Source organism: Humulus lupulus, chromosome 4, assembly GCF_963169125.1.
Source record: "Humulus lupulus chromosome 4, drHumLupu1.1, whole genome shotgun sequence".
Classification (NCBI taxonomy): Eukaryota; Viridiplantae; Streptophyta; class Magnoliopsida; order Rosales; family Cannabaceae; genus Humulus; species Humulus lupulus.
The window spans coordinates 90,288,003-90,432,181 of record NC_084796.1 but is presented as its reverse complement, the minus strand read 5'-3'; positions in this window follow the sequence as shown (position 1 = coordinate 90,432,181).

Genomic DNA, 144,179 nt, shown 5'->3' with positions numbered 1-144,179 from the left:
ATCATTATTTCAATTAATAACCAGAAGTATCTTCCCGAAATATGTGGGAATGAACTATGACAACTCTCTATAGATACAGAGTTCATGAACATTGGTAAAGGACCGATCGTCTGAGATCTTGAGAGAAACTCTGTTGAATTCATCTCTTAAGGATTTCCAGAAAACTCCAAGTCTTAATAAAATTGACTCGTGGACTAGGCAAAGTTAACTGCTGAACCACATAAAATTCTTGTTGTTCTACCATATTATTCATCTGCGCCATAGTTCCTATTGTTTAATTGCTCTACATTTTAAGTTGACGAAATACGGCGTCAACACATGACTATATCTCAATTAATTGTTATAAATCAATGTGAAAAGGAAAAGATTCTGAATAATAAAAGTTATTCAATTAATTGATTCTGAATAATAAATCAATTAATTGTTATCTCAACACATGTCTATATCATTTTTTTTTATACAATAAAGATGGGAATTGAATTCATGCCCCTTCCCACACATTCACACACTCAATTACCTGAACTAACTACAAGTTGTCAAATCTTTAATCTTTATAATACTTGTTTTACTTGCATAATAGTTCATAAATTCATATAATGTAATTTTTTATAAAATCAAGATATATTATGTATATTATTGGCAAATAAAATTAGTACTGGTAAGGAAAAACTTAATATAGGGCCTAGTTGGCCTAGCTTGTGGCTTTGACTATCGAGTATTGTAAAAGCTTTTCTCCACAAAACTAGTATTGTCGTTTTGTCCCAAAGTACATTTTTATGGTAAAAGCCAAATAAAAAAAATATACATTCTATATGCTATTTTTTGTTTTTACTTTGGAAAGCAAAATATGAAAAAAATATCGTCGCATATAGTATCACAAGAATTGCTTCTTGGCAGATCTGAACCCATAGACAAGAACTATTCTGTTACAGATCTGATATATTGTGGGGTATATAATTTTGTTCTATTTTATAAAATAGAAGGTCTCAAATTTTATTTAATAAAATATAAAGTCTAATCAGATAATTTTTTTAATTTTACTTTATGGTGTATATGATGGTCAATACAGTAACATTCCATGATTTTTTTCACTGCTAAATAAAAGAATTTTTTTTAATCACAGGCATAAATAATATCCCGTTTAGGTATAAGACCACCTTCTAATCCATTGATAATTATTTTTTAGATTAATGTTAATGATCATAATTTTTTTGACAGAAATTTGAACTTAAATATATTGATTGTAATCTCACATACATTAATTTAAACAATTCGTACATTAGTATTAATTATAACTGAAGTACATGAATCGAGAATGGTCACATTATACGTACTTCTCATTTTCTATTTTAATTCTCAGATGGTCATTGATTGCTGGAAGAATTCCAAGAAGGACAGCGAATAATGTGAAAAATTATTGGAATACTCACTTGGCAAAGAAGGTAGTGATGTCCTCTAATAATAAACTAAAACACGTTGAAAAGAAAGAAGACGACCAGTTTATCCTTAAATCCAATGTAATAAAACGTCGTCCTAGAACCCTCACAAAAAAATTAACCTTGATAAATAAAAATAGTGATATTACTACTACAACTACTCCTATTGCAAACGACAATAATATTATTACTAGTACTAGTACTCCATAACCAAATGTTTATGCACCTAATTTAGATGAGACTACGAACTAGTGGAAAAGAATATTAGACGACATTAATACTAGCAATCAAATATACATTTTATGAACACTATAAGATTGTTCAAATGAGGACTTCTCGACTGAACAAGAAGTTTTTCACCATCATCAACCTTCTTCGGAGTCAAAAATCAGGGACAATGATACTTGTACTTGTAAGAATGTTGCATGTACATAGTTTATGTTGTTGACAAATGATTATGTTACTCGTACATGTGTTTATCCGGTTCTCCATAAATACCATCGATCATAAAATAGTATGTTAAATTGGGAGTATTGCTACAAAGGCACCTTAGAGTGCCTAATACTATATGAGGTGCTACCTTAGTATACTAATGTGATGTTGATCAAGTGTCTTATAGCATTAATCTAAAGTAGGACATATATATATATACTTAATTAGTCATGCTCATAATGTAAGTCAGTATATGATTAAAAATCTAGTGATGTGCGCATATATACGCCTTATAGTTTATATATACAATAATATATCATTGAAGTGTTACTTTATATTAGAACTAGAAAATAAAAATGCGCTTCATGCCACTACAAAAAAAATTACATTTAGAGGTGACGCATGTCGCCTCTAATAACCAAATGTTGACGCGGTTTTGGGCTAATAGTAGATTAAGAAATCCAATAATAAAGATATTAGTACTTTTTTCTAAATCGTAATGAATTATATGAACGATTTCTCAAACTCACAATTTCACGTGGTTAAAATTCACCTAGACCACGAAACAATATTATTATTCTCTCTCACAATTTCTGCAGAGTTTCTGTATTACAAAAAGCGACCCCTTTTTCCTGTCCATTATTCTTGATATTTATAGTGGATATTCCTAGACAGGTTTGGGTAACCGTGTGCATAAATTTGGTAAACAATCAATCAAGATAAATCCCATTTACATAGGGATACGATTGCCTATGGAATTTACTCCCATTATCTCGGGCAATATATGTGTAATACAGCCTAGGCATTAATGAGCGTTTAATGAAACTCAAAGTCTTTCAGGATCCTTCATTGACCAGGTTTCCTTGAGCTGAACATATTCATTGAGCTAGAGATTGAAGAGTGAACGAACTTTAGTTCGGATTAAGTTCAGCGCATCCTGAAGGCGATCTGGCCATTACATGTCTCAAATTGGATTATTTTCCTGAGAGGCGATCTGGAGATTATCTACATGTCACACTTCCAAGTCCTAACTCAAGCTTCTCACATCAACTTTAGCTAGATGTTCTACTTGCCTGCTTTTTCCACGTTTTTATTTGACAGTTGTACCCCTAGCTGAATGATTGAGTACACGCTTATTTTGTGGTAAAACATTTTCCCCCAAAGCTCCTACTTGTGCTTGACATCGTCGTTTTCTGACACACACAATATGGGCTTTTAGGTTTATGTCGTGAAATTATGCCTGCCCACTAGGGTTAAACGCGTGGCCATCTATAATTGCCATCTGTCCGGGTTTCTAAGACTGTGACAACTGTCCTGTCAACTTTTTTCCGCTGCATATGTCATTTAATCTTGGTCTTTGGATCCTGAGCTGACCCGATCGAAGGGCCCATATTAATTCCTGAAGCTTACGTATAAATAGGGAGATCAGGCCTAAACTTCACCACCTTCGCATTCAAAAACTTTCCTTTCAGAAACAAAACTTCCCTCAAACCTCTTTCGAAAGCCTTCATCATCCTTCCATTTTTCAAAATTTCTCACGCTCCTACCCTTGGAACCACCAACATCCTTGTTGAGTAACGTATAAACTGCAAGTACCTCTTCATCTGGTTTGAATCTCTCACTCTTTATTTTCCAATAAGTTCCTTTTATTTCAAACAAAAAATATATCATACAATTTCGTATTCTAGCCATGTCTGAGTTTAAAGAACGAAACAAGACTTGTTAAGAAATAAGGTGTTTGAAAACTAGGCAATTTTGTTGGGGTTTGCAAGGAAATCTTTGTTGATGAATTGATTAAGATACCTGGTTGGATGTAGAAGTTGAGAGGTTTTAGGTTTGTCTTTGGGTAGCTTAAGGGTCACGATTCCTTAGGCAGTTTTGCATGAATCGCTTTCAAAAAGGTGATAGGCCTAACACACGAATCCCAAAGTATCATAGAATTCCCCCAGTCTCTGTAGCGCGTTGCTAAGGACTACATGTGGCAACATGCATTGACGCTAGGGTACCTTTTATCTCATATATATTCTAGGCTAATAAAACTAAATTAAAACCCAGGATCGTTGGACCTTTGTCGTCGTAGCTAGACATTATTTTAGGTCGCTACTAATTAAGGCCCTCTGTCTTCAGGTGAGCTAGATCATGACCCAACAAAAGAAAAATGTTGCAGGCTATTCATCTCAGAGCAAAGATAAGGGCAAGCAGATCGCATCCGAATCTCCTATCCCCCACTTTGGCCCAGTGGTGGACAGGGAGATCGTAGAAGATCCTAAGGCCTTTTTCGAAGCCGAGTACATCGTGTCTCGAATAACGACTCAAGGGAAGGGTGAACAAGATGTTGCTAAGCCATGGGATTGAGATAGGGACTGATGGCCTTATTGCCCAAACTTTGCTGGAAGGCGAGTGGAGTTGCGCCCCACTTCAAGATGATTTTAGGGGGTAGAGTGATGAACACTTGAAAGCAGGTGCTTTCCTTCCCTTGGACTAATTCATCATAGACTTTTTGAACTATGTTGAACTATCTCCATTCAAGCCCTCGCCAAACTCATACTGACTTTTGGCGAGGCTAAAATATTTATTTTTGAGGCATGAGCAGGAGGTCCCCACCCCGGCCGATATTATGTAGTTCTTCTGCCTCAAAGCCAGCTCTAGCCAAAAGGGACGAGGTGACGATTTTTACTACCTCACTCATTTCCCATCCCCGACTTCCATCATTGATCTTCCCAACCACCCAAATGACAATAAAGATCAATATCTTATGTTGAATGAATTTAAAAACTACACTCACTGGTACTTCAACCATCCGTGCAAGTCTCCCAACTCTCTGAACTCCATACGTTAATTGCCTTTTTTTTATTAAGTTTAACCCTCCTAACTGAGTTTTTTCTTTGTGCAGCTATATTTAAGAGGACATGGAAATCTGAGACCCTTGGAGGTCAGTACGTGACACTATCCCGTCTTCCTTCGAAGGAGAAAGAGTTTCGAAGGGGCCTACAATCTGATCTGCAAAGATCAGACGCTGGCTATCAGCACCCTAGGTCCACCCCCAAGCTTCTCGAGCTTCCCCCTCCTCAAGAAGTCCAACTCACTATTAAAGACACTGAGGAGGAAGAAGAGGTGACGCCACTGGTGCGGAAGAGAAGAGCTCCTGAGGATAGGCAGCATCCTGACCCAGACCGAGCTTAGTCCAGGGCAGAAACCGCCACTTTCGGCCAAGGTAACCCTTATAGAGAATTAGATCGGGTTGCTGCCAGTTTTAGGCTAATCTGATTCAACCCACGTCAGCTCGTGCGTCGACACCCAGTTTACCTGGACCTTAACAAAACCCTCCTCCAATGTGTAGATCATCTTGTGGTACACTACGACCATAGCTACCCCAGATGCACTGTTGTGGTAGACAACACCCTCCACTTTAGGTCCACCCATATATTAGGAGTATGGTACGAATCATAGGACGTAGCCTTCCCTTCGTCAGGGTGTATTTTCCCCTGGTTTTAGGCAACCCATAGATGAGTCTAGCTCGGAAGAAGAGCCTGAACCTTCTTGGACCTAGAGTGTAATAATTATAGAGCCCGCCCCACCCAGGTAGTCCAGGAGTTAGAGGTTTTTCCCAATCCAGTACATAACCTCGATTCGATCGTAATAGTTTCCTCCTCTAGCTTGGAGGGCAGGGTTCTTGTTCTGTTCTTTTCTTTGCATTATTTTGACTAACTATCACTTGTATCTGAATCCTCTACTCATTTCTTTATGGGTGAAGAGATGGACTTGATAGGTTCCTTGAAGGCTGGTGGAGCCGGAGCTGGACCCATGATAAAAAGGGATAAAGTGTCAAAGAAACATGCCTCCATGACTGGAACTTCCACCGAGCCTCTTGTTAAAGATAAAGGTGCCACCCCGGAACAGAAACAACAGGCTCATCCCACAACTCCGCTAACGACAGTCACTGTCCTTGAGGCTCATCCTCGTCCTCGACATGCACCTACCCCAGTTTCTCAGGTTATTCAAGGCAAAGCCCCCTCCGTTCAGATCCCAGTAAAACCACTCGAGCTGGAAAGGATCCCAGAAGCCTTCTGAGGGATTGTGTATGAGATGGAAAACCATCTGGTGGGCCATGCATATAGAGCCATTGTTAAGGACCTGAGGGTAATGGAGGAGCATTCTGCCAAAGATGTTCTCGAGTCCGCCATGGGAATGAACTTCACTTTGAGCCACCTTCATTCTTCCCATAGTACTTCTTTTTCTTTTCTCTCTTTTGTTTTTTTGAACTAACCTTGACCCGCATTTTCACTTTGCAATCTGTCCTAGCTTAACTCCATGGTATTACTTGGGTTCGAGCTAGGAGGGATGAGCTCCAAGCTACTCCGACTGCTTCCCAAGAGAATGAGTGGATTTCCAAGGCCGCCCTGGCCACGTCCAAGGAGAACGAGCGGGTTGCCAAGGCTACCCTAGCCACTTCCCATGAGAACAAACGAATTGCCAAAGACTAGGTCGTGGAAGTGAGCCAACGGTGGCACCAGCTGCAGGCCGAGACTGGTAGCCTAAAAAATAAGCTTGACAAGGTTGAGATGCTTAAGAACAAGCTATTTGAGGTCAAGACCAACGCCAAGGAGGAGGCCGAGAAGGCAAGGTTGAAGATTGCACACTCGGCAAATTCTCTCAAGGAGATGCTCTACCGGTGCTGGAATTTCAACCAAGAAAGAGATTTTTCCTTCATCGAGCCAAAGTTTTGGGGACATTATGTTGCCAAGTTCAAGGTTCGATTCTCACAGGAACCTTCTAAGATCATCGATGCTTCTGGAGCTGCTGATGGGGACGGCGAGGAGGTGACATCACTTCAGGAAGTTGAGGAGCTTGGTGATGCTTCCTCTTTTATGCTTATTTCACTTTTTATCCTATAATTAAGTTCTTAAGGATTTACACAATCCCCTTCGGGCTCAGATCGAGGTTTTTTCTTCCTCGAGATAACTATACATTTTAGTACATGTATGTTAGTTTGTGATCTATTTTTGTTCCTTTTAATCTATTATTTTCTCGTGTTTATGAATCTTGGATTCTTGCACACTTGAAATTGTATGGGTTGTTTTTAGATTGGGATAGATTCTTGGTGGCTTGACTAAATAATTTTAGTGGATATCCTAGTTGTACCCAAGAATTTTCCCACCTAATTGCGTTATACCTGTTGGGAATCAGGCCTCGGACATGGTTGTGCCCAGGATTTTTGTTTGCTTAATAGCATTGTACATATTAATAATTAGGCCTTGGGCCTAGTTATATCTAGGGTTTCCTAGTTTTCTTCTAGGTTTTGTTTTGTCTTAGAAATTTTCCAACTTAGTTCATATTCTGAATTATTTTGAAAATCCGAGCTTTAGAAAGACGTTGAATAATCAATTTTTCCAAATTGAATGTTTAAAACTTTATCAGGATATGATAAACTCTTTTAAAAACTCTCTTCGGTTATGTGCCCCCCAAGCAACCAGAACTTATAAATGTTCTAGGTCGCTTATACAAAATGAGCACGTGATACTTCACAATAATAAGATGAAAATATTGACTACGTCAAAATCCAATGTTATTAAGATGAAGTGACTTTTATAAATAAGCTTTACAAGGAACAATACTGAAAACAATAAATAAAAAAAGAGTAATTATGCCAAATACTACTAATAGTATTTTTTAAGATGCAAGGCATTCCAGGTCTGTGGGACTATTTCTCCATTCAACTGAGCTAGTTTAAAAGTCCTTTCTCGTAGGATTTCCACGAATTGGTATGGCCCTTCCTAGTTCGGTCCTAACACATTGTCCTTGGAATCATTACTTGCCAAAAACACAATCCAAAGAACAAATCACCGAGTCCGATTTTGCATCCTCTTACCTTCGAGTTGAAGTAGCGTGTGATTCTTTGTTGATATTGGGAGAGTTACAATTGTGATTCTTCTCATTTTTCTTTGATTCGATCCAGGGATGCATTGAGTAGCTCATGGTTTTGATCTTGATCAAAGGCTTTTTGTCGATGGGTCATCACCAGTGCCTCAATTTGGAGCATTGCCTCTCCTCCAAAAGTCAGAGGGAAGGGAGTGTGTCTTGTGGAGGTACGATGTGAGGTTCTATAAGCCCAATGTACCTGTGGGTGTTGTTCGGGCCATAATCCCTTGGCTTCATCTAATCCTTTACATAAGTAGGTTTTGTTTACAGCCTTGACTTGCCCATTAGCTTGCGGGTACAATGCTCACAAGAAACTCTTAGTTATGTTGTATTTCTCACAATTTTTTTGAAGAGATCGTTGTTGAACTGAGTTTGGTTATCAGACATGATCTTCTTTTGTGAGCCCAAAATGACAATAATGTTCTTTAGAACGAAATCTAGAAATCTCTTCGAGGTTATGGTCACCAGAGGCTCGGCCTTGACCCACTTCGTGAAGTAATCGATGGCAAAAACTACATAACAAACTCATCCTTTTCTTGTTGGTAAAGAACCAATCAAGTGGATTCCCCATACTGCAAATGGCCAGGGAGATGAGATCATCGTCAGCTCAATGGGTGTTTCCCAAGCAATGGTGGCGAAACACTGAAACTTGTCGCATTTCTGCACGTATAAGGCTGAATCCATTTTTAGCGTAGGCCAAAAATAACCCTATCTCAATAGTTTTAGAGCCGAGTTTTGCCCCCCAGCTTGCTCTTCACAGAAGCCTTCCTGTATTTCTTGCAAGATATTCTTTGCTTCCTCAGGCAGAACACATCGCAAGAGAGGTAGTGAATGCCCTCGTCGATATAGAGTCCCTTCAACCATAACACAATGCAGAGCTTGAAATAGAAATTTTCTTGCATCGTCTTGTAACTTATCGATTGTGAGGTACTCCACTATGGGGGTCATCAAGGTTGGTTTTATGTCAATCATTCTGGCCTCAACCAATTCTCCTATTATGCTCGATTTCTCCAAGAACTCCACTGGAACTATGTTCTGTGTGTCCGCCTCTTTGGTGGTTGCAAGTTGGGCTAAAGCATCTGCGTTGGAATTCTATTCGCGAGGTTCTTGTTCAACAGAGCTGAACTCGAATTCAGAACACTCACCCTTAACATTAGCTAAGTAAGTCTCCATTTTGATACCATGAGCTTGATACTCCCCCAATATTTGATTAACCACGAGCTAAGAATCATAATAACATATGATCACCTTTGCCTTTAGTTCTTTAGTCACCCTTATTCTTGCCAATAGGGCTTCACACTCGGCTTCGTTGTTGGATGCTTTGAATCCAAACCTGAGAGTTGTATGGAAATGATTCCCCTCAGGTTAGATCAGAATTATCCCAGCATCTGATCCGTTTCGTTAGAGGATCCATCAACGAAGATTTTCCACTACTCCTTCACTGGTTATTTCATTTGCTCATCCTAAAAACCTGTGCTCTCGGCCACGGAGTCAGCAAAAGCTTGACTCTTAATCGATGTGTGTGGCACATGCAGTATCTTTTACTGGTTGTGTTCGATGGCCCCCTTTAGTAGACGTCTCAATGTTTCAGGCATTTCCAAGACCTGCCTTAAAGGTTGATCGGTTAAGACGTGGATGGTGTGGGACTGAAAGTACGGTTTGAGCTTTCTTCAAGCCAAAATAAGACAAAAGACAAGATATTCTATTAATGGATATTAGGACTTAGCTCCTAGAAGTCTTTTACTTACGTAGTACACTAGTTTCTGCACCCAATTCTCCTCTCGAACTAACAGAATGTTGACCGGATTTTCTGTCACATCTAGATATAGAAGTAAACATTCTCCAGCTGTCTGTTTTTATAGTTTAGGGGTTCAACTAGGTGAGCATTCAGGTCGTAAAATGCCTGTTCGCATTCTTCGGTCCACTCAAACTTTTTGTTTCCTCTGAGCAAGTTGTAAAATGACAGAAACATGTCAGTGGATTTTGAAATGAAGCAGTTTAGGGCTTCCACTTTTCCAGTTAAACTCTGTACTTCCTTACGCGACCTACGTAAAGGATTTTCCAATAACGATCTGATTTTCTCTGCATTCACCTTTATCCCCCTTGTGTTGACAATGAACCCAAGAAACTTTCCCAACAAGACTCCAAAAGTGCACTTCTGGGATTTTAACTTCATGTCGTACCTCCTTTGTATGCCAAAACACTCTTCTAGGTTGGAAAAATGGTTGGTGGCAGTCTTTGATTGAACAAGCATATCATCGACATACACCTCCATGTTTATCCCGATTTGGTTAACAAAAATTTTGTTGACTAATCGTTGGTATGTTGCACTGACATAACTTTGTAACAATATACGTTATGCTCGGTCCTAAAGCTTGTATGCTCTTGGTCGGTAGGGTTCATCACGATCTGGTTATATCAAGAACATGCATCAATGAAAGACATGAACCCGTGACCGGTTGTTACGTCTACCAGCTGATCAATTCTAGGTAATGGAAAACAGTCCTTAGGACATGCTTTGTTGAGATCGGAGAAGTCAATGCAAGTTCTCCACTTTCCATTTGGCTTTGGGACCAGACTGGGGTTAGCCACCCAGGTCGGATATTTTGCTTCCCTGATAAATCTGCATTTAAGTAGGATAGCTACTTCTTCTTCTAATGCTTCTGAGCGTTCTCTCCCCAAAAGCCTTCATTTTTGGCACATTACAGGCACATTCCTGATCAAGTTCAAAGTATCAGTTATTACAATTGTACTGATTCCAACCATATCTTTGTGCGACCAGGCAAAGACATCTAGGTTTTTTCTCAAGAATTTGACCAGCTCCTTTTTCCTTTCAGCTCCAAGATTTTTCCCACCTTTTACAAGTCTTGAAGGTATCTCTGGGTTGATACTTATTTCCTCGAGCTCCTCCATAGCTTGGAGCTCAGACCTATCCTCACCTAACCGTAGATCAATGTTGTTGTAATGTCCCAAATTACCTAATTAGGGGCCAGGATGGAAAATTATAAAATTTACATGTTTATGTGTTTTATATGTGTGTAATTATATGATTTTGTGAGTTATATTATTAAATGACTTGATATGCATGTTTAGGTGTATTAATTAAACATGTGGGCTCGTTTCTTATTAGAAGGGAAATTTCCATAATTTGGCTCGTTATCGGTGTATTGAACATATATGTGATATATGTGTGAGACCACATTATTATGTGTACATATTTGGGTTACTCAGCACAAGGTGATCCTAGGGAGCAAGCTAGTGGGAAAGTCACAATGAGATCAATATTCAACTTGGTGTGAGCCAATGGGTATATTGGGTATTTAGCACATTACCGGGATATTGGGTAATGAGAATGATGATTTGATGATATATTGGAAGTTAGTCAGATCAGGAGGAAATTCAGGGAATTTTGACTATTTTACCCTCGGGGGCGTTTATGGGACCCCGAGCATTGCGATTTAGTTGTGGTTACTTAAGCTCTAAGTAACCTGTCAGAACAATGTTTCTCTTTCTTTTGTTATCCCTTTCTACCGTTCGTGGCATTTTCGAAGGAAACTCAAGTTTTAGGACTCTAATTCAAGCAAGGATCGAGTCATAGTGAGTCTAGGAAAGATTAGAAGCTTATTAACTGGAGGATTTAGCGAGAAACGACATACTCAGAGGTAATATACACTTTGAATTTATGAGTTTTTGTTTCCTAAAGTTTTGAGGTTGGATTCTATGTTTTGATGAGTTTTTGAGTTATTTGAAGCTTGGGTTTTGATGGTTTTGGGCCATTGAGATGACTGCGAACTTTGTTTTTGGGATTTGGATATGTTTCGATAGGTTTATGCAGTGTTTTGAGGAGGGAAAACAAAGGTTTTTGGTTGTTTTCTAGGTCAGGCCGCGACCCTGTTCTTGGGTGTCGCGGCCTAAGCTTGACGAAGAAGAGGGCCTGGTTTCGTTTCTCGACGGTGAAGTAAGACTAAGCTCATGAGCTTATTATCCTAGGTCGGAACAAGTTGATAGGATCCCGGAGTCGACCCCCCTTTGACTGTACAAGAATATGCGGAGCTTAAGATGTCTGGAAGCACAGGAGTGATGGGCAATTAGGGCCGCAGTGCCTGATAGGTGCACCACTGTGTGAGGCGGAGGCAGAAAGGGGCAGAGGCCAGTGTGTGGAGGCGGGCCGTGGCTTAGGGTCGTGGGGCCACGACGGTGAAGGGGAAAATTGGCCTTATGGAGGTTTTCGGTATGGGAACTCAAACCAAATTGCTCAGGGTCAATTCTACTACCCGGTATAGTAGGATTCAACATCCCGGAGGCTAGGACTCGGTCTGGAAGCCTTTATTTACTCATTATTGATGGAATTCTATACTTGGTTGTGACTAGGTTATCGCTAGGGGCTCAGGATCAGGATCGTGCTCGAGGGTGGTTCTTATTTTTCATTATACTCTGACCTAAGGTAAGAAAATTGCACCTGTTCTATGACATACATGATTAGAGCTTGGCCCGAATGTTTAATACAGTTTTGATTGGGCATGGGCTCTTGTAAATGCGCATGATTATGATTGTGCCTGTGATTATTGATGAAGCATGTTGAGTATTCTATATATGGATGTTGGTTATATGATGAAGTCCTGTTAGCATTATTTATTTGAGTAAAGCATTGACTTATTAGTCAAGGACAGAAATAGCGCTGAGTGCTGGTCATAAAGCATTGACTTATTAGTCAAAGATGGCAATAGCGTTGAGCGCTGATCGTAAAGCATTGACTTATTAGTCAAGGGTGGACGTTGAGCACTGGTCGATATAATTGGATCTAATCAGGAGCGCATTACATGCTTTTTCGACCTAATGGTCGTAGAAAACTAACGCGCTAGGTACGCTGGGTGAGCTCCAAGGCTGGTTATATAAAGGATAGGGTAATGGGCCCCAGGTTGACTTATTAGTCCCAGATCCTAGGGTGTTGGGACCCTAGTGTAAATTAATAGTCATGTGCTTTGGCAATAGGTCTCGATATGATTCAGTTAATCATTTATTTATGGAATTTGGTCCCATATTGCACTGTAGTCAATTATATGATTGGTATGGATGTATGAGTAGGGTTATTACTTCTAGGCGTGGTAGATATACATCTGAATCTGTATACATTGTTCATGCCCTTGCATTAAGTTTTCTTGCTGGGCCTTGGCTCACAAGTGCTACGTGGTGCATGTTAAGGGAAAGGAAAGCTGGACCAGCCATGAGTTGGAGAGCTTAGGTGGCGATGTGTACATATGCGGCCGCCTGACCACCACGACTAAGGTTTCTTAGAGGAACTAGGGTGTAACCCTATTTTTGCCGCTTAGGTCGAGGGGTTGTAACTTTTGGGTTGTAATGAACATTTTGGAACTGTAAACAACTTTGTGAATGTTATTATGGGATCCCATGTATAGCTTAATGTTTTTAATGAAACATCCATTCCTTTAATCTAAAATATTTTTATGGCCGAATTACTCGTTTAGCGAGTTATGCAATATTAAAAATACACAGTGTAACAGTCTTGGCTGACCAAGGTGTTACAGTTGTCCTATTGGGCGACCTCGTTATCTCTTTATTGAGGTTCTTCCACCCCATGGGTAACTTTCATTACTCAAGGCTCCTCTCCTCCCTCGACTATGACCATTGCCTACTGCCCAGGTTGTGATTTTCCCTTCATAGCAATGTTGTAGCATTCTTTGGCAGCAAGCTAGTCTCCTCTCACGGTACATATACCTGATGTTGAGGGAAGCTTCATCGACAGGTGTCGGATTGAGGTGATAGCCTCAAAAAGCATCAATGCGGGTTGTTCCAAAATCACGTTATATGCAGCTGGACAATCGATTACAACGAACTCAAGAATTTTAGAAATAGCTCAGGTATCATCCCCTAGAGTAACTACCAGTCTGATTGTCCCTATGGTTGTTGTTCCTTCGCCTGATAATCTGTACAGTGTCATTGAGGTCACCTTAAGATCCTTACTAACAATCCCATCTTTTCTAGGGAGGACCTGAATAACACATTTACTGAGCTCCAATTATCAACCAACGGGTCATTACCTGGGAACTGAACGTGGCTAGCATCCTCTTCCGTGAAAAGGATTGGTTGTCTTTCCAACCACTATAGTTTTGAGAACCGTTGCTCCTGGATAAATTCAGCATTGTTGTGAGTTTTTAGCTCTTGTGTATGCCTCTTTTGGGCCCCATTGCTCGTGCTAGCCAAATGGGGTCCTCCAACAATTGTGGTTATATCTCCTCCTATTATTGGAGGAGGGTCAACGTGGTTCCCTTGATCTTTCTAAGCTCTAGGTTGACCAATCGGAGTTTCCAGAGCTGGACGAGAATTCTGTTCGGTTGATTGATTGGGAACGACTCATTTTTGGGCATACTGGACGAACGGTCCAGCCTGAATGACAGTTTTGATCTCGTCCTTCAATTTTCGGCAATCATCAGTGTTATGGTGGATGACATTGCAATATTGGCAAAACATAGAAGGATCTCTCTTCGCCCTCCGGTGCCTCAATGGCTTTGGTTTTTTCCATGGAATGCGATTAGAGTTCTACAGCAAAATATGTTCTCGTGTATCAGTCATGTTAGTGTAGGCATAACTTGGGGTGCATTTTTCCCTGGGCTTGTTCTTCTTTGGGCCGCTCTAGTCGCCCTCACCGCAGCATCGACATCTGTTACCGCTCTAGTGGGCTGGATGGGGACCTGGCTAGTTACTGCGACAGCAGATCTCGCGTCCTCCAAATTTATCCATTTCTAAGCCCAGGCAAATAACTCATCGGAACCACAATAATCAATTAATTTTCCAGATAAGAACTTCTTCATCTACTCTTCCATCAAGGCCAGTTGCTCGAGGGTTGGATCTTTGATCTCTAGGCTAGCATGGGGCTGTTCGCCAGCCCCCATCCTATTGTACACGTTAGATGGGTTGTTTTCCCTCCAAGTTCGAGCTTGGTTAGGTCGAACATTCCCATTGTCGTGCATGATAGACAGACCTCCCCCATGTTGAGTATAACTCACATCACCATTTTGAGTTGGATACCTCCTTTGTGAATTCAGATGGTCACATAGGTCTGGATGTGGATCGGAACCTAGAAAAAGTGGGTTTTTCCATCATTTTCCCCGAGCCAAAAACCCTGCAAACTCACTACAGCTCCAACCAAAGCCACAATTTATACCCCACAAACATTCCCAACCATCCTAAACAACTCATACACCCAAAAGCTCAGCCAGATCCTTTATCCAAATCGAAACCCAACCAAAGCATAAAACTTTTCTAAACCTTAGACCACAGCATGAATTTAACAAGAAAACAGAGCATCATCTTACCTCAATGAAGAATCACACCCTTGTGCTGCTTTTATTCAATACCTAGCTTTATTCCACTTTAATTCCCAGCTTCAAGCCTCAAATTTCCAAGCCTTTCTTCCAGAAATTCTTCAAAACTGCCAAGGCTTCAAGAAATAGAGAGAGAAACGAGAGACAGAAAGAGAAAGAGCTGAGTCTTAATGGCTAATTGTTTCTAATCTCTTCTCAAGCCTACCCAAAGTCTATCCTTAGCATCGAAAGACCACCATGCCCATAGATCAATTCCAAGACATTCAACGCCATGGGAAAATCCACATTTGGCACATTCCCGCTAATTCCTCGAGTAGACCTATCAATCCTCAATTAACCCCGACATACCTAAATAATCGCTAAGTAACTACCCGTTACCCGGTAACCCTGAATACGTACTACATTCCCAATATACCCCTAGGCTCACCCCGAGATGGGTAATTGATTAGGTTGTGACTATTCTGCTAATCCGCTCACTAGGATCGCCACAGACCACACATCTCAAATATATTTCCACAATACTGTGGTCTCAATCATAATGCACACATAACTACATTTAAGCCGTCAACGGGCCAAAGTTACAAACATGCCCTTATTAACCAGAACGGGCCCACATGCATATTTAATTCACCTAAACATGCATATATATTCACATTACCATTAAATCATTTATACCACATAATCACACATATATTAAATTAATTCCATATATAAATCTGATTATGCCCTTCTGGCATAGTAACCTAGGCAATCAACCTTAATAGCAAACTTGGGACGTTACACCTATCCCCTCCTTATTGAAATTTCGTCCTCGAAATTTATTCAAACATCTCGAGATACTAATACCGCCCATCTGACTCTAACTTCAGAGTCATGTTTTTCTCCATGTGATTCCCTTGAAACACCCTCACTAGAGTGCCAATCTCATCCCATAAGACTTTCTCTCTCCTATCCAAGATTTCCACTGGCCTATCCTACACAATAAATTCCACTGAAATTCAAGTGTCTGTTCACCCAATCAGGGGTGGTACTCAACACTTCTTCCCTTAACATTTGCACCTGTAACACCCCATGAGCCTTTACCCATGCTAAGGTAAGGCTAATCTGTTGCCCCCTGGCCTAATCCTTAGTAGGATTTCTTAAGTCTATCAAATCTAGAGTCAAAACTCCTCTTTCTTTCCCAAACTATATTCCCCCCCCCCCCCCTTTTTTTTTTATTCCACAATACTCGGAGATACTCATGCCCTAACAACCCTTAATAACGTCCTTGCTCCCCTGAACCGATTCTGAACCAGGATACTTCATGTTCCATTTCTGAAAATGACTACTTCTCATTCCCTACTCACAATATCTTATTCAGAGTCACTCTAGCCGTTGACCGACATCCATCGCCATGACAATCTAATCAAGGGAACGTATTTGCCTCAATGTCTAGAAAACTTACATATCCGAGGTAAAATACTTAAAGTCTGAGTCGTTCCTTCAGGTTATCAGTCAGTCTAAAGGTAACCAATAATTCATAATTCCAATTTTTATACTCATCACCCTCTATGACCCTTTTCAGAAGTTGGGAAATAAAGGGTCTCACTCCGACGCTATCGACTTTGGTGTCCCGCGAAGATGTATGGTCTCTCTTCGCACACACTCATTCTTATGATTTCTTCCACACACAAACTAGAGTGTGTTAATCAAATATTTCAATTCACAACATCTCGTATCCATCATGCAATCTGAGGTGGTCCACCACCCTACGATCAATAACTATATTCCTCCATACTCACTCCAGGACACCCTAGAGTCATAATAGCCTCTCTGGCTTCTGATTATCATTTCTCACTTATTAAAAGCTTAGGCAGTGCGCCTCTGGATACCTAAATTTCAGGACTTAATGCCATTTAAACTTGTTGGATACAATAATTATTAGGGGTGGTGTAAGATTCATCTAGAATCTTGACCTCGGCGTAAGCATCAATCGAATCGCTCATCTGATCCTCATATCTTAACATATCCATGCTCAAATGGTAGGATTCTTAACCATTACTAGGAGATCCTTCTTCTATACTTCATTGTTCATAAAGGTGTATCTGCTAATTATCAATCGCAGGTTCTTTACCAATCCCGGTCGTGAACCAACCCTAACTTTGGCTAATAGACATTACCGTCAACTTAAAGTCCCATGTAGAGAATCTATCTTCTTATTCCTTTATCCAACGCAAAGCACAAACAATCCCCTTTTCAGTCTACACACGGGCGCACCCTAATCCTTAACGCACCGTACTATAACTCCACGTTTTAAGCAAGGACAGTGTCCTTTGCACCGTCCTCCTGTACCAGTCCATCACATGAATATTCTAATACCATGGTGTGTGAATAAACCCTTATTCCAACTTCTGAGAATCTGGCACACAATTATCCATTCAGAGAAACTTTAGGTTTCTATGTTGCTTCAGTCATGGGTATGGCGATCCTCGAAGATGCTTCATATAAAAGCCGTTCTGTCTTACCGGTTCCCAGTGCTTCATACCTCCAAGGCATTCCTTTAGCAAATTCCTTATTGTTTCTATCTTAATTTACTCATAGGCAATGCCATCACTTCCCATAATGTGACCTTGAACATACTCTGGAGAAAACGAAACTTATCCCTTTTGGAACCTTACCTGTAACTCCCGCTTCCACCTCCTCAGTGGTATCAACAAAAATGTTACTCATGTTCTGTTCTTAACCAGAAGTAATCCATGATATTCTCAATCGACATAGAACTTATCCACACTGTTCCTATATTCTCTACTTGCTGAATTTACATGGGTCTCTACTTCACCGATAACCCATCACATCATACTTGTCGCGTGCGACAAATATTGAAATGTCTCTTTCCTTGATCCTCAGCTGGTAATAACTAGATCGAGGGTCAATTCCTGAGAGCACTGTCCTACCTTGCAACCAGGCAAATAAATCCTTCATTAATGGCAATGGATATCTATTCCTAATAATAAGTTTATTTGGATATCCATATAAAGTACACATTCTCGCAGACTTGGTCTTCTCCTTAATAAATGGCGTTGACATGTCCCATGGTGAGATGCTTTGTCTAATGACCCTTAAGTAAAATAACTTCTTTGGTTGAATATTTAATTCTTTCTACTCAGCTAGTGTCATTCTTCATGATGTCTCTAATACTGGTTTTATTCCTTCCTTAATCCCATAGCACACTCAATTTCCCAGTCGTGACAACAATCCTGGCTAATCCTTATAAACCTATCTGAAACCTCACTGGCCGATCTAGTTTCCCTCTAGTCTAACTAATAAAATCCTTAGTGGTACCCACCACAAAAGCTAGGCATCTCATGAATGCAACCAGGTGCTTTCCTTTTAAACCCAAAAGTCACCATCCTCTCTTACAGTCCATGGTTGTCCCTTATTTGGCAAACTAATCCAGGATAATACCAAAATCCTTATATCGCCATATCCATCAATTATTGCAGTTAACTTTCTACCCATAATACTGTGACCCATCTCTTGAAAATTACCAACTTTCCCTAGTAGACACAAGATCTCAAGTCTCATAGTGCAATTACAATACATTTGTACCACATATCTATGTCTCCACTAAGTGATACGTACCACCAAACTCAATCAGTACAATATAAAGGAACGAGAACTAGAAAGCCAACCTGTCGTCTCCAAGGAAATAACCTCGGGCTTTGACTATATTAAAATGGACACTCAAGCCGAATTCGGGCTATCCGTACTCCTTGGTTGTCCCTTCTTTGATCTAGGGTGTCTCCACATAGAAGACATGCCTTCACTTGGCATTTTCTCAAATGGTGTCTCCATTACCTGGCGCACACTGGATAACTTCTCCAAACCTCGTTGCCGCCCTGGTGGCTTCCCTGAATACTATGACCCCTCCTATTAGGACCAGGAGTAGTAAAACTATCAGGGGTATTTCTTTTCTAGTTACTAGGAACTCTGCTCCTACCTGATCTCACAAATAGGGGTACCATCATCGAGCCTCCTGCCCTACGACACTCTCGCTCCATATCTCACCTCCTGTGTTCTCTATAGCAAGGGCCTTCCCTACCGCTAAGCATAGGCAGAAATCTCATGGATTGTAGCGATTCTAACTCTCTGGGCTACCCAGGATTCAGTCCTTGAATAAATCGTTCCTTCCGGGCCGCATCTTTTGGTACAAAATCAAAAGCGAATTTGGCCAACGCATCAAATTCATTAACGTACCCTATCACTGTGTTACTACCATGAACCAAGTTCAGAATTCGCAATTCGAACTACGTCACAGTAGTACATCTTGTTGAAAAATTGTCTGAATTCCTCCCAACCCATCATGACAACATTCCGGGTCTGGGATATAACTTCCCACCACGTTCGGGCATCCTTCCGCAGCATGTACGTGGAACAAGCCACTATATCATTGCCTACCACTCTCATGTAGTCAAGAATGGAGCTAATCTTTCCCATCCACTGTTCAGATCTGAACGATCCAAGCCTCTATCGAAAACTAGAGGATAGTGCTTCTGGAATCTTTCATAGTGTAATCACCATTTGTTCCTACCCTCTAGTTGAGCCAAAACTAGTGCCATTGTTGCCAAAACACATGGGGCTACGTTCCCTGATGAAACTCATTCTCTCAACCTCCTAATCTCTTCCTCTTTCTTTCGCAATGTTGCTTGCATTCCAACAAACATCTGCTGCCAATCCGAGGGGCAGATGGAGGATTCTGGCCCCGACTATCATTTGCAATCCCGATATTAACAATTCTTGGTCCAATTGGCTGCCTTGGATACATATCTTCTAAATCAGTTTGCAGTCAATGAATTATCCTATCAGGCATGATAATCCTATCCAAAACTTGATAATCATATCCAAAACTATTCCACGGGCAGCGCCAAACAAGACAATAACCACATACAGTATGCAATCAAGGATAGAAGTTTATAATATTCATGCATTAATTCAAGCCTTACTCCCACGAACTACATTTATATACGTCATGCTCTCTATATCAACAAGCAGATAGAGCGATTTACATAAGAAATTAGACAAATATTTTACTTAATACAAACCAACCCTAAGTCGAGCTTGTATTTGGAAACAAGCGTACATGTTCAGTCAATCTCCAGGAACCATAAACCTTGACAGGTTCTGATACGAAGTTGTAATGGCCTGCTACCCTAGAGTCGTTACCATGTGGTTTAGAATGGTAATTTGACTCGCTAATCGAGGTGTCAGATCCAAAAGTGTAATTAAATTAACGTATTGACTCATCTAGTAAAACATTCACATAAAAGATTTGTACTTTCATTAGGATCGTAAAAGAGTTGACCTATTTACAATTCAAAAGTCAATGTAAAGTTGACCTATGCAACAAAATTAGACACTATATTGTGCTCCACAAAAGTACCCCAACCGTGGCGGCCAGGTACGCCAAACATGTACGCATCGCTCCATGCCCTCCAGCTCATGGTTGATTGACCTTTTCCTTGCCCTTATCTCCACCATAGAGCACCTGTGAGCCGAGGCCAAATAAGAAAACTTCACAACACAACAAATAATAATTTATTTCAATAAATGCATAACAAGTCAAACACAAAAGACAATCTACAAGTTTCTTCTAAAATTCACAACAGCGGCCTAAGCCGGTCAAGGTGCGTTAAGAGGAACCAAGTTCACGGTCTTAACCGAGCAAGTGAGTACGACACCCTTAGATGGCTATGCCACAGTGGTCTGCATTCAACATGCTTATTACCATTTTCTACCCTTGCCAATCCTGACCTTCACCGATCCCAGCCTTTGTCGATCTCAACCTTTGCTAATCCCGGTCATTACCGATTCTGGCCTTTGCCGATCCTAGCTTTTTCCGATCTGTCATAAACACATAGACATTACATACCAATTATAGACATCCAGACATAATACTAAACATTGATAATCAGGCCATTCCTTGCTCTACGAGCACAAACAGTTTTTTTACCTTTAGTTCGAGTGAAAGTAATTAGGCAAGCAAGCATGACTCCCGAGAATGATCCTCTCCTGAGCCCTAGTGGTAACCTAGTCAACCCATGAATAACATTCTCATTACTATTTGATTCCATAATTGAACCCCGGGACCAATCTTGTACTCTTGAGACCTTAAATTCTCCCACACGAGGTGGTGAAATTGTCCCTCGAGCCCCTAGGCCTATGCCCTAAAAATAAAAAATTAAGGCCCCTGAAAATGGCCTAGCATCACTCCACAGCCATAAATGTGTCGTGGCTCCCAGCCAGGGCCCTGCCCTGGAACATCCCAGCGTCGTGGCACCCTTACTCGAACGCAGAAAAACTAGGTTTTCCACAATTTTCCCCCAAGTAAAAAACACTGCAAACTCACTGCAGCTCCAACAAAAGCCAGAAGTTATGCCCCACAAAAAATCCAATCCATCCTAAACAACTTATACACCCAAAAACTCAGCCAAATCCTTAACCAAAATCAAAACCCAATCAAAGCTTAAAACTTTGCTAAACCTTAAACCAAAGTAGGAGTTTATCAAGAAAACAAAGCATCATCTTACCTCAATGAAGAATCACGCTCCTGTGCTGCTGTTAGTCAATTCCTATCTTCAATCCCCTTTAATTTCCAGCCTCAAACCTCAAATTTCCAAGCCTTTCTTCCAAAAATTCAACAAAACCCCCAAGGCATACAAGAGATAGAGAGAGAAACGAGAGAGAGAGAAAGAGAAAGAGCTGGTTCTTGAGTAGTCCTATAATTATCCAATTAAACCCATAATACATACATAATCGCTAAGTAACTACTAGTTACCCAGTAACCCTGAATATGTACTACGTTCCCAAAATACCCCCAGGCTCACCCCTAGTCGAGTATTTGACCCTATTGTGACTATTCTGCTAATCTGCTCACTAGGATCACCTCGAACCACACATCTCAAATATATCTCCACAATACCTTGGTCTCTATCATAACACACACATAATTACATCTATGCCCTAAACGGCCGAAAATTGCTAACATGCCCTTAATGACAAGAACGAGCCCACATGCATATATAATCACATTAGAATAAAAATCATTTATACCGCATAATCGACCATCTATTAAATTAATTCTATATATAAACTTGATTATGCCCTCCTAGCAAGTAACCACGGCATTTAGCCTTAATAGCAAATTTGGGACGTTGCAGAAACTTACGACCTGCGGCTAAGATCGAGGACCTGGATTATCAGCGCGAGGTGGTGGGACGTAGATATCCACTGACTAGAGAGGATTCCTCCTGATATCCCCCCGAATTGGAACCTCTCTCTATGGGCGCAGTAGTGTTGGGTGTCTAATCGGTGATGGCGGGTGTCTTATCGGCGAGGATATACTCGCCCAATCAAGTCATACTAAATCATCTCGTCTCTGTTCTACCCCAAACTTCCGAGTCCTTTGTGACTGTGGTTCTGATCACGGTACATATGGATTCGCAGGGGTGTTTTGTCTTCATGAATTTTTCCAAGCTCACCATGTTGGGTTGTTGTGAACGTCCCTTGGAATTTGTTCGGAAGGGATAGAGCTTGGGGTCACAGTTATGAGCGATCGACTAACATGGGGATGATGGTTCCTGTGATGATTAGGAGGCTGAACAATGCGCTAATTTCACAATTAAGGTATAGAGCTCGGAGTTGCGGTTCTGACATAAAGACTGGGATTGGTTTGGTTACTCCTATGGGACCTACTTTGCCTCTTTCCGTTATTGACGTCGGTTCCAAGAGGGGGTAACTGAGCCAAATCTTCCTCAATCTGATTGTTAGCCCGAGCGAGATGGCTCCTTAATTGGGAATTCTCCATCTCAATGAATTTTGCCAATAGTTGATTAGGAAATCCAATAACAAAGATATTAGTGTTTTTTCCAAAATTGTAATGAATTATATGAACGACTTCTCATACTCAATATTTTACGTGGTTTAGTGGTTAAGATCTACCTAGTCCATGAGATATTATTATTAATCTCTCATAATTTCTACGGAGTTTGTGTATTACAATAAGTCGTCCCTTTTCCTTTCCATTATCCCTGATATTTATAGTGGATATTCCTAGACAAGTTTGGGTAACCGTGTGCATAAATATGGTAAACAATCATTCAAGATAATTCCCATTTACATAGGGATATGATTGCCTATCGAATTTACTCTTGTTATCTCAGGAAATAAATGTGTAATATAGCCTGGCCATTAATGAGCGTATAAGGGATCTCCAAGTCTTTCGGGATCCTTCACTGTGTGTCATACCAGGTTTCCACGAGCTAAACATTTTCATCTCATTGGTGATCTATGAGTGAACGAACATTATTTTGGATTAAGTTCAGAGCATCCTAAAGGAGATAAGGTCATTACTTGTCTCGAACTGGATTATTGTCCCGAGGGGCGATCTAGAAATTACCAACATGTTGCACTACCAATTCCTAACTCGAGCTTCTAATATCAACGTTACCTAGATATTCTACCCGCCTTCTTTTTCATTGTGTTTATCTGACAGATGTACCCCTAACTAAATGATTTAATCAACACCTTTTTTGGGGTACAACACATAAAAGTCGCCCCTAATGTGTCACCCCAAATAAAATGCGCCTAATGGTGTTCATTAGGGATGACTAATGAGTCACCCCTAATATTCCAATATCATAGGCTACTGCGTCACCCCTAAAAGTTCAGATGTTGCCCAAATTTTTTCACATGTGGAATAACTTTAGGTCGATGTGTCGCCACTGATATGTCACCAATCGGCTCTGATACTTAATTATTACGGGCGATGGTGTCCCCCCTAATACCTTTTATTTATAAAAAATAATAAAATTATTTTAATAATAAAAATATAATTAATTAAATTTTAAATAATTATTTAAAATGTAAATTATTAATTAAAATTTAAATCATTGAAAACATATATATTAAAAATAAAACTATTATATTAAATATTCAAATTAGTTCTTTAAGATAACAAATATCCATATTGTTAATATAATGAAACAATAACTAACAATAATATAAACCTAGTCTCCTAAATCAGTTGTCTCGTCCTCCATATTGTCCTCTTGTTATGGTTGTGGTAGCTGCTGGGGTAACTACGGTGGCGACATTGGCCAGGGATATTGGAGAGGTAATGTGGATGATCCTGCTGCATACATGTTTGGATACGGCAGCTACGACGACTGTGGAATCGACCACGAATAAGGTGATGGTGTTGCTCCGTACATGTATGGAGGTGCCATATGCTGAGACGGTGCTGCCTCATACATGGAAGGATAGGCTGGAGCTGGAGGTTGAGAAGAAGAAGCTCCAAAAATATTATTTCTATTAAGCATAGGCGTCATCTGAGTGTTTGGTGGATGAAATTGAGACAAGAAATTGACTTTTTCAATCAAATTCTTTAGCTTATTCTCCAAATTTTCTATTTTTTCTGATGAACATTAAGGAGGAGCTTGAGACTCACTGAAGTCAGAGTGCTGGGTAGATGATGACCCTAACCCCTTCAATTTGTGGCCCAATCCTCGCTCATGTCCACGCCTTTGGCCCAGTACTTTTTGTAGCAGCTCCACCCGATCAACTATTGTCGAACCATCATCATTGGAAGCAGCACCAGATGCTTGCTGAGTTTGTAACTCAAAATTTGCCTTCATTTTTTCTTGTTTACAGAAAATGTTAGACACTAACAATAAATATAACTCTATGAATATTAAAAAACATAATTCAAACTTACATAATCTTGTCGAGCATCATCGTTCACAAAAATCATTTGTTGTTTTCTTTCGATTTAATTTTGATGCCCACGAGGCAGAAAAAATTAGCGTGCTCACCACCAACAACCTTGTATGTTCGCTGGCAAAATGTTACTTCCAATGGTTTTCCATTTTTACGCCGCCTCTCATCTAGATCTTTTCCAATAGCTGCACCACGACCCTTTCTCTTAGTTGGGATTCCTGCATTTTTTATAGCAATATAGAGAATATTAGTATATACAGGATAAACATATTTGTGTGAATAAAAGAAAAAAAATTACCTTACTCACATGAAGTCGGGAACCGGTGGAGGATCACTGCCAGCGTCTCCACCGTGGGCTCTAGCCATATCTGGTGACATCTGCTAACATAATATTAATTTAACCTATCTATTTTAATATTTCACTCTTATTTATAATTAATTTTAGTGAGTATTATTTTAATTGATTAGGTACTTTGAATCATGCTATTTGGAAACAAACTTTTTATTTATCAATATGTATAACTTTTACAGAGATACAAAACTAAGTAGAATAGTCACTATCATCACTCATTACATCAACATCTATCAGACATACATCATCAATATTATAATCAGTAAGGTCGACAAGAAATTCATCCTCATCTTCTGCTTCTTCTATGCTACCCGCCATATCATCCTCATTGTCATTAATAAATCCATCATCATCCTGAACAACTGAAGAAGGTCGCTGGTGCATCAGATTGTTGAACAACCAACTCTCCGAGATCCACAGTCAAAACAAAATTTGATGAGTTGGTGTCATGAACATCATCAACATCAGTAATCATATATGAAGTGTCTAGATAGTCCCAAACTTTCCGATGATTCACTTCTTGGACAACTTTCCAATCTCATCCTCTAACGGGATCATCAATGTAGAATACTTGTTTCGCTTGGCTAGCTAGTAAGAACGATTGATCTTTATACCATTCACCGCTAACGTTGATACTAGTATTATTATTTTCAGTGATTGTTTTCTTCTTTTCAAGATTTGTATTGAACCATTTACATCAAAATAATAACATTGAATAAGCACCACTGAAACGCAACAGGAGTATTTCTTAATGTTTTCTTTAATAGTTAAAACCTTTTGTTCCAGCAACACACACTCCACTATTTTGTGTAGTTCAATTTCGATCTTGATTGTGTGAAACAAATCAAACTTTGTTCACTCTACATGCTTGATAGGAGTAGGCCAATAAATCTGACCCAGATGCTAAAGCTAGCAATTCATCAGCATGCTCTAATGACTTAAGCTGGTGCAAGTCATATATCTAATAATAAAGAAATATATTAGAATGAGAATGTGAGTTTTAGTAAACAATTTCCTAAGTACAAGTTATCTTCTTATGAAACCATGAAAGTAACTCTTTCTTCTGTGTCAATTTATGATTAGTAGCTAGATCTCTTTGTTGCACCTCAGTTAGGTGTTCCCTGTTAATTAATATGCAGTGTCAAGACTATGGGAGGAGTATATTGAACAAAGAAGAATGTGAAAATTAATGTTGTACTTACTCTAAATACACTTCAATTTCTGGTGAATTATCCAATATAAGCCACTTAGCTTTATTCTGAGTATTTTTCTCGAGGGGCATGAGGATTCCCTTACTAATTGGACGACATTGAGATTCCAACACTGTGAGGTGTCGATTCATATACAGTGCATCTTCATTACGACCAGGCTGATTAAATTTTGTTTCCACACCTTTGAAATACATTGAACAAAATGTCAAAACCTCATCTGCAACATATCCTTATGCTACAGACCCTTTAGGACAAGCTTTATTCATGGCATAGTTTTTACTTTTTTCATGTATCTTTCAAAAGGATACATCCACCTTATAAATACAGGTCCTCCCAATATAGCTTCATCAGGAAAGTGCAAAACCAGATGGATCATTATGTTGAAGAATGCTGGAGGGAAAATCTACTCTATCATGCATAATATTATAATCAAGTCATCCTTAGCTTTCTCCATATCATAAATGTTCAGTGTCCTGGAGCACAATTGTTTGAAGAAATTACACAATTCAGTAATGGTAGTGGATATAGATTCTGGTAAAAACTTCTAAACACCTATTGCAAGTAATTGTTGCATTATCACATAATAATCATGGGACTTCAACCCAAAAATGTCTGAGTCGTTGTCTGTGACTTTTTTATTCTGACTAGAACAAAAACCATCAAGCAGCTTTACTCCTTTCAAAAATTGACAAAAATATCGCCTTTATTCAGGAGTGAACATGTATGGAGCATGCAGTTTCATTAACCTTTTATTGGCATCCTCATAAATCCACAACAATTTCCTAACCCTCGTATTCTTTAAATCATGCCTTGTATTAGTGGTGTCCTTAGATTTATCATGACATCATGCCTTGTGTTAGTGTTGACCTTAGATTTATCATTATCCAACAAAGTCCCAAGGAGATTGGCACACACATTCTTCTTGGCATGAATCACATCTAGGTTGTGTTTTAACTGGTTTGAACTCCAGTATTCAAGTTCATAAAAAATACTTTTTCCCTCCAATTACTTTTCTCTGCACCTCGCTTGCGCTTCACCCCCCCAAATCCGTTATGTTACCAGGAACTTGAAGCAGTACAGCATTGACTTGATCTAAGAACTGTTTACAAGTAAACTGTTGTGGAGGATTTCTTTTCTTAACTCTCCCATCAAATTATTTGCCTATTCTATACTTATGATTACTCCTCGAGAATCGCCCATAACCGACATAAGATGTCTTATCAATCACTCTGATGGAAGTGGTGTCTTCATTACAGGTTGGACATACTTTGTATCCCTGCCCGCTCCAACCAGACAAGCTACTACGACCAGGAAAATCATTAACTATCCATAGAAGGGCTGCTTACATCTTGAACAATTCATTCCTTGTGAAATCTCTTGTGTTCACCTCGTTAATCAACAATTGTTGTAACACATCCACCAAGGGTCTTAGAAATACATCCATGCCTTTACCCGATTATTTTGGTCCAGGAATAAGGAGAGTTAGCATAAAATACTCCACCTTCATGCACAGACAACATGGGAGATTGTATTTTGTCAAAATGATAGGCCACATGCTTTATGATAGCTCATATTTCCAATATGATAGGCCATCGGCAGCCAAGCCTAACAGGGCTTTTTTGGGATCATTTGCAAAATCACGATGTGTGGCATCAAAGTCTTTCCATGCAAACCCATCAACCGAATGATGCATCACTCCATCTTCTTTTGATCTTCCAGTATGATGCCATAACATGTCATTAGCTGTATGCCTTGAACTGTACATTCGCTTTAATCTGGGAGTCAACGAAAAGTAACACATCACCTTATGTGGAACCTTTTTCCCCTTCTTCTTTTCATTGACCCATCAACTACTCCCACACACAGGACATGAATCTTTGCTTGCATGCTCATTATATAATAAGCAACAATCATATTTACAGACATGTATTGATTGATATCCCAACCCTAACTTACTCTGCTTCTTTTTGGCCTCGTAGTGTGTTGGAGGAATTTTATTATATTTCAAAAATGCAAACTTCAATAACTTCACCAATTCATCAAAAGAGTTGTTTGGCCACTTCTCCCTAACTTTCAAATACATCAACTTTGACAAAAAGTTTTAGGATGATATTCAATCACAACTTGGATATAACTAGCCTCAATCTCGTCGAACAACTCATCATAATTCTATCTCATTCGACTGTTAGACACACCATCTGCTTCGCCTACATTTGTAGGTTAGATGAAATTGTTAACGACGTCAACCATCTCATCTACATATTTATTCTCCTCAACTACCTCACTGGCAACACTAGCTTCCACCTCACCGTGGTAAACCCACTGTTGATAATTCTGTTGAAAAACCTTCTCAAAGACATGAGCCTCCACCATATCTATAGTTTATATTTTAACATTGAGGCACCTCCCGTACGGACATTTAATTCTCCTATCGCAGTCTACCTGTTCCTTTACTATTTTCAATAAGGCTTGGAGACCGTTCAAATAAGCGTCACAGTTACGATTCCTTAATGTCGTCCAACTCTTATTGATTGGCATCTACGATAAAAAAATATACAACAATTGAACATTATTGACTATGTGTGTGTGTGCCCTAATCCACCTTTTCACTCCACTTCTAAAAGGGTAAATAACCTATCCCATTCAGATTTGTAGAATACATATAATTTAATGTACACTCATAAAATTGTTTCTTTTATGTAAAAATTTCGATAGCACCTCGGTATGGTTCTTATAAGTGCGCAGACTAAAATTAAGTCTGCCCACTTACGAGAACAAATAAGGAGACACATACTGAAATCTCTACTAACGAAACAATAAAACTGGTAATATATCAAATTATATGTACACAAAATATCCAAGCTATCCATGTAGACACAGACCGCCGTGGATAATTCGGGGAAGCATAATTAAGAGTCCTTACTGACTCAGCCTCTCCAAAAGAGTCTAAGGCATTTCATGATTAAAAAGAATTAAGAAAAAATTATCACTAGGTTATAATATATAAAACTTCTATCCTATCTTCGGTGATCACATTTTATCACCAAAGAAAAGCAACAAAAAATGAAATATTTTTTAACACTAGCTGTTTTATGATGTCTTATAAAATCTTATGACATCATAAAAAAATTATGATGTTTTATAAGCTCTTATTTTATAATTAATTTAAGCAATAGTAATTTGATTTATTGTTCTTTTTTTATTTTCTTAATTAGTTTTTTTTAATTATCAAACTTACTTTTTAAACTTGATTAATTAATATTAAATTAAATTATAATTTGTTAATATATTTTTAAATTATTCCTCTAAATTTTTATTTTTTTAAATTATTAAATTTGTTAATATTAAATTAAATTATATATCTAATTTTTTTAATTTATTCTTTAATTTATTTTGTTAATTATAATTATTCAAAGTTTAATTCTTTATTTATTTAGTCTCCAAACTCTACCAAAATTTCGGCAGCATAACGCATATATTCTAAGCTATCCATAAAATTTAAAAGCCTGAAAATGACAATCAGAAAATTCCCAGAACATTGACATTATATTATACATTTTTCTACGCATATATTTCGCCATAAAATTTTATCACAAAAGAGAAAATCAACAAAAATGGAATATTTTCTCAACACATTTTATGATGTCCTGCAAAGTGTTATGGCTTTATTGAATTCATATTATAATTATGATTATTTAATTATATTATTTCGAACTCCAACCTACCCTATTCCGACCTAGTGGATCCCTTAGAGATAGTAAGCAGACATCTATTACTCCCCAGTTTTTGAAGTTGTTTGAAGAAACATCTTAAAAAAAATGAGGAATACTAGATGAATACATTGACTCATATTACTATCACCCAGGCATCCACTAGATGTATGTCTATGGATTTTCATTATTAGAAATAATAACAATCAACACTATGAGATAATAACCATCCTATCATATATATGATATTTTATAAGGTCTTATTTTATAATGTTTACAATTAAATGTTCCTTAAAAATTAAAACTGCGCAATTGTCCGTGTTTTGACCGTCCGACATGTGGCAATTGAGAGTAATTAGCGACAGGCCATGGATTCCTTGGGATGTGAGTTCATTGATGTAATCAAGTTTGGCCGACTGGAGAATACCACCAGGTGATGTTATGCTCTGAGGTCTTCTCTCATGCAAGGATGTCTTCCGTTGAGACCACGTTTGAAGTCGGTCTCCGAAGTATAAATAACCACATGAGGGCATGACCTGAGGTCTTGCCTCGGGGAGAAGATGTCTCCAAGTGTTGTTACACCCCTAGGGGCCCTTCCAACTTGGCCATTCTCCAAGTTCAGGATTCAGGTCCTCTAGCATAGGAATAATGCCATGTGTCGATCACTGCAGGTGTGGGCCTCGAAATGATCATCTAACAACTATTGGTGATCATCGATTAGCGGTGTCGAGTTTGTACACTTGACAATTGACATTTCCCACAACACTGGCTGACACGGTTAAACGTGCGCTCCACCCTGACAGTCGCAGGTGTGTTCCCCATAAAGTTGGTGTGTGGCTTTCGGCCATGGGCCCTGTAGAATCCGCGTGGGCCATAGTCGTTATTGTAACACAACCCTTTGTGTATTAATTTACATTAATACCATGATATTAATGAATGATGATGAGCATTCAGGATCCCAACCTCTATAAATAGAGTCAGAGTATCCCCGTGTAAAGGGTGAGGCTTTTTAGAGAGAGAAACTCTGTACTTAGTGCAATATATAAGCTGCCTTAGAATCACCATTGAATCTTGTGAAGCTTCAAGATCACTAAATAATAGAGACTCGTGGACTAGGGTTCTTTTATAGCCTGGACCATATAAAATATGTGTCTGTCTTGTTTATCCTTTAATCTCTCAGATTATGTTGGCAACGGAAAAGGTAGTCAACATTTTGGTGCTTTCATTGAGAGCTTGAAGGAAGCTTGGAAAATTCGTGGTGACCACTCGAAGGAGTGCACCAGATGACACAGCCCCTCACGTCGCAGCTGAGGGATGAGAAACCAACCACATGCCACCGCAAGACCACCCTGACGTAGTGGAGGACTACGATGAAAATGTCGAGTACGACAGTATGGAAGATGACATGGATGAGGGGGGAGACGATTAATACTATGGGGCGGAATATCCTCATCCCATGGATGCAAAGGAGACACGACAAGTGGTGGCGCTCTGTGACCAGGTGGCCACTCAACAGTAGAAGATCGACACCCAAGAGGGTAATATCGCCGCCCTGTAGGAGATGGTTAATGCCATGATGGCTACTCTGGCAACCCAGGGGATGAAAGTGGAACCCCATGGTCAAGTACCATCTGGGAAGCTAGCTGGTGTTCCTCTGTGCCCCAAGCTGGAATGCCACCTGTTACTATAGCCGATGTGCTTCCCAAGCACCCGGCTGAGCTGGCGCGAGATCCACCAACTGGTGTGCCTCCCAGGCACCCAATTGGGGATGGAACCCCACCTACGCCACAAGATAATGGCAAAGGGAAGGTTGGAGATAACTCTGCTCCAAGATCAAAGAAGGCACATCGGAACCCTAAAGACAATCAGGTTCCGACGCCAGCTAGCATGGGTGAAGGACCAGGAGCCCAAGGACATCGCCAGACCACCAGTGACCATGGAGCCCAGGGCATTTCTCCAAGGCGCGCCAATATAGACCGCGTGACTCCTGGAGGTGGAGTCCCCCAGGCACCTCGCCATCTCCACAGGATCAAAGGCCAAGGAGGCAGCATGTGATGTATCTTTGTTGATGTCAGGGCGCCGCGTCTCTGAGGACGCTAAGTTCATGTGTTCCCAATAACTCTAATGAGACCACAAGATGAGTGGTTCAAGAAGCATCGGCTATGATCCATTCAGTCGTGGCACCAACCATCATCATCCTTCCGATGAAAATTTATAGGAGCTCGGAAGGTGAGCATTGAAGTAAACAAATTGGCCAACATATATCAAGGACCCTTCGAGACCCTAAAGGAATATATCAAACACTTAAAGGAGGAAGCAACGAGAACTAAGAGGGCCGACAATGCCCAGAAATTGATGGCCTTGTAGGCCAGCATGCGTGCGGGGTCCCCATTGTGGGATGACCTCTAGCGGAGAGAATACTGACGGCTCAACGACTTCATTCATTGATCACAAGAATATATCAGCTGGGAGGACACCCAGATTAGAGCATTTGGAGGGCTCGTCGCCTTCCATGCTCCAACTGCACTCGCTCCGCCGCTTCGAGGATCCAGTATCCGCCTTGCGCTCCTGTCCAACTAGGTTTGGGGGGAGTTCAAACCAGTCCAAGTGTTCTGTCCACTGGCTTTAGTGCCATGCCGACTGATTGTTTCATTGCAGCCCTGTCGAGATACGGAAAGGCAACCACTGGGTCCAGTGCTTTTCAGCCTGCATTCAGTGCTGGAGTTTCCGCTCCATCCCAGTCAGATGCATCCAGTCGAAACCTTGGAAGCTGTAGATGTGGGGGCAAGGGAAAGGGCCGAAAGCCCTAGGGAAATGGAATCGCTTAGGCTAAATAGAGAACTACCCCTGGCGAGATGTATGTCTCACAATATTTCTAGTACACTTACTAGGTGGACACCCGTGAGAATATCTTTGTGGCTACGAAACAAAATGTTCACTTTCAGAAGCCACAATCCATCTGGAGGGACAGGGAAAGGCAAGATCCCTGTAATTTTTGTCGTTTCCATAACGATATAGGGTACCACACTAATGAATGCTGCCAGCTCAAGGATTAGATCGAGAACCTCATCAAGTTGGGACAGCTCCACCAATACACTCAGAGCGGGCCTCACCATCCACCGGCTCCCACAGCAGGCATACTTGCGCAACCTGCTGCTCCTATGTCTCCGAGCCCGGTACCCGTAGCTCTACCACAACCAATAGCTAACAGGCCCCCTCTGGTGAATGGCAGAGTGGGGACAATTTCAGGAGGGCCCCACCTGAGAGGCACTTCTAGAGGCTCGTAGAACAGATATGCATGAGCCTTATACCAAGATGATGAGGTGTTGGCCTTGACTCAACTGCCAGCCCAAATGTGGCGGATGACTGACCAAGTCATCACATTTTCCGAGGAAGATGCTTGGAGAGTCCACATCCCACACCATGACCCTTTTGTGATCGAGAGCCAGGTGTTCAACAAGATGAGGACTAAGATCTTAGTGGACAATGGGAGTTCAGTGAATCTCTTGGCTAAGTCTTCTTTCGAGAAGATTGGACTAACCACAAGCGACCTGTCCCCGTGCACCTTGACTCTTTACGGATTTTCGGGAGAGGTTCTCATAAAAATGGCCCAAATCAAGTTACCCATTACACTGGGGGAAGAGCCTCGCCAGGCCTTCAAATATTGCACCATTGTGGTGGTGGACTATCACTCTACATATAACGCCATTTTAGAGCGTTCGACTTTGGTGGAGTTCAGAGCTGTCACCTCAATTCAGCATCTGTGTCTGAAGTTTCCCACAGAGTCAGGAATTGGCTCTATCCGAAGAGACCAGAAGGAGGGGAGACAATGTTATAACGTCTCCCATTGACAACCAGTAATGGTAGTCAAGACAAGGGACCATGAGCAATCTCTTCCTAAGAATACAAAAATGATAGCGGCACTGGCTGAACAGGCAGATGAGCTAGATGTGCGGGTCTAGGGAGAGAGGGTGGTCGAGCCTATGGAGGAAGTCGGAGAGGTGGCTCTTGATACGGCCACTTTTGATAGGAGAGCCAAGATTGGGAAGAATCTGGAGGAGAAAGTCCAAACCTCGCTCCTAACCTTTCTCTGAGAAAACAAGGACGTCTTCGTCTGGTCTCATTCTGACATGATAGGCATCGACCCAAATATCATTTTCCATGCTTTGAATGTTGATCCAAACGTCGGTCCCATTTAGCAGAAGCGGAGAACGTTTGAACATACTAGGGAAAAAGGCCTGAAGGCGGAGGTGGACAAGCTGCTTGCGAATGGTTTCATCCGAAACGCGGAGTATCCCAAGTGGGTGTCCTATATGGTCCTCGTGCCCAAGCCAAATGGAATCTGGAGGACTTGCATAGAATTCTCCGACCTAAATAAGGCCTGCCCTAAGGATTGTTTCCCACTACCTAAGATCGATCAGATGGTCGATGCCATATCTGAGTATGAGCTTTTTTCCTTCATGGATGCGTACTAGGGGTATAACCAGATCTCCATGAATGTTGCAGACCAAGAGTGCACGAGCTTCCGAATAGACATAAAGATGTCCAAAGGCTCTCTAGAAGGATCGCTGCACTGAGTCGTTTTGTCTCCAAGGCGACGCACAAGTGCAGCTCGTTCTTTAACATCCTACGAGGAGGACAGAGGTTTGAATGGATGGAGGAATGTGAGTAGGCGTTCCAACAACTGAAGGCTCATATGGAGAACACTCATATCTTGTCAAAGCTCGTGGAAAAGGAAACCCTCTTACTCTACATGGCTGTGATTGAGAGTGCCATCAGCACCGCCTTAGTCTGTGAAGTTGACCCTTCTCGGAGTAGAAACCAGGTACCCGCTCAAGGAGAAGTTGACCTTCTGCATGATGGTAGCATCTCAGAAGTTGAGACTTTTCTTCTGCCTGTATGACAATGGGTCATCGAATGAAAATGGGGTTAGGGCAGGTCTCATTTTAGTTCCCCCAAAGGGCACAGGGTCCACAACACCCTAAGATTTGGGTTCGACGACTCCAACTATGAGGCAGAGTATAAGGCGTTGATTGCTGGTCTTCGAGTTACACTTGAGCTTAAGGATGAAGGCCTTAATATTTCAGTGACTCACAGCTAGTAGTTAATCAAGTACTCAGGGAGTACCAGGCCTGAGGAACAAAAATGGCTTCTTACCTAGTGAAAATCCAAGAGATGCTACATGGCTTCCGAAAGTTCACAATCTGGCATGTGCCATGGAAACAGAACTCGAATGTTGACGCCCTGGCCAAGCTGGCAACCACCAAGGACGCTGAAATGATCAATGTAGTCCCCATCGACTACTTGTCTTCTCCATGTATCTCAGAGCCCGAGGAGATGCAGGCGATCCAGCCCTAGGACAGGTGGATGGAGGCCATAGTTAAATATCTCATCTTAGGGGAGTTGCCACAAGATATAAAATTTTCTCTACCAGGTACCTCGTTATATTATCATGGATGGCAAGTTGTACAGGTAGGCATACTCGTTGCCTTTGTTACGGTGCATGTCCAAGCAAGAGGCCAGCATGGTACTCCGAGAAGTGAATGAAGGCTTTGCGGGGACCACACTTGGGGACAGAGCCTTGCCAAGAAAATCATGAGGCAAGGATACTTTTGGCGACCATGAATGGAGATGCAATGGACTATTTCAAGAAGTGTGACAAGTGCCAACATTTTGCAAACATGCCTCGAGCTCCACCGAATGACCTCACTCAGATGACGAGTCCTTGGCCTTTCGCGGTCTAGGGCATCGAACTTATTGGGTCTCTGCCCATGGGAAAAGGGGGAGTAAAATATGTGATAATTGTGGTCGACTATTTCACAAAGTGGGTTGAGGCTGAGCCACTAGCTACTATCACTTCCAAGAAGGCACTTGACTTTGTCATTAAGAACATCGTTTGTCACTATGGGCTCCCAATGAAGATAGTCTTCGACAATGGTCTGTAGTTTGATAGCAAGGTGATCTTAGATTTCTGTCAAAGACACGGAGTCATGAAAAGATTTTCTTCTGTCACCCACCTGCAGGCAAATAGGCAGGTGGAACCAGTCAATAAGATGCTCAAGGCCACCTTAGAGAAAAAGGTTGAACAAGCGAAAGGCGCCTGGCCCGAGGAGCTGCCTAGGGCATTGTGGAGCTACCGCACCACTACCTTGACCTCAACTGGCCAATCCCCATTCTCGATGGTCTAGGAGAATGAAGCCATGCTCCTAATTGAAGCAGCGATCCCCACATACTGACGGGATAGATATGACCCGACCATAAACCATTCTTTACTGCGAGAGCGCCTGGACCTCGTGGAGGAGCTCTGTCAAGCTTCTTAGCTTCGGGTAGCGTACTACCAGCAGAAGGTAGCAAGGTATTTCAACTCTAATGTGAAGGATAGAAAGTTCGGGGTCATAAATCTAGTGGTGCGAAGAGTCTTTTTAGCCACCTGAGACCCTGGAGTGGGAGTGTTAGGACCCAATTGGGAAGGCCCATACCTTGTCGAGAGCGTTGTATGTCCGGGGACATAAAAATTGGCCCGACTAAATAGGGAATTGATACCCCATGCCTGTAATGCTGAGCATCTTCGCTGGTATTACCAGTAGTGTGAGCAGAGAACCTTGTTAATTTTTGTAGCCACCGGGCACATTTAATGGAAACCGTGTATATAAAACACAATAAAAAAGAAATTTTCTTGTCTGCTTATGTTTTTTGGTTTCCTTTATTCTGTTAATGTTATGTTTAAGAGCACCCATTCGCTGACTTAAACAAGTGAACACAGACTAGTCTCTGATCACATGGCGGGCATGGAGTAAGGGCAGCATCATGCCTCGCCGGGAATGTCCTATGAAATTAAGATTGTCAAGCGGAGTAAGCCTCGCGTCGCTACCCGAAGAATAGGGTAACCTAGGGAACTAATCAAGTCTACCCTAGGAGACTAAGCTTATTCTAGGAAGATTAGGGATTAGCATCTAGAAACTAGACAGAACCTTAGTAGCCTGAGAGCAGACCTACAACATTTCCCGTGGACATTGCACCCAATGAGCTCTGATCGAGTCCTTTGATCTCGAGATACGATCGCAAGATTGAGTACTCCATACTTTGTCCTGGGGCAGACTTCGGATGCCTCCCATGGACATTGTGCTCAGGGTATTATGCCAATGTCCTACATATGCCTTGAATATTGTGGCATCAGGATGTCCGCGACATGGAGAGCTGAGCTAGTCGACGAGTGAAGCACCCCTAATGTCGTGGGACCCCATAGCTAAATGGCCTGATAGAAACGTAATGTCGAAAAGATCCAAGTAACAAAAGATTGGATTTAGCATATCCTCCTGAGGACGATGCGCGCCTAGGGAGATGTAAGCAAATCCCAATCCTCGAGATATGAACAGAATCCCGAGACGTTGGTACTCGGGCTTTGGCATAAGTCACCTTCAGACTTATGCAAAGTGCTCTGCGAGTATTGAACCTATGAGCAAGATAAAACCTAAGTAGCGCGGGTATGGACTGAGATTACCTCTCGAGGACAAAATGCAGAAGGAGCAGTGTCTTAGTCCAATGATCTCGAGACATGAATGGAAGCCCGAGTCGTTGGAACTCTGGGCCAGACTTCAAGCTCTTAAACTCGAGTGTCACGGTATACCTATTCCATGGGCATGAATTCAAACTCCTAAGCTTAGGATGATGTGCTCACGACTTCCAAATGATTGGGTCCCGAGCTATGTACTCTGGGGGCAAACAAAGAATCTCAAGCTAGTACACCGGAGACCACGATCCCAGGGGCAGATATCTTAGTGTGGCTGAACCCCCTAAAGTCCCGAATCACCAGAACTAGGGGACATAGGATGAAATTAAAGTTACTTTCATGGACATTGAGCCTAGAAGGCAACACTAAATGTCTTAAGCGTCGAGCACTAAGGCGGAACCCTACCACACAAGACCTCCTAATCTCGAGTTGTTGGAGCTCTAAGGTGTAGGATAGTCAAGTGCCCTCACTTGATGCCGCGTCAAAGTTACTCTGATGGCCTCGAGCTAAAGATGAAATACTAGATGCACAAGCATATAAACACTGGCAGGAAGATTCTTATGCTCTAAGTACTACATGTAGGCCCCGTCTTGAGTCGTTGGAACTCGAGGACGTAGGGCCGCATCGAGTGACCACTCTACAACGTTAAATTCACTCTCGAGGACCATGAGCCTACAAAGCAACACTAAACGCATGGAAATTGCATAAGTACTAAAGGAAATTGATAAAAATTAATTTAGCCAAGTCCACATTGCATATTTCTTTAAAGGCTGAATTTTGCAATAATGATGAAATCATGGAAAATAAGTACTGCAAGCTACATAGGTTTAAACGAAAAATAGTTACAACAGTTCTCGGGGTCTCGAGCAATGTTTTTCTATACCTCAATAAACTATGGCACACAGGCCTACCTCGTTAAAAAATTATACATAATAAAATTACTGAGGCCCTAGGCCTAGGGGCACCTCCACCACTAAGGCGTCCTTCTTCTGGGCTGCCCAGACCTCTTCTGCCTCGAGACGTGCCTCAAGCTTTTTCTTCATGTCGGGATCCTCGGTGAATAAGAGATCCATGTCTCTGCTGCTCTGCCATCCAATGAAGAGTGTATCCTCGACCATCACATCGAGGTCCTTCACCAGTTCTTCAACTCGATGACTATGGTCTCCGGTGACTCACCTGGCTTTCTCCAGCTCATCGTTGCAAGTGAGGGACTCGGCCCGGCTAAACTAGAGATCTCTGTGGGCTTTGGCCAACTCCTCCTCCACAGTGTAAGTATGGCTTCATCATCTTCCAGCAACTTAGAGGAAGTTTCCTCCAGGGTGGATAACTTCGACCGCTCCATGGCCAGTAGGTCTTCCACCTCACGGACACGGGCCCTTGTGTCCTCCACTTCTTTATGGAGCTACAAGTGTTCCACTGGGTGGACCGTGGTCTCTTGGAGCTGAGCTAGTTCTTCTTGAGCCCAAGCCAACCCCGCCCGAGCCTTCTTTAGTACAAGGGATCGTGTCAGCATGAGGTCCTTGAGTCGTTCATTAAGGGCAGCAGTTTGTCAAATAAGAGTATCAAACCGGCCAAAGAGTTAGAGAAATAAATATTGAACTTAGGCAGAAATTAGGAGACTTACCGTCAAGAAAGAATTGCGGCTGGTGGCTACTAGTGAAACTTCATTGTCACTACCACAACGATCAAAGCTGCTGGCACACATCTCGCATAAGGACGTCGCTAATCCTTGCAAGAGCTCTGCGCTGAGCAGAATGACCATATCTCCTATTCTCCCCACGAGGAGAGGTTTTAGATCCTTGCGGTGAGGAGGAATAACAGGATCCTTTGGCCAGTCTTCACCTAGAAATCCAACGAGGATTTTGGAGTCCTTGTTGCCCTCTTCGATGCGAGCGTCGTATTACTCGATGACCGCTATGTGCACCTCTGAGTCCTCCCCGTCATAGTGTTCCAGGAAGACAATCAACCCAGACACCTTGACTAGAGGGGAGCCAGACCCGTTGGAAGGGATTTCCTTACCCTTCCCTGAGAATCCCTCATCTTGGGGTAGGAGGCCTCAAGGTAAATGACCTCACCGGCAGTCGTTGTGCTCAGGGCTGGGACCAGTGGAGTAGCCACAGAGGATACTTGGGCAACTGGGTCTGATGCCGCAATGAAAGTGGATGTGGGCACCGCAATTTGTGCTGTCGAGGCATCTATCTTAGAAGGTCCCGACACCCTCTGCCACCCTAAAATGACTGTTATCTCGTTCCTAAGGATGCATCTAAAAATCACAAAAGTAAACCCAACAAAAATACGAAACCAATAAATGTTTTCCCGAGATATAGCGACGGTAAGTGCTGAAGCGGGTTCTGACTTTGAAGAATTTCTTGCCGTCTGCAAGAAGTATGAAGACTCTTGCCAATCGTCCAGACTTGTAGAAGAAATTCTGGAATGGTTGAAGAACTTAAAAGATTAAGGAAGAAGAAAGAGTGTTGGGGTTTTCAAATTAATAATGAATGTGTGTTCACTGAGAGGTGGTTACCGAGTTTTATAATCAAGACTTGGAAGAGAAGCAGCTACACCCCGACCGTCAAATTACCTATGACGTAAGCACTCTAGAACGATCAAACGATCAGATTCTAAAAAGGCACTAATCGTGATCATTGGCCTTGGGAAACGACGTCTTGGGTATGGAGTGAAAAGACACCTAGAGTACAGAGTGGATGTTTTGGGTAGTGGAATGGACTTCTCATTAGTTGCACGAATTGATGGGCCCAATAATAAGGAGTCAACACGTGGCATGAAATTTTCAGAGAAGTCAGAGGAAGGACAAACATCATCTCCCGAATACCTTTCTGGACTACTCGTCAATCTAAGTCTCCACTATCGGAGGACGAGTGAAGACTTGGGGGAAAATGTTGTATGTGTTTTTACCATATGACACGTGGAAATTGAGAGTAATTATGGACAGGCCATGACGTCATCGGGATGCGAGTTCATTGATGTAAGCCAGTTCGGTTGAGTCAAGAATACCTCCAGGTGAGGTTATGCCCCGAGGGCTTCTCTCATATGAGGATGTCTTCCGTTGAGACCACGTTTCAAGTCAGTCTCCAAAGTATAAATAGCCATGTATGGGCATGACCCGAGGCCTTGCCTCAGGGAGAAGATGTCTCCAAATGATGTTACACCCCGAGGGGCCCTTTCAACTTGGCCATTCTCCTAGTCCAGGATTCAGGTCCTCTAGTATAGAAATAATGCCATGTGTCGATCACTGCAGGTGTGGGCCTCAAAAGGATCGTTTGAAAACTTTGGTGATCCTCGATAAGTGGTGTCGAGTTCATACACTCAAGAATCGACATTTCCCACAACGCCGCCTGACATGAGCAAACGTGCGCCGCACTCTGACAGTTGCAGAATTGTTCCCCGTAAATTTGGTGTGTGGCTTTCTAAAATGGGTCCCGTAGAATCCGCGTGGGACATAGTCTTTTGTAACACAACCCTTTATGTATTAATTTAACATTAATACCTTGATATTAATGAATTATGATGAGCATTAAGGTTGCCACCCTCTATAAATAGAGCTGGGGCATCCCCTTGTAAATGGTGAGGTTTTTTAGAGAGAGAAACTCTGTACTCAGTGCAATATATACACTACGTGAGAATCACCATTGAAGCTTGTTATCTCAAGCCTCGAGCTCACTATATAATAGAGACTCCTGGACTAGGGTTCTTTTATAACCTGAACCACGTAAAATCTTGTGTCTTTTCTTGTTTATCCTATAATCTCTCATATTAAGTTGGTAGAGAAAAAAGCAGTCAACAGCATCTATTAAGAATTTTTATTATAGCTATGATTATTATTAACAACATCTATTAATTATTTCCATTCTTAGTTTCCAAATTTGTCAAGATTTTTCATAATTAGTTATTTTTAAATTATCAAACTTATTTTTTCTTCCTTCAAATTAATGTTAAATTTATGAATAATCTTTTTTTAAAATTAATTTTAAAAAATTATTTATTATTTGTTAAGTTTATTAGTACTTTGTTATATTACTAAGATTATTGTAAAAATTCATATTATAATTATAATTATTTAATTAATTAATAATATAATCATTAAATTAATTGATTATTATTTAATTATCTTATTAATTACTAAATTAATATTTTATTATTTAATTATCATATTAATTATTACAATAATATTTTATTATTTAATTATCTTACTAATTATGACATTCATATTTTATTATTACTAAATTATTTTATTTCGAACTCCAACCTACCCTATTCTGACTTGTGGATCCCTATGAGATAGTAAGCACACATCTACTACTACCCATTTTTTCAAGATATTTGAAGAAATATTTTGAAAAAATGGGTAATAATAGATGAATACAGTGAGTTATATTAATATCCTCAAGGCATTCACTAGATGTATGTCTATGACTTTTTGTTACTAGAAATAATAACAATCATCACTATGTGATAATATCAATCCTATCATATATATGATGTTTTACAAGATCTTATTTTGTAATGTTTAAGTTTAAATGTTCTTTCATAATTACAACTGAATTTATTAAGAATGTTATTACAGTTATGATTATTATTAATTTCTATTTTAATTAATTTTTAATTAAATATAATTGAAGTTAATTATAGGTAATTATTTTTTCTTCCTTCAAATTAATGTTACATTTATGAATAATCATTTTTTTGAAATTATTTTTTTAAAAAATATTTATTATTTGTTAAGTTTATATTACTTTGTTATATTAATAATTAAATATATATTGTTTATCCAAAAAACAGTTGTTGATGAAGTGGCAATAATTTTCGACACGTGGCAGAGATGCTGCTCGCCTATCGACCACAGATACTTCCATATGCGGAGTCAAGTTTTATATACGACCAGCCTGGTCGTATACTCTTTTTATTTATGAAAAAATCTGTACAGTTGTAATTATATCCGAGAATATCTCTTCTTTATAACCTAAAGATCCGTTTATTAAGGAAAGATAAGAATAATTGACTAATGTAACCCTCCTTGAACCTATAAATATACAAGAAATAGATCAAGGGGGGATCTTTTGATCTTTTCCCGAATTACAGTACTATTATCCATCGTTTGTATTATTTTCTCCTTCTAAGGTCTGTGAAACTCAGGAACCCTAGTTCTTTGATCACACCATTGAAGCCTAATATTAATAATAGTATCAAGTGGACATAGTTCATTACCAATCACTGGGGCCAAACTACTATAATTCCTTGTGTTCTTTACTTTCCATTAGATTGTTTTCTCAAGATTTGTACTATTTTCCTGTCGTTTATCTAACTCTGTGTCGTTGACCAAAATGAAGGTCAATATTCTGGGCTTTTATTGAGAGCTTGACCAAAGATCTAATGGCGAAAACTACCAAGAAGACTGGACAGGCTGCCGCCGCACCATCCCAGCCTCCCCCAAATGTGGCTAAAGACGAACCTCATTTGGAGTTTGATGAGGAGGATTTGGATTCTGAGACCCTGAAGACAACACTGGGGGTGCTGCAAGATGAGTTGGCCAATCTGAGAGCCATTCAAGAGAATACTATCGAGATAATGGCGTCGCAGCAAAGGTAGTTAGAGCGCCAGTGCCAGGAGCTGAGCGAGCGGCAGGCGGAGATAAACCGTTGGCAGAGGGATGCCATGGAAGCCCTTGAAGTAGCCATCCAGTTGGCTAGGAATCAGGTTGTGCTAGCCTCCTAGCCAGATCAGCCACCAAACGGGCCACCTCAAGGGGGTCCCAATCCTAGTCCTCCGCTCTAGCCAATATGCCCTCAGAGGCCAGAGCAGCCACCTATGCCTTAAGATGATGTCCCACCTAGGGATCCTGAGACGCAGCCTCCGTCTCAGGCTGGTCGAGGCAATCCCCCGCACTCTAGGAAGAATGGGGCTAGGCAACAGTCCCGCAGCCCTAGACACCCAGTGGGTGAAGAGCCGCATCCACCGAGCAGGGGGCAGCGTCCTTCTACCAACAGGAGGAACTCAGAGACAGGCTATGCGGTCAGGGGCCCCCCACGGCATGACAATGAACGGGGACCCACAGACCAGCGCAGACCTCACCCTAACGCTCGGGAAATGCCAGCCCAAGGAGGAAACAGAGGGAATAGTCGGTCGCACCATAGCCAGCCACGGTTCAGAGATGGCCACGGCTACAATGAAGCCGACTCAAGCAGAGGAAATGCTGGCCGGAGGAACAAAGAGAGAGGTGGAGGCAAAAGCCCCCCGTCTAGAGAAGACCGACCAGCAGGTCATAACGCTGGGGGATAGCCCCGGAAAAATAACGTCTTTAGTCGGCTCGGAGCCAGCGACCAGCGACGAAGAGACGATGATTTGAGGGATGTACTCAACGATGGCAGAGAAAGGCACAATGAGTACATTCCCCTGGCACCAGAGGCCCCAACAATCCCAGAAGCTGTTCAGGCTCAAATTGATGCCCTGAACATGGCTGTGCAGTAGTTGGTCGGGGGATAAAAATCACACATTGAGTACGATCGGAGGAGAGGCACCCCTTTCGTATAGAGGATTGTTGTGGTAGAAATCCCCAGTAAGTTCAAGATGCCGACACTGCCGAATTTTGATGGGTATGGAGACCCAGTATCTCATGTCAACAAGTTTTAGATACAAATGGACATTCAGAAAGTCTCTGAAGATGCTCGCTGCAGGATCTTCCCAGCAACACTTTCTGATGCCGCCCAGGAGTGGTTCTTTAAGTTCCCTCCTGCAAGTATAGTATCCTGAGAGATGTTCGTGAAGGAGTTTTACGGACAGTTCTATGCGGGTCGTGTGCACCTCACTGAGGCGAACCAACTGGTCGAGAAACGCCAGAAAGAGGAAGAACCCCTAAAGGAATACGTTCAGCGCTTCATGCGAGCTGCAGCTAGAGCCAAGACTGTGGGCGATGAAGGCAAGATGATGGTCCTAACTGCTGGGGTTAGGCGCCATTCTCCCCTCTGAAGTAGCCTCAGAAAGCATGGGGTTAAAAGTACCCAGGAGTTTTTAAATCAAGCTGATCGGTACATCAAGCTCGAAGACGCGATTGCTAATGAAGGGAAATCGCCAGCAAAAGACAAGGGGCCCAAGGAAGAACCCGCCAAAGCCGCCAACGGGTCAAAGCCCAATGGCAACAGCAAAGGGAATGGGAATGGCAATGGTAAGAATGGTGGAAAGTGGGCAAGCAACGAACCCTCGACCTCCGAGAGTAAGCGCCACAAAGGTAATCGGTATGAACCGAAATTCACCAACTACACTGCCCTTATTGAAAGCCGAGCCGAGGTCTACCAGGCGACCAACTCGAGCGTGCCCTACAAACAACCCGCACTAATAAGGAAAGATATCTCCAAGAGAGATTCAACAAAGTTATGTCACTTTCATAATGACTACGGGTACGACACTAATGAGTGTAACCAGCTGAAGGACGAAATTGAGTTCCTGATAAGATAGGGACATTTAAGAAGATATGTGCGAGCTGCGGGGGGTTCTCAGCGAGAGGCTCAAGGTGGCAACGAGCCGGCGACTTCATGCCAACGCTCGCCACCTTTACAGCCAGCTCCCGTGGTAGGTACCTTACTCACCATCTGCGGAGGCCCACATCTTCTAGGAGATAGTGGGAAAGTGAGGGAACGATATGCTCAAACCCTGCGCCATGACCAGGACATCGAGATGATGAATGTTAAGGATCGAGCACCAAAAAAAGCTCAAAAAGAGGAGGAACTGATCACCTTCTTTGAAGACGACGCCCAGTACGTGCAATTCCCACACTCCGATCCGCTGGTCGTGGACGTACAGATCGCGAACATGATGGTGAAAAGGGTGTTGGTCGATACAAGAAGTTCGATCAACATCCTATACAAGTCCTCTCTAGAAAGGATGAAGTTGTCCGTGAAAGACCTGGAGCCATCCAACCAAACCATTTATGGTTTTTCGAGAGAAGGGCTCGCCCTAGTAGGGACGATTAGACTCCCAATCACAGCAGGCACTGTAACTGCTAACAGGACATTACTCACTACTTTTATAGTAGTTGATTGTCCTTCAGCGTACAACGCTGTGATAGGGAGGCCAATTCTGGTCGACCTGCGAGCCATCACTTCTATATGGCACCTCGCAATGAAATTCCCAATGGCCACAAGGGTAGGATGCGAGTTGGGAAACCAGAGGGAAGTGAGGGAGTGCTACAACGCCTCGATCACCAAGGGAAAGAAGGGTGTATCGAGAGATGCCACCGAAAAGGAGTTGCAAATGGCAACTGATGTTCAAGCTCGCTCAGGTGATAATCTCACCAAATAGGGTGTTGCCCAAAGTGAGGATAGAGACTTAGATACTCGCTTTGGGGATTTGAAGAAGAAGTGGGATCCATCAAGGACCTTGAAGGGGTCTAACTCGATGAGGAAAATCTGACCAGAGTTGTGAAAGTCGGTAAAAACTTAGATACAACAACAAAACAAGCACTGGTGGAGTTCTTAAGGAGGAACCATGATGTCTTTGCCTGGTCGCACAAAGACATGGTCGGGATAGATCCTACAGTCATCAACCATGTCCTGAACATCGACAAAAGCTTTCTGCCAGTGCAACAAAAAAGAAGGCTGCTCGACAAAGATAGATCAAAGGCCTTGAAGGAGGAATTCGAGAAGCTGAAGGAGAATGGGTTCATCAGGGTGGTGTTTAAGCCATCGTGGGTCTCTAATCCCGTACTAGTGCCCAAGTCAAATGGCAAGTGGTGTACGTGTGTGGAATTTACTGACCTAAATAAAGCCTGCCCCAAAGACTGTTTCCCACTCCCGAGGATTGACCAGCTGGTCGATGCCACTGCAGGGCATGAGATCCTCTCATTCATGGATGCATACTCTGGGTATAATCAAATCAGTATGCATCCCCCTGATGAGGATCACACTTGCTTTCGAACTGATATAGGGCTCTACTGTTACAAGGTGATGCCCTTTGGTTTGAAAAACGCTGGTGCGATTTACCAGAGACTCGTCAACCACATGTTTAAGGAGCTGATCACCACAAACATGGAGGTTTATGTCGACGACATGCTGGTGAAGTCGAAGAAAGCACAAGGGCATGTAAGCGATTTGCAGGAATGCTTCAACGTCCTGAATAAATATAGGATGAAGTTAAATCCCCTTAAATGATCCTTCAAAGTAGGATTAGGGAAGTTCTTGGGATTTATAGTTAACTCAAGAGGAATTGAAGCTAATCCTGAGAAAATAAAAGCCCTGATCGAGATGAAGTCGCTAGTAAAGATTAAGGATGTCCAAAGCCTGACTGGGAGGATTGTTGCTCTCAGTAGATTCATTTCGAAATCGACAAACAAGTGCGTCCCATTTTTCAATCTACTCAGAGGCAATAAGAAATTTGAATGGATAGATGAGTGCGAACAGGCCTTTCAAGCACTAAAAACGCATATGGCGCAACCACCCATCTTGTCAAAGCCGGTCGATAAAGAGACATTGTTCATCTATCTGGCAATCACGGATTACGCTGCTAGTGCTATTCTAGCAAGAGAAGAAGAAGGTGTGCAGAAGGTTGTCTAATATGTAAGCAAAAGGCTGATCATAGCAGAATTGAGGTATCACCCCATTGAAAGGTTAGCCTATTGTTTGGTTTTGGCCTCTAGGAAGCTGCGGCCTTACTTCTAAGCTCATCCAATTAAGGTCTTAACCGACCAACCTCTTATATAAGTCTTGCAAAAGCCAGAGGCTGCAGGAAGATTACTAAAGTGGGTAGTCGAACTAGGGAAATTCGACATATCTTACTTGCCGGGAGCAGTGATAAAAGGACAAGCCTTGGCTGACTTCATTGCCGAATTCACAGAGCTTGCGGGTGGCGAGTATACTGAAGAGCCCAGCAAGCCTGAGTGTCAAATCCAAGCACCCTCGTGGAAATTGTTTACGGACGGTTCATCCAACGAATCCCACGCAGGAGCAGGAGTGATATTGATAACACCGGAAGGGCATCGATTTCTCTGTGCAATTAGATTTGACTTCATTGCTTCTAACAATGAAGCCGAATATGAAGCACTACTCGCTGGATTTTGGTTAGCCAAGGATATGAACATAAAAGGGCTTGACATCTATAGTGATTCTCAGCTGGTGGTGAATCAATTCTTGGAAGACTACCAGGCGCGAGGTTTGAAGATGGTCGCCTATCTAAAAAAGGCAAAGGATCTATTAGCCCAGTTTGACAGATACACTCTCCAGCAAGTACCTCGCGATCAGAATTTCAATGCAGACGCTTTGGCAAAGATGGCAAGTGTGAAGGATACTGATACTCTGAACATAGTTCCAGTCGAGCGCCCATCGGCACCAAGCGTCAAAGTAGTGGAAACCACTCTGGTCATTCAGATGCCAGATACATGGATGACACCATATGTAGAGTATCTGTCAAGAGGCGTGCTGCCAATGGACAGAAACAAAGCCAGGACCCTTCAGCGTCAAGCTGCTAGGTATATCCTGGTCGATGGGATCCTGTGCCGAAGGGGATACTCCATGCCACTCCTTAGATGTATTATAAAGGAGAAAGCCAAAGAGTTAATGAAAGAGGTGCACGAAGGTTTTTGCGGGGACCACGCTGGGGGGCAAAGTCTGTCGAAAAAGATCCTAAGGTAGGGCTATTTCTGGCCAACCATTAATGAAGACTCAATGGAGTTCGTGCGGAGGTGTGACAAGTGTCAGAGATTTTCTAAAATCCCACGAGCAGGTCCCAATGAGTTAAAGCAAATGCAAAGTCCATGGCCCTTCGCAGTTTGGGGAATAGATCTAATCGGATCTTTGCCTATAGGAAAAGATGGTGTAAAGTATGCAGTGGTTGCCGTCGACTACTTCACCAAATGGGTCGAGGCTGAGCCACTCGCAACAATAACGACCAAAAAAGTGCTTAACTTCGTAGTCAAGAACATCATTTGTCGCTATGGATTACCACGGAAGATAGTCTCGGATAATGGCACCCAATTTGACAGTGATCTATTCACGGACTTCTACAAATGACATGATATTATCAAAAGCTTTTCTTCAGTCGCTCATCCCCAAGCGAATGGGAAAGTCGAAGCAGTTAACAAAACGCTGAAGGATACCTTGAAGAAAAGACTTGAATAAGCTAAGGGAGCATGGACAGAGCAGTTGCCTGAAGTTCTTTGGTCGTACAGAACTTCCCACCGAATAGCAACAGGTCATACCCCGTTTTCCTTGGCGTACGGGTATGAAGCTATGTTTCCTTGCGAGTTAGATCCACCCTCGCACCACAGATTAACATCCGACCAAGACTCTAACAGCCAACTATTGATGGAATCCTTGGACTCAATTGATGAGAAGCGTGAACAAGCTCAGCTCCGAGTAGCTGCGTACCAGCAAAAGGTCGCCCGGTATTTCAACTCTAAAGTGCGAGAAAGAAAATTCAGTGTTGGAGACCTTGTACTCCGAAGAGTTTTTCTAAACACCTGCGACCAAGCTGCTGGAGTACTCGGGCCTAATTGGGAAGGGCCATACCAGATTGATGAGGTCCTTCACCCAGGCACTTATAAACTTGCACGCTTAAACGGAGATCTTGTTCCTCTCTATTGAAATGGAGAACACTTGCGCAAGTATTACCAATAAACAATTCTTCTTAAAGAATTGGCTTGTATAAATTTTACTTTTTACAAGTTTTGAAAAAGTGTAAGATCTTATTGATCACTCGTACAGACATGTTTAGTCCATTTATTATGAGAAATAAAAGGGATTGTGTTCAGCCAGTCATTTCTTGCCTACTATTGTATTTATTACAAGTATTTGCTCATTACGTGTGCTATTTTGTTGTATTCTAATTCTAATCATATTGCTACGAGCAGTAATGTTCGAGGAGCATTTGGTCAAGGAAAGTGACCAAGGACCTAAAGCTCCTCAATCACTTGGGGGGGGCATATAAGATACAAGTAAGCAAAGCATATCGTTAAAAGGTATGTAAACACATGAGAAAAATAAGTGAAAGCATGCTAGGGCACTTAGAGTATATTTTAAAAATTTGTTATTTTGTTAAATCAAGCCAAAATGCTATGCTAAGTACAGTCATGCGAACAGATGTTATAATAATATGCAAATATATTATAATGTCAAAACAAATTCTTTTACACTGCGAGCAGTTGCTGCTCGGATGTAATTGTTCAAATAAAAGTAAAAGCTGCCTATGTAGCAACAAAAAATATATTGTCTTTAGAACACGACCCGTAGATCGTGTAATTAAGAAGATAAAATATAAATAGAAAAAGCTTAAGCAGCCAGAGGATCTTGAGGAGGGCCTTGATCGACGGCGCCTGCAGCCTCGTTGTCTGCCCCATCCATCCCAGCGGCCAGTGAGATTACAGGGGAAGCAGGAACCCTTGACCTTTCTTCCTCGGCCAGCTGAGCAGCGCAGCGAGCAAGCTCGGCGTCTCTCACATTCTCGGGAAGGTAGTCAAAGTTGGCACCCTGGTTATGCTTCCAGAAATTGTAGAAGCATCGAAGAGTTGCACTCTTGTACCTTTCCAAGTTGCTAGCGTTGTCTTTTTCCAACTCCTTAATCTGACCCTCCATGGCAGTATTCTCATACCTGCTGGAAACCAAGTCCGCCTCGAGCTGTTGGGCCACGCGGAAATTGAATCGGTTAGACTCCTTAAATTGGTCCCTCTGCTCACGAGCTTTGTCCAGAGACCTCTGCTTCTCCTCCAACTCCTTGGCCAGTTTAGCCTTTTCCTCAAGCACCACTACCAGTTGTTCAACATATGTTTCCTCAGCAGCTTTAAGTTTATCCGCGTGCCATTGCTCCAAAGTTCTAGCCTACTCGGTGACAGCACCCGAGCAGATACGGCTGGCAGTGAGGGTCAACATGGCCTGAAGTCAGAGTAGAAGTTAGACTAACTATAAAATAAAGAAGACCTGTTTCCGCAGAAAAAGATGACTTACACTGGTGAACTCCTTCAGGGCGTGGTTCAGGATCAGGTCAACATCCATCGCCTCTGTTGTAGCCATTGCCTCTCGGCAGCGGTTGTGCTTCACAATCTCAGCGACCCTCTCCTTGACCAATTTAAAGGCGCGACCAGTTATGTCGCCCCCAGCCGAAGCAGGATCGACCTGCTGAGTTTGGTCGGTCGGGGTCGCGGGAGGAGGAGTTGATCCGGCTGGAGCAGGAGGAGTCTGCTGCCCGCGAGGAAAAGGTGGAGTTGCATTGGTTGAGGGCTCGTCCTCCGTGGGGCCTGCATTGTGAGGCTTCTTCGCCTAAGGCGCTTTGATGCTTTCCCCATGGTGCCTCTTGCTTGTCTTCTTTTTGCTCGAGGGAGCTGCGGTAGCCTCAGGAGTGCTATAAATATCGAACACATTTACGGAGTTCATGTCTGAAAAAGAAGCAAATGTCGAACAGTGAGATAGCATAAATGACTAAGTATACAAAATCAGGAAAGGAAATAAAGAAATATTGCAAAGTCAAATACCCGAGCTATTATTACTGGTCGCTATCCTATAGACTTTGTTAGTCTTATACTCACTCTCTGACATGAAGAAGTCTGGGCCTAAATTTGGAGCATATTTAAAATTGCTATCCCCGTCGAATAGGTGACAGGGAATTGGCAAGCTATCTAAAAGCGAAATAACTGTACCATTCTCATCTGAGGACTCGTCCGAGTGTTCGACAGGCTCGGTGGCCTTCTTCTTTCCCTTCCCCAGGGGGACAGAGGGCCTCTCTACTGGAGGTGTGCCAGCAGGTTCCCTGATCGTGACCCCGGTCGGCCTCCTTCATGGAGGCAACGCTGGTGGTTGCTACTCGGGTTCCTCTTCAGCCGTGGCACTCCCTGCAGTTGACTCCCTCATGTCCCGATGAGGGGCCAAGAGGCCAACCAGCCTGAGATTTGCCTCTGTAACCAGATCCTTGATGCTTTTTTCTACGTCAGTCATGCTGGCTAGGAGCGCCGATCTGAACTCCATGTCCGGAGTTGGGTCTGGTCGCAGCCATGGGCCTGGAAGACATTAAAAGTTTAAGAAAATGTGGAGGAGAACACTAAGTGAAGAAGTAACAGCCAGTGATACAAAAGTTTTACCTCCTTGAGCGAAGGCCAGGTTGTTTGCGATCATGTCAGTTGTGAGGAAGTACTCCTGGTAGTACCTCCCCACATTTGATATATGGGTGGTGTCAGTCAGGAAGGTGCACCCGATTTCTTGATGACAGAAGTGAAAAAACCTCGTGCCTTCTTGGTTGGGGTTAGACTTGAGGTCGAACAGGTAGTTAACCTCATGAGGCGTTGGCACGGACCATTTCTTGTGGCAGTACAGGATATAGAGTGCAGCGAGCATCCTATATCCGTTTGGGGTTATTTGAAAAGGGGTAACTCCGAAATAGTTGGCCACCCCTTGGAAAAATGAGTGAAGAGGCAAGGTATCCCCTGCCTCGATGTGAAACCTCGACCAGGCACTGAAGATGCCTCCGGGCATGTTCGCCCTTTGGTCTTGGTTAGGTCTAACTAAGGTCACCCCTGTGAGACCGTACTTCCTGATATAATTGGCGATCATCCTGATGCCATTCAACATTTGGCTGAATGGCATGTCGAGGTCGAGCATGTCTTTGGATGTTGGGATCGGGAGCATTTGCAGCTCGACCACTGGTCGAGGGAGTTTCAGCTCGAGGAGCAGGCTGATGTGAAGGAGTGGGGGTTTTCTTTTTTTGAGCTTTGGTTTTGGCATGAGCCATACTTTGAGTGAGGACGGGTGAAGTGTTTGGAATGGCACGAGAGAATGGGATGTCAGGAATCAGTGATGATCACTAAGTTCTATGCGAGCATTTTGAAAAACTGATCAAAAAGCGGAAATAAAAAGTTTTTGGAAAAAAGCTTTTTCAACTCCGAAGGGGCAGGAAAAACCCAGTCTTTCAGCTAGCCTAAAAATCGAATTTTTACTTCGATTTTACGCCCTAAACTTACGATATTAACTATCAAACTAGCTCCTAACTCCTACAGAGAAAAACTACACTACCCTATCAAGCATCAATCAACATTCCCACAATCCTCATGCATTTCTACCCAAGATCACAAGAATGTTCATAACTCAAAACAGTCGTATAGCAATATGCATGGCATGTCAAAGGGCTTAAAAGTTGAAGAAATTTACCCGAATGAAGGTTGGAGGTTCTGAAGCGGAGGATCCTTAGAACATCGACGAAAGATCTTCGAAACTTTTGAGCTCTAAGGTGGAGTTCTTGAAGGTTCTGGGCAAGAAAATGGCTAGTAAAAAGTTAAAAGGTAAATTCGGGGATTATTTATAATGGTTGAGATATGGTGAAAAAGGGTAATCATGAGTAACCTTTTTCAAGGCATGGGGGAGTGTAATAGCCGTCAGAGGGATTACTTGGAAACTGAAAAGGCTTGATTGGACGTGATTAGGTCACAGTTTTCGAGAACGCACGAGGGACTCTGACAGATTTCGTGGGGCATACGAAAAGTTAATTTCCTAAGTTTACTTATTGCTGGTCGCAATAAATAAACCTGGGGGGCAAATTTTTATCCAAAAAAATTTGTTGATGATGTGGCAAGAATTTTCGACACGTGGGCGACGCGTGGCAGAGATGCTGCTCGCCTATCGACCAGAGATGCTTCCATATGTGGAGTCAGGTTTTATATATGACCCGCCTGGTCGTATACTCCGTTTATTTATGAATAAATCTGTACAGTTGTAATGATATCCGAGAATATCTCTTCATTATAACCTGAAGATCCGTTTATTAAGGAAAGATATGAATAATTGACTCATGTAACCCTCCTTCAGCCTATAAATATACAAGAAATAGCTCAAGGGGGGATCTTTTGATCTTTTTCTGAATTACATTACTATTATCCATCGTTTGTATTATTTTCTCCTTCTAAGGTCAGTGAAACTCAGGAACCCTAGTTCTTTGATCACACATTTGAAGCCCAATATTAATAATAGTATCAAGTGGACGTAGGTCATTACCAATCACTGGGGCCAAACCACTATAATTCCTTGTGTTCTTTACTTTCCATTAGAATGTTTTCTCAAGCTTTGCACTATTTTTCTGTCGTTTATCTGACTCCGTGTCGTTGACCAAAACGAGGGTCAACATATATGAGTATCAACTTAATTATTTTTAATATCACCAAATTTAATTTAATTTTAATTAAATATTACATTTGTTCATCATTTTATAATTTTTAAATCTTAATTTAATTATAAATATATTTCTTAATTTTATTATTAATAATGAAAAACTCAAAATTAAATAATTATTTATTATGAATTAATTTTATAATTATTTATCCTAACACTACTAAAATTTCTCCTAACTCTACTAAAATTTCAGCAACATAACAATTATATTCTTAAAAATCCCAAAAATTTAAAACCCTGCAAATAACACTCATAAAATTCCCAAAACATTCACAATATGTTATTCTACACACACATATATAAATATCGCTAAACACATCTTTCTTTCTACATAAATTCACATATTAATTAAAACAACATAATCAAAACAACAAATACCTTGATGCCACAAAATTAGAAATATCCTAGTCACCAAATTTCTAAGAGACACTCCTTCAATTTCTACACAAACATAATATACATCGTTATAAATAAAAATTTAAATAAATAAAAAACTAAAAATATATAAAAATTTATATATATACACTCCACACACATAATATATATTTATATAAAAAATTATATATACATATAAATATATATTTATATATAAAAATTATATATACATATAATTATAAACAAAAAAAATTAAACATACACACGACAGACACAATAATACATATATATATAAACAAATATATATATAGGGGCACACACAGATATATATGGGGGCAGTCTTAATGGTTACTACCCATGGATGGTTACATTAATATTAACCATTGGATTAAGATCAATGGTCCATATTTATAATTGTTAAATAATATTTTTAAAAATAAATTTCGACTTTCTCAAACTTTTGGAAGGGCTACCTGGTGACATGGCAATCACATATTTATTAATAAAATAATAAAATAAATATTATTTAATATTTATTATTCATTCCTTCTTCATTCTTGATTCATTTCATTTATCCATTCCATGAGAAGAAGAAAAAAACTCATTTTTGAATTAGTGGGAATAATTAATGTGACCATTATCTTTCCAACTAATGTTGGTTGCCTAATTAATCTAAAAAATTCGAAGTCATTGATTTTATATATTTTATTTATTTCTTTTCATCATCATGATAATCATTTCTCATCATAAACTTGTTTAGTGATTTATGGTAACCATCCATGTGTAATAACCATTGAGAAGTTTTCCATATATATCTTAAAAAAACTAAACATATATATAAATATATACATATAATTAACTACACATATAAATAGATACATATAAATATAATTATATACATATACTTATAAACAAATAAAAAAACTAACTATATAAATAAATTACACACATAAAGTGTTAAAAAAAAGCTTACTATATATATATAGGCAGAGGCAGTGGTGTGGTGTGGTGGTGGAGGCGCAAGCGACGTCGGCGTGGTGGTGCTCCTCCCCGCGTGGCCTGGTGGTGCTTGGATTTTTTTATGGAGAGAAAGAAATCGTGAGGGAGATAGAGAGAGACGAGGATAATGGTAAGGAGATAGAGAGAGATGGGATAATTTTGAGGGATTTCAGAGAGAGGGATTTTCAGATTGTGAGGAAGAGGTGTCAACACAGAGTGAAGAAATGAGGAAGAAAGTGTAGGGCTTGGTTATATAAAATTTTAGGGTCGACATGTGAGAATATTAAGGGCGACATGTCGTCCCTAATACTAAAACACACAGTTTTGGAAAATTTTCTCCAAAATAAGACCGTGTATATTTTCCCTAAGAGGTGTGCTCAAAATTCGTCAACTATGAGGGGCGACGGTATTAGATATCAGGGGCAACATGTCTCCCCTTATATTTTTTTCTCAATATTAGAGGCGACTAACAACATGTCGCCTCTAATAATCCCAATATTAGGGGCGACTTATGGTCGCCCTTGATATTCTCGCCTCTAAAACTAGTTTTTCTTGTAGTGTGTAGTATTTTGTAGTCGTTATTTTGGTCGATTACCCTTTATTTATAAAAATTAACTTTTTGACCTCATTGTTGACGCAGTTTTTCGCAAACAGTAGATTAAGAAATCCAATAAGAATGATATTAGTGCTCTTTTCTAAACTGTAATGAATTATATGAATAACTTCTCACACTCACATTTTTACGTGGTTCAGTGGTTAAAATTCATCTAGTCCACGAGACAATATTATATATCTCTTCCAATTTCTGCAGAGTTTATGTATTACAAAAAGCCATCCTTTTTCTTGTCCATTGTCCCAGATATTTATAGTGGATATTCTTGGATAGGTTTGGGTAACCGTGAGCATAAATATGGTCAATAATCTGTTATCCCTCAAAATTCCATGTATGATGTGGCGAATGAGAAAATGGTACATGGCATCACAAATCAGGGGAAAACAATGAATTATTAAAAAAAGATCGATGAGGAAAAAAGATAGGTCTGGGACCTATAGAGAAGTTGACTAGGCCAAAACCCCCTAGGGGTTGTTGACCTGGCCCTAACCCCTAGGGGTGGTCAGCCTGACCCCAACCCCTAGGGGTGGTCGGCCTGACCTGCTCAAGAGCCACATGGGTGGTCGCCCCACCCTATTCTTCATAGTATGGTCGGCCTAAACTCCCAAATACACTTCGCTGGATAAAGTTCACGCTCGTTTAAGCTGAAATCAACAGGCCTAGCAACCAGAAGGTTATCAGGCCTAGCACCCAGAAGGTTGTCAGGCCTAGCAACCAGAAGGTCATTAGACCTAGCACCCAAAAGATCATCAGGCCTAGCACCGAATCTCTAAAGGGTCATCAAGCCTAGCACCTAAGTCTCCTAGACCAACCAAGAGTTAGTGTTTTCCTGAAGGTTTCAATCGTGCATCGTCAACCATGATCCAGGGAAACAATGAGAAGACCTACGATCTCATAATCATGGGGAGGTGGACACGTATCTCCAATACCCAATAATCGTGTACCAAACTACGATCCCAGTATTACTAATCATGTAACAGCCCCTGGGTACTATAAATAAAGGACCCAGAGCTTCATAAAAGGGACCTTTTTTGGATCTTTTCGGGGAACAATTTTGAGAGACATTTTTTCTGGGGTGAAACTCTGGGCAAATTGGTGACGAGTGAATACTTCAGTTCATCCATGTAATTTTCTATCGAGTGATTTAATACCAAAGACTAAATGAATTAGGTTATTATTGTTCATCATAATAAGGCTGAACCACTATAAAATTTATGTGTGTTTATTTAAGATATTTGTACTCTGTCGTATATTATCTTCATTTCGTTCAAAAGGTGTCGTATATTGTACATACAACCTTTGGCCAATTTCACAAGTCAACACAATCAATCAAGATAATTTCAATTTACATAGGGATAGGATTGCCTATGGAAATTACTCCTGTTATCTAGGGCAATAAATGCGTAATAAATCATGGTCATTAATGAGCATATAAGGGATTTCCAAGTCTTTCAAAATCCTTTACTGTGCGTCATGACCAGGTTTTTAGGAGCTGAACATCTTCATCGAGCTGGTGGTCGAAGAGTGTACAAACTTTAGTTCGGATTAACTTCAGAGCATCCTAAATGCGATCTAACCATTACATGTCTCGAACTGGATGATTTTCTTGAGAGGCGATCTAGAGATTATCCACATGTTGCCCAGTAAAGTCCTACCTCGAATAGCTTACATCAATGTTAGCTCAATGTTCTACTCGCCTGCTTTTTTGTGTATTTATATGACAGATGTACCCTTAGCTAAATGATTCAGTCCACGCTTATTTTGGGGTACAACATTTTCCCCCCAAGCACCTGCTCATGCTTGACGTCATCATTTTCTAACACACACAGTATGTGTTGGGGTTTTATGCCCTAATTAAAACCCAAATTCTTTGTAATCTCATTTTATTATCAATAAAAGAATAGAAATCATTTTTTGACTTGGTCAATCACTTTGCTCACATGTTTTATTTTCATGATTATTTGTTTAATATAGACTTCTATTAAATCCCAAGCATATAGCTAATCTTATTTATAGTGACGTAATCACAGTGGTATATAAATATGATTATATGTTCAAAAATAAGTTAGTCCTAAGATTAGTCAGTGCACCGGATTTACACTGACTTGCCAATCTACGATATGATCTACTTACACATTACAGTGTTATGTTCTTTCCAGAACATTAGAAAAGTAGATAAGATCGGATGTATTTGTTACATCGGACAGGACCGATATTGATAGTTGATAAGATAAGTAAACATACCGTTATTATCTATTCTAGTCATATCATATAGTTGACCATAGGTCAATTCAATCTCAATTCTGAGTGGTTAGTATTCTAACTGATTGTATTATTTGAGTTCTTTGACTTGTTCGTTACCAGCTTACCCTACGGAGTAGCCCATACTTACATCTTGGGAACTCGGTAGTATAATTGAGTGGGAGTGTTAATCATAGATATGAACATCTATAGCTTCTGATGAAGAAGTGAAACGATGGTTTCCTTTTAGTTTGGTTCAAGGTGATAAATGATAGAGATCTCATTTCAGTAATTAAATTAGTTTACTGAAATATCATTTACAAGGAACTAAGTGTTTTAAGGATAAAATACAATGAGGGGTAAAACGGTATTTTAGTCCTATCTCATTGTAGACCGTCTATAGAGGATTGAGTGAAAATTATGGTTGTAACAATGGATAATTAATAGCGTGTCTATATTTGTTATATAGTGCTCTATGAATTCAAGAGTGCAATTCCAAGTCTATAGTGGAGTCACGAGGAATTAATAAGTTAGTAAATTTATTTGTTCAATTTATGATAACTTATTGGAGCTTGATTTCATAGGCCCATGGTCCCCATTGTACCTTGGATAAAATCATCTAGATAGTCTCAATTAATTGATTTAATTATCAATTAGAATTATCAAAGTTGACCAGGTCAATTTTGGATAGTTTCACAGAGTTGTGTAATTTTGAGAAGAAAAGAAAAATTATGGCAGATTTATTAATTAAGATAAATTTGTATTTAAATTAATAAATAAATTTAAATCAAGGTTCAAATTATAAATAATTAATTTGATAAAGGATTTAAATAATTATTTAATTAATTAAATCAATAGAAAATAATACAGGCCTTGATTTTAAGTCCAATGGGCTTATAATCAAATGAGAAATTTCACGGGCCTATAGCCCATGATAATTTCGACCTAGGGCTTCAAAATGACTGTTATTTTATTGATTTTTTAATTAAATTAAATGGCCTAATTGAGTCTATAAAAGGAGTGCTTAGAGAGAAGATTTTAGAGACGACAGATAAGTCACAAGTCAGATTTTCTGATAGTTTTATATTCTCTCTAAACACAAGTCCTTTTCTAAGCCACTTTGTTATTTTCTCTTCTTCTCTCTATATCTATCTCATGTGTTGAGAATTGCCCACACTAGTCTAGGTGGTTCTAAGGATACATTGGAAGATCGTGAAGAAAATAGAAGATCGGTTCAGTTTCTTGATAATACTCTGCGACAGAAAGGATTCAAGAGTTAGAGAAACTGAAGGTAGGACTTTTAATTCCGCTGCGTATACTGTAAGTATTATATTATTTGTGTCTCTTTGAATTCAATTTTAGAAACATGTTTTAGGCTATCTCGTATTAATTTGTTTAATATTAGATATATATGAAAATAAATAAAGATCCTGTATAAGCTTTTTCCAACAGTATGTGCTTTTAGGCTTCTGTCATGTGAAATCATCCCTACCCACTACTCGAGTGTTAAACACGTGGCCATCTATAATTAAAGTCTGTTCGGGTTTCGAGTACTATGAAAACTATCCTATAAACTTTTTTCTACCACATGGGTCATTTAATCTTGGCCTTTTGATCTTGAGCTGACCCAATCGAACGGCACAGATTAATTCCTGAATTTTACGTATAAATAGGGAGATCAAGCCTGAACTTCACCACCTTTGCATTGAAAATCTTTCCATTCAGAAACAAAACTTCCATTTTTCTCTCAAACCTCTTTCAAAAAATTTCATCATTCTTCCACTTTTCAAAATCTCTCAAGCTCCTAGCGTTGGAACCACTAGCATCCTCGTTGAGAATATAGAAGACTGTAAGTACCTCTTCATCTTGTTTGAATCTTTCACCCTTTATTTTCCAATAAGTTTCTTTTATTTTGAAATATTTTTCTTAGTATTGTCTCGTATTATAGCCATGTCAGAGTTAAATAGGGATTTGTTTAGGCTAAAAGAATGATACTAGACTTGTTTAGGAATAAGGTGTTTGAAAACTAGGCAATTTTTCTAGGTTTTGTAAGTAAATCTTCGTTGATGAAGCGACTGAGACAACTGTTTGGATATAGAAGTTAAGAGGTTTTAGGTTTGGTTTTGGGTAGCTTAAGGGTCACGATTCCTTAAGCGGTTTTGCATTAAACTTCTTTCAAAAAGGTGACGGGCCTAACACGTGAATCTTGATGTATCAGGAAATTCCCCCAGTCTATAGCGCTTGGCTAAGGACTACGCGTGGCAACACACATTGATGCTAGGTTACCTTTTAGCTAGCATATATTCTTGGCTAATAAATCTGAATTTAAAACCTAGGATGTTTGGAATTTTGTCGATGTAGCTAGATATCATTTTAGGTTGGTACTAATTAAGCCGCTTTGTCATCAGGAGAGCTAGATCATGACCCAACAAAAGAAAAATGTTGCAGGCTCTTCTTCTCAAGGCAAAGATAAGGGCAACCAGACCGTGTCCGATTCTACTATTCCTTACTTTGTCCTAGTGGTGGACAAGGAGATCATAGTAGATCTTGACGCCTTTTTCGAGGTCGAGAATATCATGTCCCAAATAATGTCTGAAGGGAAGGTGAACAAGATATTGCTGAGCCACGGGATTGAGATGGGGGCTGGTGGCCTTATTTCTTGACCTCCGCTAGAAGGAGAGTCGAACTGTGCCCCACTTCAAGATGACTTTAGGGCCTGGGCTGATGAGCACCTGGAAACAAGGGCTTTCCTTCCCCTGGCCAGTACTTTGTAGACTTTTTAAACTACATCGAACTGGCTCCATTCCTGCTCCAGCCAAACTCGTTTCGGATTTTGGCGAGGCTAAAATATTTATTATTGAGGCAGAAGTGGGAGGTCCCTACCCCAACCTATATTATGTACTTCTTCTTCCTCAAAGCCAGCCCTAATCAGAAAGGGCGAGATGATAGTTTCTACTACCTCACTCGTTTCCCCCACACGGCCTTCATCATCGAACTCCCCAGCTACCCATATGACTATAAAGATCAATTATTTATGTTGAATAGGTGTAAGAACTGCACTCATTGGTACTTCAACCGTCCTTGTAAGTCTCCTAACTCTCCGAACTCTATACGTGAATTCCATTATTTTTTTACTTAAGTTTAACCCTCCTAATCGAGTTTGTTCTTTGTGCAGCTATATTCAAGAGGATAGGGTGATCTGAGACCCTTGGAGGTTTGTAGGAGACACTATCCCGTCTTCTTTTGAAGGAGAATGACTTCCAAAGAGTTGTGAATGATGCTACCATGGTGGCGTACAATCTGATCCACAAAGATCAAACGCTGGCTATCAAAACCTGAGGTTTCCCCCGCATGCTTCCTAAGCTTCCCCCACTTCAAGAAGTCCTGTCCACCGTTGAAGACGCCGAGGAGAAAAAAGAGGTGGCAACGCTGGTGTGCAAGAGAAAAGCTCTTAAGGATGGGCAGCATCATGACCCAGACAGAGCTGAGTCCATGGAAGTAACCAACACTTCTTGCAAAGGTAACCCATATAGCGAATTAGTTCGGGCTGCTACCAGTTTTAGACTAGTCCGATTCAACCCATGTCAGCTTGTGTGTTGACCTGAATCTGAACACAACCCTCCTCCAATGTGTGGACCACCTGGTGCTACGACCATAGATACCCCTAGATACAATATGTGGTAGAAAATACCCTCCATTTTAGGTCCACCATCTTTGACGAATATGGTACGAATCATAGGACATGGCCTTCCTTACGTCAGGGTGTATTCTCCCCCGGTTTTAGGCAATTTGTAGATGAGTCCAACTCGGAAGATAAACCCCCTAGGACTTAGCATGTGATAATTATAGAGTCCCTGCTACCCCAGATAGTCCAGGAGTTAAAGGCTTTACCCAATCTACTTCATAATCCTGAGTCGATCATAATAGTTTCCTCCTCCAGCTGGGAGGGTAGGCTTCTTGCTCTATTCTTTTCATTGCATTATTTTGACTAACTAGTTCTTGTATCTGAATCCTCTGCTCGTTCCTTTCCAGGTGAAGAGATGGATTTGATGGATTCCTTGGGTTTAAAGGGTGCATTTAAGGCTGGTGGGGTCGGAGCTGGATCCATGGTAAAAAGGGATAGAAAGTCAAAGAAACATGCCTCCAAGATTGGAACTTCCACCGAGTCTCCTGTCAAAGATAAAGGTGCAAGCTAAACTCAGGAGTAGCAATAGTAGGCTTAGTCCCCAACTCCGGTAACGACAATCATCATCCTTGAAGCTATTCCTCCTCTTCCATGACATGCACATGCCCTGGTTCCTCAGGTTATTTAGGGCGAAGCCCCCTTCATTCAGATCCCAGCAAAACCACTCGAGCTGGCAAGCATGCCAGAAGCCTTCCGAGGGACTGTGTATGAGATGGTGAGCCATAAGGAGGGCCATGCATAGAGAGCCAATTTTAAGGACTTGAGGACCATGGAGGACTATACTCTCGAAGATGTTCTTGAGTCCACCATGAGAATGAACCTCAATGTGAGCCACCTTCGTTCCACCTATAGTACTTCTTTTTCTTTTCCGTCTTTTTTTTAACTAACCTTGATCTGCATTTTCCCTTTCCACTCTATCTTGGATCAACTCCATGGTATTGCTCGGGTTCGAGCCAGGAGGGATGAGCTCCAACCCTCTCTGGCCACTTCCCAAGAAAACAAGTAGATTGCCAAGGTCGCCCTGGCCACCTCTTAGGAGAATGAGTAGGTTACCAAGGCTGCCCTGGCAACTTCCCAGGAGAACGATCGGATCGCCAAAGACCAGGTCATCAAAGTGAGCCAACGACGAGACCAGCTGCATGCCGAGACTGATAGCCTCAAAAAGAAACTTGTGGAGGTCAAGACCAAAGCCAAGGAAGAGGTTGAGAGAGTGAGACTGGACAAATTCTCTGAAGCTGATGCTCTATCAGTGCTGGGCTTTCAACCAAGACATTTTTTATCTTCATGGAGTCAGAGTTTTGTGGACCTTATCTTGCCATGTTCAAGGTTCTATTCTCACAGGAACCTTTTAAGACAGTCGATGCTTCTGGAGCTGCTGATGGGGATGGCGAGAAGGTGACATCACTTGAGCAAGTTGACAGAGCTCAGCGATGCTTCTTTTTGTTCTGCTTATTTTACCTTTTACCTTGTAATTAAGTCCTTAAGGATTGAAACAATCGCCTTCAGGCTCAGATCGAGGTTTTTTCCTCCTAGAGATAACTATACATTTTAGTACATGTATGTTAGCATGTGATCTATTTGTGTTCCCCTTAACCTTTTATTTTCTCGTGTTTATGAATCTTGAATTCTTGCACACTCGAAATCATAGGGGTTTTCTTTAGATCGGGAAATGTTCTTGATGGCTCGAATAAATAATTTTAGTCGATACCCTTGATGTAGCCAAGAATTTGCACGCCTAATTGCGGTATACCTGTTAGGAATCAGGCCTCGGACCTGGTTGTGTACAGGAGTTTTGTCTGCTTAAAAGTATTGTACCTGTTAAGAATCAGGCCTCGGACTTGGTTATATCAAGGGTTTCCTTGTTGTCTTCTATGTTTAGTTTTTTCTTAGAAATTTCCGAACATAGTTAGTATTCAAAATTATTTTGAAAATCTAAGCCTTAAAAAGCCGTTGAATAATCAATTTTTCTAAATTCTAAGTTTAAAACTTTATGTGAGTATGCTAAACTCTTTTAAAAGCTCTCTTCGGTTATATTGGGGGTATATTGAACTTTTTTTTCTTCAATATATATACTCTCTCTAATTTTTTTCACTTTTTATTTTCTAAACCAACTAATGTCGCAATTAAACCCCATTACATATCAATCCCCATAATTTTTTCTCAATCATATGCTCATAGTATATTAGGGATAGATATATAACCAAGTTTCAAGTATTAGGCTTAAATGATGGTTTAGAACAAAAAGATACAAAGTTAGGCTCACAAGGGGTAAACAAAGGATCAAGAAATTTATGGTTAGCAGGAAAAGCTCAAACGGTCCAAATGATAGAATAAATCATATTCCTTAGTATACATGATATATTATTTCGCCTCAAATAAAAAGTAAGCAAGTTCTAGAATTGCAGAAAATAATTTCCACTTTCCATTCATCATTCCACTAACCAATTTCAGCAAGCATAACCAATATCAAAAACATAAATTTAACATCAAGACAAGATATTCAATAATTGTTGCCTAAACTAAAATGAGCTAACAAAGTGTTCAATCAAGCACACATATTTTTTTAGATTTCATTTCTTTGAATTATACTTATAACATTCACTTTATTCTCATCAGCACTTGTTGTCATTCATCATTCATGTTGATACAAGACACACTAAAACAAAACAAAGCAAACAGAAAAATAAGCTCCCTCCCCCAAACTTAAGCTAAGCATTGTCCCCAATGTTTAAAAATAAGTAAAGAAAGAAAACATACCTGGTGAGAATCACTTCAAAAAGGTGGTGGATCTGGAAAAGGATGCCAAGGTGGTGGATGAGGAAAATACTGTCAGTCTGCCTCCTGATTTGACCATCGATAAACCAACTCATTCTGTCTATCAACCTAAGCTCTATGATAATCATGAAGGTCTCCCAAATAATTGTTAGTATGTTGGTTTTGCTGAATGATATAATCCAATCTATCCAAGTGTGGATCCGGTGGAGCCTCAAGTGCCAAGAATTGAGGATATTCTCCTCTCCTTTCCTGCTCAGCTGCCCTTGAATCGGCTGGTTGATCATTGGCAGGCGCGGGTTCCTCAGCCAGACGTTGAATACCCCATTCAAAGGGATTCCAAAACCATCACATATTTTCCCTTTTCCTCCTGTCCTTATAAATAATGCTTTAATCTCTGACCATTTACTTTAAAATGTCATGTTTTCTCTCTATGAATTTGTACAGCTCCCTATGGTAATGAGACAACAACTGTGATGGGTCCCGACCATCTAGACTTTAGTTTTCCTGGAAACAGCTTCAATCTAGAAGTAAATAACAATAATTTATCTCTCGGTTGGAAATCCTTTCTAATTATTCTTTTATCATGAAAAGCCTTAGACTTTTCTTAAAAAATCTTTGCATTTTCATAAGCTTTATTTTGAAATTCATTGAGCTCATTCAAATCTAGAAGCCTATTCTGACCTGCCATAAATAAATCAACATTCAGCCTTTTCACCTCCCAATAAGCTCAGTGTTCAAGTTCTACTGGTAAATGACATGCCTTCCCAAATAATAACCGATATGGTGACAGACCAATCGGAGTCTTAAAGGTTGTGCAATATGCCCACAGTGAATCATCAAGATTTTTCGACCAATCTTTCCTTGATGTGTTTACAGTTTTCTGTAAAATACTTTTAATTTCCCGGTTTGACACTTTCGCTTGACCATGACCAAGTGGATGATAAAATAATGCCTTTAATTGATGAACTCCATAACGAGCGCATAGGGTTGTAAATGATTTATTATAGAAATGACTGCCTCTGTCACTAATAATTGCTCTTGGAGTACCAAATAGAGTAAAATTATTATTATGAAGAAATTTAATTACCTCCTTACCATCACAAGTAGGAGTTGCTTCACCTTCCACCCATTTAGAAACATAATCTACTGCCAACAAAATGTAATTATCATAGGATGATGAGAAAAGTCCCATAAAATCTATTCCCACACATCAAACAACTCAACCTCCAGAATTCCAATCATTGGCATTTGATCTCTTTTCGATATATTACCAGTCCTTTGGAAATGATCACAACTCTTAACAAAGGCATTAGCATCTTTAAATAACGTAGGCCAATAAAACCACCACAATGCAAAGTATGACAGTGAGTAAGTATGGAAATCATTTCCTCTCCTGGGAAACATCTTCTAATTACTTGATCAGCACAATGACGAAAAAGAATGGGCTCATCCCAAAAATAATGCTTAACTTCCGAATAGAAGTTTTTGAGTTGCTACCATGACATGTCCGGAGGCACAACTTTAGCTACAAAATAATTGACATAATCGGAAAACTAAGGTAGCTACTCTTCACATTCAATCCAAAATCATTGTTCATCTGGAAAATTTTCATCAATTTGCTCATATTTCTCATTATGCTCTTCTCGTTTTCCAATATAGATAACTGATCTGCAACTAGATTTTCTGTCCCTTTCTTATCACGAAGTTCTGTATCAAACTCTTGTAATAATAGGACCCATCAAATCAGGCGAGGTTTAACATCCTTTTTGGTCACAAGGTACTTAATAGTTGAATGATTTGTGTAAACATTCACCTTATTACTAATTAAATATGGCATGAACTTGTCAAATGTAAAGACTATTGCAAGTAATTCCTTTTCAAAAGTTGCATAATTTAATTGAGCATCATTCAAGGTTCGACTAGCATAATAAATCGTTCGGAATACCTAGTAAACTTGCTGTCCAAGAACTGCTCCTACTGCGTAATCACTAGCATCACACATTAATTCAAAAGGAAGTTCCCAATTGGGTGATACAACAATGAGAGCAGATACCAATCTCTCCTTCAGTGTATTAAATGCCCTTAAACAGTCAAAATCAAAGTTGAATACCATACCATTCATATGTAAAGTAGATAAGGGCTTCAAATATTTTGAAAAGTCCTTTATGAACCTCCTATAAAATCCAGCATGGCCCAAAAAACTATGAACCTCTTTAACAGACACTGGAGGAAGTGAATTTTCTATTGTTGATATTTTGGCCCTGTTTACCTCAATTCCATTGCGTGAAATCTTGTGGCCCAATACTATACCTTTTTTCACCATAAAGTGACATTTCTCCCAGTTTAGTATTAAATTTGACTCCTCTCATATTTTCAAAAACCTTTCCAAATTAACCAAACATCCATCAAAAGAAGGTCCAAAGACTGAAAAGTCATCCATAAAAAATTTCAATACATTTTTCCACCATGTCTGAAAAGATAGACATCATACATCTTTGAAAGGTGGTGGGAGCATTACATAACCTAAATGGCATCCTCCGAAATGCAAATGTTCCATAAGGGCATGTGAAGGTAGTCTTTTCTTGATCCTCCGGTGTTATGGGAATGTGATGGTATCCCGAATATCCATCCAAGAAAAAGTAATAAGGATGGCCTGCCAATCTGTCTAGCATCTGATCTACAAAAGGCAAAGGGAAATGGTTGTAGTGCACAAATTTTTTTTTTAGTTATTAAATTTTTGTGTTCAATTTTATTTAATTGTTAAGTGTTGCAATTTAATTTATTTATTTGTTTGATTTTTAATTAAATTGTTAGAATTGTTTGGTAGAATTTTGTGAAATTATTTGCCAGTGTTATTTATTTGTTTTAATTTTTAAAAATGTGATTAATTGAGTTTTGGTTGAATGCACTAAAGTGCATGGTAGGTAGTGATGCACCCTAGCTATTAAGTGTGTGCTAGTGCATGGTAGCAGGGTGCACATGTGTAGAAATTTCTACACACTTGTAATATCCTTTATGTAGATTTAATTAAAAAAAAAAGAAATAAATAGAAGAGGAAAGGAGGGTGGATGTGCATGATATAGTGGGAATGCTAAGGAGTGTTTCCTATTTTATGTGGATAGCGCTAATGCGAAATTGATGATAGACAAGTAAAGTGTTATTTTTTTCTTCCTTTTAGATCAAATGAAAATCCTTTTATTTAAGTAATTTAGAATAAACAAAATTAATGGGAAATTAGGAATAGGAAACATACCTATTTATTTTTATGAGGCCATTATTTTCATAAGCTAGAATAAAAGGGAAGAGAAAAAGAAAGGAGGCCATTTTTGGCTCGGGTGCCGTCGGCCATAGAGAGAAGAGAGAGAGACAGTGGAGAGCTAGAGAGAGAAAGGGAGAGAAGGGGCTGCCATTTTCTAGAGAGAAGGAGGAAAGAAACAAGGAGAAGAAGGAGAAAGGAAAAGGGTTTCAAAGCTCTAGGTAATGTGTTCCTCTAGGGTGTTTTTTTTTTTAATCTTTGGTTAAGAATAATCTTCTTCTTCAATCTTAGAATAATGGTGTTTTCTTTCTTTGGCTCTATGGTGTGCGAAACCCCTAGGACTTTGAGCAAGGAGGTGGTTCTAGTTGGGCTCTTGATTTTCTATCAAGAGAGGTATTGGATTTTCCCCCTTCAATTCTTTGGTGGTTGTTATTTTATGTTGTTATTTGGCTGAAATTGGGTTTGAGTTTTGGGTAGGATACTATGTTGTGTTGATTGATATTACTAATATTGGGATGAAGAGTTTTTTTGTTTGAAGCATAGAATTTTTGGGCATGGGCGTGTGGTGTGTATGGGCAAGCATGGTTAGAGATTTTCTTCATACATGAAATCTAAAATTCTTATGGTTATGTTTCATGGTTATTTTGATAAGAATATAAGGATGATGATGGATTCATGCAAATGTATTATTGTTGTTGTCGAGTCATTATTTTATCTCACTCTTGGAAAACATGATGGAATTATGTGATCCTGTATTTTCATTATGGTTCATAAGTTTATTGAAATTGTTGGTAAACATGCCTATGAGTTTGGGGTAAATTGTTAACATGTGGGAATGGTGGTGCATGGGTTTCAGCCTATAGGGTGTGATGCATGTTGTGAAGTTTTTATTTTTTGTGTCACTTATACATGTTAGGTACATGCTAGGTTAATTTGAATAAAAGAAAGGATTATTAAATATTTAAAAATTGATATATTAGTGATTTCATGAAGATTATGGATTGGGTTTTGAGAAACATCAATTAAAGATGAATTTCATGATGATTTATGCTTGCTGATTATGTGAATAATTGGAGAATAAGTTTGGTGAAATAATGATATGCATACATAAGAAATGTCTATAATGATATTTTGTATTTATGAGAATAAAATGGTGTTTAAATTTACACTTAAAATGATGTTTTTGCACAAATAATTACCTACAGATTTTTTTTTATATTTTGATGAAAATGTAAGTTTTAAAAAAAATGAAAATGGTGATTTTAATGATATAATTGGTCGCTGGAATTTTTGTAAAAAAAATGTGAAGTTGTATTTTAATAAAAGAAATTTGGTGAGTATCTTAAAATAAATTAATATCATAAACTATGGAAATATTAGAAGTGGTATTTTTGTTAAGATAACATGAGTGTTCATTTTAATAGTTATTATTTTTCTTTATTTAATTAAGACAAATGTTGGATTTAGTTCACCAGTGAATTTTAAGTAAAATAAATTATGGCTGAAAGTTTAGTTAAATATTTATAAAAATAATCATTGGATTTTTCACATGTGAATTTATTCTATTTTAAATTTAATCTTTAAAAATAACACAAGTAAAAATATTTTTTTTGCACATCTAAAATAGATTTTTCTCACATTAAAGTTATAAATTTGATAATTGAACTATAAGGTTATTTTTTGTAAAACATGTTAAAGTACAAGTATTTTACATAATTGTTGGTCTTTGTTATTTTATGGAAATTAAAAGTGATTAATGGAATAATTATATTTTTAAAATGGTTGATTAAATTATTTTTTATGAAATAAAATTAATTCTTTTGGAAGATTAATCAACTTGAAATTTTTTAAAGAGATAAATAATGGTAATCAAAGCATTCTACAATTTTATTATTTTGAAATCGATAGAAGTAAGACTCGTAAAATTATCGTTTTAAAAGCCATGTTTACGCAACGTTCCCACGTATGCATATCTCACTTTTACGTTAAAAAATATGTCTATTATGCAATAATGTAGTTTTTATAGCAAGATCATGAATGCAATATAGGTAGAATGTGCATTATTCTTTTATGACCTTATGTGTAATTATGCATTGTTTAGATGTTGTGAGTAACTCTCACCATGTGTGCATGGCCCATGCACACATGGGTTATATGAGTGGAAAAAATGGAGTTTACGTGATGGTAAGGGAAGTTATTTTTATTATGGTATAGGCTCGTTGTGAAGTTGTCATTTTACATTGCTTGGACCTGAGGTAAGGATGTTTGATAGAATTCTATTTGTTTATGCTATGAACGGTAAGATTAGCTTGTATGAGGGTAAAATGATATATATAATGATGTACCATGTATGAAATGCTATTTTGATATGATATGATGAATGTAAGAAATCAGGTATTTTCCTTGGCTTCGATATGACTTTATTGCATGTATTTCTGTATGTTGTATGATATATAATGGTTGTTAGCGTGTTGAACGTGACACAACAAATGGGTTACTAAGGATCTAAGACGTAACCTGAGTTATGTTATATTATTTTATAATATAATGTTTTGGATTAAATAAATGTGACATAGAGTGTCACATATTGTAACATATAATAGAGAGTTACATTATTTGGATATATGTGAAATATCCAAACATGTAACATATTTGGTGTTATAAATTCATCACAAATTTGTAACTCCTAAATATCACCCATTATTGTGTAGATTTGTTGTTACACAATATTGAGATGAATTTCTTAAAGCCATATGAAAAATGGCTGATAGAGATGTGATTTTAACTCCCATATTGTGTATGGAAGTTACAAAATCAAGTGGGAATAAATTGGAACGTTTTGGAAAAAACTGAAAAAATGTGTTGCTGAAATTGACTGAGGGCCGCGGCGCCTGGAACTAGCGCCGCGGCCCTAATGGCTGACAGCTTCTATAATTTTAGTTTTTTATCCAACTTTGAACGATTCCAACAGCTTAGTAACTCCCAATTCTCTATTTTAATTCCATAAAACACCCAATTAATCATTGGTAACAGCCATGGGGGTTGGTGGAATTTGAAATTCAAAGGGTGTCTCTAAACTCTATAAATAGGAGCCTAATGCTCACTTGTAAGACACACCATCTTCTATCCACTAGAGCACTTGGCTAGAAACACCTTGAGGCTTGATAATTCCATAAAGCATTTCCAAAATCTGAGAGAGATCCCTTAGTGCTTGAGTTAGGGGGAAATAAGCTTTTGGACAAAGGTTTTAAACCTTGTTCAAGTTGGTGATCCCCAATCCTCTTCACTTAGGTTGTGTAAGTGAGAGTTTGTTTGTGGTTTATGTTCTTCCTTTTATTCTATTGTTCTTCTTCTTATTCTCTTTTTTTTTATTTACTTGTATATTTTGTTTAAGAGTTGTAATCTCTTCATTTGGTCCAAACACTTTATTTTATATGTAACTTTTATTTTGTGTTGTATTTTACTATTCTCTTATTCTTCATCATCTTATTCATTTCCTTTGTTTTATTTGTATTTTCAGTTATAGAGTTGTAACACTTTATTTAATCAATCTTGTCCATTGTAATATTTTTCATAGAGTTGTAACATTATCTTACCATTTCCATTGAGGCAATATTATTTTTCCTAACAAGTTATATGTAATGGTTGTTAGCGTGTTGAACGTGACACAACAAAGGGGTTACTAAGGATATAAAGACGTAACCCGAGTTACTAAGGATATAAAGACGTAACTCATAGGGCAGACACGCTGAGGTTATTTAAGGACCAGAGATCCTATTTACCTCAAGATGTGACATGGACAAGATAGCGGGCCATGTTCACAAAAATATGATGATGATGTTTATGATGCTAATGTTTGTGATGATGATGTTATGATGATAATGTTTATGACGATGACATTTATGATGATAATGTTTATAATAATGATGTTTATGATGATGATGTATGATGATGAAGTTAAGTATGATATGCAACGATGTATGAATGTAAATATGTTTTGTTGTGTTTACTTGTGTGTTGTTTGTACTTCCTTACTGGGCTTTTAGCTCACCCCCTTACTTTCCCTTCCAGGTAGCAAATAGGATTTCTTTGTGGCACACGTGGTGATGTGTGAAGTTCCGACGTCAGAGTGTGTATGGCGTGGGGGCATCCTATGAACAAGAAATGATAAGTTTAAAACACCAATTTCTAAATAACAATGTTATGTTATTTTTAACTTCCAGAACTTATCAGTGGGACTTGAACTTTAATTATTTTTGTTTTAAAAATGTTGCATGAAAACTATTATTTTATTTTCAAACTATTGGGCCCAACATGCATATTTTAGCAAGGCCCCACTGAAATTTTTATAATAAGTGATTTTTCTCATATAAATTCATGAGTATGCAAATATTTTATGAAGTATTAGATTAGGGCGTTTTACAAATGGTATCAGAGCCAGTCATCCATGTTTCCAAGGACCCTCCCCATACATGCTAAAGACAGGAAGATCTCACCTCATCGTGTCGTAAATATTTGTTCTATATATTATCGTTTTCATTCTTCTTTTAAATTTTGTAGTTTTGTAATTGTTGTGTAGAAAGTATGCCTCTAGTAAATAGGACTTATGGAAATAACCTTCTTGATGAAGTTCAGTGGGATCTCAAGGGTTCATATAAATGATGTAAAGGATGGAGATGAGTGGATATCAGCACCCTGAAAGATGTTTGTTGTGAATGAACATATTTTATGGATGAGATGCATCATCGGAAAGTGCAAGTATGACACTATCAAGTTTAAAGCAAAGTGAAGAATGGATTACATCAATGATAATATAGCTTGACACTATCAAGATCAAAGTACACATAAGCTTTACAACGTGATTGTTAATAAAGGCATGGGTTAGGGAGTTTACTCTACAACATTATCTTGCTAGGTGATGTGTTTAACTAGATAGATACGTGCAGTAGCAGAGGAGCAAACAAAGTAGACACACAACATCATTTAGTAACAAACAACACCAAAACCTCAATGGAATAAATGTAGACTATGGAGGTTGAGAGGCGAGTAAATCCACAATAACATAGTTCAACATAAAGGACAATGACAAGTTACCAACTAATGCAACAATGAGGATAAGTAATGAGTTGCAACATGACAATATAAGACAAAGGTTACTTGTACAGACTAAGGATTTCCAGAGACAACAAGATAATTAGCAATCCTAAAAATGGATGCTAGAATTTGGTGGGACATAGTTCAGAAGACACAAATTTTAGACACCATGACTTGGGTTGACTTTGTACAAGTTTTCAGCAAAAAGTACTACAATGCTACAATATTAGCAACTAGAGTTAATGAGTTTGTGACACTAACACAAGGTAGCCTTCCAGTCACAGAGTATGCCTAGAAGTTTAATAGACTGGCAAGGTTTGCATCTGAGATAGTCTCAACAAAAGTCATGAGAGTTTAAGGATTCTTAAGGGGACTGAAGCCTGTGATTGTCAGGAATGTCAAAATGACTAGTACAGGGCTAGTTTGCTATGCTGAGATTCTGTACAAAGCTTTAGACACTGAGTATATGAAAAACTGTATATGGGAGGACGATGTTGCAAGGAGAGAGATGCTAATAAGAGTAAAGTTTTTCAAGAGAGTAACAAGAGGATATCTAATAGGGACAAAACAGTGGCATTGACAAAAGGCCCCTGGTCCCAGCTCCCAATGAAAATCACAACAACCACGACAATTGCAATAATGATTAAAACCGTGGGAATCATTGAAGCAATAAATTTGAGCACCCCAGCTGTCCTAAATGCTCGAAAAGACACCCGAGAGAATACCAAGCTGGCACCAATAAATGTTTTAAGTGCGGTCAGGCAGAACATCTAAGGAAGAATTGCCCACAATGGAAGGCGGGACAAAATAATAATAACAACCGTGTGCCAGCAAGGGTTTTTGCCTTAACTCAAAATGAAGCAGCCAACAGCAATACCGTAGTTACAGGTCAGCTCCCTATATCTGGTACGATGTATATAGAGTCCTTATTGATTCTGGAGCGACTCGTTCTTATGTTTCTATGAATGTGATTGATAAACTGAATATGACTTATAAACTGTTTGAGCATAACTTTAGTACAATATTGCCATCATGAGACATGATGTTGTCAACTAAGTGGTCACCGTCAACACCTGTAACGGTAGAAGGCAGGGAGTGCCCAGCAGATCTCATAGAACTAAGTATACCAGATTATGATGTCATACTCGGCATGGATTGGTTATCCAAACATGGGGCTACAATAGATTTTTGGAAGAAGACCATAGTGTTCAGGCCAAAGGACAGAGAGGTCTTTTCTTGTAGAGGCGAAATAAGGAGTTTTTGGACACCTGTAATATCTGCACTGGAAGCACAGAAAATGATGCAACATGGTTGTTCGGCGTTCCTGGATAGTGTAGTGGTTAAATCCAAGGAGTCAGAATTAAAGCTAGAAAATGTGCATATTGTTTGTGAGTTCCTAGAGGTGTTTCCCAGGGAATTACAGGATTACCCCGGACAGAGAAATTGAGTTTGTAGTCGATCTTGCACCAAAAACAACACTGATCTCTAAAGCACCCTATCGAATGGCGCCGACAGAGTTGAAGGAACTTAAGAACCAGCTACAGGAGTTGTTGGACAAAGGGTTCATAAGACCTAGCCATTCACCATGGGGAGCACCAGTCCTATTTGTGAAAAAGAAGGATGGGAGTATGAGGATGTGCATTGATTACCGAGAACTCAATAAGGTAACCATTAAGAATAAATATCCTTTGCCTAGGATAGACAACCTTTTTGATCAACTGCAAGGGGTAGCAGTATTCTCAAAGATTGATCTGCGATCTGGGTACCATCAGTTGAAAGTGAAAGATGGAGACATTCCAAAAATGACTTTTAGAACTTGCTATGGGCACTATGAATTCTTAGTGATGTCTTTTGGACTTACAAACGCCGCAGTAGCATTTATGGACATGATGGACAAGGTATTTAAAAATTTCTTGGACAAGTTTGTTGAAGTGTTCAAAGATGATATCCTTATTTACTCGAAAATAAAGGAGGAGCATGAGGAGCATTTGAGGATGACTCTGAACAGATTGCAAGAACATCAGTTGCATACCAAGTTCTCTAAATGTGAGTTTTGGCTGGAACAGGTAACTTTCCTAGGGCATATAATGTCCAAGAATGGGATAGCAGTAGATCCATCGAAGATCGAGGCCATTAGAGACTAGGCCCAGCCAAAAATGCCTAAGAAGTTCAAAGCTTCTAAGGATTAGCGGGTTACTATGGGAGGTTTGTTGAGGGTTTCTTGAAGATTGCCACCCCATTGACCAACTTAGCCTGCAAACATTAGAAGTTTGCATGGACTGAAAAATGTGAAGAGATCATTCAAACCATGAAGGATAAGTTGATCTCTACACCTATCCATTGTGTTCCCACTAAGGGTGGGAAATTTGTGGTGTAGTGTGATGCATCAAAGAACGGCTTGGGATGTCTGTTGATGAAAGATGGGAAGGTGGTGGCTTATGCTTCCAGAGAACTCAAGGATTATGAGCAATGGTATCCCACTCATGACCTTGAATTGGCAGCAGTAGTGTTCACACAAAAGATATGGAGACATCACCTATATGGGGACAAGTTCGAGATATACACTGACCAAAATAGTCTGAAATATTTTTTCACGCAAAAGGAACGGAATATGAGGCATCAAAGGTGGTTGGAATTAGTGAAGGACTACGATTTTGAGATTATATACCACTCAGGCAAGGCCAACTTTGTTGCAGATGCTTTGAGTGGGCGGGGACATGGGAATGTCTCAGTACTACGTACAATAGAGATGCCTCTTCAGAAAGAGATCATAAATGTGGGCATCAAAATTGTGACGGGAAATTTGGCGAACCCCACATTGAAATCCTCTCTATTAGAACAAATTCGAGAAGGACAGAAATTAGATGAAGCCTTAATGAAACTAGAGGCTTTGGTACAAGAAGGTGGCAGCATCGATTTCGCAATATCTAGTGGTGGATTGTTGAGATACAAGGATAGGATTCGTGTGCCTGACAATGCTTAAATTAAGGAAAGTATTATGAAAGAAGCGCATACAACGCCTTATTCCTTGCACCCAGGGTCCACGAAAATGTACCAAGACCTTAAGGCCTTATATTGGTGGCATGGAATGAAGAGGGACATTGCCAAGTTTGTTGCTAAATGTTTGACATGCCCACAAGTCAAAGCGAAACACCAAAGGCCAGCAGGGTTGCTTCAATCACTCTACATTCCTGAATGGAAATGGGAGGATATAACAATGGATTTTTTGGTAGGGTTTCCTAGAACCACCAAGCAGCACGACTCTGTGTGGGTGATACTAGATAGACTCACTAAGTCTGCCCATTTTCTGCCAGTCAAAACAACATACACGGTGGACCAATATGCTGAATTGAACGTAAGTGAGATAGTGAGACTTCATGGGGTGCCAAAGTCAATAGTTTTTTTTATCGAGGGTTAGTTTTCACATCAAACTTTTTGGAAAGGGCTACAAAGAGCTATGGGATCAAGACTAAAATTTAGCATCGCATTTCATCCTTAGACCGATGGCCAGTCTGAGAGGACTATACAGATTTTAGAAGACATGTTGAGGTGTTGTGCTTTGGACTTTTCAAAGTCTTGGAACCGATATTTACCCCTAATGGAGTTCTCATATAATAACAGTTACCAATCTACTTTTGGGATGGCTCCCTATGAGATGCTTTATGGGCGTAAGTGTAAATATCCTTTGCACTGGGATGAAGTTGGGGAGAAACAGATTTTAGGCCCTGAGGCAGTTAGGGAAGCCAGTGAGGCGATCGAGAAGATTATCCAAAAGATGCTTACTGCGCAGAGTAGGTAAAAAAGCTATGCTGATCTTAAGAGAAGGGACATCGAGTTTTCAGTGGGTGAGTTTGTTTTCTTGAAAGTCTGGCAAATGAAAGGTGTTATGCGTTTTGGAAAGAAAGGGAAGTTAAGCCCTAGATATATAGGTCCATTTGAGATTTTGGACAGAGTAGGGAAAGTTGCATACCGTTTGGCACTGCCCCCAGTATTAGCTAAAACACATAACGTTTTTCACATCTCGATGTTGCGTAAGTATGTGTCAGACCCCTCTCATGTTTTGAGTTACGAGTCATTATAGCTGAAGCAGGACCTAAGTTATGATGAACAACCTGAGCGCGTTATTGAAAAGGGAATCAAGGAACTGAGATCCAAAAGGATTCCACAAGTTAAGGTCCTATGGAAGAATTGTACGGAACGAGAAGCAACATGGGAGTTGGAGGAAGACATGAAAAAAAGATACCATAAATTATTCGGTAAGAAAGAATTTCGGAATGAAATTCCTTTTAAGGAGGATATAATGTAGTGCACCAAATTTGTTTTTAGTTATTAAATTTTTGTGTTTAATTTTATTTAATTGATAAGTATTGTGAATTAATTTATTTATTTGTTAGATTTTAAATTAAATTGTTAGAATTGTTTGGAAGAATTTTGTGAAATTATTTTCTAGTGTTATTTATTTGTTTTAATTTTTAAAAATGTGATTGATTGAGTTTTGGATGAATGCACTAAGGTACATAGTAGGTAGTGATGCACCCTAGTTATTAAGTGTGTGCTAGTGCATGGTAGCAGGGTGCACATGGGTAGAAATTTCTACACACTTGTAGTATCCTTATTTAGATTTAATTAAAAACAAAGAAATAAATAGAAGAGGAAAGGAGGGTGGACGTGCATGGTTTAGTGGGAATGCTAAGGAGAGTTTCCTATTTTATGTGGATAGTGATAATGAAAAACCGATGATAGACAAGTAAAGTGTTATTTTTTTCTTCCTTTTAGATCAAATGAAAATCCTTTTATTTAAGTAATTTAGAATAAACAAAATTAATGGGAAATTAGGAATATGAAACATACCTATTTATTTTTATGAGGCCATTATTTTCATAAGCTAGAATAAAAGGGAAGAGAAAAAGAAACGAGGCCATTTTTGGCTTGGGTGCCGTCGGCCATAGAGAGAAGAGAGAGAGAGAGTGGCGAGCTAGAGAGAGAAAGGGAGAGAAGGGGCTGCCATTTTCTAGAGAGAAGGAGGAAAGAAACAAGGAGAAGAAGGAGAAAGGAAAAGGGTTTCAAAGCTCTAGGTAATGTGTTCATCTAGGGTGTTTTTTTTTTTTTTAATCTTTGGATAAGAATATTCTTCTTCTTCAATCTTAGAATAATGGTGTTTTCTTTCTTTGGCTCTATGGTGTGCGAAACCCCTAGGACTTTGAGCAAGGAGGTGGTTCCAGTTGAGCTCTTCATTTTCTATCAAGAGAGGTATTGGATTTTTCCCCCTTCAATATTTTGGTGGTTGTTATTTTATGTTGTTAAGTGGAAAGATCATGGCTGAAATTGGGTTTGAGTTTTGGGTAGGATACTATGTTGTGTTAATTGATATTAGTGATGTTGGGATGAAGGGTTGTTTTGTTTGATGCATAGAAGTTTTGGGCATGGGCGTGTGGTGTGTATGGGCAAGCATGGTTAGAGATTTTCTTCATACATGAAATCTAAAATTCTTATGGTTATGTTTCATGGTTATTTTGATAAGAATATAAGGAAGATGATGGATTCATGCAAAAGTATTATTGTTGTTGTCGAGTCATTATTTTATCTCACTCTTGGAAAACATGATGGAATTATGTGATCCTGTATTTTCATTAGGATTCATAAGTTTATTTAAATTATTGGTAAACATGCCTATGAGTTTGGGGTAAATTGCTAACATGTAGGAATGGTGGTGCATGGGTTTCGGCCTATAGGGTGTGATGCATGTGGTGATGTTTTTATTTTTTGTGACACTTATACGTGTTAGGAACATGCTAGGTTAATTTGAATAAAAGAAAGGATTGTCTTAAATTTTTATAAATTGATATATTAGTGATTTCATGAAGATTATGGATTGGGTTTTGAGAAACATCAATTAAAGATGAATTTAATGATGATTTATTCTTGCTTATTTTGTGAATAATTGGTGAATAAGTTTGGTGAAATAATAATATGCATTCATAAGAAACGTCTCTAATGATATGTTGTATTTATGCGAATAAAATGGTGTTCTAATTCACACTTAAAATGATGTTTTTGCACAAATAATTACGTACAGATTATTATTATTATTTTTTTTTATAGTTTGATGAAAATGTGAGTTTTAAAAAAAAATGAAAATGGTGATTTTAATGATATAATTGGTCGCTGGAATTTTTGTAAAAAAAATGTGAAGTTGTATTTTAATAAAAGAAATTTGGTGAGTATCTTAAAATAAATTAATATCATAAACTATGGAAATATTAGAAGTGGTATTTTTGTTAAGATAACATGAGTGTTCATTTTAATAGTTATGATTTTTCTTTATTTAATTAAGACAAATGTTGGATTTATTTCACCTGTGAATTTTAAGTAAATTAAATTATGGCTGAAAGTTTAGTTAAATATTTGTAAAAATAATCATTGGATTTTTCATATGTGAATTTATTCTGTTTTAAATGTAATCTTTGAAAATAACACAAGTAAACGTATTTTTTTGCACATCTAAAATAGATTTTTCTCACATTAAAGTTATAAATATGATAATTGAACTATAAGGTTATTTTTTGTAAAACATGTTAAATTATAAGTATTTTACATAATTGTCGGTCTTTGTTATTTTATGGAAATTGAAAGTGATTAATGGAATAATTATATTTTAAAAATGGTTGATTAAATTATTTTTTATGAAATATAAATAATGCTTTTGGAAGATTAATCAACTTGAAATTTTTTAAAGAGATAAATAAATGTAATCAAAGAACGCTACAATTTTATTATTTTGAAAATGGTAGAAGTAAGACGCGTAGAATTATTGTTTTAAACGCCACGTTTACCCAACATTCCCACGTATGCATGTCTCACTTTTACGTTAAAAAATATGTCTATTATGCAACCATGTAGTTTTTATAACAAGATCATGCATGCGATATAGGTAGAATGTGCATTATTCTTTTATGACCGTATGTGTAATTATGCATTGTTTAGATGTTGTGAGTACCTCTCACCATGTGTGCATGGCCCATGCACACATGGGTTATATGAGTGGGAAAATGGAGTTTACGTGATGCTTAGGTATGTTATTTTGATTATGGTATAGGCTCGTTGTGAAGTTGTCATTTTACATTGCTTGGACCTGAGGTAAGGAAGTTAGATAGAATTGTATTTGTTTATGCTATGAATGGTAAGATTAGTTTGTATGAGGATAAAATAATATTTATAATGATGTACCATGTATAAAATGTTATTTTTATATGATATGATGAATGTATGAAATCAGTTATTTTCCTTGGCTTTGATATGACTTGATTGCATGTATTTCTGTATGTTGTATGATATGTAATGGTTGTTAGCATGTTGAACGTGACACAACAAAGGGGTTACTAATTATCTAAGACGTAACCCGAGTTATATGTAATGGTTGTTAGCGTGTTGAAAGCGACACGACAAAGGGGTTAATAAGGATATAAAGACGTAACCCGAGTTACTAAGGATATAAGACGTAACTCATAGGGCAGACGCGCCGAGGTTGTTCAAGGACCAGAGATCCTGTTTACCTCAAGATGTGACATGGACAAGATATCGAGCCATGTTCACAAAGATATGATGATGATGTTTATGATGATATTGTTTATGATGATGATGTTATGATGATAATGTTTATGACGATGATGTTTATGATGATAACGTTTATGACGATAATGTTTATAATAATGATGTTTATGATGATGATGTATGATGATGAAGTTAAGTATGATATGCAACGATGTATGAATGTAAATATGTTTTGTTGTGTTTACTTGTGTGTTGTTTGTACTTCCTTACTGGGATTTTAGCTCACCCCTTACTTTTCCTTCCACGTAGCAAATAGGATTTCTCTGTGGCACGCATGGTGATGTGGGAAGTTCCGACGTCAGAGTGTGTATGGCGTGGGGGCATCCTATGGACGAGAAACGATCAATTTAAAACGTCAATTTCTAAAGAACAATGTTATGTTATTTTTAACTTCCAGAACTTATCAATGGGACTTGAACTTTAATTATTGTTGTTTTAAAAATGTTGCATGAAATCTATTATTTTCTTTTTAAACTATTGGGCCCAACTTGCATGTTTTAGCAAGGCTCCACTGAAATTTTTATAATAAGTAGTTTTTCACCTATAAATTCATGAGTATGCAAATATTTTACAAAGTTTTAGATTAGGAAATTTTACAATGCTCTTTCCTAGTGGCCTTATTCAGCTTATGCTAGTCAATATAAATTCTCCACCCGATCACCGTACTAGTTGGAATAAGTTTATTATTATCATTTTCAACCACCGTCATACCACCCTTTTTCAGAACTACCTAGACAGCAATAACCCAAGCACTGTCAGATATTGGGTAAATTACCCCTGCATCCAACCATTTAAGAATTTCTTTACTTACCACTTCTTTCATTGAAGGATTTAGCCTTCTCTGAGCATCAACAATAGGCTTATTACCCTCCTCCATTAATATACGGTGCATAACTATTGAAGGACTAATAACCTTTATATTTGCTAACGTCCAACCAATTGCTAATTTGTGAGCCCTTAATACCCTAAGAAGCTTTTCTTCTTCAGTCACAGACAATGAAACTAAAATAATAACTGGGAGAATGTCATTCTTACCCAAATAAGCGTACTTAAGATGATGAGGTAAAGTTTTTATCTCAATAACTGGTGGCAACTCTATAGATGGGAGAGGTCTCTCAACCACTTGCCTTATTTCCTCATATTTCTTTTTATTAATTTTTCCTGATGAATTCAACAACTTAACATACTTATTGGCTTCAGGACTAGCACACTCTTTAGGATTTGCATATCAAACTCAACTCATGTGGATCCTTAATAGACTGGACCCTTTTTCTTGGTTCCTCCAATACACTAGCACTAAAACAACTTTCACTAGTTGAAGGATATTTCAAGGCTTTAAAAACATTAAAAACAACCTTGTCGCCTTGTACTCTAAGCCTTAACTCACCCTTCTGAACTTCTATCAACGCCTGACCCGTGTCTAAAAATGGTCATCCTAATATAATAGGTACGTCCTCATCTTCCTCCATGTCTAATACAATGAAATCTGCTGGGAAAATGAACTTATCTACCTTTACTAGAATGTCCTCTATAATACCTATGGGGTGTGTTAATGAACGGTCAGCCAGTTGAAGAGTAACAATAGTGGGTCTAGCTTCCCCCAAACAAAGCCTTTTAAATACAGACAACGACATTAAATTTATGCTTGCATCGAAATCACATAATGCTCTCTCATAATGAAAGTTCTCAATGGTGAAAGGAAAAGTGAAACTGGCCGGATCTCTTAACTTTTGAGGAAGCTTCTTTTGAATAATTGCACTACACTCTTCAGTTAACGCAACAGTTTCATAATCCTCTATTTTTCTCTTATTAGACAACATCTCTTTCATAAACTTCACATAACTAGGCATTTGTTCTAGAGCCTTTGCAAAAGGAATGTTAATGGGAAGTTTATTAAATACCTCAAGAAATTTGGAGAATTGTTTGTCAAGATTAGCCTTTCGAAATCATTGAGGATATGGAATCCTTGGTGTAGGCTCGGTGTATATTGGTTTTTCTGTCATTGGAACGTCTTCAGTGACCTCCTATTGTATTGGACCAGTAACATGCTGATCCTCTATCTTCTTCCCCTTGTCATCCACTGTAGGTCCATCATACTTAGTCCCACTCCTCAGAGTGAAAGCTTGACATTGCTGTTTAGGATTTACCTCTGTGGAACTAGGAAAATTCCCTTGCTGCCTACTAGAAAACATTTTAGCCAATTAACCTATTTGTGTCTCCAAACTCTTGATTTAAGACCTTGTCTCTATCATGAATTGGTTTAATTGATCTGACTGAATTGTGTTAAGAATGAGTTTTCTAATATGCAACGGAATGGTGGTGGGTTAGCCTAGTGTACAACAAAAAAATTTGTAACATATTTAAACTATCTTTAAATATGCAGATCCATTAATATACATAAATTAATCATAAACGAGAACATAATAGAAAACATACATCTTGATGCCTATCAAGTGTCCTTGCTATCTTTTTCGTAATTTGAATGAACTTCCTATCCAAGCTACTCCCAGGTACTCACACCAAGATCTTCCACAATGTTCTCTACGCCTCAAGAAGTGTGTGGGCACTTAGGGAATAAATGATAGTTAATTTCTAATTCTTCTTGATGTACTCAACACATGAGATCAAGAGAATAGGCCTGAGATTGGTTCTTTATCTTTTTCAGGGAGAGATAGAAAAGTGTTGACACTTTTTTTCGTCAACTTAAAATGTAGAGAAATTAAACAATAAGAACTATGGCGCAGATGAACAATATGGTAGAACAACAAGATTTTTACGTGGTTCAGCAATTAACTCTGCCTAGTCCACGAGTCTATTTTATTAAGACTTGGAGTTTTCTAGAAATCATTTAGGGATGAATTCTCCAGAATTTCTCTCAGTATATCAAAAGATCCGTCCTCTACATATGTTCATGAACTCTCTATTTATAGAGTTTTCAGAGTTCATTCCCACATATTTCGGGAAGATACTCCTGTTTATTAATTAAAGTAATGACATTAAATACTGTAACTCCTATAATCAAGGAAACGTCCCCTGAAGACCAGGGGGCGAATAGCAGATTTGTTAATATCCCTTTAATGTTGGGATGTTACAACAATAAATATCCTTAAACACATGGAACGTGTTACCTCAGTTGACCCATTAAATCTTTCGAGGTCGTCAATCAGCATCATGTTGGCCCAGGTCTATAGATAAGTTACGAACTAGCCACCTTACTCCAAGACCAGCTCGGAGCAGGTAGATACCATCGAGGTTGTGACATTCCGAGCTTGTACTCTTTTTAAGCTCAGGCTAATTGATCCGAAGACATCCGACAACGGATGTACCCCGATGTTATGTTCTTTCGAGCTCAGAAAAAACTTCGAGGTTAAATGTCTTTGAGGTTACCATCTTGATTCGAGGGTTTGACATCTGGGCCACGAACATGCGTTTTAGATATCTCGAGCTCACACTTGACGAGTCCAGCTTTCGAGGTCACAATCTCAGGTCTCGAAATCTGGGTGTAACATTTTGCCCCCTCAAAAGTATTAGTTCGAATCCTATGAGAAGGAAACTTTTGAACTACTTTCTTCGGGAACCGTTCTGTCACACACTCGAGTATTGACACGCATCAGTTGGGTATTGTTCACTCAATGTACTTGAGTGCCTTGAAACTCTGCCCACGCCTATCCGCCTACCATCCTTTTATGGTACTATCATTTCATTTGTCCCTGACCGTTAGATCTCATACGGAATCTGGCTAATGGCCCAGATTAATCCAACCCCTTTGTATCCCCACGGGCCTATAAATAAATCTCTGGTCGTCTTCGTCATCTTTCTTTCACGTTCAAATTCTTAGAGAGAAAAAACCAGAAACTTATTTGCCCAGTTCTTGCATGTTCTCCAAGCGGAGAAGAAAAAGCAACGTTGGACTTTTTGACTCAGTGAGATCGCACTTGCAACCGCTCATTCAATCATCCATTTCTCTGTTTTCACCGATCACATTGTGTAAGTTTTCGGTTCATGGCTTCTTTGCGTTATATATGCATTTTTTTTTCTTCATGTATGCTTATGCTTCTGTTACACTGTGGGCACTAGGATTTGTTTTCGACCCATTTATTAGTTTAATGCACTGGGATTAGGGTATTTCGACTGATATACATTAGATTCAAACCCAGTTTTTGCGAAAAAAGGTCCAAATATGGTTCCTTTTTCGGGTTTTCAAATTTCAGAGACCATATCTTGCATACCAAGATATCGAGTACAAAATCAGGGTTTTTTAAGGAACGCATGATTCCCAAAAATATCACCTTTTTAATAACCGCTACCTTTTTTCCCTAATATTTCGAGATTTCCCATAACATATCCACCTTCCATCCTTTCGGTGGAATACACGCTCTGAGACTGGCCTCATCCTTTGGATCGAGCTTGCCTTGTAGCCTCGATCATTCGAGCTTAGGTACTATTTATCTCTTTATTTCGTGTTCGCTTGGCCCTCACCCTTTTGCTTTCTTGTTAGATGCTGCAGAATTCATGAAAGTGGTGGGGGTCCAAGCTCATGATTCCTTACTCACCAGTAGCTTCGAGCCCAGAATCTCCTTTTACTCGGAACCAACCCTTAATTCGGGAGCAAAAACTTAGGCGTGAGCAAGAGGACACTCGAGACCACTTCCGACGTCAGATAGATGAGGTCGGAGAAGGGAAGAGGAGAAGACTAAGGGTCACCGTTTATCCAGATCCGGACACCGAGCTTAGACCGATTCCTCTCGATCCTATGCTCAAAGTGACAATCGCCTTCAAGTCCGGAGTTTTTCAATTTTTGCTAATGGGGGAACCTTCTACCTCGCAGCTGAGGACAGAATTCTTCGAGGCCGAGCATTACTGGAGCTCGGTTACATCGTTAGGTCATATAGCTGATATTTTGGCCTTTCACAGCATAAGACTACCATGCTCGCTGAGGTGTCGAGCTCTGACCTCCCACGAGCGGAGTTGCCGTGCTCCAGGAGATGGAAATCCTGACAGCCAGCTGAGATACGCAGCTTGGAGCCAGGAGCATATGAAGGTAGGGGCGATACTGCCCTTGAAGTATTTTTTCAAGGACTTCACAGACTTTGTTGGGTTGGCTCCCTTCCAGCTCAACACCAATTCTTACAGGGTTCTTTCTGCCCTGAGTTCGTTGTACCACGAGCTTAAGTGGAAAGGACCTTCGCCTGAAGATATCTTATATCTCTTTTGCTTGAAAAGAAATCCCTCTCGAGCTCGGGGAGGAGATGGCTTCTACTATCTTTCCAGCGATCCCAAGGAGAAGAACATGTTTGAAGATCTTTCCAACCACCCTCCTGATTTCAAGAAGGCCTTCTTCTGGACAGATGGCCTAGCCCCGTCTCGATTTTATTCATTCAGACGGATTCGTAAGTATCTCAACTTCCCTCTAGTTTGTGCTCGAACTTTGTTTTAGGCTCGTGCTTAGTTGAAATGTGTTTTATCTTCCAGCCAATTACCATCGTCCTACCACCACCACGGAGATGAGGGAGCGCAGAGAAAAACTCTGCTCCAACTTCCCTACGGCAGGAGATCCCTCTCCTATTACATGAAGGCAAGCTCCGAGCATGTGGGCTCTTAAGGGAGGATCAGTCTACATTTGACTGGTCTAAGAAGAAGTATGACCGCTTGGAGCTCGTGCCTCAGCCGACCGACAACCTCCCCCCAAGGAGAGATGCGAGGCCTCCATCTTCGGCTCAACGTCAAAGGAGTCCACAATCGGGGAATGAGGCCAACAACGAGGCCTCGAGATCAGGCTCGGATGAACAATGTACAGTCATCCTTAGCTTGGATTTATGGTCTCCCTCACTACTAAAACATAAGCCCAATAGATTAATATTGTGTAAGGACGATAGGAACCATTTTTATGTATGCTCTTGGGTAGATGAGAGGGTACATAGGTTCGATAGCTGGGTCGGGAAATACGACACCATGTATACCGTGAACGAGGTATTGAACAGAATAGTTATCCAATACGGGACTAACGACTATAGGGACCTTTCGAGGTTGACATCCACCTATAGGGAAGGTACTCCCCCTGCCTCTTCTGAAGATGGGGGAATTTCATGGTCGCCGAGCACAAGCTCGGGGGAGAGTTCCAGTTAGGTTTCTCTCCACTTGTCTTTTTATCCCTTGTCTGTCCATATCATGTGAAATTTTTTTTTTTTTTGGGATAACTCATAATGTGGTGTAAATGTGCAGGTGAGATGGACTTTGAGCTTGACAACATCCTAGAAAGTGGCGGAGCCAAGAGGAGTAAGCGCCCCAGGGGGTCGCGAAAAACAGACTGGCCTGCCAAGCTGCTCAAGCTAAGACTTCCTTGTCGACCCTACCTCATGCTCCTCCTGCCCCCCAGGTCAATTCCACAGTTGGCCCACCTCCGAAGAAGCCCTCGTTTTCAAAGACACCACTTCTTTCGATTTCTACTAATGTTGATGAGTATGTGATCAACAACGCAGCCAGACCCTACTGGGCTACGCTAGGCTCGGATGTTCTGTCTCGGGTGGGTCAGAGTTTTGGCAGCTTTGACACTCCTCACTGGTAGTTTCTGAATAATGCCTAGAACTGCAACACTCTTTACGAGAAGAGCATCGAGGTCCATGCTGCGGTAACCTTTCTTCTTTCGGTATTAGCCGTATTTACACTTGGTCCATATGCTAATTTGATTTCTTTGTATGCCAGACTCTTGCTGTCTCTTCCCAGCTCAATTATAAGATGAACAATGAGGTCCATTCAAGCATGTCTCTTGCTTAGGAGGCGAAGGATCTTCAGCTCAAACTGAGTGAAGATTTCAAGGCAACAAAAGCAAAGGTGGAGGCAGGAGCTGAGGAGCTAAAGGCCAAGTCTTTCAAGCTTGAAAAGCTGAATGTCCGGTTCACGAAGCTTGAGAAGGAAAATGCTCGGGTCAAGGAGACCAATGCCAAGCTTGAAGAAGAGAAAGCTGTCACTTTCGAGATCATGGAGAGTGAAAAGACTTGTCTTCTCGAAGATTTTAAGGAGAAGAAAGACCGGGTAGTCGATATGGCCATGTACATAATTTGGGCTAACAATGTCGACCTCGACACCAGCTTCGTAGGTCCTCTTGAATCGAAGCTTGTGGCCAATGGCAGGCTCAGCTTGATGATGAGGAGACTGCTTGGGATGAGGCAAAGGGAGCCGGGGAGGATGCTGACGCTGAGAAGGCCAAGGAGAATGCCTCTCCTTCTTAATACTTGCCTCGGGGCTGCATCCCTCTGAATCTTTTGTAATAGCATTTTATGTTTGATTTATTATTTATGCCCATAGGGCCAAGACAATTCTACAGCTCGTAAAAGAGCTGCCTTTATATGATATTTGAGATACCATTTTTTGTTTTTATTTTAATATATATGCTTTACATTTCTTGGGCTGAAATATTTTTCACAATTTATATTAAAGTGTCATATATGCCTGTTTATTCATACAAACATAGTTTGGATTTAAGCTCGGGGTTCAGTGCATTCATGCACAGTTTGCTCGAATTATCCTCTTTCGATCTCGTTATTTGTCAAGGTCGGATATTACTTTTACCATACACCCGAAAGTACTTATATGGTGAATAATGCAAATGGTTTAGTTATATCTTACTTTTTTAGTTACTTTTTCTCGTCCTCGGTTAGCTCCCCGTGGTTATGAGGTCGAAACTATTGTTTTGCAAGATACTCTAGCCTCGATCTCGACTTAACACGAAGTGGGTTATGCTCCAACTTACTGTCAATTTGTTTTAGCTAGTTTGTTCCAAACCTATTAAGGTCGTGTTAGGTTTGTAATCCATACACTTATATTCTTATCTCTTGATAATTTGATTATGTTCAAACTTTCTTATCGCACGCATTTGGTTACGTCCAAACCCTTGTATGTTTATGATAGTTTTGTTATATCCAAACTATCTTAGCTCATGCATTTGGTTATATCCAAACACTTGTATGTTTTTGATAGTTTGGTTATATCCAAACTATCTTAGCTCGCGCATTTCATTATATCCAAAAACTTGCATGTTTTTTATAGTTTGGTTATATCCAAACTATCTTAGCACACGCATTTGGTTATATCCAAACACTTGTATGTCTTTTGTATATGCTTTTTATTTTTTCAAGCTGATGGTATATGTACGACTAATGCCCCCTTAATATCCTATGAATGAGACCATAGGTTATTAAATTAAGAGAGATTGCAAAAAATATAGCATAATAAAATGAAATCAAACATTTTTTGATAAATCCAAAAATATAAAAATAGTACAGATAAACAAGCATGGTTATAGGCGACATCCTTCCTATACTATTGATAGTAAGGTCGTAGGTGCTCGCCATTCCATGCTCATGGTACCAGACTTCCATCCAATCTTGCCAACTTGTACACACCGGGTCAGATGACTGATTCTATCTGATAAGGTCCCTCCCAATTTGGCCCAAGCATGCCAGCTATTGGATCCCGTGTTGCCAAGAATACACGCCTTAGCACCAAATCTCCTACCGAATTTTCTATCTCAAACTCTTTTGTTGAAGTACCGGAATAGCAAACGTAGTTGCTGATGCACTAAGCAGGAAGAGTTATGGAAATCTAGCAGCGTTATCCGGAATAGGAAAGCCACTTCAGCAAGAACTAATCAATGCTGGAATAGAAGTAGTAATTGGTCAACTGGCTAACTTAACCATCCAGTCAACTCTGTTAGAAGATATACTGATCGGGCAAAGGCGTGATGACATGTTAGTATCTCACATAGCTGCAGTCAAAGAAGGCAAGGCCACATATTTCTCTATATCAAGACAGGGGTTCTTAAGATATAAAGGTCGGGTATGCGTGTCGAATTACTATTGAATTAAGATGAAGATTTTAGAAGAAGCACACAATACCCCATTCTCAGTTCACCCAGGGTCGACCAAGATGACTCATGAACTTAAGGCATTATATTGGTGGCTAGGAATGAAGGAAGACGTAGAAGAATATGTGTCTAAATGCTTAGTGTGCCAATAAGTGAAAGAAGAGCATCAGTGACTTGCAGGCTTATTGCAACTGCTTAGTATTCTAGAATGGAAGTGGGAAGACATAGCCATGGACTTCGTGACAGGATTACCACGAACAAATAAGCAGCACGACTCGACTTAGGTATTAGTAAATACACTAACCAAGTCAGCTCACTTCATACCTGTCAAGACTACATACACAGCAGACCAATATGCAAACATCTATGTCCAAGAAATAGTACGACTGCATGGAATCCCTAAGACCATAGTATCTGATAAAGGATCGGTGTTTAAATTGAGATTTTGGGGAGCTTGCTGCAAGCCATGGGTACCAAGTTAAGTCTTACCACGACATTTCATCCTCAGACCGATGGTCAGTTAGAGCGTACCATACAAATTTTGGAAGATATGTTTCACGCTTGTGTACTCGATTACGAAGGATCGTGGAGTAAGTATTTTGCACTTATGGAGTTCTCCTACGACAATATCTACCAGTCAACGATCGGGATGGCACCTTATGAGTTACTTTATGGAAGGAGATGTCGATCGCTGTTACATTGGGAGGAGGTAGGAGAAAGACAACTTCTTGGACCCGAAGCTATTAGAGAGGCTCAGGATGCAGTGGTGCTGATTAGAAAGCGTATGCTAGCTGCTCAGAGCTGACAGAAAAGTTTTGCGGATGCCAAGTGGCGAGATGTGGAATTCAAATTCGGATATGAAGTCTTCTTATAGATATCTTCTATGAAAGGAGTAAAGCGGTTTGGAAAGAAAGGCGAACTTAGTCCCCAATTTATAGGTCCTTTTGAGATATTGGACAAGGTGGGAACAATTTCATATAGATTAGCCCTACCGCCAGCTTTAGCAGATAGCCACAATGTATTTCGCATCTCGATGCTGCGTAGATATGTGTCAAACCCATCTCACGTCCTCAAGTACGATATGATAGCACTGTAGAAAGACTTGAGTTACAAGGAACAACCGGTTAGCATCCTAGATAGAGGGATGAAGGAATTACAGTCTAAAAGTATTGCGAAAGTCAAGGTCCTATGGAGTAATAGTTCAGAATGGGAGGCAACGTGGGAATTGGAGGAAGACATCTTAGCACGATATCAGGAATAGTTTGGTAAGTAAATTTCAGGGATGAAATTCTTTTAAGTAGGGGAAAATTGTAGTGTCTCGAATTTTACTTAGCTAGATAATAGTAGTAGTAGCGTGTAGAATGTTAGTTTCCGTGGATTTTGGTTCAAGCAGGGACTTAGTTGGAAACTCATAGCAACATTTATGGATTTTATTAGTTTAACCTATAGTTCAGAAATATTAAGTATAACATAAGGTTCGATTAATAAGTCTGGTCTTAGAAATATTATTTATTATAACCTAAGGTTTCGATAGAATTAATAAGAACGTGACACTTGTCACAAGCATGTTTATTAAGGACTTAAGTATTTTTGATGAATAGTTTAATTAAAAAGAAAGATCTAGAAGGTCTAGAACCTTCCAGCAGTTGTTAGGATCATGTTTTACTCAGTAAAAGTTATTTTAATTAATTTCAAAATATCTTGAAAAGTGCAAAAATGTGTTTAAAATATCAGCGTATGCCGATATATCGCAGCTACAGGGGCCGATATATCGCGTACGAGAGATACGGAAAGCAAGTCGACTTTGCACGAACGAAAGCACGAGGGCTCAGGATATAGGTCTAGGCGATATATCGCCCCTGGGAATCAATTTTTGAATCTTGAGGATTTAAATTTAAGCATTGCTCAAAGCCTCCAAGGTGCTAAGGTTACTATAGAGAGAAACACTTGGGTTTTGGGATAAAAGCTTTTCTAATCTAAGCTTTTCTAAACACTTGTGAAGTAAGATATAGTGTTATTTCGGTATCGAGGTGTAGATCAATCTCATAGTTCATCAAGGTATTCTAATCCTTAAGTTCAGTTCTTCGTGGTTCTTTATTTTTCTTTTATTTTCATTATGATCCTAACTCTTTGTTTTGATTCTTGGTTAGGTGTTTATGTTCTTTGAAACTTAAGGCTTTCGGTAAGTTTTCACTTTGATGGTTTAGTTCTCTTTTCATCTCCATTTCTTTAGAAACTCATGATTCTTACTATTTGTGTTTAGGAGTGTTCCAAATCCCATTCTTGTCTCCATATCCCAGTTTTTGGTAAGGAAAATAGGTTAGATTATATGTGTTATGATATGTTAATATGCTATGATATGTTATGTGCTATGTGCTATGTATATATGTATGAATATGTTTTGTAGTCACTTGGGGCTTATAGGTTCTTAGATAGCAAACCCCAAGATTTTTATCATTATCGTGGTTTAGAGTTATGATTTGCTCTACCTCGATTAGTAGACTAAGGACCTAGATGGGTTATCATATACTACCTTGTGAACTAACCTACCTCGATTAGTAGAATGATTACCTAGACGGTTTTATCATATGCTATGGTAATGTGTTAATGGCCATTAATATTGTAGTCCAATATGATATACATTTTTACGTCATATCTTTTATAGTATATGTTTTACGATATAGTCTTATGATTTATGATTTATGTTTTTAGTAGATTTTCCTTGCTGGGCAATAGGCTCATTCCTTTCTTTTTAAAGTCACGCAGGAAAATGAACATGGAAGGCGGGAAGGATTCGTGACAGCTTGGCATGTATGTTGAGAATGAATGGACTGTCGGAAGATTGAGGATGACGTTGTTTAAAGTCTTTTAAATTATGTTCTTATGTATTTCCACGCTTAGTATTTAAACAATTGATTTAAAGTTTATGTTTTTTATTTTCTAACAATGGGATCCCATACCTTATTTTGTATTTCTTACCATATTTTGGGTTTTGACTGAAGTTCTATTATTTCTTGATGTATGTATTCAAATTAGTAGCTATGTTTAGTAGTTTTTATTGGTTTGAGATCTTAGAAATAGTCGGGGCATTACAATTTCCAAGCTCCAATAAATTTGAGATTATTAATTAAACTCTTTAATTAAATAATCTTAATTTATTAATCTCATTAATACTCCAATATAAATATGAGACTGTACTCTTGTAATTATAGACATTTCATTTACTGAGTACTTTATAAAATTAAGCATCCATTGATATAATCGTTACATACAAAATAACCCTCTAATAATGGTTGATAATTAACTTGGAAAAAATTACCGTTTTATCCTTTTAATGATATCATGTTTCCTTAAGTACCATTGACTTTACTAGTGAAGGTTAATTCATAACTAAATTATGAATTTGAGCTTAATAACCTTTCAGTCCCAAAAGTCAACCCTTAAGATAACCATTATTCAATCTCTTATGAAAATGTATAGATTCCATATCTATATATTGTGTTCCCAAAACAAAAATTTCTAGCCTGATCATTCTGACAGACCCTAACAAGTGAATCAAAGAACTCATAACATAAGCAGGTGTAGCGCACCAATTTTTTTTTTTATTCAAATTTTGTGCTTTATTTTATTTAATTGTTAAGTGTTGTGAATTATTTTATTATATGTTTAAATTAATTGTTAGAATTGTTAGGTAGAATTTTTGTGAATTTAATTGTTAATTGTTTATTTATTTATTTTAATACGTGAATAATTGAGTTTTGATTGAATGCACCAAGATGCATAGTAGGTAGTGATACACCCTAGTTATTGAGTGTGTGCATGTGCATGGTTGAATGGCACACTTATGTGTAGCATGGTGGGAAAGGAGAGATATATTTACCATTTTTTATTTGGGTAATTTTAGATAAAATAGGAAAAGATGTTGTCATCTTTATTTCCTATGAGTTAAGATAAAATTAAATAAAATAAAAATAGCAAGAAGAGGAAACTTACCCATGATGTTCATTAGGTTTTTTTTTTTGGCTAAGTTAGAATAAAAAGGGAAGAGAGAAAAGATGAGGCCATTTTGGAACCTTGGAGCCATCAGCTGAGTGAGAAGGAGATAGAGAGAGTGGATGTTTTCTAGAGAGAGAAGGAGAGAAAGAAGAACAAGAAGAAGAAGAAAGGAGAGAGGATCAAATCTCTCTATAGGTAAGGATTTTCTATGTTAAATTTATTCTAGAGTTTGGGAACCTCTTCTTAATTTCTTGATGTTAGATTTCTCTCCCCATATTCTTGTTATGTTCGAATCCCTAGGGTTGGGCGAGGTGGCGACCATAGTTGGTTTTTGTGTTTTCTCAAGGAATGTATTGGATTCCTCCCTCAACCTTTGTATTGATTTTGTTTTCTTGGGGAGATTAAAGATTTATGAATTGTAATGATATTTTGTTTTGTTTTCCCTTTTATTTGTTGGTGGCATGTTTTTTTGACCATGGGATGAAGGGTTTTGTGGTTTAATGCGTGAAGGGATTTAGTTTTGATTTGCTAAGTATGATGATCTTGGTATTTATGTTTATGTACATGTAGTGTTCGGCCAAGACCTATGTACGGATTCATGTTTGTTTTGTTTATGTTTCTAATGGTTGTATATGAACTTATTCATTGTTTTGAGGTGGAAATATGTTAGGGTTCATGAAGATGGAAATGGAGGTTATGGTTTTATATTATGTTTACGTCATGTAAATTTCGGCCTAGGGTTCTTGTGCCATGTATATGTGTGATTGATCTTGGATTATGCCTATGATTTGAATGTATATGTGATGATAGAGATTTTTCATAGAATAACAATATGATAATAGTTACATGCTAGGGTTTGTGATTTATTTGTATATGTTTAAAGATGTATGGTTATGGTGTAAATTTTTGTGAAGCATGATGTAAAAGATGGATTCTTGATGAATATGCTTGCTAGTTTGTGTTCAAGTGATGAGGAATATGATGAAATTAATGATTTTACATGCATAAATGATTTTGCAAATGCAATGATGTTTTTAAGAAATTAAAGGGAATTTTAATAAACATTAAAATTGTGTTTTTACTCAAATTAATACCTACAGATTTTTTATTTTATTTTATGAAGAAAATATAAGTTTTAATTTCAAGTTTATGATTTTCGAGTGTTTATATGTTGTTGAAAGTTTTGAGTAAAAATGAAAAGTTGTCTTTTAAATGAAAGGAATTTTGCGTGTATGTTAAAATAAAATTAATACCCTAAACTATGTAAATATTAAAAATAGTATATTTAATTGTAACCATGAGTGTTCAATTTAATAGATATGGTTTTTCTTTATTTCAATTAAGAAAAATATTTAGATTAATTCACTTGTGATTTTTAAATAAATTAAATTGTGGCTGAAAATTTAGTTTAATAATTTAAAAATAATTATTTTTGATCATCACTTATGAATTTATTCTACTTAAATTTAGTCTTGAAATTATATAAATAAAATAAAATTTTCCCACACCTAAAATTTATATTTTTCTCACATGGGTTTGTAATTATATTAATTTAAATAAAATTGTTATTTTCTAAGGATACATGATAATTATAAGTATTTAAAATAATTTCAAGCCTTTATTATTTCTAAGTAATTTAAAAACAATAAATGGATTTATTATATCTTTAAATGGCTAAATAAATTAATTTTATGAAATAAAAATAATGTCTTAAAGAGGTTTAATCAACATAGTGATTTTAAAAGAAATAAATAATGGTAACAAAAAGTATGTTGCTAAATCCTTATTTTGAAAAGAATAGAAATAAGCGCGTAGGAATTATTGTTTTTAACGTCACTTTTTAACAACGTTCCTACGTATGCATGTCACATGCAAATGCACTTTTACGTTAAAAAATGTGTCTAATATTCAACAATATGATTTTTATTTAAAAACCATGCATGTGACTTAGGTATAATTTGCATTATTATTTTGGTGATTTTATGTATAATTATGAATATTTGGAAATTATGAGTAGTTTTCCCCATGGGTGCATGGCCCATGCACACATGGGGTATATGAGTTGGGCACAAGAAAGTATTATGTGATGCAAAAAAAATGATATATAATTATGGTTATAGGCTCGTTGTGAAGTTTGTCAGTTTTTGCTTTGCTTGGACCTGAGATAAGGAAGTTAGATAAAATTTTGTTTGTTTATGTTGTGAACGATAAGATTGGTTTGTATGATAGAATGTTATGTACAATGATACGTTTTGCGATATGAAGTATGAAATGATATTTTGTGATGATGTGACAATGTTGATAAATCATGAAACTTCCTTTGTGTTGAGATGACTGGGATGTATATAATTGGATGTTGTATGATATGTAATTATTGTTAGCGTGATATATGCGACAGAACAAAGGGGTTGCTAAGGATATGAAGACGTAACCCGAGTTACTAAGGATGTAAAGATGTAACTCATAGGGCAGACGCGCCAAGGTTATTCAAGGACCAGAGATCCTGTTTACCTCAAGATGTGACATGGACTAGTTAGCGGGCCATGTTAACAAAGTTATGATGATGATGCTTATGATGATTATGTATATGAAGATTACACTTATGATGATAATGCTTATAATGATTATGTTTATGATGATTATGTTTATGATCATGATGGTTATGATAACGATGTTTAGGATGTGTCACGATTTATGAATATGGACATGTCACTACACCAAATACCCATTTCCATAATACATGAATATAATATTAATGAAAAAGTATTATGGAAAATGTTATACATGTGGCAAATGAAAAAGGCGGTAATTTTTTGGGAGCCCGCCACTTATACATTTTTTTCAGAAAAAATCCTTCCAATTTCGGACTCACCATTTTCTTCTTCGGCTAAGCACAGTAAGTCTCCGAACTCTATCTAGCTTCGGTTTCATCCATCCCTGCTTCAAATCTCAGCTCAAATCTCCTCCATCCCTCAAATCTCAGCTCAAGTCTCCTCCATCCTTCATATCTCCTCTCTCTCTCTCTCTCTCGTCTTTCTCTATCTCTCTGTCAATAGGTTTCCATTCGTTCGGTTTCTGTGTTTCACTCCTTCTCTTCAGTCTTGGCAAGCTAGGTAAGTATATTAAGTTTTAGGTGTTATTGGAAACATTAACCTCAAAAGTTATTAGCATTTTCAAAATTAATTGTGGGTTTTGCAGATTGTTGGCAATTTTTCAATATGAGGCCTCACTCCCTCGATCTCGGCTCAGTCGCACCTCCCTTCCTCACTCAGTCTCTGACGAGTTCAAGACCTAGGTTACCTCAACTACATTAGCTTTCACCAGGTATGGTTTGGGTATTTTGAGATTTTAGTGTTTTCAACTTTACCAGTTTATGTTTATGTTTTATCGAGTTTTTATTTTGAGTTTTTCATCTTTCAGACATTTTATGTTTTATGTTTTATCAACTTTACCAGTTTATTTTGAGTTTTTATTTGGGCATTTACCAATTTATGTTTAAAGATCATATTTTGATTTCTATTTTGAACTGTTCTTGAGACAAGATACTTTGATTGATTTTTGGCTCTGAAATATACTGGTATAAATGTTGGGAAAGTTGGATAAGATCAAAGAGGCTTTAGTAGTTGCAATATAATATTCTCTAATTGTTCTCAGATTGCTTTCAAGATCATATCTTTAGTCGATTTTATGGGGTCCATTGTCACCTAAACAATCACTGATCATCTTTTGTTTTGCATACTCTGATATTTTGGTCTCCTATCACCACAAAAAACATGTTTAGACAACTTAGCTTACTTGGGATTAGAATGGAATCAAATTATTTCCATGTTGTTTTTTTGGCATGTTTTGAATTGAGCCAAGAATTGCTAGCAGCCCTAGTTGGAAAGGAAAAGAATGAAAATGAAAGATGCTTGTTGCTTGTTCCAATGTATATAATCTATATGATAAAATGTATTTGATATAGATTGAAAAATTATGGACAATCTTATTGATATAATCCATGCTGTGACTATGAGAACCACCACACTTGTTGTTTTGCTTATCTTTCTACTTTCTCTTAATTCCTTCCTTTAATGAAAAAACTGTCCTGCAGTCTTGGAGAGTCTTTTTAATGCTATATATTATCCATTAGATAGCCTACCCTGAAGAAGCAGTACATGGAATAATATGCAAGGAGAATGAGTGAAATCTCAATCCAGATATTGATCAAATAACTTTTTGATATATAGTTCATAGAATAATTTATTAAAACATGTAGAGCCAAGACCAGAGATCAAAACAACTTGCACAAACACAATTTGATCCAAAGAAACAGCCACAAGAACAAACCAGTTAGAAGAAACACACAAGAAATCAAACCAGTTAAAACACAACACCAAGAATTACGTGGTCCGAATTAGAGTCAAAACTTAGAACTCTAAGCTACATCCATGGGCAGCCACTTTTATTAGAACTTCCTTCTTCTTTCATTAGAAATCTCTCTTCTCTCAGTTACATATTTTTTTACTAAATTACAAGGAAAAGTTTCTAAAAAACTATATGTAAAAGTATACAACTCAACAGTATATATAGCAGTAGTAAACATAACGAAACATAACTAACTGCTTTACAAGAATGGTTGTAAACATAAAAGATTGCTGACTGGACCAAAATAACTAACATATTCTCCACCTTGGCCCAGTAACAATCTTAGATAAGTGGCTGCGCTTAAGACCCCGAAAGGCTTAGTTTCCTTTCAGCTGAATCAGATCCAAGCAGTGGAAAAACTTACTACTTGGAAGAACCTTAGTAATCATATCTGAGGGATTATGATCAGTTGAAATCTTTTCAATTTTAACTGATCCTTGAGCTATTATTTCTCTAACAAAATGCAGTTTGATGTCCACACACTACACCAAACACCCATTACCATAACACATCATTATAATAGTATTTAAAAAGAGTTCTTGTATATGTGAAAAGTTTCAGGCGGCAAAGTAAAATAAAATACCGCCAAATGACTAAGTTTTTTCTACCTTTCCCGTGTACCCATTTCTTCAATCTTTCTCTTCCTGGTCTCTCTCGGTCTATCTCTCTCAGTCTTTCCCGTAGACCTATCTCTCTCGATCTCTCACTCCCCTTCACAAAAGACAAATGCTGAGAAGGGCTACACCACATTCGAAGGCGATATACCGATTTCCCGTGTCTCCTATACGAAGACTTTGGTTTGAAATCAGGTTTTGTGTAGATTGTTTCTATGTTAGTCTTTTGTTATTAGTTGCTCCAGTACAAGCCATATGATGCCCCATTTATGTTGTAGATAGGCATATGTCTACATATATATATTTATTGGTACAATGGTGAAACTATATAGTTTTTTTTCGTGCTAACTTAGAAAAGTGAAAGATTAAATTGAAATGCTGCTGGGTTTATAAAGAAGGTTTTAATGACTTTCTGTTTTAAGTTAAGAAAAAAGCCTGTGATATTTCTGGGGAAGCAGAATGCTTTTGGGAGTTAGGACAAATACTACCAAACAAGGAATAAATAAAAACCTTGTAATCAAGTAGGATTTATGCTCTATGTTTCAGAAAGACAGAGAAGAAATAAAGTTTGGATTTCAAAAACATGTTAATGACTTGAGAATAGTAGGGTAGAGTAGAGTCTGGCTTTTATATATATATATGTATTGCATATATATTATGTAGTTCTTCAAATAATAAATATTATGTAGCCTTTTGGCTTACTATGATGGTAATTTTTCTTTGTTTTTATTGCTGAGTTGAGTACTGTTTTTACTGCTGAGTTGAGTACTCTGTTTTCTTTGTGGTGTACTCTTTTGATTTTAATGGACTTGTATGTTTCAACTTTCATCAATTAATGCTATTTTTAGTTATGGGTATCTTTTTATTATTTTATGGGAGATTCATATTTTCATGCCTACATATATTGCACAGGGTCGGCCTGTTATTGAAGGCCAAAGCATAATGTTTTATTTATATATTTCATAAAGGGGGCTTATGTGTAATGTTTGAAGTTCTTTGCCTGATAAATTTGCTTCCTAGTGATACCTATATACCTATTTTTAGATCAGTTTGTGACACCTTTATGTCAATTTCTATGGCTGAAGATAACATACGTTTCTCTTTTCACCAAAACCAACTTTGTGTCCAATCAAACTAAAGTGGAGGCTCTATTAAGTAATCTAGAGCCAACCCCTTGTGAAAATCAACCAATTACAATATTATTTTCTTGCTTTCATCAGAGCCCATGTCACCTAAATATATATATGTTATATACATAAAAATATATTGTTTACCAAATCATTAGTAAACTTTCTCATTTCACTCTATGTATGATTTATGGTGTATTTAGGACAAGAAAAGAGAATTTCCATTGTTAGTAAATGAGACTATTTAGCATAAGATAAGAAAGTGACAACTCAACAAATATTTATGCAACACAATCTGATCTATGCTGAATTATTGGGTTACATTTTGACCAAAATTTTAATTATTTTTTAATAAACTCACTTAAGCATTTTGATTAAGAGAATGATATCTCAAGTTACCCACTATGGAAATGAATATTAAATATCTTACTCAACAACTATTACATAACCTCAGAAAAAGAACTAGGCTAGTAGATATATGCTGTCAAAAGCTTAATATTTTTTCCTTAGCTTTTTGTTGTTCAAGTACAAAGTGAAATAATGGGAAAATGGAATCTAGTTCCTTTTGTTTTCCTTTTTTTTTTTCCTATTTTTCTCTTCTCTTACTATGCACATAGAATCAAGTAGTAGATATGTCATGTGTACAGTATATATATACATATACATACATATAAATGCATATTGTATAATGTATTTGTACTTTGTATTTGTTGAACTTAGTTTAAAATAACGAACTTGGTCATGTTTGCTAGGTGCATCTGTGTGATTGCATGGCCATATTATATATACATTATTTTCTCAACAACCTAACCTGTCATAAAAAAAACACGTACTATTATTGAAACTTCAACATTTTTCTTGCTTTAGTATATATGTGTATATATGTGACTCTCTATTGGTTTAGTTCTTGGACCGCACATGCACACTCAAAGTGTAAAAAATCTGTAGTCTGACATTAACTTCTTCTTCCTCAGCTGCCTCTTCTCCTCTCTTCAGAGCCAAATAATACACGCCTAAAGGAATCAAACTAAGGTGACCCTTTGTGTTTTATTTATTATGACCTGAACTAATAACTCGTTTTCAGCTTCTAGTCTAACCAGTTTCATGTAAGAGACTGATTTTTCGGTATCATACATGTCTTTTCTGTAATCTCTGTTAGTTTATCATACATGCTTGTTTAATATCTATTGACAAATTTTAATTTTGTATTAATCTTTTAAGTATTGATTATATTCTTTAGGTTGGGGATCGAATTGGCAAGGAGCATTGCAAAGGTAATTTACAAGAGGTACGGAATTTGTTCTTTTAACTCTTATTATTAATATCTTAAAAATATTAGAGGAGTTTGAATATCTTAAATATTCATCCATAGAGAAGTAGGTTCTGAGATTAAAATTGTGTGCTGCGGTGATAACGGAAGGTTGAAAACTTGTGTGTATTAGAGAAGTAGGTTCTGGAAAATTTGTTTGTGCGCTGCGGTGATATAAGGAAGAAAACTTATTGTGTGTTGTTTGAATTTTTTGACTTGGTATTGATAGATGGTTAGGTAAGCTTTTATATGTATAGATTAAAATTTTCATTTAGTCATATTTTTTTCATTATTTCCATATGTATAGATTAGATTTAATTGCCACAACCTAAGCTAAAATCTTGTCTTTGATCCAAACCCAATTAGTTAGTGGCTACCATTTTAGAATCTGATTTTTAAATTAAAAACAACACTAGAATCTCTTAAACTATAGACTATTAAATGGATAGAAAATAAACCAGCAGAATTAACAAAAAATGGTGGTCAAGACTTGTGTTTAGATAAGCCTCAAATAATATAACTAGATGAGCATTTAGATAAGCCTCTAATAACTAGATAAGCATTTAGACCAAACTTTCGAGTCCTTAGTTATCTATCTCCGTGAAAGAAACTTTACTACAATTAGAAATTACCTAAACATTCACTACCCTAACAAAAGTACAACTTAGTAATAGCATATATTGTAGAAGATGAACAAGAGAAGTAGTTTACTTGTTTCAGACCAAATAATCAGGTCGTACGTCCAAGGCAGCAAAGTCAACAAGGTCCCTATATAGTCACTCAATCAAACACCACACCTACCTCTCTTTAGTACACATCTTCTAGACTTCAATCTAACCTACAATAGACAATGCATACAACCAAGAAAGCAAAACTGACAGCACTTGTTCAAACCAGAAATTCGAACAGTAAGTAACAAATATTAATTGAACTAAAGAATATTAGAAAAATAATAGAATGTGAACACCAAGATATATATAGAGCTAGTTCTTCTCCTCTGCACTAATATGTAATGGTAGTACAAAACAATGGTGTCACCCTCTTCTATAGTATTCTCACTTCCCTGTACAAAGAAATCCCAGAACTCACAACAATCTAATCTCTCTTGTCTTCACACACCACACTCCAAGTTTTCTTGCTTTTGATTACTAAATGATTTCAACAAGCTTCATTCAAAGGAAAGAAAAAAAAACACTTACTAAAGAGGTTGAGAAGAACTTTTTTGTATTGTTTTTAGACTTAAAATACTATCAATTGATTATAATAAAAATGCAGACTGTGTTTTCTGACATCTCACATATATTATTCATCAACATTCCAAGCTTCAAAATGCTTCTAATGTGTTTCCTAACCTAGTTAACAGTAAACAAAACCCAAGCTAAAATCCATTTCCCAGTACAAATAGTTTTTTTTTCCATTTTCCTTATAAGATGCAATGTAAGTATTTATATAAAACCCACTGCAACATGACGATGACCTTCAGCTGCTTGGTGAACTGAAATATACATTGTTTTTTCAAGGTGCTCCAACTCTTCAGAGGCAGTCCTCCATAAGTTACTGAAAAACATTACCAACTTTAATGAGGAAAAAAAGAAGGAAAAATAGGTGGGAGAGGGATGCAGATAACATTCTCAATGAATCATCCCAAATAAAAAGTAGCAAGAATGAAGAAAATGTCATCAACCATGAAAAATAGTAAGGTTTTTTCCACTCTAAATTAGATGGCTAATTGTATTGATGCAATTAAACCCTCCCAATGAAAGCTACACTATATATAATATAGCATGTTTTGTAAAACTGATACAGTATAGAAATAGTGCATACTTTTTTTTTTGGATCTCCCCCTCAGGAAGCTCTCCCAATGGAAAAAAGTCAATTCATTACTCTGCTCTGATGGAGCTTTCTTATTCCTGTATGTATGAGATGAAAATAAAATGAAAAATTTAGGTCCAACTTTTCCTCTGCCATCAGCAAAAACACAAGAGCAGAATGCACACAACAATCACCAAAGGAGAAAGATCATGAAAAAAGACACAAAAAAGTGTGAAAATAGATTAGTTGAAACTATGATTCCAAAATAGAAAGTTCCTTTATATGAAACCAGTATATATATCAGTAAAGATGATAGTACTTGTTCAAACCAGAAATGATAGTTAATTGCAGGCATTAATAACTACCAGTAGTCATGTAGGAAATTTAGATTGAAGAACAAGCTAATCTCTTTTACGAACATGAAATAATAATCACTTTGTTAAACAACGATAATAGGGATATAAGTTCAACAGCATTGCCAATTTAACTTTTATGTAATTGAAAAATACAATTCTCAAATTCAGTTCACTACTCTACCTTGTTATTAATCATTTCATAATAAACTAAACTTCAACAGTTGTTAACTATTTAGACCAATTTTAAATAAGATAGCAAAAACAAGATAAATAAAATAAAAATTCAGTACTTACAGTTTTTCAAGTTTGGTCCAATTCCGAATAAGTCCAGGTATGCTTCCTGATATTCTGTTCCCATCTATCCTACTGCAAACCATAAATAATGATGAGAAATATTTGTTCCCTTCTCAAGTTTATGAAGTGTTGCAATTTAATCGATGTAGTACAAAGATGGGCCTGTCTCCTTGTCATAACCAGCCATAAGAATGTTCACAGTGTAGGGATTCTGAAAGAAAATAAAATAAAATGCAGTTAAACGAGTTATCTATTGGTTTCACTGGCCAAATTCAAAATGCAGCTAGATGAAACTAATTAGCATATTAACCTTCAATCTTGCTATTGAAGAGTTATCCCTTCCAATTTGGGTGGCTAGATGTTGAACTTATGATCCTATGACCATTAAAATCCAAGAATTTTATAAAAATAAAAAATTGATCGTTCTGTTTTACAGCTCAGTAAGCCAGAATATTCTCAGAAATAGACTTAATGAATCAATACACAGAACAAACTAAGAGCACCATAAGGCATTTAAACGAGCTCAAAAGAGGGTAAGCTTGCTTAAAATTTCTTAGGGGTAATTAGGGAATCCGCATCTTAATAACTTCAGTATATTTTCCCTTCTTATATATATTTCCTTTTATTCTAGGTTGTATTTATCAAGAGAGGCCGCCTTATCAATAATCAAAACATAGCAAATGTAACTCTCTTATTTGGACAGGTTTCAAAGTTAGACTGAAACCAAATAAATTTAGGATGTTTATAACTAAGTGAGAGGTAACAAATAAAACCACTAACTAGATGAATCAAATTCAAAGGCGAGTACGAAAAAAAGAGGCACAAGCCTCACTAAATGAATTCGAGGCCTTGAGGAGTTTTTTGACTGCCTCAATTTGAGGCAAGCCTCAAGGCACACCTCAATAATGCTTTTTTAAACCATGGTTATGCAGGGAATGTCAATGTATAAACACATTACCGATTGTATATGTTTTTTAATGCATTCACTTCTTTTACATTCTACAACCTTTCCTTCAAACACTACAATAGAGGCAATGCCACTTGACAAATTTTAAACAAACCCTAGGTGCCTAAACCAGCACTAAGAAGAAACAGAAGAAAGGTTAGTCATAATATACCACAGATAGTACTTAGTCTCAATAGCACCATAAACTAGCAACCTGTCTTTCCAGACTTGTACAAGAATCCCAAAACACAACACTCAGCACAAACACTCAACATTTTGCTACTTTTCCCAGATCCCCATCCAACTAGGAATCTACTTTTCCAATTATTCCATTTTTCTTGATCATTGAGAAACAATTACATCAAGAGAAAATTGCATTAAGAAACAATTGCAATTGAGAAGTATTGTAAATTGATTGGTAAAAAATTCATGACAAGGCACATAACAAACAGGTGTATTTTCGTGGTTCTTGTTTAAAGAACTAATAAAATAGAGAGGACAACTCCAAAAAAATTATAATTTTAATCTCATATAATGGCATGGAAGCCAACTACTAAATGAGCCATGTATAGCTAGTAATCAGTGCTGACATGATGAGTTTTCTGATTCTTTTAGCAATCAGTATTTAGCATACAGTACTTGCTAACTTGACTTTATTTATTTGCTATAATTTTTCTTGAATATATTACACATTTTTATTTTTGTATATAGGACTAAGTTAAATGTACTCGATTAAGATTTATAGAGGAGTTTCAACTCAAAACTAATTCACAATAAACAGAGTAATATATACTCTAACATTTATTTGATGTAAGACACTTTGTTTATAGTTTTATCTAGCATAAATTTTTGTTGTATGCTTTGTTGATATTTGTCATTTGCATAAGCTTTAAAATTAATTATACCAACCACGCAATGAGGGATGAAAATTTTTGGGTGATAATCATGGACAAGTTTAAGATAGTTCACTCAAAGTGGAAGGAACTGTAGTGATATACTGATATGCATGATCAAATTTGAAGAGACTAAAAAAAAAAAATCTCCTTGTTGTTCTCTAACAATTTATCTTTCAACAATTCCACCCGAATAAACCTAGAAAGATGCACCAAATCTCAATTAGGCGGAAAATAATCTTTAAGTAGGGACATAAAATATTTCTTACAAAAGCACCATTGAAAAAAAAAATACAAGGTTAACACTGTGAATCAAGTCCAGTAGATAAAGCTTTAAACTTCAATAACCCAAATATACTGAAATTAAACCAAGGCATGTTTTCTTTTAAAAGCATGTGTGTGGACTTGAATCCAATGAAGAAAATTGAGTTTCCTGTTGTCTCTTATGTACTTTGAATGAAACAAATCTGCTTACACTTTTTGTATGTAATTTTGGTGTATTATTACTCATTTTTAGAATGAAACAAATGTGGTTTTATTACTCTATACGGTGAACTTTATGATTTTATTTTAATTTGAATGAAATAATTATGGTTTTATGGTTTCAGTGTATATTTATTACTCTTTGGTGATCCGCATTTCTGATTTATATACTATGTTATCTTTCTTTATACATTGCAGCAATTTCAACTTGAAAAATGAGTACATTACGAAGATCTCAAAAAAAAACACCTTCGTCCAGGTGCTTTATGCAATCTTGTGGCCAAAAAGAGAAAAGCATCATTGAAGACTCAAGTTGATTGTGACAATATGTTGCTTGGAAGCCCTGTTTTAAAGAAAAAGAGTGCTCTTTGTAGGTTTTCTGCACCTGTTAGAGTTATAATTGATTCACCACCTCCTCATAGTACTAGAGCAGCAACTCGTCGTATGGTCTATGATACAGAGCTAGATACAAATGATGATGTGGAAGACATGGAGATGTCACTTGGAAGTTCAAAAACTAAACGATCTCTTAATTATGAAGTAGATAAGGTAGTTGATAGTGTTTGTGAAAAGGGAGTAAGGGAGGAACATGAAGAGATAGCTGATGAGGAAAGGGTTGGTGTAGAATTTGAAGGGGCTGTTGCACAATGTGAAGAAGTGCCTGATGCAGAATGTGAAGAAGTAGCTGAGATAGAACTTGAACAACCTCTTAGAAAATCTGTTAGACTACAAAAAACAACTGATGAGGCAAATCAAACTGAGATTGAAGAAATACCTCAAGATGTAGATGCGAATGTAATGAACTTAGCCATGAAGACAAGGGGAAAAACTCTATTGGCAAATCTTACCAGGAGGAACAATGACTTAAGGATAATAAATTGGAATGAAAAAGGGCAACCAGTTGGTACTAACTCAGTGCAATTTTCTTCTTTTTTGGGCGCTCTTATGCGAGAGGTTGTTCCTTACACTATTTCAGATTGGAGTAAAGTTTCACCAATGATGAGAGATGTTCTTTGGGCATCTATTCAGGTAGAATTACAAGTTTTATGAGTGTATTTTTTTATATATATTCTGCTCTACACTTAAACATATAATATGTTATTCTATATTCTATGGTAGGCACAATATGACGTACATGATGATTGGCAAAAAAAGATGTGCTTTGAAATGATGGCAGAACAATGGAGAGCTGGGAAATCTAGACTTGTAAATGATATTATCAATGCAAAACATGAGAGTGAACGACTAGCGTTAAAGCCGGATTGCATATAAAATGATGTAGAATGGAGAGCATTTGTTGCCAAAAAAATTAGTAAAGAACATTTGGTAAGAAATATGATGTAAGAAGTGATGTTGCTGCCTCTTTTATCTATGTTAGTGTTAAATTAAATATAGTTATGCCTCTTTTACTTATTTATTAAATAGGATATATGGGCCAAATACCAAGAGAGAAGAAAGAAAGCTGTTCCACACACGTTAAGTCGAAGAGGATATGCTCGAACAATCAATGATATGGTAATAATTAAGTTTTATACTGTTTGTATTTTTTCTTCCATTATTGTAGTCTCTATTTTATAATCTCTATTGATGTATTGTTTAGAAGAAAGAAAATGAGGATGGTAAAATATCTAGAATCGATGCTTTTTGGAGAGCCCATAACAAGATGAATGGTGAACCTGTGAATTTTTGCTTATTTTCGATAATGCATACATTAGTTATACTAATTTATATGCATGGTTCGTTGAATGAGATTCTCCTTGAAGACCCAAAATCTGGAACTACAGACAACGCTGATGAGGATGCCTTGACAAAATTGTTTGGTAACCCAAAATCTGGTCGTTTAATCGGACAAGGAAGAGGTGTAACAAGGTCAAAGCTAACCGTTGTTAATATGTGTAATAGCAAGATCTCCAAGTTAGAAGAAGAGCAACATAATATGAAGCTCAAAATGACCGAAATGATGAATCTACTTAAAGAACACTTGGTGGTATTTCTATCTTGCACTTATAAATCTTAGTTTTCTTTTCTTCCAATGAAACTAATCTTGGTTTTATATTTAGGTTAGTGGTAAAGTGACACCAAGCGAAGGACAGTCTCGCAATGTACCGCAGTCAAACAATATTCAGTCCCCTAAGGTAAATTATAAAAGTTGTTATTGTTTTAAATTTTCATTTTAGAAGAACAATTACAGAAACTAATATATTGTCTTTAAAATAAATTTGGTAGAGTATTGCACTAGAAAAAAGACATAACTTTACAAAAGGGAAGAATGCTTGCTACTTGCTTGACTGGGCAGATGCAATTGTTGCTGAAGGTCGTTGGGATTCTAGTGATCCAAAGATAACTGTACATGGAAAGCCTCTTGGACCAGACTTTATGCGAGTATGGGTTAATGTTGCTATTGTACCAGAATCTTACTTATTTCATCCTAATCATGCGATGCTTACAATACAAGAAGCAGTTGGTTCCACAGTTGCATGGCCTTCTAAAAAAGTTATTCGAAGAGGTACATTTTCATACTCAAAAAATAACTAATGTCTTATAATTTAGTGTTTGGTTTCTTTGTTTGCTTTGGTGTAGTTGTGAATCCATTATTTTGTATGTGGTGTCCTTTCTTGGATATTATTTCCATAGCATTTTTCTTGAAGTAATTTGTGATGCTAGATAATAACAATGAAATATTGATGTGACAAGCGAAGTAGAAAAGGATACTTAAGACTCCTTGAAAGTAGTAACTTTGTTTATTTCTTTGTGTTGAAAGTAGTAACTTTTAGACTCCTTGAATACTTAAAGAATATTTTGTTGTTGATGACAGTGTTGAATGTTTTGAACTAAATTGTGGATTGTTAATTCAATGTAGAATGTTCTTACTTTTTGTTATTTGAAAATCAAGTTCATTTGATGATGCTAGTATATATTAGAAAGCTAATTTTAATTATATAAAAAAAATTAAAATATAATAGAATAAATTAGTGTTATTTAAATAAAATATATAATGAGAATTTAAATATATCTAAATATAACAATAATACAAAAATTGAGTTATAATATATATTACAATAACACTTTTTATGCAAAGAATTATGTTATGCAAACTTCATTATATGACACAAATAATGTGTTATACTAAAGTGTAGTATAACACAAAAAATGTGTTATACTAAAGTGTAGTATAACACAAAAAAAGTGTTATACTAAAGTGTAGTATAATACAAAAGAAGTCTTATACTAAAGTGTAGTATAACACAAAAAAAGTGTTATATAATCGACTATAAATAACATAATTCAACACTTATCTATATATTAAAATAACACAGAAATTGTGTTATCATTGACAGTACAATAACACATCTGTATAACACTGATAAAGTGTTATGTAAAGTACCTTGACTTACGATAACCTAGTCGGTCTTAACACATTAGAAAGTGTTATCGTATATTTTGATAACACATTTTTGGTGTTATTAAAAGCATTTTTTCTTGTAGTGACATGCTTTGTCCTTTCAAAATACACTTGATTTTTTGATAAGTGAATGGCACTTTGGTTATCACAGTGAACGGTGATAACTTTGTCTTGTATCTTCAATTCTTGAGCAAGGCCTTCCAGCCATATAGCTTCCTTGACAACTTCTGTTAAAGCTATATGTTCAGCTTCTGTAGTAGATAAAGCAACCATCTTTTGCAAACTGGCTTTCTAGCTAACAGCTATACCAAAAACTACAAAAACATAACCTGTAAGTGATTTTCTAATTTCTAGACAGCCTGCAAAATATGTGTCAACAAAACCTTCTATAGCAGCTGACCTATATTCGTTTCCAGCTCCACCATAAACCAGAAATCTATACCCAAAATTATTGCAGCACCCAAATCTTTAAACTCAAATTCTCTTTTCAGTTCAGCCTTTACCCTTTCAATTTCTCTCTGTAATTTCAGCCAGAGTATATTCAGTATTTACTCTGTAATTTCTATTAGAGTATAAATGTGCCCTAGAAAAAAAATTATTGGATAATAACATCTCAATCATCCCTGGAAAGAAAAAATTCAATTATGGAAAAAGTACCATTTAATCCCATATACTCAGAAAACGATCAAAACTTACTGTTCTATTGTGTGAAATAGTTACACTCTCCTATCCATTTTGTCAAAATTTAATAAGTCATACTTAAAATGCCTTTAAAGTAAATGTATGTATATATTTTATCCCCAAATTTTAAGATCGAATTAGATAAATTTTGGATTTCAAAGACTGTTTTAATATCTATTGACAAATTTTAACTAAGTTGCGTATGCAGCAGGCAGTAAAGCAAATATTAATTACCAACAACAACAACAACAAAAGATAAATCAAACTTACTTTCAAGATTTTCCCTTGGCTTCCTCGTCAACTTTAAGAAAATGCATAGAAGATTTTCCCTCTGCATACATAAATTTAGGCGTATTGCTTCAAGTTCTGTGTCTAACATCCCTGGTTTACCTGTAAGCATTAATAGAATTTGTCACATGATCATAGGAAATTAAAAGCCACTTAATTAGTTTACATGTGTATATTTATATATATATGTATATTTCTTAATCGAATTTGATGGTTAGTTTCATTCATCTGATCTTAATAAATTACCAACCACTTTGAAGATAAGATACTACCATGTAGAATGGCTTCACACACATCTTTATGTTCAGCTCTAACGATTTAACCCTGCCAAATAAACCATTTTGACCTTCAACTGATAAGAAGTAATTTCATGAATTTTATGGTTCTTTTGTATCATTTAATTTTAATTTTGTATTAATCTTTCAGGTATTGATTATATTCTTTAGGTTGTGGATCAAATTGGCAAGGAGCATTGCAAAGTTAATTTGCAAGAGCTACGGAATTATGTTCTTTTAACTCTTATTATTAATATCTTAAAAATGTTAGAGGAGTTTGAATAGCTTAAATATTCATCCATAGAGAAGTAGGTTATGAGATTAAAATTGTGTGCTGCGGTGATAATGGAAGGTTGAAAACTTGTGTGTATTAGAGAAGTAGGTTTTAGAAAATTTATTTGTGTGCTACGGTGATATAAGGAAGAAAACTTATTGTGTGTTGTTTGAATTTTTTGACTTGGTATTGATAGATGGTTAGGTAAGCTTTTATATGTATAGATTAGATTTTTCATTATATGTGTAGATTAGATTTTTCATTTAGTCATATTGTTTTCATTATTTCCATATGTATAGATTAGATTTAATTGCCATAACAAAATTGCCATAACCTAAGCTAAAATCTTGTCTTTGATCCAAACCCTATTAGTTAGTGGCTACCATTTTAGAATCTGATTTTTAAATTAAAAACAACACTAGAATCTCTTGATATTCATTTCAAGCACAAATGTTGTTACTTATTTTTCAAAGATAATATAAATAAAAAAACACAAAAATATGGGTTGGAAAGATCTCACCACAATCCTCTTTTCCATGCCAACGATTCTTAATATACATGTGTTTATGTGTGTGTGAGTGAGTGTGTGTATGTATATATATAGAGAGAGATAGAGAAAGAGAGAGAGGTAAAGACTAAGATAATTACTAAAAAGGCTTGAATAGAGAAGTATTTATTGAACTAGAGACTATTAAATGGATAGAAAATAAACCAGCAGAATTAACAAAAAATGGTGGTCAAGGAACAACATAGACCAGTGCCAAGTTACTTGTAGGATTGGAAAACTAAGATCTTGTAGAGTCCAAGAACTTTACTTAGCTAAGATAGATAATAGTATGATAGTATTTATAGCATTATCTTTGTTACTATGGATTTTTGGTTCAGACCGGGAATTATTGGGACACTCATAGTAGTACTTATAGATTTTCTAAGTTTAATCTATAGTTTAAGAATATTAAGTTTAACCTAAGGTTTGATTAATGTGACTGATATTAAGGATTATATTTTTTATACTATAAGGTTTAGATATCAACCAATAGGATTTTAAGCACATGTTATGAATGTTTATTAAGGATTATGTATTTTTGAGGATTAAAAATAATAAGGAGTAAAGTTTGAATGTTATAGGGTTAGTCAGCAGCTTTGAATACGTTGAGGGCTTAGTCAAGGCTGTTTACCCCATTCAAACTTAGCTAAAAATGTGTAATCTCGTGTTTAATTAATCAGCGTATGCCGATATATCGCAGATATAGGGGGCGATATATCGCAGCACGTAGATACGGAAAACACGAGACGATGCACGGGATCCTCGGGCATACTGGCCCAGGCGATATATCGCCTACAGGGGGCGATATATCGCCTCCTTCAGCATATGTTCAAACGTTTTTGAATTCTTTTCCTTTCAGCCATTCAAACTCCTCCATAAGTTCAGCATCTTTTGAACGAGTCTTCAGCCTCTGCTGAACGATTATTCAAATGATTTTCACCTAAAAAGCCATTATTTTTATTCAAGTAAAATCAAGATACTTTCATTCCCAAACTCTATAAATAGGACCTAGTACCCAGCCATTATTCACCTTTTGCTCTAAGTTCAGAAGCTGCTAGTGTTAAGTGAGTGTGAGAGTGTAAACACCTGGTTTGGGAAAATCATAAGCTTAAACACATCATAAGCTTATCAAACACTTTGGGAAGTGAGGTTCTATAGAATTTCGGTTGAGGTGTAGATTGGTCTTTCAAGTCTTTGAGGTAACCAAAACTCTAGTTCCTTTCTGTATTATGTTATTTTCTTTCTCATAGTCTTCTACTAAATCTCTAACCTTAATCTTCATTTTGGTTAGGGAATCCAAGTTCTTAAGCACATAAGTTGTGGTAAGCATATTTCTCAATGGTTTAGTCTTCCTATTCATCTTCATTTCTTCTTCTTAAGACTCACTCTTTCTCATATGGTTTTAGGAGTGTTCCAAAAAGTCCCAACTCAGTCCACATATCTCGGTAACTTTGGTAAGGAAAATAGGCTAGAATCTATATGTTTATGTTTATGTTATCTTATGTGTTATGTTATGATATGTTATGAATATGTTATGCATGTGTTTGTTGTAGGCTTGGGCTTATGCCCTATTTGACTAACAAGACCCCAAAAAGATTGTGGGCATATGCCTATTTAGCTGGTAGGACCCCACTAATCTCATGGGCATAAGCTTGTTTAGTCTATGGGACCCCAAGTAATAATGGCCATTATAATAAGTGTATTATGTGTTATGATATGTCTTTACGTTTATTATGAAATCTATGTTTATGACTATGTGTTAGATTTTCCTTGCTGGGCATTAGGCTCATTCCTTTCTGTTTATGTGCAGGAAAATAAGCTTTAGAGGCGGTAAGATTCGTGACGCTTAGAGGATGTGTATCGATGGTGAATGGAGTCAAGGGGCCAAGCGTTATTCGATTCGAGGATGTAGTCTTGTTTATGTTTTTTATGGTTTTAGATGTATTTTCCGCATTTTCTATGTAACTCTTTTTACTTTAAGTTGTTTTTTGTTTTAAAGACAATGGGTACCCATATCCTACTTATTTTAATGAAAGTAACCTTTGTTTCTACAAGTTTATAATAAATTATGGTATTTTCGCAAATGTATGTTTTAGTAAGAATTTGTATGTATAGTTCGATAATGGTCCAAGAGTCTAGATTAGTGGGTCATTACAGTTGGTATCAGAGCAACGGTTCTTTTGCATGAAGTTCTCCTCGATACACACGCTCAAAGCTCCGAATCGGACCGCCAAGTAAGTGTTTAAGTTACTAGTTATGTTACTTATGTGTATAGCTAACACTTTTAGTGTTTATGTTTTCAGTTAAGAATGAACGGAGCTTTAAGCAATGAGGATATCCGAGCCATTAAGGCTTTAAAAAGAATAAGGGAGCCAAGAAACACCGTAGGAGCACTAGAAAAGATCACTCGAAGATTGATCTTGTTCCACAAAGAGATAGGTCACCTTCAAGAGTCTAAGCAAATCATGATGAGAGCTGCAGAACAATATGCCCTAGTAATTAGGCTTTTAAAAGATTTTCCTTCAGCAATTTTAACTTTAGAAGAAATATGGGAGAATATAAATAATGATGATGACTTACAAGCAGCCCTAAGATATTATTCTCTCATACTTAAGTTCACCTATGATTTAGAGTTTCGATTCACTAATGAGCAACAACATAGGATCTTCTTGAATCTTCCCCGAGGAAATTTTGAGGCTCAAGACAATGATGATTATAAGGAGATAGATGATGATATGCTAGATGAAGGATCGGATGTAGAAGATCCCGATTTTTAGAATAGCTAGTTTTTCATTGTTTGTTTTGTTTATTTCTTTATTTTATGATTGTAATAAGTGAAAATTATTTTTTCCAAATTAATTTCATGTTATTTTATCATCATGTATGAGTTTGATTCTATTTTCGTAATCATAATAAGTAATAAATAAAATAAATAATGACTAAGTTCAGTGAGGGTGGATACAAATCAATGAACCAAGTTTCTTTATTGAGAGTTAGGGGGCCTTAGTAGTGGGAACGATTTTACTGATCCCAGCCCTCCCTCAATATGGTTAACTTTGGAACAAAGATAAGTTTCGAGCCTGAGAATTAAGTCATATAGGATGATTAGAAACACACTTAGAAAATAAAGATGACTTGTTTTTCTAAGTATAGAAACCCACTCTAACTAAATAAAGACCTATATAATTTTTCATAAGAAGTCATAATAAATAGGTCCGAGATATGTTTGTTTTAGAATAAGTTTTTGCCTTAGAGCCTATTAGGGTAAGTTCTAACAAGTTCTCGACTGTTAGAACTTTTGGTGAAGATGTCGCTCCGAAGATCTGCACGCACCAACGGAAACGCCTCCAACGTTGTTCCAACGACCAATGATGCCCTCCAGTTCGCAGAAGAGGAGTGCGTGCTACTACTAGCCGCAACGCGCCGACACCGTCAGCTGACAACACCGTGGAAATCGCTAGACGGCGACAACAAGTCGAGGAACTCTTGCAGCAACAACGTCAACAGGCGCAGACTCAGCCTCAGTCTCCGCCGCAACCGCAGCTACAACAAATGGCCCTAGCACCCCAACAAGTTGGTCCATATGGGGGATGGCCAGTGACGAACTACGCGCCACATCCAGTACCGAATATGGAGTCAGTGTATGAGAGGTTCCGCAAGCAGCACGCTCCAAACTTCGAAGGGACTATAGACCCCTTTGAGGCAGAAGAGTGGCTAAGGAATGTGAAGCCAATTCTTACGCACATGAATCTCAGTAATGCAGACCGCATATCCTGCGTCTCGTCATTACTCAAGAAGGATGCCAGAATATGGTGGGACTTAGTTCAGTAGACTAACGATGTCACCACCATGATATGGACATGATTTAAGGAGCTGTTCCACAAGAAGTATTACACCTCGGCAGTCACCGCTAATGATAGAAGAATATGCTCGTCAGTTCAACAGATTAGTCAAGTTTGCACCAGAGTTGGTCCCAACTGACTTTACGAGGTTGACCAAGTTCGTCAGAGGACTTAGACCAAAGATGGAATTAGGGGTTAAGTTAGCAAACCTGGAAACCACTACCTATGCCAATATTCTAGAAACGACAATAGAAGTAGAAAGGATTCAGAGGAATGTTAGTGAGGAGAAGAGGGATTAAACGATGGTTCCAGACCAAGGTCTTTGCCTTGACCCAAGGAGGAACCCATGCTAGTAACAAGGATTTACAGGTCAGATCCTATCCTCGATAGTATATGTTCTAGTATCGCTTGATTGGTAACAGTATACTCGTATATCTCGTTAGGAATGATAGAAAAACTAGACAAACCTAGTGAAAGATTTAGAACTAGGTTTGTAACCAAGTTGCCTTCGGGCAAAGTAGTTCTATCATTACGAATAGTACGAGGCGTACCGATCAAGATTGAGGACATAGAACTAGAAGGAGACCTGATAGAGCTAGTGATCAAGGACTTCGACGTAATACTAGGCATGGATCGGCTAGCACGGCATGGCGCAACGATCGACAGAAAACGCAAGAAGGTGATGTTCGAGACTCCTGAACGGCCAGAGACGATGCTTCATGGGACAAGCTTCAGGATTACGCACCCCGTTAGTGTCATCTCTCAAAGCTCAACAAAGGATAGAGAAAGGATGTCAAGCGTTCTTAGCCAGCATCACGAACGTGGAAAGGGAGACGCCACTCAAGGATGGAGATGTTCGAGTTATACAAGAATTTCCAGAGGTATTTCCCGATGACTTGCCAGGATTGCCGCCAAATCGAGAAATAGACTTCACGATAGAATTAGTACCGGGCACCGAGCCTATCTCTAAGGCACCTACGAAACTCAAGGAGTTAAAGACGCAGCTACAAGAACTCCTAGACTTGGGTTTCATTAGGCCAAGCCATTCACCATGGGGAGCTCCGGTACTATTCGTGAAAAAGAAGGACGGAAGTATGCGAATGTGCATAAACTACCGTGAGCTGAACAAAGTAACGATTAAAAACAAGTACCCGCTACCTCGGATTGACGATTTATTCGATCAACTCCGAGGCGCGACGGTATTATCAAAAATCGATCTACGGTCCGGGTATCATCAGCTCAAGGTAAAGGGAGAAGATATTCCTAAGACAGCCTTTAGGACTCGTTATGGACATTACGAGTTCTTGGTTATGTCTTTTGGTCTTACTAACGCACCCGCCGCGTTATGGACTTAATGAATAGGGTCTTCAAGGACTACTTGGATAAATTCGTCCTTGTGTTCATCGAAGACATTTTAATTTACTCCAAGGATGAAGTGGAGCACGAGGAACACTTGAGGATGATTTTGACGCGATTGAAGGAGCATCAACTCTACGCCAAGTTCAAGAAATGCGAATTTTGGCTTTCGCAAGTGGCGTTCCTCGGGCACATCATATCGAAAGACGGAGTTGCAGTAGACCCATCAAATGTAGAGGCCGTGAAGGATTGGCCCAGACCAAAGAACGCGTCAGAAGTAAGAAGCTTCTTAGGGCTAGCAGGTTATTATAGGAAGTTTGTAGAGGGCTTTTCTAAGATAGCCACTCCACTCACCAACCTGACCCGGAAGCAACAAAAGTTTAACTGGAATGAGAAGTGTGAGGAAAGCTTCCAGTTGCTTAAGGATAAGCTTTGCTCTACACCAGTACTTAGTGTCCCAACACCCAACGACAAGTTCGTTGTCTACTGTGATGCATCAAAGTTAGGATTGGGATGCGTGCTGATGCAAAACGACAAAGTGATAGCCTACGCCTCACGTCAGTTGAAAGAGTATGAACAACGCTATCCAACTCACGATATGGAGTTGGCAGCGGTGGTCTTTGCGTTGAAAATCTGGCGCCATTATCTTTACGGAGAACAGTGCGGGATTTATACGGACCACAAGAGTTTAAAATACTTCTTTACGTAGAAGGAGCTCAACATGAGGCAAGCACATGTGGTTAGAGTTAGTAGAGGATTACGACTGCGAAATCCTATACCACCCAGGGAAGGCGAACGTAGTTGCCGATGCGCTTAGTAGGAAAAGCTATGGGAACTTAGCAGTCTTATCCGGAATAGAAAAGCCACTACAGAAGGAGCTTATCAGTGCCAGAATAGAAGTGGTTGTAGACAAGCTAGCTAACCTGTCTATCCAATCAAATTTGTTAGAGGATATAAGAATTGGTCAAGGACATGACGACACACTAGCAGCACACATGGATGCAGTCAGAGAAGGCAAGACTACCGATTTCTCAATATCTAGCCAAGGCTTATTGAGATATAATGATCGGGTATGCGTGCCAGACGATCAAAGTATTAAGAAGACGATCCTAGAAGAAGCGCTCAATACCCCGTACTCAGTTCATCCAGGGTCTACCAAGATGACTCATGACATCAAGGCAGTCTATTGGTGGCTAGGGATGAAGAAGGAGATAGCAGAGTATGTATCTAAGTGTCTTGTATGCCAGCAAGTGAAGGCGGAGCATCAGCGGCCTGCAGGATTATTCCAACCACTTAGCATACCGGAATGGAAGTGGGACGATATAGCCATGGACTTCGTGACGGGTCTGCCAAAGACGAATAAGCAGCATGATTCCGCTTGGATAGTCATAGATAGACTAACCAAGTCGGCTCATTTCCTGCCTGTTAAGACTTCATATACGGCAGACCAATATACAGACATCTACATCCAAGAGATTGTACGATTGCATGGAATCCCCAAGACGATAGTGTCAGATAGAGGATCAGTATTTACGTCAAGATTTTGGAGAAGCTTACAGCAAGCTATGGGTACTAAATTAAGCCTTAGTACAGCTTTCCATCCTCAGACAGATGGGCAGTCCGAGCGTACGATTCATATTTGAGAGGATATGCTACGCGCATGTGTACTTGATTTCGGAGGATCGTGGAACAAGTACTTACCACTGATCGAGTTCTCGTACAACAACAGCTACCAGTCAACGATCGGAATGGAACCTTATGAGTTGCTATATGGACGAAGGCACCGATCACCGTTGCACTAGGACGAGGTAGGAGAAAGGCAGCTTCTAAGGCCCGAAGCTGTTAGACAAGCTCAAGAAGCAGTAACGCTTATTAGACAGCGTATGCTGGCTGCTCAAAGCTGTCAGAAAAGATATGCGGATACCAAGCGACGCGATGTGGAATTCCAAGTTGGAGATCAAGGTATCTCCTATAAAAAGTGTCAAGCGGTTCGGAAAGAAAGGCAAGCTTAGTCCCCGATTCTTAGGTCCTTTTAGATATTGGAAAAAGTGGGAAAAGTTGCGTATAGACTAGCCCTACCGCCAGCACTAGCCGATAGTCACAACGTCTTCCACATCTCGATGTTACGCAAATATGTGTCAGACCCATCTCACGTCCTCAAATACGATACGATAGCACTCCAGAAAGACTTAAGTTACGAGGAACGACCGGTTAGCATCCTAGATAGAGAGATGAAGTAGTTACGGTCTAAGAGCCTTCCTATAGTCAAAGTCCTATGGAGCAATAGTTCTGAACGTGAGGCAACGTGGGAGTTAGAGAAGGACATGCAAGGCTAATATCCGGAGTTATGTGATAAGTAAATTTCGAGGACGAAATTCTTTTTAGTAGGGGAGAATTGTAGAGTCCAAGAACTTTACTTAGCTAAGATAGATAATAGTATGATAGTATTTATAGCATTATCTTTGTTACTATGGATTTTTGGTTCAGACCGGGAATTATTTGGACACTCATAGTAGTACTTATAGATTTTCTAAGTTTAATCTATAGTTTAAGAATATTAAGTTTAACCTAAGGTTTGATTAATGTGACTGATATTAAGGATTATATTTATTATACTATAAGGTTTAGATATCAACCAATAGGATTTTAAGCACATGTTATGAATGTTGATTAAGGATTATGTATTTTTGAGGATTAAAAATAATAAGGAGTAAAGTTTGAATGTTATAGGGTTAGTCAGCAGCTTTGAATACGTTGAGGGCTTAGTCAAGGCTGTTTACCCCATTCAAACTTAGCTAAAAATGTGTAATCTCGTGTTTAATTAATCAGCGTATGCCGATATATCGCAGATATAGGGGGCGATATATCGCAGCACGTAGATACGGAAAACACGAGACGATGCACGGGAGCCTTGGGCATACTGGCCCAGGCGATATATCGCCTACAGGGGGCGATATATCGCCTCCTTCAGCATATGTTCAAACATTTTTGAATTCTTTTCCTTTCAGCCATTCAAACTCCTCCATAAGTCCAGCATCTTTTGAACGAGTCTTCAGCCTCTGCTGAACGATTATTCAAATGATTTTCACCTAAAAAGCCATTATTTTTATTCAAGTAAAATCAAGATAATTTCATTCCCAAACTCTATAAATAGGACCTAGTACCCAGCCATTATTCACCTTTTGCTCTAAGTTCAGAAGCTGCTAGTGTTAAGTGAGTGTGAGAGTGTAAACACCTGGTTTGGGAAAATCATAAGCTTAAACACATCATAAGCTTATCAAACACTTTGGGAAGTGAGGTTCTATAGCATTTCGGTTGAGGTGTAGATTGGTCTTTCAAGTCTTTGAGGTAACCAAAACTCTAGTTCCTTTCTGTATTATGTTATTTTCTTTCTCATAGTCTTCTACTCAATCTTTAACCTTAATCTTCATTTTGGTTAGGGAATCCAAGTTCTTAAGGACATAAGTTGTGGTAAGCATATTTCTCAATGGTTTAGTCTTCCTATTCATCTTCATTTCTTCTTCTTAAGACTCACTCTTTCTCATATGGTTTTAGGAGTGTTCCGAAAAGTCCCAACTCAGTCCACATATCTCGGTAACTTTGGTAAGGAAAATAGGCTAGAATCTATATGTTTATGTTTATGTTATCTTATGTGTTATGTTATGATATGTTATGATATGTTATGAATATGTTATGAATATGTTATGCATGTGTTTGTTGTAGGCTTGGGCTTATGCCCTATTTGACTAACAAGACCCCAAAAAGATTGTGGGCATATGCCTATTTAGCTGGTAGGACCCCACTAATCTCATGGGCATAAGCTTGCTTAGTCTATGGGACCCCAAGTAATAATGGCCATTATAATAAGTGTATTATGTGTTATGATATGTCTTTACGTTTATTATGAAATCTATGTTTATGACTATGTGTTAGATTTTCCTTGCTGGGCATTAGGCTCATTCCTTTCTGTTTATGTGCAGGAAAAGAAGCTTTAGAGGCGGTAAGATTCGTGACACTTAGTGGATGTGTATCGATGGTGAATGGAGTCAAGGGGCCGAGCGTTATTCGATTCGAGGATGTAGTCTTGTTTATGTTTTTTATGGTTTTAGATGTATTTTCCGCATTTTCTATGTAACTCTTTTTACTTTAAGTTATTTTTTGTTTTAAAGACAATGGGTACCCATATCCTACTTATTTTTATGAAAGTAACCTTTGTTTCTACAAGTTCATAATAAATTATGGTATTTTCGCAAATGTATGTTTTAGTAAGAATTTGTATGTATAGTTCGATAATGGTCCAAGAGTCTAGATTAGTGGGTCATTACAGATCCAATAATTTTTCAAGTAAATATGGTTGTTGCTCACATGCACTCTATCATAAAAAAACAATGAAATTCAGCCAAAACTTGAAAAGTATTTTTAATATTGCAACATAAAGCTATTAAAAAATGCTGCTACGTAATTATATGAATGTTTCAAAAATAGAGGAGCAACTAATATGAATGTTTCATGATGTTAGTTGATTATATATGAAAATATTTCTATCAAGATAGGATATACATAAAGGAAATGACCAAGAGACTACCTAGCCAAGGAAATGTTAAGAATCCAGCATGTATAATTATTAATTAGAACATATTAAATATGGTGAAACAGAAGCATGTATAATTGGAAAATATTAAATTTTGTGAAAATAAGTGATTAATGAAGGCACTAGACTAGCATAATCAAACATTCTCTTGATTTTCAATTGTAGAATTTGTCAAATAAAATATTTATTATAAAATGGAATAAATTAATCAAGTGTAGCAGAATTTTATTTACAGTAACAAAATTCTATTTACACATATATAAAAAATAACAAGAATTACAAATCATTGCTCCCAACACTCCTTAGTACATAATATAATGAGTTTATAGTCTTCCTTTTAACGAGCCTAAGGAGACCAAACAACACAGCGAAAAAGTATTGAAATAAGAACAAACACCACTTAAGTAGAAAAAAAAAACAGCTAAGAAAAGTACCAAGTCACACATTTGAAAATATTTATAATGTTTTTGTTTCTTCTTTTCCTTATACATATATAAATTAAAGCTAAAAAAAACTTATATGCATAGGAGACTCAAAAATAAGGGAATCATTAAAGTATGAAAAATTAATGAATCATAACTACTATATGCGAAAAAATGGATACCTAATGTTACAGATGCAAACAGAACAAGTTCTAGCAATATTTCTACATGATATGCAATTGGAACAATATTAGAGAACCATGAATAGTATTAAAGAAATACAAAAGCCATCCAAAATATTGATGTGCTTACTTAAAAAATGTTTATCTTTGATAGTCATGGTTAGTTGTAGTGCACCAAATTTTTTTTTTAGATTATTTAAATTTTGTGTTTTATTTTATTTAAATGTTAAGTGTGATGAATTTTTTTGTTTAAATGTTGTTTATTTTATTTAGTTGTTGTTTGTTTTATTTGATTGTTTGTTATTTTATTTAATTGTTAGAATTGTTTGGTATAATCTTTTGAATTTAAATTTGTTAATTGTTTGTTTGGTTAATCATTTTAATAAGTGAATAAATGTGTAACATGTTTATTTTTACTATTAGTGTTACATTTAAATAAGAGTGACAATTGAGGTAATTATGTGAGTTATGGTTGAATGCACTAAGGTGCATGGTAGATAGTGATGCACCCTAGTGTTTTAGTGTGTGCTAGTATATGGTAATAAGGTGCACATGTGTGGATTTTCTACACATTTTATAATTGCCATTTATTTGATATTTTTGGGTAGTTTTATTTTAATAAATAGGAAAATAAATAAATAAAATTCAAAAGGGGCTAGTGGTGGACGTGTAGTGTGTGGTGTGTAGTGGGAAAGGAATTGTTTTTTTTTTTAAGGTAATAAAATAAAAAACTGGAAGACACTAACTATTTTGGGATAGGAATGTGATCACCCTTTATTCTTTTATATCTATTATCATAAAAGAAAATAATAAGAAATTAAGAGAAAATAAAATGGAAATAGGAAACTTACCATTTTGTGTTGGTGAGGCTTTATTGAGAGAGTTGAATAAAGGGGAGAGGAAAGGAAGAGGAGGGAATTTTGTGTGGCTGCCATGACCTAGAGAGAGAGATAGAGAGAGAGAGAGTTTGGCGTGTAGAGAGAGAGGGAGAAGAAGAAGGTGAAGAGGAACCAAGTCTAGAGTATGTTTTCTTGTATTTTTGTTTGTCTAATCTTTTTTTTTTTTGATTATATGATATTGACTTTGATTATTTGTTGTGTGTGATTGGATTCTTTCTCCTCCTCATGGTGGTTTTCAAATAAAACCCTAGGCTTGAACAAGGGGTGTGAAGTTTGGGTGTTGATCATATTGTGTTCTTGATTTTACAATCAAGAGAGGTAATGGTATTTCTTAGCCTATATATTGGTTTTGATGGGTTTATCTTTGAGGTTGTTGATCGTGATGCTAATGGTTTGATTATTGTAGGATTGATGATTATGATTTGTATTTTTTTTAAGAGAATATGTTTTGTTTAAGAAGGGCTCATGGGTATGATTGAGAAAATGGATTTGATAGGGTTTATAATGATGATTATATTTTATGTTTATATTGCTTTGGTTATTTTTTTAATCTTTGATTTATGTAAAATGGCAAATGATGATTTTAGAAATATGATAAGAAGTATGTGATTTTTGTACCAATGAATCTTGATATGCATAAAAGGAGGAATGATAGAAATATGTTAGGGTTATTATAAAGGCATGTTTATGAAATATGGTGTTTATGAATTTATGTATGTTATTTGCCATTGTTATTGTTGTTGGATTTCATGTGTAGATTCAATGGAATAGAAAAAATGGGTTTTATAAGATTTCATGCAAATATGTTAGTAATATTCTTAGAATTATGTATATGATAAGAGTATGATGAGATTTTGGACATGTATGAATTTATGTGAAATTTTTGGGATAAAAGATGAATATCATGAGAAATTAAGCTTGCTGATTTTTGTAAATAATTGGGTAAAACTTTGATAAAAAAAAATGATTTGCATGCATAAGTAATGTCCTTGATGTTATGTTAATTTTATGAAATTAAAAAGGGTATTTTAAGTCCCATTAAAATGATATTTTACTCAAATAAATACCTAAAGAATTTTTATTGTATTTTTAGAAAAATATTGTAGAGTCCAAGAACTTTACTTAGCTAATTGTTTAGTAGTATTATAGTATGTTTAGTGTTATCATTGTTACTTTGGATTTTTGGTTCAGACGGGGAGTTATTTGGACACTCATAGTAGTACTTATAGATTTTCTAAGTTTAACCTATAGTTTAAGAATATTAAGTATAACCTAAGGTTTGATTAATGTGACTGATATTAAGGATTATATTATTATATTATAAGGTTTAGACATCAACCAATAGGATTTTAAGCACATGTTTTGAATGGTAATTAAGGATTAAGTATTTTTGAGGATTAAATTAAATAAGGGTAAAAGTTTGAATGTATAGGGTCAGTCAGCAGCTTTGAGCACGTTGAGGGCTTAGTCAAGGCTGTTTAATCCATTCAAACTTAGCTAAAAATGTGTAAATTCGTGTTTAAATATTCTGCGTATGCCGATATATCGCAGCTATAGGGGGCGATATGTCGCAGCACGTAGATACGAAAAACACGAATCGATGCACGGTCGCCTCGGGAACAAAGGTCCAGGCGATATATCGCCTATAGGGGGCGATATATCGCCTCCACCAGCATGAATTCAAATACATTTGAATTCTTTTCCCTTCAGCCATTCAAACTCCTTCAACAGTCCAGCATCTTCTGAACGAGTCTTCAGCCTCTGCTGAACGATTATTCAAATGATTCTCACCTAAAAAGCCATTATTTTTATTCAAGTAAAATCAAGATATTTTCATTCCCAAACTCTATAAATAGGACCTAGTACCCAGCCATTATTCACCATTTGCTCTAAGTTCAGAGGCTGCTAGTGTTAAGTGAGTGTGAGAGTGTAAACACTTGGTTTGGGGAAAAACTATAAGCTTAAACATCATAAGCTTATCAAACACTTTGGGAAGTGAGTGCTATAGTATTTCGGTGGATGTTAGATTGGTCTTGCAATCTTTGAGGGAATCCAAGCTTTTAAGCATATAAGTCGGTAAGTATGTTTCTATGGTTTAGTCTTTCCATCTCTTTCATTTCATCTCCTTTCTTTAGACTTACTCTTTCTTATGGTTTTAGGAGTGTTCCAACAATCCCAACTCAGTCCATAATCTCGGTAACTTTGGTAAGGAAAATAGGCTAGAATTAATATGTTATGTGCTTATGTTATATATATGTTTATGTTATTAAAAGTGTTATGATATGTATATGTGTATGTTTGTAGGCTTGGGCATATGACCCATATGACTAACAAGACCCCAAATGGGTTATGGGCATATGACCTACTTAGCTAGTAGGACCCCACTAATCCCATGGGCATATGCTTGTTTAGTCTATGGGACCCCAAGTAATAATGGCCATTATAATAAGTGTATGTTATATGTATTATGTATTATGTTAAGTCTTTATGTTTTCTTATGAAATTATGTATATGACTATGTGTTAGGTTTTCCTTGCTGGGCATTAGGCTCACTCCTTTCTGTTTATGTGCAGGAAAATAAGTTTAGAGGCGGTAAGATTCGTGACGCTTGGAGAATGTGTATCGATGATGAATGGAGTCAAGGGGCCGAGCGTTATTCAATTCGAGGATATAGTCTCCTTTTATGTTTTTATGGTTTTTATGTGTATTTTCCGCATTATTATGTAATGTCTTTTATTTTAAATCTTGTTTTGTTTTAAAGACAATGGGATCCCAAAATCCTTCTTAGTATTCTGTTTCTTTGTAAATAACTCTTATTTTCAAGTTACTCAATAAATTATGGTATTTTCGTAAAAATGTAAGTTTTATGTATAGTTTCGATAATGGTCCAATTAGTCTAGATTAGTGGGTCATTACAGTTGGTATCAGAGCAAACGGTTCCTTCGCATGAAGTTCTCCTCGATACACATGCTCAAAGCTCCGAATCGGACCGCCAAGTAAGTGTTTAAGTTACAAGTTACAAGTTACTTTGTCTATGTGTATAGCTAACAACTTTAGTGTTTGTGTTTCAGTTAAAAAAAAAATGAATGGAGCTTTAACCTACCAAGATATCCGAGCCATTAAGGCCTTAAAAAAGAATAAGGGAGCCAAGAAACACCGTAGGAGCCTTAGAAAGGATTACACGAAGGTTGCTTTTGTTTCACCAAGCAATAGGTGGCCTTCAAGAGGCTAAACAAATAATGCTAAGATCAACAGAACAATATGTATTAGTGATTAGGTTGTTTAAAGATTTCCATCCTGTAATAGCAGCCTTAGAAGAAATATGGGAAGAAATGAATGATGAGGATGAATCACCATTAGCAATGAGATACTATTTCCTCTTAGTTAGGTTCACCGCAAAATTTGAATTTCAATTCACCAAGGAGCAAAAGAATAGGATTCTCACAAACCTTCCTAGAGGGCATTTTGATGCTCATGATAATGATGACTATGAGGCAATAGATGATGATATATTAGATGACGGATCGGATGTAGAAGATCCCGATTTTTAGATTAGAAGTTTTTTTTTTTATGTTTGTTTTATTTTGATTGTAATAAGTGAAATTGTTTTCCAAATGAATAAACATGCTATTTGAATATCATGTGTGAGTTTGAATTTTTTTTTTTTTTCAATCATAATAAATACTAAATAAAATGAATAATGACTGAGTTCGGTGAGGGTGGATACAAATCAATGAACCTGGTTTCCTTATTGAGAGTTAGGGGGCCTTAGTAGTGGGAACGATTTTACTGATCTCAGCCCTCCCTCAATATGGTTAACTTTGGAACAAAGATAAGTTTCGAGCCTGAGAATTAAGTCATATAGGATTATTAGAAACACACTTAGAAAATAAAGATGACTTGTTTTTCTAAGTATAGAAACCCGCTCTAATAATAAATAAAGACCTATATAATTTTTCATAAGAAGTCATAATAAATAGGTCCGAGATATGTTTGTTTAGAATAAGTTTTTGCCTTAGAGCCTATTAGGAAGAGTTCTAACATGTTTCTTTTAACTGTTAGAACTCTGCTACGATGTCTCTCCGAAGATCTGCTCGCACCAACGGGAACGCTTCCAACGATGTTCCAGCGACCAATGCGGTCCCTACCGTTCGCCGAAGGGGAGTGCGTGCTACTGCTCGCCGCAACGCGCCGGCACAACCAGCTGACAACACTGCAGAGATTGCCAGACTGCGACAACAAGTTGAGGAACTTCTGCAGCAACAACGCCAGCAGGCTCAATCTCAGCCTCAGCCTCAGCCTCCGCCACAGCCGCAGCCGCAGCCACAGCCAATGGCCCCAGCACCCCAACAAGTTGGTCCGTATGGGGGATGGCCTATGACGAACTACGCTCCTTATCCTGTTCAGCACATGGAGCCAGTGTACGAGAGGTTCCGCAAGCAGCACGCTCCAAACTTCGAAGGGACTACGGACCCCTTTGAAGCAGAAGAATGGCTAAGGAATGTGGAGCCGATCCTAGCCCACATGAACCTTAGTAATGCAGACCGCATATCCTGCGTCTCATCTTTGCTCAAGAAAGATGCCAGGATATGGTGGGATTTGGTCCAGCAATCCCACGATGCTGCCACTATGACGTGGACCCGATTTGTGGAGCTCTTCCACAAGAAGTACTACAATTCAGCAGTACTTGCTACGAGAGTTGAGGAGTTCACCAATCTGAAGCAAGGGAATTTAACAGTGGCGGAATATGCTCGTCAGTTTGATCGCTTAGCCAAGTTCGCGGCAGAGTTAGTTCCGACCGATTATCTAAGGGTGAACAAGTTTGTTAGAGGACTTCGCCCGAAGATCGAGATGGGGGTTAAACTAGCAAACCCGGGAAACACTTCATATGCCGACGTTCTTGAGACGGCAATTGAAGTAGAAAGGTTGCAAGCCAACGTGAGCAAAGAAGAAGCCAGCAAGCCGGAACCTAGGCAGCAGAGCCAACCTCAGGCCAGTCGGAGCAACAATCAGTCCAGCAACAGTCAGTCCAACAACAACGGTAACGGACAGAAGAGAAGGCATCCTGACAACAAGCAAGCCGACAACAATAAAAGGGCACGACCAAATAATGGGGGAAATAGGTCGGGCTATGTGGAATACCCGTCCTGTGCCAAATGTCAGAAGAAGCACCCCGGAGAATGCCGTGCCAACACCAAGGAGTGTTTCAATTGTGGTCAAGAGGGGCATCGCAAGAAAGATTGTCCTCAGCAAAAGCCGGAAGGAAAGAAGGACGAAAAGATGGTTCCTGCTCGGGTTTTTGCTTTAACCCAAGGAGAGGCGGATGCGAGCAACAAGGTGGTCACAGGTCAGGTTTCCATCCTCAATAAATTATGTCATGTATTATTTGATTCGGGAGCCACCCATTCGTATATTTCGTTAGGAATGATAGATAAACTAGACAAACCTAGTGAAAGATTTAGAACTAGGTTTGCAACTGAGTTGACTTCGGGCAAAGTAGTTCTATCATCACGAATTATACGAGGCGTACCAATCAAGATTGAGGACAAGGAACTAGAAGGAGACCTGATAGAGCTGGTGATCAAGGACTTCGACGTCATACTAGGCATGGATTGGCTAGCACGGCATGGCGCAACGATCGACTGCAGACGCAAGAAGGTGATGTTCGAGACTCCTGACGGCCAGAAACTGTGCTTCATGGGACAAGCTTCAGGACTACGCACACCGTTAGTATCATCTCTCAAAGCTTAGAGAATGATGGAGAAAGGATGTCAAGCATTCTTAGCCAACATCACGAATGTGGAGAAGGAGACATCACTCAAAGTTGGAGATGTTCGAGTCATACAAGAATTTCCAGAAGTATTTCCCGATGACTTGCCAGGATTGCCACCAACTAGAGAAATAGACTTCACGATAGAATTAGTACCGGGCACCGAGCCTATCTCTAAGGCACCATACCGGATGGCACCTACGGAACTCAAGGAGTTAAAGACGCAGCTACAAGAACTCCTAGATTTGGGTTTCATTAGGCCAAGCCATTCACCGTGGGGAGCTCCGGTACTATTCGTGAAGAAGAAGGACGGAAGTATGCGCATGTGCATAGACTACCGAGAGCTGAATAAAGTAACAATTATGAACAAATACCCGCTACCTCGGATTGATGATTTGTTTGATCAACTCCGAGGCGCGACTGTATTTTCTAAGATCGATATACGGTCCGGGTATCATCAGCTCAAGGTAAAGGGAGAAGATATCCCCAAGACAGCCTTTAGGACTCGTTATGGACATTACGAGTTCTTGGTTATGTCTTTTGGTCTTACTAACGCGCCAGCCGCGTTTATGGACTTAATGAATAGGGTCTTCAAGGACTACCTGGATAAATTCGTTGTTGTGTTCATCGACGACATTCTAATTTACTCCAAGGATGAAGTAGAGCACGAGAAACACTTGAGCATGATTTTGACGCGATTGAAGGAGAACCAACTCTACGCGAAGTTCAAGAAATGCGAGTTTTGGCTCTCACAAGTGGCGTTCCTCGGGCACATCATATCGAAAGACGGAGTTGCAGTAGATCCATCGAAGGTAGAGGCCGTGAAAGATTGGCCTAGACCAAAGAACGCGTCGGAAGTAAGAAGCTTCTTAGGGCTAGCAGGTTACTATAGAAAGTTTGTAGAGGGCTTTTCTAAGATAGCCACTCCACTCACCAACCTGACCCGGAAGCAACAAAAGTTTAACTGGAGTGATAAGTGTGAGGAAAGCTTCCAGTTGCTTAAGGATAAGCTTTGCTCAACACCAGTACTTAGTGTCCCAACACCCAACGACAAGTTCGTTGTCTACTGTGATGCATCAAAGTTAGGATTGGGATGCGTACTGATGCAAAATGACAAGGTGATAGCCTACGCGTCACGTCAGTTAAAGGAGTATGAACAACGCTATCCAACTCACGATATGGAGTTGGCAGCGGTGGTCTTTGCGTTAAAAATCTGGCGCCATTATCTTTACGGAGAACGGTGCGAGATTTATACGGACCACAAAAGTTTAAAATACTTCTTTACTCAGAAGGAGCTTAACATGAGGCAGCGCCGGTGGTTGGAATTAGTGAAGGATTACGACTGCGAAATCCTATACCACCCGGGGAAGGCAAACGTAGTTGCCGATGCACTTAGCCGAAAAAGTTATGGGAACTTAGCAGCCTTATCCGGAATAGAAAAGCCACTGCAACAGGAGCTTATCAGTGCCGGAATAGAAGTGGTTGTAGGCAAGTTGGCTAACTTGTCTATCCAATCGAATCTGCTAGAAGACATACGGAATGGTCAGAGACATGATGATTCACTAGCAACGCACATGGATGCAGTCAGAGAAGGCAAGACTACAGATTTCTCAATATCCAGTCAAGGTTTATTGAGATATAAGGATCGGGTATGCGTGCCAGACGATCAAAGAATTAAGAAGACGATCCTAGAAGAAGCGCACAACACCCCATACTCGGTTCATCCAGGGTCTACCAAGATGACTCATGACATCAAGGCAGTCTATTGGTGGCCAGGGATGAAGAAGGACATAGCGGAGTATGTATCTAAGTGTCTGGTATGCCAACAAGTGAAGGCGGAGCATCAGCGGCCTGCAGGATTATTGCAACCGCTTAGCATACCGGAGTGGAAGTGGGACGATATAGCCATGGACTTCGTGACGGGTCTGCCAAAGACAAATAAGCAGCATGATTCTTCTTGGATAGTCATAGATAGACTAACCAAGTCGGCTCATTTTCTGCCTGTTAAGACTTCTTATACGGCAGACCAATATGCAGACATCTACATCCAAGAGATTGTACGATTGCATGGAATCCCCAAGACGATAGTATCAGATAGAGGATCAGTGTTTACGTCAAGATTATGGAGAAGCTTACAGCAAGCCATGGGTACTAAGTTAAGTCTTAGTACAGCTTTCCATCCTCAGACAGATGGGCAGTCAGAGCGTACGATTCAGATCTTAGAGGATATGCTACGCGCATGTGTACTTGACTTTGGAGGATCGTGGAACAAGTACTTACCGCTGATCGAGTTCTCGTACAACAACAGCTACCAGTCGACGATCGGAATGGCACCTTATGAGTTGCTATATGGAAGAAGGTGCCGATCACCGTTGCACTGGGACGAGGTAGGAGAAAGGCAGCTTCTAGGGCCCGAAGCTGTTAGGCAAGCTCAAGAAGCAGTAACGCATATTAGACAGCGTATGCTTGCTGCTCAAAGCCGACAGAAAAGCTATGCAGATACCAAGAGACGCGATGTGGAGTTCCAAGTTGGAGATCAAGTCTTCCTGAAGATATCTCCTATGAAGGGTGTCAAGCGGTTCGGGAAGAAAGGCAAGCTCAGTCCCCGATTCTTAGGTCCTTTTGAGATATTGGACAAAGTGGGACCAGTTGCGTATAGACTAGCCCTACCGCCAGCACTAGCCGATAGTCACAACGTCTTCCACATCTCGATGTTACGCAAGTATGTGTCAGACCCATCTCACGTCCTCAAGTACGATACCATAGCACTCCAGAAAGACTAAAGTTACGAGGAACGACCGGTTAGCATCCTAGATAGGGGGATGAAGCAGATACGGTCCAAGAGCTTTCCTATAGTTAAAGTCCTATGGAGAAATAGTTCTGAACGCGAGGCAACGTGGGAGTTGGAAGAGGACATGCAGAGCCGGTATCCGGAATTATTTGGTAAGTAAATTTCGAGGACGAAATTCTTTTTAGTAGGGGAGAATTGTAGAGTCCAAGAACTTTACTTAGCTAATTGTTTAGTAGTATTATAGTATGTTTAGTGTTATCATTGTTACTTTGGATTTTTGGTTCAGACGGGGAGTTATTTGGACACTCATAGTAGTACTTATAGATTTTCTAAGTTTAACCTATAGTTTAAGAATATTAAGTATAACCTAAGGTTTGATTAATGTGACTGATATTAAGGATTATATTATTATATTATAAGGTTTAGACATCAACCAATAGGATTTTAAGCACATGTTTTGAATGGTAATTAAGGATTAAGTATTTTTGAGGATTAAATTAAATAAGGGTAAAAGTTTGAATGTATAGGGTCAGTCAGCAGCTTTGAGCACGTTGAGGGCTTAGTCAAGGCTGTTTAATCCATTCAAACTTAGCTAAATATGTGTAAATTCGTGTTTAAATATTCTGCGTATGCCGATATATCGCAGCTATAGGGGGCGATATGTCGCAGCACGTAGATACGAAAAACACGAATCGATGCACGGTCGCCTCGGGAACAAAGGTCCAGGCGATATATCGCCTATAGGGGGCGATATATCGCCTCCACCAGCATGAATTCAAATACATTTGAATTCTTTTCCCTTCAGCCATTCAAACTCCTTCAACAGTCCAGCATCTTCTGAACGAGTCTTCAGCCTCTGCTGAACGATTATTCAAATGATTCTCACCTAAAAAGCCATTATTTTTATTCAAGTAAAATCAAGATATTTTCATTCCCAAACTCTATAAATAGGACCTAGTACCCAGCCATTATTCACCATTTGCTCTAAGTTCAGAGGCTGCTAGTGTTAAGTGAGTGTGAGAGTGTAAACACTTGGTTTGGGGAAAAACTATAAGCTTAAACATCATAAGCTTATCAAACACTTTGGGAAGTGAGTGCTATAGTATTTCGGTGGATGTTAGATTGGTCTTGCAATCTTTGAGGGAATCCAAGCTTTTAAGCATATAAGTCGGTAAGTATGTTTCTATGGTTTAGTCTTTCCATCTCTTTCATTTCATCTCCTTTCTCTAGACTTACTCTTTCTTATGGTTTTAGGAGTGGTCCAACAATCCCAACTCAGTCCATAATCTCGGTAACTTTGGTAAGGAAAATAGGCTAGAATTAATATGTTATGTGCTTATGTTATATATATGTTTATGTTATTAAAAGTGTTATGATATGTATATGTGTATGTTTGTAGGCTTGGGCATATGACCCATATGACTAACAAGACCCCAAATGGGTTATGGGCATATGACCTACTTAGCTAGTAGGACCCCACTAATCCCATGGGCATATGCTTGTTTAGTCTATGGGACCCCAAGTAATAATGGCCATTATAATAAGTGTATGTTATATGTATTATGTATTATGTTAAGTCTTTATGTTTTCTTATGAAATTATGTATATGACTATGTGTTAGGTTTTCCTTGCTGGGCATTAGGCTCACTCCTTTCTGTTTATGTGCAGGAAAATAAGTTTAGAGGCGGTAAGATTCGTGACGCTTGGAGAATGTGTATCGATGATGAATGGAGTCAAGGGGCCGAGCGTTATTCGATTCGAGGATATAGTCTCCTTTTATGTTTTTATGGTTTTTATGTGTATTTTCCGCATTATTATGTAATGTCTTTTATTTTAAATCTTGTTTTGTTTTAAAGACAATGGGATCCCAAAATCCTTCTTAGTATTCTGTTTCTTTGTAAATAACTCTTATTTTCAAGTTACTCAATAAATTATGGTATTTTCGTAAAAATGTAAGTTTTATGTATAGTTTCGATAATGGTCCAATTAGTCTAGATTAGTGGGTCATTACAAATATGAGGTTTTAAATTGAATATGGTGATTTTTAAAGGTAAAAATATTTGCTGGAATTTTTGTAAGAAAATGTGAAGTGTGTTCCACTAAAATAAATTTGATGAGTTTTTGGAACAAATTATTATCCTAAGTTATGGTAATATTGAACAATGGTATTTTAAAATTGTATGAATGAATATTTTGATAAGTTATGATTTTCCTTTATTTTAATTGAGAAAAATATTTAGATTCTTTTTATTTGTGATTTTTTTGAAGAAAATAAATGGTGGCTGAAACTTTGTTTTAAAAAGGTTAAAAATGGTTATTTAATTGTCACATATGGATTTATGTTACATAAAACTAAGTCTTAAATAATTTAAATAAAAATATATTTTCCCACACTTAAAAATATATTTTTCTCACATCATTTATGTAACACAATCAACCAATGTTAAAAGTTGTTTTTCTAAAGAAACATATTAAAAATAGATATTTTAATTAATTCCAAGTTTTTGGTTAATTCTTTGTAATTTGAGATTAATGAATGAAATTGTCATATATTTTATTTTTAAGCCAAATCAAATTATTTTATAAAATAAAATAATGTTTTGAGGAATTTATCAACTTAGAAAATTTATGAAAAATAAAGCATGTTATATGTCTATTGATTTTTAACAATAAAAGTAAGAAAGGTAGAATTATCATTTTTAAAACGTCTTTATTACGCAATGTTCTCACGTATGCATGTTACATGCAAATCCACTTTTACGTCCAAATTTATGTTTACTATTCAACTATATGGTTTTTATAAAAAGATAATGCATGTAAAATAGGTAAAATGAGCATTATTCTTTTATGGCTATATGTGTAGTTAAGAATAATTGTATGTCATGTGTAACTGTTATTATGTGTGCATGGCCCATGCACACATGAGTTGTATGGAAGGACAAAATAGTAATTTTATGAACCTAAGAAATGTTGTTTTGATTATGATATAGGCTCCTTGAAAGATTGTGAAAATTTCTTAGCTTGGACCTGAGGTAAGGAAGTTACATAGATTCTATGATTTTATGTTATAAATGGTAAGACTGTTGTATGCATTAATTGTTATGAAATATGAATGCCATAATGTGATGATATGTTGAATATGATATGTGTATGGATGTTAGATACATCAAACAAGTTACGATGTTAGATACATCAAACAAATTACGATGTTAGATACATCGAACGAGTTACTATAGCTAAAGACGTAACTCCTAGGGCGGACGCGCCGAGGTTATTCAAGGACCAAAGACTCCTGTTTACCTCATTGGGTGACATGGACAACTAGCGAGCCATGCTCATCATGTATGCTGTATGATTGTGATATGATGATATGTTACGATTACATTATGATATGCAATGATGATATGTTACGATTATGTTATAATATGCCATGATGTTTTAGATGAACGTTAGTGTTTGTATTGTTGTATTCTTACTTGCTTATTGTTTGTACTTCCTTACTGGGCTTTTAGCTCACCCCCCTTACTTTCCTTCTAGGTAGTAAATAGGATTTCTTATGGCACGCGTGGTGACGTGAGGAGTTCTATCATCGTGGGGTGTATGGAGTGGGGTAATCCTATGGACGGAAAAACGATCATCGTAGAACGCCATTTAAATTATGTTTTGTTTTTAACAGACTTTCCTAAATTATCAGTGGGACTCAGTTATTTAATTTTTGTTTTATTGAACTTTGCATAAAAATCTATGTTTTCTTTTAAAACTTATGGTGCCAACTTGCATGGTTTTAAGCAAGTCCCCACTGAGACTTTGATAATGAGTGGTATTCTTTTATAAACTATGTTATGCGAATGTTTTGTAAGTATTAGTCTAGGGCGTTCTTTACATTAGTGTTGTTTAATGATCTTGGTTCAACTCTTCATAACATAGCACATAGCGAGATCATTTTTCAAATTTGCTAAATTATAACTGAACTAGAATGAAATATTATTCATCCAACAACAAACCAATCATTTAAATAAATTAAGAGCAAGAACAAACTAAAGTATATAAAAATGCCAAAACTTTCATTCTGCTTTTATCTATGACCATAATTAGAGCTTTTGGAGGTGGAATGTGATAATCTTAACTTTATTGACACAAATATATAATGCAAAATACTTAGAGGGCCTTATTCGTGGCTACGAATGACAAATATATAACCACATTGAGTGAAAAGTTAGGTTTAAGCACCTTACTTAAACTAAAGGTCCTTTTGACTCTTACTGGTACCAATGACCCATTTCTCTAAACTTCACTTTATCCCAAAATAAAAAAATCTAATAACCATAAGTTTTATAAATCTTTTTAAAAACAGAAAGGAAAAAAAGCCTAATTTTCGGAAAATGTTAATGGTATTATAAAACACCATAAGAAAATATTATTCCTCCCTAACATAGTAGCGTTGTGTAAACCATCATTTCCTATTTTTTATTATCTTCTATTTTCACACTCAACTCCTTGTAGCATACACACGCAACTTTGAGTTAAAAAATCAATCAATCAAATTTAACTGAAGAAAAGGATCTTTTTAAGCTTCTAAATGGTTACAAATGAAAAACAAACATACAATTTCTCATTTCCTGTATCTTAATTCTTAAACAATACTGAAAGGGATACACATATATATATACACACCCTCTTCCTTAAGAAAACTCAACAAATAAAAAGGAAGAATCGAATAAACTCGATATGAAACACACAGTGACCACATGAAAGAACTACTGCCTTTAGAACTACCATATGTGATCATTACAATATGCATGTGCATCAAAACCCGTATCAGGAGGCATCACAATCAATAGAAAATCTAACCAGACCAAATATCATGCTCATCAAAGGGAAAATATAAAAGAAGCTGAAATTGAAATCAAGTCAGTGCTTACCCTGCAAAAACAGAAGAAAAAAAAAACGCAGTTATTATACCTCTCTCTATTCAACTGGTGAAAGCTCTCTTTTACAACTTCAATTTGCAGCTAGTTGTATGGGAATCCTGGGGAACAATTCAGATTGAGCCAAATAAGCAAATCATTAAATTACAAAAAATAGAAAGCCATAATTTAAAGGAAAACCAAGAAATGAAATGCTTTTATTTATTCAAGAGAGTAATTAGCTCGTAGAGGAAAAACTGCCAAGACTAGAGGGAAAAAAAACTGGTAAGAATATTATGGTATGGTGGAATAAAATTACAATTAAAAAGTGTAATTTCTTCAATTAATTATAACCCAAATCTGAAAGTACTTAGCCATATGAAAGTTGAGATGCTACCTGACCACCTGTACAAAGATGCTGGCCTTGTGGTTCAATATCAAATGATATCCGCTGGTTGGTGTATTCTGATGATCTGTATAGCCTATAAGTAGGTCCAAACAGAGTTAGTACAATAGATTGAATTTATAATGTATACTAATAGAAAATGGTCACACTAACAAACAGATGGCTATGACACTTGTTTTGTTAAAAATGATGTTTAAATGCATGCTCATTTTACCTATGTCGTTATCATAGCCAATACAAAAGAAGAAGAAAAAATGGCAACACATTTGAGTATAATTCTCATTTTCCATAAGAATCAGGGGCTGATATGATTAGTATAATAGAAACATTACCACATTAAAAGATGACAATGGATCTTCTTCATATATATAAACAATAACTTTAGTTCATAACTAAATCCAAAAATAATATATCTTTGAAATTTTTTGTATTTAAAAGCAGTCCAATATTTGACCCTGGCCCATAGAATCCAATTACCCCTCCACATCTGCAAATATTATGTAAACTGTATAAGACAATTGACTAAGAGAGCAGAATCCTAAAAATGCACTCATAGTGACTACCAAATGAACCACATCTCTTCTTAACATACTATAATGACTCCTTCCTTCCTTCCTTATTACTCCCAACCCCCAAAAATATCACATGAACACAAATAGAAGTAATAAATAAATAAACAACTATTACTTTGGTTCAGTTCTTTATCAATCATTTAATAGGAAGCCGACACAAAGATAAGTCCCTGTACACTATTTACAAAAGAAGATTTAACCCTCGGTTATTTGACTATGCTGAAATTTCCCCTTTTCAATGCAAACCCATAAAAATGTTCGTATAAGCTCAGAGTGCTCACTACGAGAATCTCCAAATCATTGACTTTTCTCAGTAAACCATGCAACATTACAACCCTAACTCAACATAACTAACTAAAAAAGAGTTAGTTCATAGATATCTATAGATTATTTAATTTTTTTTTTATGAAAGTGGTGAGAAGAAGTGGAGAGGACACATGGAAAGAAGCAACAAGAAAGAAAGATAGGTGTGGTCAGAAGAGTAGATAGAAAATTATACTAATGGGAACTTTTAGGGAAAATTTGCAGTAATAAAAATAAGACTTACTTTAAAATTTTAATGAAAGTGTAATATCCTTCTACTTAATTATACATAATACAATATTCTCAATGTAAAAAGTTCTGGGACGAATCCTATGAAATATAATCCATGAGTATCCAATTTCACTAAACCATTATGGGCAGCGGGTACTTACTTGGGACAGCTCCAATCTCCTTTCTTTATTTCAAACTCGATTTTGCCAACACTTTTAGGACCATCATGCTTTCATTTTAGGCAATGTAAATTTTTGGAGAAGTTCATAAAATTGCAACTAAAAAATAAAAAGGAAGGCTAGACAAAATATATAATGGTCTCCCAAAATTCTCACCAATCTCGATCACTACCAGTGCCTAAGAGTACCCCAAGCATTTAGTCACTCCCATGATCAGTAGAGATTCACTTGAAAGAAAAAACAAAAAACCCCAACTCCATACCTAGTATTATACACACTATAGCTTAATGTATGGGATAAGTGAATAGAACATAAACCAATGCTAACAGTTTTTCTTTCATAATAACAGTTTTTCTAAATTGAGTTTCAGCTTGAAAAGCATAATATGCATATAGATAACCAAAAGATCTGTCCAATCCTAAAACTACGGTGGGGTGATGCCCACTAAGTACTAAGCAAAATAAATTGCATCCAAAGCATAAGTTGAAAATTCCATAAAATTCAGTAAATATTATAGAGTTTTATAATGTCAAAAATAAAAACCAACTCTAGAGCAAACATGCCAAGTTGAAACAATGACCCATTCACTTTGTTTTATTCAATTCCACCAAGGCATTGAATGGAGAGACCTGAAATTCTCTTTTAAGATGACCTAAAATTCAACCAAGGCATGTTTTCTTTTCAAAGCATGTGTGTTAATGACCTTGTCATGACCCTGAAATTACAACCGCAAATAATGTGATTATCTTGTCTAACAGTTGTTAAACCAAGACAAAAAACAAGATTTTATTAAGAGAAAAACATCAAATTCAAATTCATTGGAGATGGATAAAAGTTGGATCCATCTTAACAGGTTAGTAACCAAAATCATATAGTTTATTTTGGGTATAAGTTTAAGTTTCAGTGCTTGATTATTGATGTATGCTCTAAAATTGTAGAGCAACGGTGGAATATGAGCAAAAAGCTAGGGAGTTTGTTAAGACAGCCATGACGAATCTTGGATTTCCAGCCAAGATTCTTTGTCCATGCAACAAATGTCACAATCTAAGACATCAACTTTCAGACGAAGTTGTCGAACACGTAGTTTTGTGGGGCATGGACCAATCTTACAAAACATGGTTTCATCATGGGGAAGATCCAATCCAAAGCAGCAGGACAAACACAAGTTTTGAATATGATTTATTGCGGGCAGCGGGAGAATTTTCAAGTAACGCCAATGATTTTGGTGACGATAACAAGGATGCTGATTTTTAGAGTCTATTAGCAGATGCTGAATCTCCATTGTATGAAGGTTGTTCAAAGTATACAAAAATTTCGTCTATCGTTGGGCTGTATAATCTAAAAACAAAGCATGGAATCTCAGATGTTGGCTTTAGTGAGATGTTGGAGATGATCAAAGAAATGTTGCCGAAAGATAATCTCCTACTGACATCAATGTATGCAGTTAAAAAGTTTCTAAAGATGTTTGATCTGAGCTATAAGCATATACATGCTTGTGTCAACGATTGTTGTTTGTATATGCCTTTAAGCTTAAAATGGCATTCAACCAATAAAAGAACAGACGAGAAAATGTGGCACCCGGTAGATTCAGAGGCTTGGGATGCAGTTTATGAGAGATGGCCAGATTTTCAACTTGAACCTAACAACCTTCGATTAGGACTTGCTGCTGATGGGATCAATCCTTAGAAAAATATGAGTTATGCGCATAGTTGTGGGCCTATAATGCTCGTTGTATATAATCTGCCACCTGCGTTGTGCATGAAGGATGAATTTACCTTTCTATCTATGTTGATTCCTGGACCTAAACAGCCCGGGAATGACATAGATGTTTACTTAGAGCCCTTAATAGATGAGTTACTTAAATTATTGAATGGTGTTTATACATATGATATTTCTACAAAGAAGTTTTTTAATTTAAGGGCCATGTTGCTATGGACCATAAATGATTTTCCACCTTATGGAAACTTAGCTGGATGTGCGAATAAAGGGAAGTATGGTTGTCCTGTTTGTGGCGAGCACTCATATGTTGTTTGGTTGAAGCATAGAAAAAAGATGTCCTTTTGCAATCATATTCGATTTCTACCACAAGAACACCGTTATAGAAAGAAGAAATATACAACAGCTAGGGCAAGGGAAAGAGCACCACAATGTCCAATTATATTGACAGGTGTTGAAGTAGCTGAGCAGTTAAGCAAAGTTACTAATGACTTTGGAAAGGGAAAAAAGAGGAGTCGTGGTATAGACACAGAACAAATCTGGAAGAAGCATTCTATTTTTTTTAGGCTGCCTTATTGGGAAATATTAGTTGTTCGTCATAACCTTGATGTTATGCATGTTGAAAAGAATGTTTGTGAAAGCATACTTAACACATTGCTCGATTGCAAAGGAAAATTTCAAGATCACTACAACTTGAGATTAGATTTGACATGGATGGGCATTATGCCTCATCTCCATCCGTATGAAGAAAATGGTGTTACTCGTCTTCATGTTGCAGCTTACACTCTATCAAAATCTGATAAGAAGTTGCTTTGTGAAAGGCTATTTGACTTGAAATTGCCTTATGGATATAGCTCTAACATTAGAAACTGTGCAGATGTGGAGAAACAGAAGCTGACAGGACTTAAGTCTCATGATTGTCATGTGATTATGTAACAACTATTGCCTATTGCTATAAGGGGTTTAATGGAAGAAGGTTGTAGAGAGACAATTCTTCGGCTCTCTAAGTTTTTCCATGGATTGTGTCAGCGTGTGGTTGATAAGGAGGAAATTATGAAAATGGAACTAGAAGCCTTTGAAATTCTTTGTCAACTAGAAGAATATTTCCCTCCTTCTTTCTTTGATCCAATGATTCACTTGGTTGTTCATTTAGCACGAGAAGTTAGACTTTGTGGTCCGATGCAATTTCGATGGATGTACCATTTTGAGAGATATATGAAAGTATTGAAAGGATTTGTAGCAAATTATGCATGGCCAGAATGATGTATTGCAAATCACTATCTTGCTGTTGAATGTGTACGCTTTTGTGAAACAATTTTAAAGCAAAATGATAATCAAGATAGTACATTACTAGAAGAAAATCCACTATCAGCAGCACAGTGCTTTCAGCTTGACCGATTGAACTTGGAAGTAGCGCATCGGTATGTGTTGTTTAACTCGGATATTATAGAACCATTTCTCATTGTCCATATGGATGAGTTGAAAGAAAGACACTCAAATCTGAATAACAATCAAACTTTTTTGTGGAATTGACATTCTGAAAGGTTCCCGTTATGGTTTTATGAAAAGGTTGTATTCTATTGCCAAGATAAAAGTTTACGTTTTGTTTTAGTGTACAAATTTCTTACAAGTATATTTTTATTTTCTGATTTCGAACTTGAACAAAGTAGATGACATGTTAGCTCAATTGGTTGAAGTTCCAAGTCGTGATGTCACTTCCTATAAAGGGTACATGATTAATGGAATTCGATTCCATAAAAAAGGAGCTGAAAAAATAACTCAAAACAACAGTGTATACTTGGAAGCACATGACAGTGGGCAATTGAATGATAAAGAAGAGTATTTTGGTGTTATCAATGATATAATTATGCTTGATTATTGTACTTTTAAGGTGCCATTGTTTTGGTGCGATTGGGCGAATATTCGAATGGGTGTTACGAAGTCGGAGTTCTATACGCTTGTAAATTTTAATATAGGACAAGCTCAATCCATTAGGGATCCATTTGTATTAGCTTCACAAGTGAAAAAAGCTTTTTATGTAAGGGTGAATGAGTCAAGTAATTTGTATATAGCTTTAAAGGATTCAAATAGAGGGTGTTTTGGACTTGAATCCAATGAAGAAAATTGAGTTTCCTATTGTTTCTTATGTACTTTGAATGAAACAAATTTGCTTACACTTTTTGTATGTAATTTTGGTGTATTATTACTCTTTTGTTGAATGAAACAAATCTGGTTTTATTACTCTCTATGGTGTACTTTATGATTTTATTTTACTTTGAATGAAATAATTCTGGTTTTTTTGGTTTTGGTGTATGTTTTTTACTCTTTGGTGATGCGCATTTCTGATTTATATTCTTATGTTATCTTTCTTTTTATATTGCAGCAATTTCCACTTGAAAAATGAGTACATTACGAAGATCTCCAGAAAAACACCTTCGTCCAGGTGCTTTATGCAATTTTGTGGCCAAAAAGCGGAAAGCATCATTGAAGACTCAAGCTGATTGTGACGATATGTTGCTTGGAAGCCCTGTTTTTAAGAAAAAGAGTGCTCTTCGTAGGTTTTCTGCACCTGTTAGAGTTGTAATTGACTCACCACCTGCTCTTAGTACTAGAGCAGCAACTCGTCGTACAGTCTATAATACAGAGCCAGATCCAAATGATGATGTGGAAGACATGGAGATGTCACTTGGAAGTTCAAAAACTAGAAGATCTCTTAATTATGAAGTAGATAAGGTAGTTGATAGTGTTTGTGAAAAGGGAGTGAGGGAGGAACATGAAGAGATAGTTGATGAGGAAAGGGTTGGTGTAGAATTTGAAGAAGGGGTTGTTGCACGATGTGAAGAAGTGGCTGCTGCAGAATGTGAAGAAGTGGCTAAGACAGAACTTGAACAACCTCTTAGAAAATCTGTTAGATTACAAAAAACAACTGATGAGGCAAATCAAACTGAGATTGAAGAAATACCTCAAGATGTAGATGCGAATGTAATGAACTTAGCCAAGAAGACAAGGGGAAAAACTCTATTGGCAAATCTTACCAAGAGGAACAATGACTTAAGGATAATAAATTGGAATGAAAAAGGGCAACCAGTTGGTACCAACTCAGTGCAATTTTCTTCTTTTGTGGGCGCTCTTGTGCGAGAGGTTGTTCCTTACACTATTTCAGATTGGAGGAAAGTTTCACCAATTATGAGAGATGTTCTTTGGGCATCTATTCAGGTAGAATTACAAGTTTTATGAGTGTATTTTTTTTATATATATTCTGCTCTACACTTAAACATATAATATGTTATTCTATATTCTATTGTAGGCACAATATGACTAACATGATGATTGGCAACAAAAGATGTGCTTTGAAATGATGGCAGAACTATGGAGAGTTGGGAAATCTATACTTGTAAAGGATATTATCAATGCAAAAAATGAGAGTGAACGACTAGCCTTAAAGCTGGATTGCATAAAAAGTGATGTAGAATGGAGAGCATTTGTTGCCAAAAAAATTAGTAAAGAACATTTGGTAAGAAATATGATGTAAGAAGTGATGTTTCTGCCACTTTTATCTCTCTTGGTGTTAAATTAAATATAGTTATGCCTCTTTTACTTATTTATTAAATAGGATATAAGGGCCAAATACCAAGAGAGAAGAAAGAAAGTTGTTCCACACACCTTAAGTCGAAGAGGATATGCTCGAACAATCGATGATATGGTAATAATTAAGTTTTATATTGTTTGTATATTTGCTTCCATTATTATAGTCTCTATTTTATAATCTCTATTGATGTATTGTTTAGAAAATATAAAATGAGGATGTTAAAATATCTAGAATCGATGCTTTTTGGAGAGCCCATACCAAGAAGAATGGTGAACCTGTAAACCCAACGGCATCTGATATTTTTGTGAGTATTAGTCATTTAATTTTTCTGAATTTTTACTTATTTTCCATAATGCATACATTAGTTATACTAATTTATATGCATGGTTCATTGAATGAGATTCTCTTTGAAGACCCAAAATCTGGAACTACAAACAACACTGATGAGGATGCCTTGACAAAATTGTTTTGTAACCCAAAATCTGGTCGTTTAATCGGACACAGATGAGGCATAACAAGGTCAACGCTAACTATTGTTAATAAGTGTAATAGCAAGATCTCCAAGTTAGAAGAAGAGCAACATAATATGAAGCTCAAAATGACTGAAATGATGAATCTACTTAAAGAACACTTGGTGGTATTTCTATCTTGCACTTATAAAACTTAGTTTTCTTTTCATCTAATGAAACTTATCTTGGTTTTATATTTAGGTTGGTGGTAAAGTGACACCAAGCGAAGGACAGTCTCACAATGTACCGCAGTCAAACAATATTCAGTCCCCTAAGGTAAATTATAAAAGTTGTTATTGTTTTAAATTTTCATTTTAGAAGAACAAATACAGAAGCTAATATATTGTCTTTAAAATCAATTTGGTAGAGTATTGCACTAGAAAAAAGACATAACTTTACAGAAGGGAAGACTGCTTGCTACTTGCTTCACTGGGCAGATGTAATTGTTGCTGAAGGTCGTTGGGATTCTAGTGATCCAAAGATAACTGTACATGGAAGGCCTCTTGGACTAGACTTTATGCGAGTATGGGTTGATGTTGATATTGTACCAGAATCTTACTTATTTCGTCCTAATCATGCGATGCTTACAATACAAGAAGTAGTTGGTTCCACAGTTGCATGGCCTTCTAAAAAAGTTATTCCAAGAGGTACATTTTAATACTAAAAAAATAACCAATGTCTTATAATTTAGTGTTTGGTTTCTTTGTTTGCTTTGGTGTAGTTGTGAGTTCATTATTTTGTATGTGGTGTCCTTTCTTGGATATAATTTCCATAGCATTTTTCTTGATGTAATTTGTGATGCTAGATAATAACAATAAAATATTTCTTTGTTTATTTTGCAGATGTGACAAGAGAAGTAGAAAAGGATACTTAAGACTCCTTG